The sequence below is a fragment of the Fistularia commersonii genome, chromosome 34 (genome assembly GCF_037954325.1).
Source record: "Fistularia commersonii isolate RoL2024-O1a breed Wild chromosome 34, RoL_Fcom_v1.0, whole genome shotgun sequence".
NCBI classification, from domain to species: domain Eukaryota; kingdom Metazoa; phylum Chordata; class Actinopteri; order Syngnathiformes; family Fistulariidae; genus Fistularia; species Fistularia commersonii.
The window spans coordinates 9,085,068-9,186,564 of NC_141317.1; the positions used below are offsets into that span (position 1 = coordinate 9,085,068).

The 101,497-nt window shown below is 45.5% G+C and overlaps 2 protein-coding genes across 14 annotated transcripts; one reads left to right on the plus strand and one right to left on the minus strand.

Moving 5' to 3' along the window:
- Window positions 1-4,972: 4,972 nt before the first annotated feature.
- On the plus strand, window positions 4,973-96,055 carry LOC147214519 (membrane-associated guanylate kinase, WW and PDZ domain-containing protein 1-like). 13 transcript variants are annotated; one of them, XM_086141532.1, is made up of 24 exons: window positions 4,973-5,654; window positions 30,149-30,265; window positions 54,296-54,415; window positions 56,453-56,641; window positions 58,193-58,460; window positions 59,975-60,055; window positions 60,355-60,410; window positions 63,224-63,281; window positions 63,361-63,491; window positions 63,918-64,040; window positions 64,910-65,095; window positions 67,513-68,124; window positions 77,546-77,580; window positions 79,624-79,879; window positions 83,235-83,326; window positions 84,761-84,956; window positions 85,044-85,346; window positions 86,744-86,947; window positions 87,793-87,880; window positions 87,981-88,041; window positions 89,197-89,340; window positions 89,418-89,556; window positions 90,973-91,064; window positions 92,933-96,055. In XM_086141532.1, exons 1-24 carry the CDS (start codon window positions 5,357-5,359, stop codon window positions 92,987-92,989), a joined length of 3,906 nt encoding a protein of 1,301 aa, XP_085997658.1. In that variant the 5' UTR covers window positions 4,973-5,356; the 3' UTR covers window positions 92,990-96,055. The 13 variants fall into 13 exon arrangements, with proteins under 13 accessions (XP_085997658.1, XP_085997646.1, XP_085997648.1 ...); XM_086141520.1 differs by lacking the exon at window positions 90,973-91,064 and having other exon boundaries at window positions 59,975-60,057; window positions 60,372-60,410; XM_086141522.1 differs by lacking the exon at window positions 90,973-91,064 and having other exon boundaries at window positions 59,975-60,057; window positions 60,375-60,410.
- A 2,587-nt stretch (window positions 96,056-98,642) lies between these two features.
- LOC147214520 (rhodopsin) lies at window positions 98,643-100,140 on the minus strand. Its single transcript, XM_086141192.1, has one exon. The coding sequence runs from the start codon at window positions 100,035-100,037 to the stop codon at window positions 98,973-98,975; it is 1,065 nt and encodes a 354-aa protein (XP_085997318.1). The 5' UTR covers window positions 100,038-100,140; the 3' UTR covers window positions 98,643-98,972.
- Between the last annotated feature and the right edge of the window lie 1,357 nt (window positions 100,141-101,497).

The window sequence follows — 101,497 nt, forward strand, 5'->3', positions numbered from 1 at the left end:
AGTAGTCACGTCACGGTACGGGACCGCGAAGACAAATTCGCACAGAACGCACGTTAACAGCGCGCGGCACGCTTCAGGGAAAAAAAAGCAGCCGCCGATCAGCCGGCACGTTGAATCCGCCATGTTTTCTCAGGGCAGCACCGCTCCCTCCATTACTGCGATGTTGTCAGCGCCTGAATAATTCAATACTGCTCACTGTCTGCTCTCCAGAGCAGCACGCTGTTAAGATCCGGTGAAGGGGAAGCCTTGATGCATGAGGACAGGCCTTGTTTTCTGCACCCCCAGCCAGGCATGTGTCTTATGTAAGGGGTGGAGGGGGGTGGATGAGCAGAACACACTCGCTCCGCATGAAACCGCTCGTAGCGCCGCCGTCATTTGTTTCCGCGCCCGTCAGTTTGCGAGGTTTAATTTTTACCAATGTTCCCTCGTTGCCGGAGAAGCTTTTTCAAATCATCCGGCGTTGGTGGATCAACGACACGGTATACATTTCCTTCTTGGCGCTTTGGTAGGTTTCTTGTGGAGCGTAGAGGGAGCGGTGTTGTTGTTGCTGCATTCAGCTTAAGTGTTTCCATTCGCCCGTTCACCCGATTGTTTCGTTCAACAACGGCAGAAACGACAGCGGGTCCTCGACGGTATCCGGGTGGCTGATTCCAACATGTCTGTTTGCAAACACCGCATGTTCAGAATTATCACTGAATATATATATTTTTTTATTTTCTTAATTTTATTTATTTATTTATTCATCGATCTATCTCATTTTTAATCATTCATGTATTTATTCTGCTATGTATGTATATATACTTATTAATTTATTTTATTTTTTTAACTATCATTTATTATTTATTAATTTATCTATCCATTTATTTATCCATTTATCGATTTTCAGGTTGTTATCTATTTATTTTTTTCTTTACTGGGGAATTGTTTCCCCCTCGTCATAACATGCCCTGTATTTAAGATTATTAATTCCATTATGCATGTATATATATTTATTAATTTATTTTATTTTTTTAACAATTCATCTATTTATCATTTATAAATTTATCCACCCATTTATATGTCCATTTATTTATTTTTAGTTTTTTTTTTTTTTAATAGGTAATTGTTTTTCCCCTTTCATTACATACCTGGAATTTAAGATTATTAATTCCACTATGCATGTATATACATTTATCAATTTAACTTATTTTTTAAACTATTTATTCATTTATTATTTACCAATTTATTTATCCATTTATTCATCTTTAGGTTTTTATTTAATTTTTTTTTTTTTTACTAGGTAATTGTTTTTCCCGCAACATGTCATGGCCGGTATTTAGGACTATGCATGTATATATATTAATTAATTTGTTTTATTATTTTTTAACCATTTATTTATTTCTTATCTATTAATTTGTCTACCCATTAATTTATCCATTTATTCATTTTAAGTTTTTTATTTAATTTTTTTTTTTACTTGGTAATTCTCTTTCCCCCGTCATGATATGCCCGCTATTTCGCATTTATTATAAACACAGATTAAAATCACATTTAATCCACTTTTGTACAGTTCTCTGTAAAATTTTCCAGCTCAGAAAAACAAATCACCTGTCGGCAATGATTTTATCTCGCTTTCACATTTAAACATTGAACTGAAATCTACTAAATACAGAAGAGTAGAGCGACAAACCCCGTTGAGAGACGGAATTTAAAAAATGTCAAAAAAATCTCCAGCTGCATAACTAGCTTGTGGGCCGTCATCCCTTTACCCTCGAACCGCCGGCGCCGGTCAGCGTGACCTTTGACCCCGGGGTTAATGTTTAATTTTTCCAGCGCTGATCGTTCTCAGTCAATACGCCGCGGGTTGCACAACGCCCGAGGGTTTGTTTTCTTTATTTCTGCTGACTCGCTTTTATGTACCGCTCAGAGCCAGGTGTTCTTTTATTCGTGGTCGACACTTGCGTGATCTCTATTCTCGTCCGAAGTGTTTGCTCAAATGAATCCTTTTAAGAACCGAATCAAAAAAATGGGCAAACACAGCGGAGCTTTAACCGAGGCCGGACGAGGTTATCCAAATCCAATATTGACGTGATAAATCACTGCATAATACCCACTCTGGTTCCACAGGATGAAATGCACCTAACTAGCTTAAGGTTTTAGAAACATCTCTCGTCCAGAGGTGACTCGGGAACAGAATTCCTGGTTCGACTCCCGATTTCCTGAAGGGAAAGGATTCCGCGATGGGTGAATGCATCTTCTTCTTCTTCTTCTTCTTCTTGTCAAGACTTGGCAAGGATGAAGGAACTCAGACGCGTGATTTGAGAGAGTATTGGCGAGGCAATCTTTTATAAAAGCCACAAGGAGAAATTCTAGCACGGAAACCAACGTATCTGATTCTGACAAGGATACGAGGGCCAGGAAACCATTCATTCATTCATTCATTCATTAATTCATTCATCCATCCATTCATTCTCTATACAGGTCAGGAATCCATCGCAGGGCCGCAAATGGAGACACACAACTATTCAGCCTTTCATTCACGCGTCATATAGACATAAACCGACCGACACGTCATCGAGACATACAACATTCATTTGCTTGCAATTTAGGGTCTCTACTTTGCCTACTGGATGGTTTTTGACCGTGGATATCCATGTTCACGTGCACAAAGTCAATGTCAGCTATTTCAGAAGATGTTTCGCCCAATGCTACAATAACATGAAAACACATATATGTGTATGTACGTATGTATGCATGAGTCATATAGAGACATGCAACATTCACCCTCTCATGTATATGTTACATAGCGACATGCAAACATTCACTCACTGATTTACAAGTCCTTCGGAGACATGAAGTCCTTCATTTACAAGTCATATAGAACAAATCACCCTCATATTTATATGTTGCATAGCAACATGCAACAATTCACCCTCATATTTATATGTTACATGGCAACATGCAACCATTCACTCACTCATTCACAAGTCATTTGGAGATATACAACCATTCACCCTCTCATTCACACGTTACATAGCGACATGCAACCATTCACTCATTCATGAGCCAGATAGAGACATGCAACATTCACCCTCTCATTCACAGGTCAAATACAGACATGCAACCATTCACGCATTCATTTACAAGTCATTCGAAAACATAAAACCCTTCATTTACAAGTCATATAGAACAAATTAACCCCCTCATATTTATATGTTACGTAGCAACATGCTACAATACCCTCTCATTTATATGTTACATAGCAACATGCAACAATTCACCCCCTCATTCATATGTTACATAGCGACATGCAACCATTCACTCATTCACAAATCATTCGGAGACACACAACCGTTCACCCTTTCATTCACAGGTCAAATAGAGAAATACAGTCCTTCATGCATTCATTCATTTCCAGGGCATCTACAACCATTCACCCTCTCATTCACACGTCTGGTCCTGGATTCACGCGTCCTGTGGGAATCCGACCCGGGACCTTCTGGTTGTGATGTGGACACGCTGACCGCGTCGCCACCGTGTCGCCCACAAGGAAACCAGTAAAGAAGCAAACCAGCAGTGACTGGGATGAAACCACTGTGACTCACCAAACCGTCAGACTTTAATTGTCCAATGAGATGTTGAGGCTTTGAACCTCCTCTTACTGGAATCTCATCATTGCCCTTTTTATTATCACGCTTTTTTCACGGTTTCCATTTGAATCGGTTGTTAGCGCGGCGTGTGGTTGAGTGACGCCGAGGATCCCCGAGACCCGACGCACGCCGCTGAAGCGGCTAACACGGCTAACGCGGCTAACGCGGCGCTCAGAAACGGGACGCTCATCCGTGCGCGGCGCTCTTTAGCGGATAAAGACCGCTCGGAGTGGCGTTTCAGACGGCGGTCTGCTCAGTGGGCACGATGAAAGAAAGTCAGGGCGAATCAAGCCCTCTGGAATTCAGCGTCCGGTTCAGTGGCCTGCAGCCGGAGAAAGGACACACACCAAACGCACCGACTTCCCCCGTCCGCGTTAGCACGCCGCTCGGATGAACGCGCTAGGAAACAATGCCGAGGTGGCGGACGCTCACGGCGAACATCTCGCAAGAGGACGGCGCGGCTCAGCCGGCGTGAACATTCCCGGCACTCGGCACTGAGATGAACTGGGATGGAAAGTTAGCTTTCATGTACGTCTCTCCGGGCCACTGCGCACAGAAGACGCTTGTTTTCCTTCCACGGGTTCCTCACCTGACTCCCTCACGCTCGCTTTGCTTTTCCGCCTTTCACCGAGGGAACCGATTCCCGACTCGGGTTTGGTTTCGGAGGAATCATCTCCTGCCCGAGGAGGTTTTAAGTTCCGCGGGAGGGAATCACAACCTGGGAGGCGAGATTTGACGCAAAGCTGGTTTCCACAAACACACTCCGGTCCGTCACGTACCGACACCGTTCACTCAAACATGCAACATGGACACGTGCAACCGTTCACCCACTTTTCACACACACACGTCTGGACAATGCAGGATCTCCAGGGAACCTTCTGCATGTGTTTAGATTGCAGGAGGAACCCTGAGGAACCCCTCACACACTCCTGGAAAACACAGAGCTCCACACAGAAAGACCTCCTGTGGGGATCCAACCAGGAATATAATATAATATAATATAATATAATATAATATAATGAATATGGTGTTCGTATCCAGTTTGTGCAAACAGTTTTCATTGAGCTGCTTTTGCAAATTTTGGAGATTCTTGTTTCCTCTTTCCGGTGCCGTGGGTTGCGTGGCGCAGGACGCACGGAGCCGCGACGCACGTCTCCGTGGAGTTTCCCACTTCGGAGCCTCACCCAACACACTCTGACCCCGTGACGTGGGCGGTCGAGGTCAAGGAGGAAGTACCGACAGGACGAGCGACACACACACCCACACGCAGACACACACACACCCACCCCCACGCTGCAGGACGCATGCGTCCCCGCCCAGACTCTCCATCCAAGACGCCGCGGCGAAGCGGCGTGAACTTCTCACCTGCTCCACGCCACGCGAGCCTGGCACTTTTTTTAAATTTTTTTTTAGTTTGTTTCCGGTCCGGCGTGGAAGTTTGAAGGCGTGACGCGCGTTTGGGAGCGGATGCTGCACACGCGGAGGATTAAGGAGGAGGTCTTCGAACGCAACGCGGATCAGAAGTGCGGATTAGAGATGCGGAAACAGGAGCAAACCGGAGCGTAACCGTCTGTGGATCCGGACATGAGCGGCGGCGGCGCGTCTCGGCCGCCCAGCAGGACGAGCCGCGTCCCGGCTTGGAGCGACGCCCGGCCGCGGTGAACTTCCACCCCACCCTGCGCGGACCGTCCGATCCACGGCCGTGACGGCGTCTCGTCGGGTCCACCATGTCCAGGGTCCTGCAGAGGAAGAACCACTGGCTCTCCAGAGTCAACCGGTGCGTAATTTCGCGGGACGAGTGCGGGGAGCTGAACGTGGAGCTGCGCGGCGGAGCCGAGAACGGAGAGTTCCCGTACGTGGGTCAGATCCGGGAGGACGCCGTGGTTTTCCAGGACGGCAAACTCGGCGAGGGAGAGCTGGTCCTGGAGGTGGAGGGGCTTCCGGTGTCCGGGCTGCCCCTTTACGACATCCTGACCCTGATTGCGTGCTGCCAGGGGCCCGTCAGCCTGAGGACCGTGCGCCAAGGTAAGGAGGTCCTGCACCGAGAAGATCCGCGGTCGTGCAAACAAAACAACGTGTGTTTGCTCACAGATGCTGTGTGTGTGTGTGTGTGTGACAGGGCGCCACGAGCAAAACATGGGGGGGGGGGGGGCGGGTGTGATGATGTTTGCGTCCGGGAACTTTCTCCTTGTGGTTTTCACTTCTTCTGGTTGCTTCTGGACCCATCGTCGTCTTTATCTGCGACTTGTTCAGAGAAAAAAAACAACCTTTTTGTGAAATAAAACTAAAACCGGTGCGTTCTGTGGGAACCTGGGCGGTGCAGGTCCCGTCGTCCTCAGCACGAACCCTTCTGGTTCAGTCATTTGCCGTCTCTCTCCGGGGAAATCATTGACCGAGTTGCATAACGGCGCTTTGGTTTCGGGTCCGATTTTGGTTTCTGGCGAACGCTCGACCTCCGCGACCCCTCCCGGCCGACGGGTCGCGTAGCAGGTGTTCGGCCGCGAGACCTTCAGAACATGACTCAGCAGATTCCTCTTATCTCTAATTAAATAAGGGGCGTGCTCTCGAACCCCGCCGGCTGACAAAAACCCCCATTGTTCCGCGCCGCGCCGGGATCCCGTTGCAAAATCTCGACGATCCGGCCCGTCGGATGACAGCGCCGAGCCTTTCTCCTTTCCGAAAAAGGCCGAGCGTCGGGTTACGGAATTTCGCTCGGCCCCACAGGTGGTTTGGCTCGCGCCGAGGAATGCGAACACCTGAAGGATCACGGCGCTCTTGGGTTTCCTCGCCCACGAGAGAATAATAATCCATGTCGGGTTTCAGTGTGTCGCGCTAACGCATCCCCGCGTTTCCACCGTCGGGACGTTCTTGCGTAACGATATAAATCGCACGCCGTCAATACTGAGGTGGATGAAATGCGGATTTATGGCGTCGCGTCATTTTCGGAGTCAAAGTTCGCCGGTTGGTGTCTGACACGGGAAGACTTTGACTCGTGGTCTTCGCCCGATCGAGCCGACGGTCTCGTAATGATTGTCTGGTCGCGGGTGTCCGTTCAAAGGTCACGCTCCGGATCGTCAGCTTTGATTGACGGCGGGGAAGATCAAGAAGAGCTCCGGTTGGAACGGTCCCGCCAGATGTTTACGCCCGGCTCGTGTTCGCGGGGTTTTCGTTGCCGATCCGCGGCGTCTTTCCGGCTCTTCTCGAGTTCAGCCGAGGGGAATCTGGAAGCCAGGCGTTCCTGGGGAGCGCCGCCAAGAGTTCAGCGCTAACATTCAAACCCAATCTTCTGTCTGATCTGGTTTATTTCCACCGCGGGTTAATTTCATCCTCCGTAACCCTGCTCGCTCCTCGGCCTCACGGACGCCATCTGACCAATCGTCCGCCCGGCTCAGGTGTCCTAAACTCTGGCTAGTGTACTCGCGCCCGTATCCACATTGAAAGGCCGCATATTTACATTTTTGCTCGTAATCGGTTGGTTATTCGCCTAATAATCTCCCGACTGTGGTTTGCTGGAAGGGGCTGCGCGCTAAAGTTGCTGTTTGTTCCCGAAGAGCCTTGAAACCAGGTCGTTTCCATACAGAAGTCGAATGGCGAATGGGAAACGTGGCAGAGCCGAAGCGCGGTAGATGAAATATACGGAAAAGTTACGAGGGAATAGTTTTGGAATTGGATTTGATGGCGGCTGGTGACGTCCAGGATCAGCTGCGCCGCTCCAGATGATGGATGAACGCATGAACAAACAACACGACTATCAAAAAACCCGCAACCGTAAATAAATGCGGAAGATCTTCACGTTATTTGTCCGTTGTCTATTTTTATCCCCGTCGGTCTCGCCCCAATTGCATCCTGCTTATTTTTGTTTATTTTTGTCGTTGCTACTGTCAGTCTGCTTTCTGTTGCTATCCTTGTTGTTGTTGTTGTTGTTGATTTGGTTATCTTATCTTATCGAACAGGCTTCTTTGCTTTGAACTGAGGTAAAAGACATTGTAAATTGTTTATTTCTTATTTGTGGATATCTTTTGCTACCTTTCAATTATCTACTAATTGTCTCTCCATTAATATCCATATTTATTGACAATATAACTGTGATGCTGCTGTGACAAAAGTATTTTTCCCCTATGGTTATCTTATCTTATCTTATCTTATCTTATCTTATCTTATCTTGTTATGCGGTGGTTTGAACGTGTCCTTTGGGGTCCGAACCAACACACCAACCGGATCGCGGCGCTGAAGGCCCGGTTCAGGTGCGAACCTCTTTGCCTGCTGCAGAACATTCAGCTTCACAATGTTTGACGTTTAACAAGAATAACGCAAATAAAAAAATCACGTTTCAGACGACGGAGGCGGCTGTTAATCTCCGCTTCCACGGTTAAACCTGCTCCTTGTTGCCGCCGCGGTCCTTCGGAAGCGGCGTGGCGAGCTCTGCAGAAGCGTCTTCTGTCACGCCCGTCCCATAAATGCAAGTCTCCTACGTTTTTTAAGCGCGAAGATCTTTCTTGATTAAGTGCTGCCGACTGCGCGAGTGTAAACTTGAAGGGCTCGTCGTCGGTGTCTTAATATATTCTACCCCTCTTCTCTTCCGAGCTCTTTTTCTTCTTTTCCCTCCTCGTCTCCTGTCTTTCAAGGCTTCTGTGTTCCTGGCAGGCGGCGAGGCTCTCTGATGTCTTCTGGTGTGATTTTTACCTTTTCATGTGTTTAGTCTACTTACGCACAAACGGCGTCGCCCCCCCAAAATAGCCATAATACTGATGCATTCAGAAAATCAGAAAAACTTGATTTGTCCCTAAGGAACAATTTGGGGGGGGGGGGGGGGGGGGGGATGCATCGTGAGCATCAAGAATAAAATAAAAAAGAAGACCGAAAAAACTGAGTAATATATATATATATATATATATACATATATATATGTATGTGTGTCTATATGCATATATTTGCATGTATACGTGTGTATATATGTATGTGTATATAGATCTGTGTGTATGTATATTATGTATATAATTTATATATATGTATAATATATAATAATATATAATATAATTTATATATATATATATAAGCCATAATCAGCAATTTTAAAATTATAAAAGGCTTGCAATGTTGCTGTTGATTTGTAATGAATCCAGAATGTATGACATTTTTGTTTTTTGTAATTGCATTACAGAAGATAAAGAACTTTATCACAATATTCTAATTTTTCCGAGACAGTCCTGTATATATATGTGTGTGTGTGTGCGTCTGTTTGCGTGTATATATATATATATATATATATATATTATTGTAAATTATTGTAAATATTATTATTGTAAAAAATTATTATTGTAAAAAAAAAAAAATCATGTAGAAAAAATGTAGAAAACCAAAAAAAGAAAAGTTGAAGAAGCGCCGGCTGGTCACCACAAGAGCAGTGACCCAGTACCGGAAACTCGATATCTTCTACCTATCCATCTTCTAATATTTATCCATAGTATCTTAAAGAATTAAATCATTTTTGCACTTCTGCCTCGCAATAAGAAGGTCCCTGGTTTAATTCCCGCAGTGTCTCTATATGACGTGTGATTGGTTGAAGGTTCCTCTATGTGGCCCTGTGATTGGTCCAGGGTGAACTCCGCCTCTGACCAATGACAGCCGGGATTGGCCGCCCCACCTCAGCCCACCTCAGCCCACCTTGGGTGCAGGATAAGCGGTGGAGATAACAAATGAGTGACTTATATTATATCATTACTTCCTATAATATCTCACAAAAGCATGTGTGGACGGTTCTTCATCGGCAAACTCCATGAAGACCTTGAGTGAGGATGTTTAGAGATTTAAGATCTCCGGTTCCTCCAGGAGACGAGCCAGGTTTGATCTTCTCCGCGTCTCCAAGGCAAACGCTTCACCGTTCAGTGTGATTCCAGGAAAAAGACACTTTTTGCAGTCCAGGACGCCAAAGCCAGCGTGCAGGCCCAGTTCTTCACCGCTCTCCGACGCAGTGACCTACACACTCGTTCGTGCTCCTGCTAAGTCATGCAGTAAATCACACACACACACACACACACACACACAGAATCTTCTATAGTGGAGATAAAATGACATTTAAGCCGCGCTCCTCCTAGATTCACACATCTGGAAAGGATTACTCTCCATTACAAGCTCCGTTTTATGCACATGGACGGGTTCCACTCTTAGCGGGTTTGTTTGGTTTTGTTGTGGCGCTCCGGCCCAGTAATTACACCTCGCCGTGAGATGCAAATAGTACACGGTGTCAGAAACGCTCTAATTTTCTCAAAGGCTCCTCTGTTATCAGAGCGTACGTTCGGGCGCCGGGTTCGATCTCACATTCGCTCCACACGAATCCGTTTGGCTGGTTCGCCGGTGAAACAAACCGCTCTTTTTTTTTTTTCCGGGGTTGAACGGCGGGGGTGAAAGGTCGTCGGATGGTCCTCGGAGGTTTTTCTGCTGATCTCCGGAGATTCACGTTGAATGTAAGCTCCTGGAAGGGTCACCAGATCCTCTTTACGCCGCTCCATCCGAAGGCCGGCGGTCGGATTCCCGGCTCCTCCTTGAGCGAGACGCTATCCCGATGTTTGCTCGTCGCAGCTCTGCCGCCAAAAGGCCAACGCTACCGTTTTTATCGTTACGTGTGAAAACATATTGAGTGCATGATGCAAAACAGTAGCGTATCAACAAGCATCCCATAATAGGGTTGAACCGAAGCATGCGAGTGATGTTTTTAGTTGCTCTACTAACCCGCCGCCGCTGCTGCAGGGATTTAGTCTCCATGAAAGGTAAAATATGATATGTGAATAAAAGGGCTAATGGTTGTATGTCTACACATGAACACGTGAATGATTTTATCAACATATGAAGGTGTGAATGGTTGCACGTCACCATATGATGCGTGAAAGAGGAAGTGAATAGTTTGTTTACTCGTGACATGTGAATGAAAGGGTGAATGGTTGCACGTCTATATGATGAATGAATGAGTGAGTGAATGGTTGTTTGTCTTTATATGATGTGAATGAGAGGGTGAATGGTTGCACATCGGTATATGATGCATGAAAGAGAAAGTGGATGATTTGTGTTGTGAATGAAAGGGTGAATGGTTGCATGTCTCCATATGATGCATGAAAGAGGAAGTGATGCGTGAATGACAGAGTAAATGTTTATTTGTGACATGTGAATGAGAGGGTGAATGGTTGCACGTCTCTATGATGCATAAAAGAGAAATTGGATGATTTTTTTGTGACGTGAATGAAAGGGTGAATGGTTGCACGTCTCTATATGATGCGTGAAACAGGAAGTGATTGGTTTATGTCTATTTTCTGACATGTGAATGAGAGGGTGAATGGTTGCACGTCTCTATGATGCATAAAAGAGAAATTGGATGATTTTTTTGTGACGTGAATGAAAGGGTGAATGGTTGCACGTCTCTATATGATGCGTGAAACAGGAAGTGTTTGGTTTATGTCTATTTTCTGACATGTGAATGAGAGGATGAATGATTGCACGTCTATATGGTGAATGAATGAGTGAGTGAATGGTTGTATGTCTTTATATGATGTGAATGAGAGGGTGAATGGTTGCATGTGTCTATATGATGCATGAACGTGTGAATGGTTGGACGCCTCCATATGATGCATGAAAGAGGAAGTGAATAGTTTGTTTCCTTGTGACATGTGAATGAGAGGGTGAATGGTTGCACGTCTATATGATGCGTGAATGAGAGGTTGAATCACTGTTTCTCGTTATGTCTCTAGTGTATAAATGAGTGATATTTTAGTGAGAAGGTGAACGGTTGCAAGTCTACATAACGTGCAAATGAAAGGGTGAATGTCTGTACATCTGTGTGTCACGTGACCGAGACGGTGAAAGATCATTTTTCCACATAACATTCCAGTGAGAGGGTGAATGGTCGCAAGTTTCTACATGATGTGGGAATGAATGAGTGAATGGTTGTACATTCCTACGACATTTGAATGACAGAGTGAATTGTTTTATATTCATGTGATGTTTCAGTGAGAGGGTGAATGGTTTTATGTTTCTATGATGTGTGAATGAGAGGGTGAAGGGTTTTATGTCTATTTGTAACCTGAATGAAAGGGTGAATGGCTGTATATCTCTGTCATGTTAATGGTTGCATGTCTATGTATGACACGTGGATGAGAGGATGAATTCGTGAATAAAAAAAAAAAAAAAAAAAGCCCGCACTCAATTCATCCCGGGTTCAGTATCATCCATCTCCAGACGGGGTTTTTTTTTTCCCACCAGAACGTCGAGCGAGAGAAAAGCGAGATGCGATCGATGAGTAACCGCAGCCTCCGCTTGGGTTTCAGCCCCGCGGTCAAACGGCCTTTCACCGCCTTATTGACAGGAGGCTTGAACAGTGTCAGCGATAAGCGCTGACATCTTCCTCGGTTAATGAATCACAGGGACGGCCATCGCGTACGGACTCGTCTTCTTCGCCTTTCGGCGCCACCGGACGTTCGCGCTCGCTAAAACGGCGCGCAGGGTGGAGTCGTCGGCGTTTATCGGCCGCGCAGACCCGGCTTTCAGATGAGATAGCGACAGGAGTTTTTGTCTTTGTCTGATGAATGTGGAAATCGGGGCGACGGGGTTGATTTTATGGGAAATGGTCTTCGCTTTCATCACCTGGCAGTGATTAACACACTGGATTCACACACACACACACACACACTGCAGATCTGAGTGGGTGAATGTTGCGAGTAGAAATGAGAGGATGAACGGTCGAACGTTTGGATGCCGTGGAAATGAAAGGGTGAATATTGTGAGTCTATGAAATGTGAATGATGGTGATTTATTTTTTCTCCAATGGATTTGTGAATGAATGAGCGAATGGTTGCATGTCTGGATGATTTTGTGAAAGATGGTGAATGTTTTTATTCTCCAATGAGTGACTGGTTGTGTGTGTGTGAACGTAATGTCAGCTTATCGGCTAAATAAATTGACAAATTGACTAAAACATCAGGGAGTGGAAAGCTCAGAGCTGCAGTTTTTATCAGCAAGAGAGGTTCTGCTCGGAGCTCCGTAGATGTCGAGGAGGCCTCCGTATCTCCACGGTTCAAATGCGAACGTCTGCATCGGAGGAAGGCGTCGGGTTTTCCCAAGATCCCGCCGTCAGAGAGCTTCCACGCTGGAAGAGGTGAGCAGGTTAAGGAAGCTTCAGACAGGTGGAGAAGATCAAGAGCTTCAACGGAAACCGTGAACACCGCAGTTGTTGGTTCATTTCTTCAGAGAGTAAATGTAGATGTTCTTCAGGGGTCGGGACCCGACATATCATCCCGTGACAGGTGGAACGCCTTTTTTTTTTTTAAAACCTTTTTTAACGTCCAGTTCCTTCAAAGCGGCTTTCAAAGTGTCTCCGTCCATCTGAGATTCTCATCAGCGTCAGGAAGCAGAAGGACTCTCGGAGGCGTCTGGTGTTTGGAGTTAGTCACAGTGAGCAGAGGTCGCTTCCGGAACGTCCAGGGTGATTCTCGCCATCCTCCTGTCGTTTCTGGAGAAGAAAACAATAGATCCAAAAGTGTGAATAACACCACCTGACTTATAAGCCACTTAGACATTTCCAGCTCCGTGCTCGGTTCCCGTCATCTCCGTGAGATGGATGGATCGCTTTTAACGTTTAAATTACGTTAATTTTCAACGGGCAAGAAGGTCGGGGTGGTTACTGTGATTTAAAAAAATTTTTTTTTTTACATAGAGCTGGAAGAAAACAAACTCATATTGAAACTCCAAATACTTTTATTCATTCATTCATTCGTCCAGAGCTATAACATAAGAGTAAGAATAAGAACAGCTTTATTTATCCCGAAGGAAATTGTTGTGCCAGAGTTACAAGAAAAATATAACAATAATAAATAATGGTAGAAAAATTGTAAAAAATTAGAGAAAAAAGAGAATAAGAAATACAAATAAACTATAAAGTGTCTTAAGTGACAAATGAAAGATAAGGAGTGCACAAGAGTATGAAAAAATATTGTACACATAGCTGTTATGAAATATTGCACAGTTATGAACATATATACAGATAAATTATAACAGTTTGAATAAATTAATTAATAAATAATTTACGGTAAGTGGGTGAGTTTGTTTTTTTTTAAGATTTTACAACTATTCACCCTCTATTCACACGTCATGTAGAGACGTGCAACCGTTCATTCACTCATTCAGCTCTTATATGGACATGCAAGCATTCACATGTCATACTGAGACAATTATTCACCCTATATATATATATATATATATATATATAAAAAATTATTCACCCACCTATATATAGACATATAACCATTCACTCACTCATTCACGTCTTCTATCAGAATGAGAAGAAAAAACTTTATTTGTGCCCGAGGGGCAATTACAGAGTGCATGGGGTAGCAGCATTAAATTGTGAACATTGAAGAATGAAATAAAAAAAAAAATATATAAAATAATAAAATAATTTAAGAAAGAAATAATAATAATAATTGAAAAATATATATATATTTATAAGGATAAATAAATGAATTATAGAATTGTATAGAATTGTGCAAATGATAAGAAAGCTCACTCTGCATTAATACAATAAATATATCATGAGCGGTCTTATACTTGGCGGGGGTGCTGGTAAGGCGGGGTTGCTGAGAATTGATATATTATAGGTAAATGCAACCATTCACACATCATACGGAGAAAAAAAATGATTCACCCTCTCATTTGATAACTTCCAAACAGCTATGTGGCGTAAGTCGCTCCCCGACTCATCTCCGCCTCCTTTTGTGAACTAACCTAAAGCTGTTCCAGACATTAATCGCGGAAAAACAGTATCATATCCTTTCAAATTTCCCCACGTTCTCAATGTAGCGCTTATATTTGCTACCCGCTTCCGTTTTGTCGATGACCCGTCGTGGCGAACGTCTTTTTTAAACCCCTAACGAAACAGAAATCCTCTGGGGTCGGAGATGATAGAAACACGGGACGTCCTCCTCCTGGTCGGCTCTGTTTGCAGGCCTCTGTTATCACGCTGATAGTGATCTCAGTCTGCAGCTGTTTGTCAGGAGGTTGGCAGCGTTCGACTACGCCGGAGGGGGTGTTCGCTTGCTTCGCTTGGTTCGCTTGGTTTTCTTGGCTGAGAGGAGCCACCCTTCTGCTTTGTGTCCATTTTTACGATCTTACGTTCCCGGTTCAGTCGTCGGCGATGCCGCGTCCTTTGGTGGAAAGAGATCGGAGTTTGCAGAAGTGTGTAATAGTGTGTAATATTCCCGCTCAGATTTTGTAAACACACATTTCTGATCCACGACGTGCACCGATATTATTGTCAATCTGTTTCTGCTCTTCTATTCTCACCCTTTTTCCTATTTTTATCCTTGTTGTTGATCATTTTGCTGTCTACTTTTTGCAGATGTGTTTTGCTATCTTTTAATTATATAATTTTTATCATTTGATATACATTAAATATAATATATTTTAATATAATTTAGTAGAACTAATTAATATTTATATTCATACATATTGATGTTGTTATTGTTGGGGATCAATAACGTGTTATCTAACATATTTTAATACATTAGATATAATATATTTTAATATGATTCAGAATAATTAATTTATATTAATACTCATGTATGTTGATGTTGTTATTGTTGGGGATCAATAAAGTATTATCTAATATATTTTAATACATTAAATATAATATGTTTTAATATAATTTAGTAGAATGAATTTGTATTTATACTCATATCTATTGGTATTGTTATTGTAGAAGATCAATAAAGTATTATCTAATATATTTTAATACATTAAATATAATATATTTTAATAAAATTTAGTAGAATGAATTTGTATTTATACTCATATCTATTGATGTTGTTATTGTTGGGGATCAATAACATATTATCTAATATATTCTAATATATTAAATATAATATATTTTAATATAATTTAGAAGAATAATTTATATTTTTACTCATTTATACTCAAGGGTTGTATATATGACGTGTAAATGAACGAGTGAATGTCATATATTGTTTATACATGATGTGTGGCTGCATGTATTTCTACCGTAATTTCCGGACTATAAGCTGCTACTTTTTTCCACACACTTCGAACAACGATGCGGCTACTTTATGGTATTTTTTTAAGCTCACAAGCTTCACGCCGCCAAAGCATTCAGCCTCGTCACATCCGACCGATGAAATTAGCAAAGAAGACGACTTTACTGGTTTCTGTGCGCAGCAGGAAGACCAAGATAGCCATCAGCTGCAGTTGTCTTATTCATTATTCATCTTTTTCATCAGATGACAAAAAGCATCTCCAGTACGTGTTTGTGGATGTTAACGGTATATTTTTAATTAAAAGTAAAAAAAAAAAAAAAATCTGTGTAAATATCTAATTTTACAACGTGGACACCTGCAACTTAGAGACAAGTGGAGCCCTTATATGTCCATTTATTTATTTTTATCCAGTGCGGCTTATATTCAGGTGCGCTCAATAATCCGAAAATTACGTAATAAATCTCTGTATGTAGCCCTCTGATTGGTCCATGCTGAGCCCCGCCTCTGGTCCAATGTCAGCTGCCATTGGCTCCAGAACCCACTGGATGCAGGAAAAGAGATGTGGATTGAATGAATGAATGAATGATTGAATGATTGAATGAATGAATGAATGAATGAATGAATGAATGATCGTCAGGTCGGTGGAATCCGAGGCCCGGCTGCGCTCCCGGCTGCAGCGGCAGACTTTCAAAGGATGCAGAGCTCCTTTTCAACGTAGCCCTTCCAACAATAATAACGTCAGCTGCGATTACATAATCCACTTTGCATGCAAGCATTTACTGAATAATTCTGCAACTCTATTCTCCATGAATCTGCAGACAAGCGTCTCCTTTTGTCCTATTTATTAACCTCGCACTCACAGCGGCTAGCAGAGCGCAGATCGGAGACGATCCGTTGTTAGCTTAGGATTGAGGCGAATTAAATGATTAAGTGTTAATAATTCATTATTATTGAAGGAAAATCAGGGATTTTGACTGATGTTCCTGGCTGATTTCTAATTGTTTAATTTTATTTCTTCCGTTTTCAACGGCGGGAAGTTGTAGCATCACATTACATAATAACGATCCATTATATAATAGCCGCATGTTATGTAATAACTTTAAAAAAAAAGTGATTACATATTTTTTTTGTACCTTATTATGCAATAACACAAGCATTTTACGGTATAATTTCCTTTTCAAGGTAAAGAACGTAAAATCGATCATGGTAATTAGCATTGAAGCTATTAAAAACATCACCTGGCTCGCTTTCTCTTAATATCCAGTTGTTATGACAACGTGAAATGAAACCCATCTTTTTATTTATCATAATTTTTTTCACTGCGGAGTGACAATTATTCAGATCGGACGCGTTCCGCAAATCCCATCGGACTTATAACTCTTCTAATCTGCCGCATCTGTTTGTTGCAGAGTTGGAAGAAAGACGACATTCGCGTAGAAAAAAAAAAAAAAAAACAACAACAAAACAATCCCTTCGCTTTTCTCCGTTTGCTCGCATTATCTGGTAGGTTGCAGGAAGTCCACGCTTTGGCGTGTTTGTTTTTCCGCGCCGTGTCCCGACCGCTGGGGGGACGGACTCGTTTGTTCTCCGCACCATCTGCCGCCGTTTCCTCCCCCCTTGGGAGATACTTGGTGGATTTACCCGACGAGTAAATCACACCGTATTACCAGAAGTGAGACGCGGTACGTGATGCTTTTTATTTATTTTTTTCGCTCGAGTTCTTTGTTTTCGTCGATCGGCGGATTCGCTGTCTGTTACTTTTTCAGCGCGATTACGTTGGACGGACGGCTGTGAATTTGTAGTGTCATGGAAACCAGGTCCGGCGCAGAGATCCGAGGCGTCCCTCTCTAATCTTATCTCGGCCTCTGATCCCCAGCTGTCCGCCTGCGCCGAGCGTTATCTGTCCGTCGGCGCTGATGGAGATTGAGACGTGTGGCCGCTGCAAGCTAATCCATCTGCAGCCTCATATTTATTCACCGACTTACAGGAAAAAAACATAATAAGGAAGAATTGAAACGGCAACATAAGCCGACCTTTGTTTCTTCATCCATTCACCGTATTCCATAGATTCTTAAATTTCTTCTCTTGAAGACATTTCAACCTCTTCTAAAGAAGAAATTAAACTCTGGTTGCCGGGAAAAGAAGATTTTGACAAGAATTCTCCATGACCGGGATGACCAAGAACATCAGATATACAGGACTGTCGCAGAAAATTAGAATATTGTGATAAAGTTCTTTATCTTCTGTAATGCAATTAAAAAAATAACAATTTCTTTTTCATGATATTCTAATATTTTGAGATAGGATTTTTGAGTTTTCTTAAGGCTTGCAATATTTCAGTTGATTTGTAATGAATCCAGAATGTATGACATTTTTGTTTTTATAATTGCATTAAAGAAGATAAAGAACTTTATCACAATATTCTAATTTTCTGAGACAGTCCTGTAAGATAAACTTTATTGATCTCCATAGGAGAAATTCTTTTGTCATGGCAGTGTAACAGTTTTAAGTTTCTATATATGGCCAGGACTCCCTTGAAAAAGAGGTTTTTAATCTCAATGGGACTTTCCTGGTTAAATAAAGGAGAAATAAATGTAAAGTAAATATAAATTAAATATAGATAATATATTAAAAAAAAAAATGCAAATAAGTAGACGGTAGAGAGAACAACGACAGCATCAACATCGAGGATAAGACTGGACAACAGAATGGGGAAAAAGAAAAAAAAATAGATGACATAAACAAGTGACAATAGCAATAACAAGAATAAAATAAGTAAACAAATCCAGGCAGGATGCGAACAGGCTGAGACCAACAAGGATAAAGAAGCACCGGGATGCGATGAACCGTCGGCTGAAATATGCTGCATGTATTGCATAGCAGGGCGACATCCAAGAATTGAAAATAAAACCATTCACCCTCTCAGTTACACCTTAAATAGACCTGAAACCTGCAGGATTCACTCTGCATTTATACACCTGGACAGTGGAGGGCCTCCAATGAAACTTCTGCACGTTTTTGGACTTAAGAACCGTCATTTCTTACGACTGTCACTACTTTTCTGCCCCTTAATCCACCGCTTCTCAAATAGCAGGATGTCGAGACCTAACAAAAGCTAAGATGAGGAAATATGACGAAGCGTATGTAGCTTAGCGTCACTGTGACAACGGTGCAAAGATCGGTGTGTTTGCTGTGTCCAAAAATGTCAGCGGACTGCAAGAAGCCAAATAACTGAAGGCGCCGCTTAAATATATTACATCCAAGATATTACAGCTTCGGTTTTATCAGCAAAAACGTGCCGAATATTGGCAACAATCATCCCGTTTTGTAAAAGCTACTTCAGTAAACCAGCGAGCAGCGTTATGTTCATAAATGTTAATAAAGTTGTTGCAGGTTGATCAATACTTCTTTCTTTTTCTTTAATGTTAAATGGTTTTTCTCTTCCTAGGGTTGACGAAACAGAAAATGATATTTCACTAGTGGTAAAAATGTAAAATAAAGCGCTCTGTCAGTGTTTTGCTTGTCAGCTGTTAGCCCCTAGCTACGTCCGCTAATGACAAATATCACACACACACACACACACACACACACACACACACACACACAGGCACTCTTCCCTTTTTAATTAAAACCAATAACCGCGATATGTGGTTCCTCCCTGTTTTGACGGGTTGTGTTTGTGGGTTTTCAGAACATGTCATTTACTCCTCAAACCAACGCAAACATGCAATTGGTGCAGGGGTTGCCTTTTAGCGCCGGCGTCGCCTCTAAAATGCTAAACTCCTGATCTCGATGAGTGGCTGGAGGAGCGAGCTAGCTGGCCCTTTAGCCATTTCTGCTTCGGTTTGCACTTAAATGTCCCCGATTTGGGATCGTCTTCTCCAGCAGATCTCCTAGACAGGCCGCTCGGGGCTATTTAGGCGGCTGGATGTCCTGTTTCCACCTTCAGGACCGGTCCGCTGCAGGAATGAGCGTCTGCTAGCCACGCCGGCGCTTCTGTCCAAATAACTATTCAATGTTTCTATTTTATCGCTATTTTATTTTGTGTGCAGGCCAGAGAGGGAGGGAGGGAGGGATGGATGGGTGGATGGAGGAGCACGTATCTCATCTGGGCCTCATCGCCCGTGGTCACCGGCTCCTGCGAGAGAGGGGCCGTTATTGACAGAGGGGCTCTTTTGTGTTCGCCGGCCGGGCAAGAATGACATTTAGCGGAGGCAGCCGGCTCTAACCGATGGCACGCTCGCATTCCTGCCAACGCGTGACGCCTCTTTCGGCTCCACGCACAGGATATAATGGAATACCTGCGTCGTGGGCGTTTCCTGGCTGGGTTTCCCGCACAGGAACCCCGTCTTTTAGTTTATTTTATTTGTCATTGAGTTAAAATAGCGCCGTCCCCGATAGAACACACTGTGCACCGAGCGGTGATTTTTCTTTTTTCTTTTTTTATTCACTTACATTTGTAACTTTTAGTTTCCCGTGTCGCCGTCGTTCGCCTCCATCATCCTTTTAGCCCGGCGAGCTGAGCGGGGGGAGCAGCAGGCCTGGGCTCCTCCGGTTATATTTAGCAGTGAGCAGATGCAGTGCACTGGAGCGGAACACACCGCCTCTGCTCACACTGGCGTGTGTGTGTGTGTGTGTGTGTGTGTGTGTGTGTGTGTGTGTGTCTTTGTCTGTGACTCCTCAGTCATACAGATCTCCTATCGTGCAGCGCTGACTCTGACTCAGCAGCACGGTGCCAGAGAAGTGGGTCAGTCCTGACCCACTTCCCTCCTCCACCGTTGGCCTCGTCAAACTCCAAGAGCTTCAGGGTTACAGGGTGAACTTTACCTGGAGCGACGCGAGGTGATTTGTTGTTTGGCTATTTGTGGGAAACAAATCCTATTATCATCGTGAAAATAATTGCACGAAAATTAATATTTTAATACATAAACAATACTGTGCTGCTGTATCACTGCTCAACCAGTGGAGGCTAAGCTGCTCAGCTAATCAGGGGCCTGATAATAATAATAATTTTAATAATTATAATGACATTAATATTTATAGAAATGATCATAATGATAATAACAATGATAATATTGGAAATAGTAATAATAATACGGATCAGCAAATAACAACAACAACAATAATAATAACAGTGATAACAATAACATAATAATAATAATAATAATAATAATAGAAATAATCATAATGATAATATCAATGATAATAATAGAAATATTAATATAATAACACAGATCACCACAATAATAATAATAATAATAATAATAACAGTGATAACAAACACCAATTATAATAATAACGATAATAATGATAATAGAAATAATCATAATGACAATAACAATTATAATAATAGAAATATTAATATAATAATAATACAGATCACCACAATAACAACAATAATAATAATAATAACAGTGATAACAACAACAATAATAATAGTAATAATGATAATAATAATAATAGAATTAATCATAATGATAATAACAATGATAATAATAGAAATACTGACAATAATAATAATACAGATCAGAACAATAATAAAAATAGCAATAATAATCATTGAAATAATAACAACAGCAACAATGACAACTATGATAATAGTAATCCTATTAATGATAATAATAATAATGATAATAACAATAATAGTACTACTACTACTACTACTACTTCTTCTTCTACTACAACTGCTACTACTACTACTAATAATAATAACAATAATAATAATAATAACAATGATAATAAGGAAATAACAATAATGATAATCCTATAGGGTGGCATGGTGGTGCAGTGGTTGGTTAGCGCTTCGGCCTCACAGCTCGAAGAACCCTTTGTGTTTGCATGTTCTCCCCGTGTCTGCGTGGGTTTCCTCCGGGTTCTCCGGTTTCCTCCCACCGTCCAAAAACATGCAGGAGCTCTGAATCGTCCAGACGTGTGAACGAGAGAACAGTCGTATCTGTAATGAATTCATCGCAATATTTTTTCTTGTTTATTTCAATTTACCGAATGTCAGCCTTCCTGATCTTATCTAATCCCGCTGGTCGATAAGCCCAATAGTCGGAGAGGTTACCCTCCTTTTGGAAGGTTGGTAGTTCAATTCTAGGCTCCTGCTGCCTGCATGCCGAAACATGCGAAACCATTTCCCGACTTATTGCGCGAGAAAAGCGTGGCTCCTTAGCGTCCACGGTCCCGGTCTAGAGGCTTCGCATCGGGTTTACATGAAAGCGGCTCAGGGTGCGGCTGCTTATGGATATAATTATAGGAGCAGAAGGATCCGGGACGGGTTCGGAGCTTCAGACCTCTCTGTGATTGTTGTTTTTTCCTCCCCACCCTCGCCGCTCTGATTGCAGGGCTCATGCGAGGGCAGAAATAAGACGGCGGCTTCGCGAACGGCGAACACGTGTTCCTGGGCGGACGCGACCGTTCTCGCAGTTTGTTTTTGTTTTCCCTCCATCGTCCGTTCGTTGTGAAGCGCGCGGGAGATGAATCGGCGTGACAGCGAACTCGGAGAGCGCCGATGTTTCAGCGGCGGCGCGTCGCCGTCGGCGGGGAGACGTTCACCCCCCGCTGGTTAATGCGGAGCTAAAAAGCTCTCATCTGTTAGCGGAGAATCCGGCGTTGACTGACGGGATGTCCTGCGAGCCACAGGAAGCTGCAGAAACAATGGAATTTACTGTTCAGGAGCCGGCATTTCCAGTTCCTGCGCCGCGGCTATTATTTGGAATCGGCCAGAGGAAGCGCCTCGGTATTTGTCTGGCCCCCGTCACTTCCACGCCGCCGCCGTTCCGGCTCCGAGTCGCTGTCCCGAGATGGCCCGTCACCTCCGCGCAACAAGTCAGATACCAAACCGTGAGCCGAAAATACGTCCTGGTTTGAGTCGCGCCGGGACGCAGACAGAGCGGAGCCTGCTTAATCAGAATGTGATAACGTGCGAGCTGTGAAAGCCCGTCGCTTCAGCTCTGGAACAACGCGGCTATTGTTTCGGTCTCCGCCACCTGGGCGAACGCCGCTCGCTGTTGTGACTCGTCTCCGAAAGCCGCCAACATCTTGTCTGTGCTCTTTAAGTAATGGAGCTCATAAACAACTCGTCCATTCATTATCTGCGCAGCTTATCCCGCGCTCAGGGCGGCTGGAGTCCATCCCGCCCGTGGTGACGATGCATTTCTTTTCATAAACCGTTTCCTATTCATTTTGTGTACTTTTCTGCTCGCCTCGCGCAAAGCGATGGAAGTGTAGTTGTGTAGTTGTGTTGTCGTTCCTTTCGCTCTGCGGTCTGAGGAGCCGCTCTGTTTGGAAGAAGGAAACAAACTACCGCCACCTGCTGCTGTGCAGAGTAATGTCTCCTCGCAGACGCTGCGCTTTCCGGACGGAGGCTGAAGTGGCCCAATTCGTGGTGTCCTTCATTTCATTCAAAACAAAAAAAAAGGATTTATTTTCTTATTTATTCTAGTATTTTATTTATCTATTTTTAATTTTATCTATTTATTTTTTCATATTTTCCTCTATTAAATCTAATTATTGATTTATTCTCATTTGTAATTTTTTCAATGCATTTTTTTCAATTTTTTCCTATTCATTTATTCTATTTATTTTATTTATTCACTCACGCTTTATAAGGAACGCCAAAATAGGAAATTGAATCCCAAGGTATTTAAGGATATATAAATATATCTATATATAGAGAGATATATCATATATATTAATATAATGTTATTATACATTATTTTGTGTATTTATTTTTATCCATTTTTTGCTCTACTTTTTCTATTAAATGTAATTACTGATTTATTCTCGTAAATTTTTCAATTATTTTTTCTTTTTATTCTATTTATTTTTTTATTCACTAATGCTTCAAAACAAAATATTATTATAATATATAGAGATTATGTTTTATCATTTATATCTATCTATTTATTTATTTATTTTGATCTTCTTATTTTTTCTACTTTTTCTATTACATCTAATTATTGATTTATTCTAATGTTTTAAGTAATCTTTTTCATTTTTTTTATATATTTATTTCTCTTCTTTATTCACTTGTGCTTTAAAACAAACACCTTAAGAGAAACTTGAATCCTAAAAAGATATTCGGCAACATGTCTGATATATGGACCATACACACACACACACACACACACACACACACACACAATCTTGCAATTAATCATCCTCACCACTCGTCACCTGCTGACTTACTGAATGTTGTCAGGGACTCACTGGTTAAACTTTAAAGTTGTTTTGTTTTCTTCTCCCCTTAATTCCCATTTTATCTTCCCCTCTAATGTGTGTTTTCCTCAGGCGTAATGACCGCTCACGTTTGGTTTTCCCACCGAGCGGCTTTGGACGGGATTTTAGAGAGTGTGTTTTCCCGTGGGCTGCAGGGAAACACAAGAATTTCATTTCATTCCCGATATTCAAAGTTACTCCTGCCTTGATAATCCCGACTGCCGGGCCGGATTAAGCACAGATCTTGTTTCCGCCACCGGGGGGCGACAGCCGTCAATGACCACACACACACACACACACACACACATGGCTCGTCCTTTTTATTTTTTCCTCTTTTTTTTTTTCCTCCCTCTCCCCGTGGATGGCTCTGGGTTGCTGTGGCAACGGCTCTGTGGGAAGCAGAGGCTTTTTTTTTTTTTTTTTTCTAGCGGCGAGGCCTGGAGACACAGAGGGCAGTGTTGAGCCTCGGGGACGGCGGAGGAATCTCAATCAGCGGCGTCCGACGCTCCCTCGCGTCTCGCGTTCGCTCCGACGCCCAGGATACTTGGAAAAACGGCGAGATCGAACGCCGCTTTTCGGGCGATTTCCTCCCCGCCGTCCGTACGGCAGCCGCCGCCGCGTTCGGCGCGTTTCCACGCGGGGCCGGCCGCCTGGTTCGCCCTGAAAAACATCACGCCTTGGAGCCATCCATCTGGATTTTCGTAGTATATACGATCCACGCAACGTGCGCTTCACTATCTCCTCAGATGTTGGAGAGCGAAACGCCCCCTCCTGCGCTCCCAAAACGAGACGGTGATGCATAACTAGATTTAAGGTTATGTAATGCAGGCTGGAGGCATGGAGGATGGGCATAATCCGCCGTTATTTGGGTTAAAGCCGTCTCTCTCTCTCTCACACACACACACACACACTCCGCTGATCTGCAGGGCGACAGAGGCCGCGCATCTCTCCGCCGCAAAAACCCCCGAGACGAAAAGCCCCCTCCCGCCAGAAGTTTTCGGTTTGGCGGTCGCGATATTCGAGACGCTCCCCGACATGATCCATCACGTCACTGGAGAAATGTGCAGATCTTCGGTTGTACTCGCCCGGCGGAGTGGCCAAGCTGAAACACGTTTCCCGGGTTATTTCCCCGGAATATTATTTGTTTCTGCGCTGAGAGACGGGCTGGATTAGAATCGATGGGAGCGGGAACCTAAAACAGAATCCCAAATAGATGATATCACATTTTAGAGGCTAAGTATTCAATATCTTGGACTTCCTCCTGCGCACTAAAACCGTCAAAGTCGTCTTCTTCGGTGTCGGAGTTGGACGGACTCCGAATTTCCCGCTCATTTCATCGGTCCGTGTGTGACGAGGATAAAAAAAAAAATAAAAAAAAAATCCATATATTAGCCTCGTTGTTGTTTAAGTGAAAAAAAATTGCGGCTTATCGTCCGGAAATGACGGTATATATTTAAATATAAAACACTTAATTTTTAGAAAATAAAAATAACCACAAATCTTAATATTAATTAATAAATAATATTTATTTAATAATATATCAAAAATAAATATTAACAAATAGTTATTGTATTATATTATTTCATATTGTATAATAATCCTCCGGGACAGAGTGATTGGTTTACATCTATATGACATGCTAGTAAGAGTATAAATGGTGGCATGTCTGTGGCTGTTATTAAATTGCTATTTGCCTCCATATGTTTTGAATGTCTTTGTATGTGAATGAAAGGGTGAATAGTTGTACGTCTATGTGATGAGAGGGTGAACGATGGTTTATCTGTATGGTGTTTCAATTTGAGGGTAAATAGTTATACGCCTCCATATGACATGTGAATGAGAGGGTGAATGGTTGTACACCTCTATGTATAATATATGTATCTATATAGCAAATTAATGGTTGTATGTCTATATGACATGTGAATGAGAGGGTGAATGGTGGTACGTCTGTACCATGTTTCAATAAGAGGGTGAATAGTTGTATATCTATATATGACGTGTCACTATAAAGCGTATGGATGAGAGAGTGAATGGTTGTATTTCTATGACATGGATAAGAGGGTGAATGGTCGTACATTTCTACAGGACTGTTTCAGAAAATTGGAATATTGTGATAAAGTTCTTTATCTTCTGTAATGCCATTACAAAAACAAAAATGTCATACATTCTGGATTCATTACAAATTAACTGAAATATTGCAAGCCTTTTATTATTTTAATATTGCTCATTACGGCTTACATCTTAAGAAAACTCAAAAATCCTATCTCAAAGTATTAGAATATTGTGAAAAAGTCATTTTTGTTTTTTTTTTCAATTTTATTACAGAAGATAAAGAACTTTATCACAATATTCTAATTTTCTGAAAAACAGTCCTGTATATGTTGCATATATCTCTATACGGCATACGAATGAGAGAGTGAATGTTTTTTTATGTGTTTTTACGACATGCTAATGAGAAGATGAATGGTTGTACGCCTTTATATGTCACCTGTGTCTAGAAAGCTTTTGAAAGGATGAATGGTTGTATATCTATTACATGTGTAAATGACAGGATGAAGGATTTGCATATATATATATACATATATATATATATATATGCCGTGTGAATGACAGGGTGAATGGTTGTATGTTTATATACATAGGTATGTATCGCTTATGTCTCTATATAGCATATGAATGAGAGGGTGAATGGTTGTATGCCTATATATTTATGTATATATCACTTATGTTATGTTCCTACACAACATGCTAATGAGTGGATGAATGGTTGTATTCCTATATATATATATATATATATATACATATATTGCTTATGTCTCTATATAGCATATGAATGAGAGGGTGAATGGTTGTATGTTTATATATTGTGTGCGTCACTATTGATGACAGAGTGAATGGTTTATCATATCTATATGACATGCTAATGAGAGCATGAATGGTTGTACGCCTTTATATGACATATATATCACGCATGTCTCTATATAGCATTTGAATGAAAGGATGAATGGTTGTTTGTGAATTCTGGTACGTCCGTACGATGTTTCAAGAAGAAGGTCGATGTTTATACGCCTCTATGTGACGTTTGAACGTTCCCACGTCTGTTCATGTCGCTAACGTCTCCATATAGCGCACAAATGTCGGAATGGAGGGTGAATAAATAAATATTTTCCTGGAACATCACTAAAAAAACTGACTATTCTCACAGCAGTTTGGATAAAGTTCAGACCTCCGTGTAGACGCCGGTGTTGATGCCGCTCCTCCGGCTGTAGCAGTTGCCTGGAATGTTCCGCTCCGAAGCCACATCTGAAGGCAAAAAGTATTCAATTACATTTCAGCCTGATTCTGTAAATCACAGAACAATATCCACTCTTGTGCGGAGATTTCCCGGTTATATTCAATCGGACGGTTAGAAGTCGGGGTGACTGCGCGCCGCACGCAGATCTGTGATCCACGCTAATCCCTGATAAATATTAAATATTTGATGACCTCCTCCGTGATGGAGCACGGCGCCTGGGTGGCCGGGCCTCTGCACGCTCAGCGGGTCTCCACGGGAGGAAAGAACCCACCCGTCTGCAGTGACATCTTAACGTAGAACGTGATTTAATATTAGCTCCGGTGTGTGTGTGTGTGTGTGTGTGTGTGTGTGTGTGCAAACACACACATGCAACTGCGCCGCTGTATCCGCTTTTACAATCCGACTACCGCTCGCCTAGCAGGGAACGTAATGATGGTCGTCAGCACTGACTGGTTGCTAGGTAACAATTACCTGACTGTGCTTCGCTTGCTCTGAATTACACAGAGGAGTGTGTGTGTGTGTGTGCGCGTGTGTGTGTGTGTGTGTGTGTGTGTGTGTGAGGGGAACGGAAAAATACAGCAAAAGTGGACTAGCGAGTGTTGTGTCCTCTTCCAGGTGGACTCAGGTTGTGGATCCACCCTGAGCTTGTGGTTCTCAGCAGCAGATGTCAGATGTTGCTCTCCTGCTCGGAGCCTCCAGGGATCCACGGCGACTGGATCATCTGCTCCTACCAGCAGATGATTCGGTCCGGGCTTCCCGCTCAGGGTGCCTGCGGTTCGTCTGAACCTCACGTCACACGGAAAGACGTTCGATAGAAAACCCAAATAGTTTCTCCGCCGCCGCAACATCTGATCTGTGTGTTTCCACCACTTCAGCCTGTCAGAGACGCCTCCGGTTCCTTCTGTAGACCTTCTCGGATGAAACCGCCGCCGGAGCTTGTGATCGAGACGCGTTCATATTTATGAGATGGAGTCATCCTGGAGCCTAGATGGATGAGAAGGTAGAGATGAGGGGTCCGGTGGAGGTAAAGAAGACGTGCATCAGGAGGAACAGTACACGTTAGATGTTCTGGAGATGGTTAGAACATGGACGAAGACGAGGAGGCCTGGTGGAAGACCAGAGAGGAGGTTCGTGGAGTGACAGAAGACACAAAGTGAGTCGGTCTGAGGGGAGAAGCTGCAGAGGAGAGGGTCGGACGGAGGCAGATGATTGGTTGCAGCTCCTGAAAGGCGCAGCTGGAAGGAAGAAGAGAAAGAGGAGAAGAAGATTAATGTCCTGTGCAGTCACTGCTGTGGAGCTTCTCATTGCACAAGAAGAAGAGCGAGAGAAGAGCAGTCACAGCAGCTTTGGAGTTTTCTATAACGTGGTTCAAAGAACAGACTTACAGGACCGTCTCAGAAAATCAGAATATTGTGATATACAACCATTCATCCTTGCAAAAGCTATATAGACATAAGTGTCATATAAAGGCGTACAACCATTCATCTTCTCATTAGCATGTTGTATAAAAACATAAATAACATTCACTCTCTCCTTCGTATGCTGTATAGAGATATATGCAACATGTACAGGACTGTTTGAGAAAATAATAATATTGTGATAAAGTTCTTTATCTTCTGTAATGCAATTGAAAAAACTAAAATCACTTTTTCATGATATTCTAATATTTTGAGATAGGATGTTTGAGTTTTCTTAAGATGTAAGCCATAATCAGCAATATTAAAATAATAAAAGGCTTGTAATATTTCAGTTGATTTGTAATGAATCCAGAATGTATGACAGTTTTGTTTTTGTAATTGCATTACAGAAGATAAAGAACTTTATCACAATGTTCTAATTTTCTGAGACAGTCCTGTACTTGTGTGTGTGTGAGGGTTCATGTGTGTATAGTTTGTGTTAGTGTGTGTATACCATACAAACATATATATACCATATGTATACCATCCAAACAAAAATATATATATGTATACATATATGATTTTATGGTTATACATATTCAGACACACAGACACACACACACACGCACATATATATACATATATATATATATATGTCACTATATTTATATATATATAGTGACTTTGCTTGTACACCTATATATATATAAGCCATATAAAACCATACAACCAACCAAAGTCACTATATATGTATTCATGTATGTGTTTGCGTGTGTGTATATATATATGTATATATATATATATATATATATGTATGTGTACATATATGTATACATACGTATATATGTGTGTGTGTGTGTGTGTGTGTGTGTGTGTGTGTGTGACCAAGTCATTTTATACACATGCATACACACACGTATCTATCTATGTAGCTATATAGGTAAACATATATATATAAACGTGTATACATATGTATATGTGTGTGTGTGTTTATATGTATGTGTGTGTGTGTATATATGTATATATGTATATAATAATATTGCTCCTTGCATGAAAGTATGACAGTGATCTCACAGCGACATAACGCGGTGGATTGTCTGACCCCTCCGTCCGGTCAGCACATGGCCGGGAGCAAATCTGCTGCTCGCAGAGGCCGGCAGGAGGCTGCAGCTCCTCCTCCTCCTCCTCCTCCTCCAGGAGGAGCTTGCCAGCTCTCCCAGACTCGGATGATATATTTGGAGATCATTAAATGGTCCTAAATGAGACCCTGGCGTGAGGGGGAACTCTGACCATCTGGCCCCATTGTGAGCGGCGGGGCTCCGCTCAGCCTCGGCGGCGGCGGGGCCTCCGCCCTCGCGGACGCTGATCTTCTCCGCCAGCCCCCGGCCAATCAGAGGCCTTCATAACGAATCCCCCAAAACCTGCCCCGGTTGTCCTCGTATCTTCTAACCATCTCACCGTGCGCGTCTCCGGTATTACATAATCTGAAAAGTTTGTCCTTTCCCGGTATTGATTCCCCCGCGACTTCCTTCTAACAAGGTTTGTTGACTTCGTGGTTTGTCTTCTTTCCAGGTCAGAAGCTCAACAGAGACCTGAGGCACTATCTGAGCCTGCGATTCCAGAAGTCCTCCCCTGACCATGACCTTCAGAAGACCATCCGGGCCAATCTGTACCGCCACGCCGTGCCTTGTGAGTATGACCTCGTATCGCTAACGAGATGGCAGCCGGGCGACGGATTCTTCTACGGTTTCCATCGTCTCGGAGGATGACCGCCGGCCGCTGACAACCTTCTGACAACGCGGGTCCGTCCTATTGGACCGTTTTCCGCAGCTGTCCTGCGTCGCTGAGAAGCGGCTGGTCCAGCAGCTGCCCCGCCGGGTCCGACAGCTGCATCGCAGGGCGGAGGGATCTCCGTCTGAAGAGCCGCTCGTGTCGCGGTTGCGTTTATAAAAACGTTTCGGTGGCTTAAAGTCCTTTAGCGAAGACGTGATCTTCTGAACCTGGAATGACTGTCAGAGGGTTGAAGGTTAGGGCTTTGGTTTGAGGTACCTCTGGTGATTTCATATGGATGCTAAAGGCTAGCGCTTCCGCCTCGCGAGGAGAAGGTTCCTGGTTCGATTCCCCGCTCGGGGATCTTTCTCCTAGATCTCCACGTGTCTGAGTGGGTTCCCCGAGTTCCTTCCACAGTCCAAAATCATGCAGGGAGTTCCTTGGAGACCCCAAATTACCCAGACCGGTGACATGCGTTGAGTTTCATGGCTGGTGAGGCATTGACTGATGTGCCTCATGATCGCTCAGCACAAGAAACTAGTCACACACATACAGTTGTTGACAAAAATACACTGTACATTGGATATGTAGTTCATCTAGCAAAAGTGTTTGAACATTTTAATAGCGCCATGCAGAGAGACAGTAATACAGAGCACGCTGGCAGTCAGCTGTCAATCTACGTTGAGGTTCAACAGTTCGCTGCCTCACCTCACGTCTCTTCTCAGTATTTGAACAGTAAAATGAAAGAAAAGCCTGGCGATTTGGAGTAAAAGAAACAATCCAAAACTGGTGAAGTTAAATGAAAAGTACTCGTACAGTGGAAATCTGATAAATATAACCATTTTAATTTTGACGTTTTGACATTTTATTCTTCCCAAGACTGGCAGGTGAGGCACGGCCTCTCCTGCCTCCCCTGACTTCACCTCACCGACCCAAACATGTGAATGAATGAATGAATGAATGATATGTCTTTATGAGACATTTGAACGTACGGCCACATGTATATGTGGCTCTGTGATTGGTCCAGGGTGAACCCACCTGCTGTCTAACGACAGCTGGGATAGGCTCCAGCCTACCTGCAACCCTGAGTGCAAAACAAGCTATAGCGATAATGAATGAATGGCTGCCATATGATTAGCTAAATAATGAAAATGAAAATAATTGCATTCGTTTTTATTTTCTGTCTCTCAACTGCCTTAAAGCTCAGTTTCAACGTCTTATCTCTTCAAAGTAAAAGTCAGCTTTATTATCAGTTTTTCCGCATTTACTGGAGTAACCAAGACAATCCGTAGGTGACATGAAATTAACTTAATAATAATATTAATAGAGTCCAAATTAGCTGTAAAGCGCACGGTTACATTAAACAGTAAACATTAAACTTTGAGGTATGAAGTATAAAGTGCACGCGGATACAAACTGATATTTGACGGCACCAGAGAGGTTTTTTTTCGCTTGAAAAACACACACATGCATATAAAAAGTCCCGATGTAAATAAAAATAAAAACAATAATAAATACCACAAATAGAAAACATTTAAAGTCGGCAGTCGTTGGACCAGAGAGGACAAGCTTCCGGAGAAGAAATTATCTCAATGTTCTCGCAAATACAGAAGGTCCCCTTACAGCAGACTGGAATCTGCCTCCAGGCCCTTTTTTATTCCGTCATTTGAGCTTTCTTTTTTTTTTTTCCCCTGTTTCCTCTCAATCTCCGTCCCGCGTCCAGCCACATGACCGCTAAATCTGCCTCCCTCGCTCTGCCGGGGATTATGATGTTCTGATATATTGAAAATAGATTCCTGCCCGATTACGCCTCGGACGAGCCGGCACTCTCACCCAAACTCAAACTGCGAGCGGCTAAAAAAAACAAACAAAAAAGGCCGATATCACAATAAGTGGATGAAGGCGTCCTACAAGCGGCAGCCCAAGGCGACGGTGACTTTGACACGGCTACTCTGCAGAAAACCACCGAAGTTGCCTTCAACAATAACAGGATAATCCCTGAGCCCGTGCACATCTGTTGCATTCTGTAATTCGAGAGGATAACCATCGCAACAGCGCCTGTGTTTATTATTATTATGGGTTGTTGGAAGCAATTACGGGAGGGGGTGTCGAAGACGGCAGCCGAGGTGTGTGTGTGTGTGTGTGTGAGGGTCACAGGAGTGACTGTTTGCAGCTGGTCGGTCAGACCTTTTGCCCTTTGACCCCGACATGAAGGTCCGCGTTCGCCGCGATGCCCTGCAGGAACTCAAAAAGGCGCTCGGTGATTGGTGGAACCCTTCAGACGCCATTTTTAAAAGCTACAATCGGACAGAAACAGCAGGACGAGACGAAGCAATCCGGGTTGCGTTTCCTCAGGAGATTTAGGAGGAACGGCCACTCTGAGAAGATGCTGATGTCCCTCCATCGCTGCGCTGTGGATTCTGTCCTGAACCGTGGAATCTCACCGTGGTTGGAAAGGAAAGCGGTGCAGGGGACCATAAACCCCCAAAAATTGATCGGTCATCCTGTCCCATCGCTTGAGGACTTCTAGAAGAGTCCACAGCGTCCTCAGAGGTCCATCCCACCTTCAGCCACAACTGTTGCCATCAACAAGGAGGTTTTTGGACAATTAAGGCAAAAACCAACAGACTGAAAAACAGTTTCTACGCTCATCGCGTTAAATTCGGCGCAACCCCGAACGCTTGAACTTCACATAGTGCATTAACTTTTTTCCACTTTTCACTTTTTTCTTTCTACATATTTATTCTTCCTTCTAGTTGTTATTTATATATTCTATATCATTTTTTTATATTTTTGTGCTCATATTTTTTCTCTCTTATATCTCCAACCCGGAGATGCTACTATGGTCGTGTGGTCGTGTTTGTCCTGCTTTTTAAGGCTATTTATTGGTCTGTTTTGATCCCGAGAGCTGCTATCTCTAATTTTCATATCGCTCTGAGTCCTGACAATAAAAGGTTTGAATCCCTGAATGCTTCTGGTCTGCTCGGCCTCAGAGGGCTTTCCAGGGCTCGCGGAAGAACATCATTTTGGCTAAGATAGCTAGCTAACGTCAGCTAACGTTGGTCCCGTGCAGGGAGAAGATAGAAACACTCCAACCGTCTGATCGTCCATTTTTATTATTCCGTGGACCTCCGTGTCGCTCTTCTTCTTCTGTGTTTTTTTTTGGATCGCGCCGCCGTTGTTTCTCGTTTTTTTTGCGGAAAAGCACAAATAAAAAATTCCCCCGGAAGAGGAGGAGGTGGAAAAGGCTAGTTCCTGAAACCGATAATCCTTCAGTCCGAAAGCGCCGTCGAATTGAAGTGCTGTTTTTAGTTAGCTTAGCTTTCAGCTAAGGACTGTTGTCCTTTTCCTATCAACCTCCGGAGCGGGTGGGAGTCCAAACGGCGGTCCAGGATGGGCTCGATCCACACCAAACCAGGAGAGAAAATGTGTTTAATTTTTTTTTTTCTCCCTGTGATATCACGCAGAGGTTGTCTGGACTCCAAAGACTCCTGCCGGGCTGATTGTCTGCGTCCCTGCACGGCGCCCACTTTAATATCACGCCGATTAATTATTGATGAGTCTGTTGGATGCTGCGTTCGCTGGAGTGAAATGAGAAGCCGTCTTTGGTTTGACAGCTTATTTATCGTCCGTCCGTCCGCTTCCAGCTAATGCCTGGAAGCTGTTTTTAATGGAAGGCTGCAACACAGTTGTGGTCAGTCTTCTCCCCCCCCCTCCCTCCTTGATGACCTACTATCTCCACACACACACACACACACATGCAAATGTTGTCAGGGCATGACGAGGCAGAATGACAAAGGCAGTCCAATAAAAGCCACACACTCCTCCCCTTCATCTGTGTGTGTGTGTGTGTGTGTGTGACTCGAACAGGTGCCTCTCCCTCCACAACCAACTGAGATGGAGGCCTTTTTTTTTTTTTCCTCCTTAAGGCATTTGTGTGTTTATTAGAAGGGGGGGTGCTTTTCTTCTTCCTCCCCCTTCCCGCCGCCGCCGCTACAGATGGCCATTGTTATCGCGGGCGGCAAATGTCACAATTGATAGAGAAGTCGCTCCCTCATGGGATTCATTTCCCTCTCACATCTACAGCTGCTGCTTGAGGGTTATCTCCGTGTTATCCCGGCGTTTTCAGCCGCGGCGCCTCCCCTCCCTCCGTCATTCTCCTCTCTTTACTTCAAATCCTCCAGTGTGTGTCAGCGTCCCCGTGGCTCGGCGGCGGCCGCCTTCCTCTGTCACACTCTAGCTGCTTCCCCTCTCTCTCGCTGCCTCCGCCGCTCGCTTCCCTTCATCTCCTCCCTCTCTCTCTCTCTCTCTCTCTCTTCCTCGCTCTGTCTTTATCCCTCCCCTCCTCGCCTGTCCTTCAATCCCTCGCTTCCTTGTTTTCCACTCCACTGCCGATTCCCGGGGAAATCATTGCCGGAGACAAATTTCTCTGTTTGCCGCTCGCACAAAGGAAAGGGATTACGGCTGGATTTGCCGGCTGCCGGCTCCCTCCGCACACCAGGCAAGTGGCAGCTCCGCGTTATCTTCTCCTTCTCGCCGCCTTCTATTTTCCACTCTCGCCGTCCGCCATCTGAAGCCTGATGTATGCACGACGGCGAGTGTGTGTGCGGGTTGATGCTGTGTATATAGGCTAAGGGAATCAGGGATGGTGGGGGTGGGAATTATGCGAGGGGGGAAGGAGGGGGCGCGAGCACGTTCAACCCAGAGGGACAGATGGCCGGTAGCCCTGGTGCTTTTTCCTCTTTGGTTTTGTAATTCACCCTGCAGGCTTTGTGTCGGGCCCACGAGTACAGAGACCTTCTTTTCAGGAAGCGAGGGATGGCTGCTCTCCTTCTCGCTCGAATGGTGTGTGTGTGTGTGTGTGTGTGTGTGTGTGACAAACGGACAGGGTGAAGGAGAGGAGAGGCGGCAGGAGGGGTTGCTGTAGTGGTTTTTAAGAGAAGGTTAGGATACGAGGGCGAGACTCGGAGCTGAGAGGGAACAGAAAGGAGGTGCGGGGGGGGGGGGGGGGGGGGGGGTTTCGGGGAGGGCGGGGGGGGGGGGGTCATCAACCTCCAATGCATGGAGGTCAGGTCCAGATGCTGCACAAACAAAAGGGCTTCTCTGGGGGGGAACGGCAGAGGGAAGCGTGGCACTCACCATTGTGTACGTCGCTGCATTGCAGGGTGCTGCCGGGGAGGCTCATGCTAATGACCCCCCATTCATTCGCTGGTAACGGATGAGCGGGCCCCGGCCCCGGCCCCGGCCCCGGCCCCGGCCCCGGCCCCGGCCCCGGCCCCGGCCACGACGCCCCCGGCTCACGTGACCGAAAACAACCCCCTTCCCCTCCGTAAAACAACAGGGAATAGAAGACGACCCCAGGAAGCCAGGAAAATCTGTGTTTTTGCATAGTGATGACGTATGAGGACAGGTGCAGACGCTCTGTGTGTATGTGTGTGTGTGTGTGTTTACATGGGCCGTGCATGGGAAAACATTGACATATCACGCCGTATTTCAACTGACAAATCAGCGCGACGTCTTCCCGGATGTCGGAATGACGCTCTGAACGGAAGCCGCTCCTGCTGCGATACGGAAATCGATGTTTTTTGAAAAGACGGTAATCTTCCGGTGACCCCGGAATCATCCGGGCCCCGGATTGATGAGCTGCTATCTGACGGAAACCCCGCGCGGCGCCCAAATCCACGCCGTTGTCGCTTTCTCTCCGGCAGGTATTTTGCTGTTTCACCGGAGTGTGTTATTTCTATCCTCCGCTTTTAGGTCAAGGAAATGAAATGCCCTCGTCGGCTCCGGGAACAAAGATTCTCTGTTATGACTCTTATAAGAAGAATCTGTGTGTGAGAGTCTTGTGATGATCTGGATCCAGTGTGTCGGCCAGTTCGCCAAACACACTTGAAGCGTTTTTATGTGCCGCGGGGACGGACGCGGATCTGAGAGAGATAGTTTTTTTACAGTATTTAGCTTATCAGCGACACCAATCGATTTATTTGAATGATCCTCTCGCTGCCCCGATGGCCTTTTTTCACCATAGTAGTGCTCAGGCTTGTGTTAGCAGCAACAATAGTAGTTTCCATACTAGCATCACGCACTGGTTTGATTTAATCTGCAGGAATTTGCAGAATTATGGTCCATAATGTTGGCTCAGAAATGTTATTTGTTCGCCTCGTAGTTGCTGCTGTCGAATCAAACCCAGCAAAGCCCTAAAGGAACGTTTCTGCTAATTTTAAAAGAATCAGTGCCTTTTTTTTTTTGCAGCTGAAAAAATGCCACCCAATCAGATTTTCTTGTACTCACCTTGCTCTCCGAGGCATTTCCTGCAACGCACCGACCGTGGTGATGTTTCAGGTACACGATAAAACACAGATATATATAAATGTATCGTCCGCACATCCTTCAGCTATGAGTGGTGTCCATGTTCTGCACACATGGAGCTTCCAAGAACGCTTAGCAACACCTGATAGCGACGCAGGAAACGGTGAACTGATAGCGACTCCTGATAGTCCGCTGAACTAGCGGCGCCAGAAGCTAACGGCAGCCGAAAATGCTAAATCTGGAGTTATTTTGACCGTTCGCTCCGGACGACTTGCGGCGACGTGGAGGGCGCGGCGGGAAAACTCACGGGGACCGGTTCCACTTTTTATCGGCGCCATCACCTGCTGATCTGTCAATCACCGAGCCGTAGCGGAGTGCTGCTGCGGCACACGTGTGTGTATGTGAGTGTGTGTGTGTGTGTGTGTGATGTGAAGTGCAAGTTTTCAAACTCTCTGCAGACCGGAATAAATCAAAAATGCATAAAAATAGCGAAGCGCTGCACAACTGTTTTCAGCCGAAGGGGGGGGGTAAAGTTGTTAGCGTTAGCCTTCCACAACGTGCTAATGCATGACAGCGAAGGGGTCATGTGACGCCAAACAAAAAGCCGCAGTCCTCCCCCCTCGGGACGGCTCTTGGGGTTTGCGGTCAGGTTGCCGAGGCAGCGCTCCACGTGTATGCAGGTACAAACCTGCGCAGGTACCGTTTTATTCGTCTCGCCGTGACGTTTTTAATCCCGCGGACGCCAACTTCGCTCGCGATCGGAAGGCCCGGAAGCGGCGCGTCCTTCCAGAGCCGCTTCCGACCTTTCCACGCGCGATCACCCCGAACCAAAGTCTCCTCCAGCTCCCCTAATCCTGGTCCCGCCGCCTTCCACGCCCGTGTTTAACCCGGCTCTCGCCCCCCGGGGAGGTTTTCACGGTCACGGGACCTGCGCGGAGCAGGCTGTTTATCTGGAGGGACCATGTGTTAGGTAACGTCAAGAGACTACACTTATGACTCAGATAGCGGGAGAAGGAGCGGGGAAGAACAGTGTGACAGACGAAGAGAGGAGGAGGAGGTGGAGGAGGTGGAGGGGAAGGAGGTTGTGGGCGGGAGCATGCAGGGGGCTGTGGGGCTGCAGCCATTGGCCTCAGACAGGAGCCGGAGTGTGAATGGCTCACATTGGCTTAGCCTTTAAGCTGGGCTGGACCTCTAATTTTCTCTGCTTGTGGAGCTTTGAAGAAAAACGGCAGCTGCCCGCAAGCCGGCGGGGGTCGGGGGGGGGGGAAGTAACGCTCGCGCTTCAGACGGAGCCTCGTCGCTCGGATTTATCCCTTCGGAATATTCCTGCGGAATAACGAGGAGAGCGGCGGCATCGTGGAGGTAATTCTCCGACACCTACTTCTGCTCCCGGGAGCGACGCCCCGGCTTCCGGGATTAGATCGGAGAAAATGTGGGTGGGACGAAACAGACGGATGCACGCTGACACAGAAACACAGAGGCAGGTGGATCGGGCTTCGGGGCTGAGACGCCGGGAGAAGCTTCGCCTCTGCGGATCTCCGTTGTGTCGGCGACGACGACGACGACGGCGCGTCGCGTTGCTTCGCGCGAACGGCGTTCGGTTTAGGAGGGTGAATTTTAAACCCCGATCTGTTGACACAATTCCCCGCTCCCTCGCCGCCGCCACTGACTCACCCCCCGCCACGTCTCAAACCTCATCTTCCCTTCATTTTCAACTCCTTGAGTCACCTACCCGTGGCTTCGTCTTTTTTTTTTTTTTTAACCACCCTTTGTCTCCTGGAGCTTCTCCAGATAAACGCCGTTCATCATACGGGTGGAGGGTTGAAAGAAAACAAAACAAACAAAAAAAAAAAAAACAAACCCTTTTTGTGCTGTTTTATGAGATTTTCCAGCTCATGACGCTTGACGTCGCTCACCCGCTATGCATTTCCAACCCCCCCTCCTCCTCCTCGTATTGAAAGGGGACAGAATCGGGGAGGGGAAGGGGGGGAACAGCAGGAGAATAGCGTCCGGGTCTCAGCTGCGAGCAGCGCTGCGGCGCGAGGCCCAAAGAATGGCCTGTTGTGTTGGGCAGGAACAGCATTGTGTGTCTGGCCTTTTCTCCCCCTCTGCCCTCCTGTTCCACCATAATGGCTCTCTCCATCATCCCCTCCGTTTTGAACAATAACACCCGGGAAGCTGTTTAGAAAGTAAGTCCCGGGAGCGGAACGCTACTTCGGACAGGTGGATTTAGCGACTCGAGAGGCGACCGACGGTTTGGCGGATATCTACCCGCCTCGGAAGTTCTGGAGCGGCGGAGCTGCTTCTTGCTTAATCATTAATCAGAGCTCCTCCGCCACATCCATCCTCCCTCCCGCCCTTCCTTCCTCTTCCGCCGCTCTCGGCGGAAGTGCCGATTCGAACGCGACGCGCGGGACGTAATCTCGCCGCCGCCAACATGGCGGACGACCGCTGATCGACAACGGAGGGATGGCTTTGAAGCACCGACGCCCGCCGCTTTTAACGCAACGTGATGCGCGTTCAAAGATCGGCCCGCTTGGCAACGGGCGCAAATGTTTGTCTGGCGGTTGAGAAGCTCCCGTCATCTGGCCGGTGTATTGAGGGACTACTTGTGTAGACGAGCCTTAAAGTGCCGCCTCAATCAATGCCGCTCCGGTAATTGTTCTCCAGGCCCTTGAGAGTTTCCCCCGCGAACTCCGCCGAGTGTTTGCTTTGTCTGGCCGGCTCCCGGACGGGCGCCGCGTCTTTTCTGCCGTAGGACTCGTCTTCGTCCCCGTCGACGCGACGCTCGCGTCGGGCGGATGCGGCGGAAACGGCATTCAGAGCCGCTAACGCTCCAGAAGGTCGTTTCCAAATCTCACACTTCCAACCCTGTGAGTTTGAAAAAAAAAACAGCAGATGCTTGATTGAACCCACAAGTGTGTGTGTGTGTGTGTGTGTGTGTCTGCGTTAGACAATGAGTGGAAGCTCTTTAGACCATCAACAGCAGCAAGGCGATGTTAGGGTATCAAATGTCACTGGGCCTAAACAGAGGGTTTTTTTAAACTGTGTGTGTGTGTGTGTGTGTGTGTGTGTGTGTGTGTGTGTGTGTGTGTGTGTTTGAGGCCTCGCAGAATCCCACATTACCTCACAAGCATTTTCCAGTGATCATTAGGGTTTCATGCGAGGCATTATTTGTCAGCGTTGTTGTTCTAAGTAGATTTTACTACAAAGTACACATTTTATAAAATGTACCACTGTTACTGCAATTTTTAAAGTACAAGTACATTAAAAATACTAATATTAAGAAAGCGAGGTGACCGTTCGAGCCCGCTGACTAATACGCCGCGATGTAAACAAGGTCTTCTTGTTTGTTAGCCAGGAGGTGTGTGAGGAGCCTTGGATTTGTTCTGCTAGACGTTTCTGGAAGCTTCAGCTGGCTTTAAGACAAAGCTGAGGTCCAAAAGCATGCTTGCTTGCTGCTGAAGGAAGCGCTGAGGTCACCGTATCTTCTCCTGTGGATCCACAGTCACCTAGTTGAGTCTCAAAAGGCCTCAGGTGTCCGTATCAAATCCCACGAGCGATAGCGTGTCTATAAACATGGCTGTTTTTGTATGAACACGTATGATCGACATGTCGGCTCACAGCCAGAAGGTCCCTGGTTGGATTCCCACACAAAATTTGAGTGGAAATTTGTCTCCATGTTCTCCTCCGCGGGGTTCCTCAGGGTTCTCCGGGTTCCTCCTGCAGGAGGTCCAGTGGAGACGCTGAAAGGTCCAGGCACGAATGAGAGGATGAACTGTGTGTCCGATTATGTTGCGTGCGGATAAATAAATAGATGTTTATAGCACTTTGTATGATGGTGGATGAGAGGGTGAATGCTTGAAGGTCCCTATAAAGCATGATTGTATATCTCTAAATGCTATTATCAATGCTATTATCTATATGATGTGGATGAATGTTTGTTTGTCTTTATATAACATGTAGATGACGGACGCCATTCAAGAGAATGAATGAATGAATGAATGTGTGAATGAATGCTTGTAGGTCTCAATATGATGTAGATGAGAGGGTGAACTTGCGTGTCTGCACGGCTGATGGTCTGGTTTTCGTCGCCGTATTAAAAGTATGACCACGCTTGAGAACGGCTAGCGGCCCAGAGACAGAAAAGAGGAGTCGCTCTTTCACCCCGGCAGATTTTGGAGATACAGCAGGGAACCATCTGGCTGACGACGCCGAGCTCGGAGGAAAATCACCGTGTCGACTCTGAGTCTTCCTCGCGGATGTACACCGTCGGTCTCATTTAGCATCTCTCCGCCTTCTGCTCCCGTGAATCTCTCCGTCCGACCCGGGACGCTTTCAGACAATACCGACGTGAACTCGGCCGATCCGATGAAATATTTAGTCGTCCTCTTGCAGACGCCGCGCTTCCCTTCGCGCTGCGGATTCGCAGACGGAAGGAGCCGCGCCGAAACGGCGGTCCGGGCATAAGACGAGCAAAAAGGATGGATGCCGAGCGTCGGAAAAAGAAATTGAAAAAGAAAAATTAAAAGAGACAATATGAATTTATGGCTGCCAACGTAGTCGAAGCCGAGCCGCGCGCGTTGTAAATGATTAAGTAGCCAGATGGCCTTGGAATCTGCTTCCCTCCGAAGATTCGCTCGGCGAGCTCCGTGTTCGGGAAACCTTCAAGATAAAGAAAGGGGAAAAAAAAAAAAGAAACGGGGGGAAGGCGGGAAAAGAAAACGTGGAAACGTGAACCAGCCAAGTAAAAACAAAGATTTAATTTCAATTTTCAACAAGCTCCCTCTTGGAAGTTCTCGGCCGTTCTCGCCTCTCACGCCGTTCCTGCAAGACGACAGCGGCTCTCAACGTCCGCCGCCCCAAATTCTGTAATTAATGACCGGTTTCAGATGGACCAGCGGTTTAGGGTGCGTCGGCGGGAGGATGTCCCAGTATCCGAAGACGGGGATGTGGGTCACCGCATGCGGCGTCTTCAGGGACACATGTCCCTCGCTCCGGAGCTTCTTTTTCTTTTTTATGAGCTGCCAGCGAGGACAGAAACCGTCTTCCACAACCCCACTATTTATAGTCCACACTCCGAATAGACCGAGTGTTTACACCGGAGGCTGTCGTACCTGGATCTGTGTGTGTTTACCGGAAATGTCGGAAGGCGGAACGAATAACGTGGCGTGAAGGGATCGACGTTGACGCGTCGGGTTCGGCGAAATCTGCCGCGAAAACACGTCGAAATGGCGTAAAATACGTCTCGAGATCGGGACGACGATACGATTCAGGACCGTGGCGACCATTTTTAACCGGAAAAAAAAAACACAGTAAAGGAAAAGATGCAGGCGTTTGCGCGGGGAGGTGAGTAAAGAGTTGAGTGAGCTTCGTGGAGAGTTAATATATCTCTAAATACCATCAAAATGATCATGTTTTTACTTTGCGGGGGAAAAAAAAATTCACTTTTGAGATGAGATGAGATGAGAACAACTTTATTTATCCCGAAGGAAATTGTTGTGCCAGAGTTTCAAGCAAAAACATAACAGTAATAGATAATAGGAGGGAGAATAAGAGAATAAGAAATACAATAAGATATGAATTGTCAAGGTTAAGTTTCGCGGGGGTCTCGGGACGTAACTCCCGTTGAATGTCAAAAGTTGTATTTGCCGTGAAGGTGAACTCGTAGGATTTAATTATGGAGTGTTTTACACCTTTACTTTCATTCATTCATTCATTTTATTATCTTTATTGCTCTTCCTGCAGTCATGGCGGTGGGAGCCTATCCCCGCTCTCATTGGTGGAGAGGCGAGGATCATGTCGGATCCGTCGCAGGGTCACTTAAAAACCCACGCAACCGTTGGTCCTCCCGTTCGCTCATCAATAATGAAAGCCTGCGCTTTCTGCACAGCATTAAAAAGCATTAAAATTCATTATATTTTGCCAGAATGAAGGCAGTAGACGGAATAACAAACCTTTTAAAATTCCATGTCTGGAGGCATTTAAAGAAACATTTATTCACCATTTATAGAAACATTTTGATCGGAATAGTGAGAGGATTTGTGACGATCGACAAGCCGAGCAGGAGGTCTAGAGGACGACCAAAGAGAAGATTCATGAACATAGTGGGAGAAGATATGAGGATACAGAGAACTAAGATAACTAAGATATGCACTCATAAACATAAACAAAGTGAAATCCACGTGATTGTGTCGTTTCATCGACAGGCGTCTCCACGACTGTGATTTCAATGATTGCAATTATTCAAGATTAATGTATCTGCAGTTGGACGTGGGCATTAAATGTATTTAACGTGGCATTAAATTCCATTTGCAGAAACCCTGATCATAAAGGGACATATTTGCACGTATAGACGTTCAGCCGAACCTCACTTTTCACAGGAGTTACGTTCCGAGACCCCCCGCGAAACGTGATTTCTCGCAAAGTATCATTTTGATGGTGTTTACAGAAATATTAACGCTCGCCGAAACCTCGCTCAACCCCTTACCGACCTTCCGCTATCGACCCGCCGTTGGATCATTGCAAAGTACAATAAACATTGAAATACGATAAACCGACCGAGCCGTATCGTCGTTCCAATCTTGCGATATATTTTGCAGGGCTTTTGCGGCGTTTGTCGAAGCGGGGAGTCGTTTGAACGTGAGAACGCCTCTTGGATTTCTTCTTCTTCTTGTCGCTTCTCCTCCGTCAACGGATCCGAATGGCGTTCTATTAAATCATCGCTGTCCAAGTCATCTCCTCAGAGAAGCCAGCAAAGGAGATCTCGCATTTTATTTATTTTATAAAATGAATTTTTGTTTATTTTTACTATATTTTTTACGTTTTTTTTTTTCTTTTTCTTCTTAGGCTAAAATATGGCTATTTCATCATGAAAAAAAAAAATTCAAATACTGCAAAAAAAAACACTAAAGAACGATAAATCGCGAGAACCAAATTACAAAAAAAAAAAAAAACAATGGGAAATAAAGGGTGAAATAATTCCGGACTGCAAAGTAGCGAGGGTCCACTGTATTGGACATTTTGGCGTGTTTTCACAGCAGATTTCGACATGAGGCAGTTTAGAGCGGCACCAGGTATACAGATGTGCCACTTTTGATGGATTTTTACTGCGTTCTGTAATAGCAATACAACAGAGCCATCAGTATAGTTCTATACATTATACACACACAGGATAATAAAGGACGGTGTGTCACGAAACCAGGGGTCGGCAATCTTTTCCAAAAAAAGAGCCATTTGGAGCCGTTTTCCCGCAGTAAAGAAAACACCGGGAGCCACGCAACCCTTTTGAAATGAATTAACACGATATATAACGATATTTATTGTCCAATCAAAATATATGTTGCATTTTTTTAAATCGACAAACAAGTGCAGAGAAAACGAAATGATATGTATGAATGCAAGTAAACATTTTGAACTCCGGAAAAATAATACATTGGGTTGCAGGTTATTCTTAAGCAAAATGCTCCATGTCTATTTGAGACCTTCTTATTTATTTTTATTTAAATGATCCACCGTCAGCAAACTAAAAATGCTGTCCTCTCTCTGTGTGCTGTCATCCTTTTACTGCCACGTACAATCGCTTAATAAGAGCAACAAAAATATTTAAACATGTTTTATCGATGTTACAAGATCACCATAATGTTCATAAATAAAATACATTTTAATCACGGGTTGCCGACCCCTGCACTAATCAGTGACATTATATGAATCACATAACAAACAAATCCCGCACAAGGAGCTCATGGACAGCATGCGGTCGGACAATTAGATGAACACAACAGTAATACAAGTTTTATTAGATTACATTATTGTCATTACAAAGAGTGCAATTAGCATTCGTTAGCATTCAACTTTAAACAGATTTAAACTCCCTTTCTGTTATTCTCACGCAGAAGTAAACTAAGGAAACCACACTGAGCATGAAGAAAGGTGGAAAACCCAACTAGCCTATTCTGCGCTAAAAGGGAAAAAAAAACCATCTTGCACGGCATCGTGCACGGTGGTGATGCGTTCAAGAGCGTAGGATCGATGAGAACTCACCGACAAACGCCAACTGAACGCTATCATTTCAACAACCGTTAAATACGTTAAAACACGGGCTTTCTAACGCCACCGTTTTCATCTCGGGCGGTGCCTTGCTCATGGGTTCGGCACGGTGACGCGCCCGAGACCGATGCCGTCGTCGTGGCAACGGCGAGGACGAGCGTACCTGGGCTCCCGCATCCCTTCAGCGCCGCTCGAATCGATACCCGCGTCCACTACACAACCGCCGCACATCAGATGCCACTCAATAACATGATTCCCGGACAAGATAAGAGGGGCTGAGGGGAAGTGTGTGTGTGTGTGTGTGTGTGTGTGTGTGTGTGTGTGTGTGTGTGTGTGTGTGAGACCGCCCAGCCAGAGGTGCTGAGGCGGAGGTTTTCTTTATCGACGGTGTGAGAGGGTGAAAATGAGGCTGAAGGCTCATGCTGGATGAGGAGCTCAGTCTTCCTCTTCTGCTAATCGACGGCGCCGTTGCGATAGAGACCGAAAACGGTCGGCGGCCGGAGTGATTCCGCTCAGCCTTCCAGGTGGGAACGTTCTCCCGCCGCCTCTGTCGCGACTAATTAGCGCATCGGGAAGTGATATCGTGCAAAACGAAAGGCCGAGACGTTGTGCGGGAAGTGAGATTGCATTCATTAGCGTCGCGATGCTAAGTTAACGCTAGATGCAGCCGCATTGTGCGTCGCTGTACTCAGAGTTCCGACTTTGACCAATATTCATTTAACGAAAAATATCTCGAAGTTGCGACGTCAACATATATGCACCGAATACAGTGGAGAAACGTAGCCATGTACTGCGGTACCGTTGGGCAACTGGTAGCGCTGAGATACAGCTAGCATCTGCTATATGGTACAGTTCTAATTTGCACCCTGTGAAATTTCTATTTCTTTTCTATACCTGCAAATTTTACAAATTTTATACGTTTCAAAATTGTGCACCTCAATTTTTTTTCATTGCGAGAATTTCATATGCCAAATAAACAGATTGTTTATTTAAGTTGCGTTTCCTTTGCCAAAACCAATCTTTCATTTTGTACGAGAGAATATAAGTTGAAAAAAAGATACAAGAGATACAAGAGAAAATAAAAAGATAAACACCTAGAATAGGTTGTGTGTCTAAACTGAAAAATCTGATTGTTTACATTTTGATAGAAGTTGATGAGAACGGATCGTCGTCGGAAAACGAGTGACTGTATTTCATTTTGAAAACAAGCGTCGCAGCTGATAGGTTGCATTATTCGACTTGGAATGTACCATGAAAAAAAAAATAAATAAAAAAAAAACCTTTGAGTTCACCTCTTTACAATAAGGAAACGATGTTGTTAGTTTGTAATAGTTCACACCGTCTTCTCAAAATATGGAATATGTTACACAAATATTAGCTTGGGGAAAAACACACCGTTGAACAAATGCATCAAATGTGATTCATTCAGTATCTATAAGAATTGTCTATTGGATCCAATCAGGGAGCTTCTTGCTGCGAGGTGGAGGCGGCGTGATATACCTTCATGGAAGATGGTCAAGCAACTTCCTTGTTTGATTCCTTCCTGGATGGTGTTTCTGCTTCCTCTCAGTCAGAGACCAGTTGATTGGATGAACGGGTGAATGCTTGTTTGGCTCTCCTATATGAGGCTCTGTGATTGGCCGGCCTTTCAGAGCATCTTAGCATGCCAGGATTAGCGTTGAGCTCAAAGCACCAGCGTGCCTCGGTATTATCGTGACTGTCACTATATGAATGGCTGCATGCTAAGCTGAAGGAAATTAACAGACACAGAAAAGTTTCAAATGCAGTGACAAGAACCAGTAAAATCTGCGAGCAATGAAACTTATTCTTTCTATAGAATTATTCTTCAAATCTATATGTATCTATTAATATATATGTGTGTGTGTGTGTGTGTGTGTGTGTAAAGTACATTATATACTTCCGATTCTGAAATTTCTATCTATCCATTTCCTATGTGTATACTCTAATTTTCTATTTCATCCTATGTACGTATCATTCATGTATATTTTTACGTGTGTGTTTTATATATACTGTATATGTGTGCACATATGTATATATATATATATATATATATATATATATATACGTGTGTGTGTGTGTGAATATGTGTATCTGTGTGTATGTATATATGTGTATCTATGTGTGTGTATATACACTGCTCAAAAAAGGGAACATAAAAATAACACATCCCAAATGCAAATGAATGAAATTTACTTATGATATACTTTCTTATTTAGTCGAATGTGCTGATCACACATTATCACACAAAAATGATCAATTATTGATCAGACGTTGATTAACGTCCTTATTACAACTGAAAATGACTGTGTTGGTTCCGATGTGGACAGTTTGATTGACTTGGAGTTACATTGTGTTGTTTAAGTGTTCCCTTTAGCAGCATATTATGTGTGTGTGTGTGCGCGTGTGCGTGCGTGTGTGTGTGTGTGAGTGTGTGTGTATCTATCTATCTATCTATCTATCTATCTATCTATCTATCTATCTGCAGGCTAAATCAGTTATTTACACTGAGGTAGCATCTAACACTTTAATGCAATGGCCATACATATATATATCGATATCTATCTATTTATATATTTACACACACACACACACACACACACACACACACACACACACACACACACACACACACTCACACTCACACACACACATATATATATATATATGAACATTCGTTAGGAGAGATGGTCCCCATGGAAATGAATTCATGCAGGTCTCCTCTGCGCCTGAGTGTGTGTTTTGCTTTGTTTGTGGTTCGCCTGCCACTCCATGAGGAAGGTTTCCCAGCGCTGGTCAGATGATGGGCCAGATGGGGACTATCTTAATCTGAAAGTCATCCCGGCTTCAGTCATAATTCAATTATTCCCGATCAACGATTGAATAACGGCGACCTGTCAGAACGTGCCGGATGCTTCCCTTCGAGCCGAGGTTCGTCCCGCGGCTTTTGATGGCGAATGGTTTTTGGCGAATTCAAACGCCGTCGGTAAAAAAGCAGGTCTGTTCTCCTAAGAAAGGTCTTGGCTCCTAAGCACAATTACTTTCAGCAAATCCCCATAATCCCCGCGGAATGATAACAGACGAGTAGCAAAGCCATCTAGCGGCTGCTATAAAGACGACTACTATCTATTAGTAACAAGAGTTTAGACACAGGCTTAGTCTGATTTCCCGAGATCCTGAACCAGCAGTACTAAATTTGCCATCCATCTATAAGATAACACATTTAAATGTGTATTTTTGTTAAATATTCCGTGAGAAAATGCATGGATTTACTTATTTTAATGCCATTGTCGCCGAGCCACAGCAAAGCAATCAGAATATTAGGAGTTTGCGAGAGCGCATTTTGCAATTTCCCCATCATGGGACTAATAACGGATTATCTTATTAGTGAGAGAGTCGGCGCTGTTATGAAAGCAAAAGAGCAGCGTCGGAAATTTAAAAAAAAAAAAAAACACGATTGATGGATATCAGACGCAGGGAGAAACAATAGCTTCGTAATTAAGATCCGACTGCACGTAAGGACCGCGGTTGGGAGTGTACAACGGAGCGAAAAAAAAAGAAATTGTCGCAATTGTTATCAAAATGTGATCTGTCAGGAGTAGCGGTGTGTGTAAAGGTCAAAGCCTTCCCAGCCGCGGCGGCTCCGTCGGCGGACGGTGGGGCTCTGAGCGCGCAAACGTGTTCATCCGTTCATCCGCGCAACCTAAACGTACGAGCTAACGCGCTCGTAGCTTTTGTGCCGCAAAGATGGCGGCGATCAAAAATGCACGTGCATGAAGGCAAACACGGGAAGGACAAGATGCACATTTGACAAAACAAACCCTCGGCGTGCGACGCGGCTACATCAGCTTGCACATCTGTGTGTCGCTGGGATCTCGTCCAATGTAAGCTAGCTGCTAAATCAGCTGAGTGTTTGCACAGCATCAGGCTAAATAACAAGAGACATCTGCTGTCATTTCCCACTGATATTCAATCTATTAATTAATATATACGAAATTCTTTTGTCACAGCAGCGTAACACTTCTTATAGTATCAATAAATATGAATATAAATGTAAATAAAGAGACAATTACAAGACAATTAAAAGATAGCAAAAGACATCCACAAATAAATAGACAGCAGAGAGAACAACAACAACAACAACAACAACAACAACAGCATCAAGGATAAGAATAGACAACAGAATGGAAAAAAAAAAACAGTAAGGGTGAGAATGGACAACTAAAACAACATGGATAAGAACATGAACAGTGACCATAGCAACGACAAAAATAAACAAAGATAAGCGAATCGGCTGAGACCAACAGGGATAAAAGTAGAAAATGGAATTCAGGCATTAACTGTGAATTAATCTGCGTTATACTGTAATTTCCAGACTATTGTGCGTACCTGAATATGATAAAAAAAAATCCCAAATAAATCTATGTGTACATATATAGGCCACGCTGGTCTATAAGCCACACTGTAACATGAGATATTTACACAGAAACGTTTTTAAACTTGTAATTAAATACATACCGGTAACATCCGCAAATACGTGCTGGAAATGCTTTTTTTCTGCACAGTGGCCAAAAAAGATGAATAATAAATCTGTACATTTTCTATCCCCGCTTCCTCCTCCTCCAGCTGATCTCTAAAACCTAAAAAAAATCCATAAATCAGTTGCACAATTGCTTAAGCCACGGCGTTCAAAGCTGGTGGAAAAAGTCGGTTCTACACAGAAGTTAGTTCTAGCTTAGCTTAGCTTAGCTTAGCTTCACCCTGAACCACGTGACGACACATACAACCGTTCCCCCTCTCGTATCTCGGATTTCATCGACAAAGCATTGGAAATCGATCGGCGGACAAATCGATGGTTCCGGAAGGGTTGTTGAGGTGCATCGTGATGCTGAATCCGTTCACCTGCCGCTGCGGCGTTACCTAAGAAGTTAGCTTCACACCGACGACCCTCGGTCTCGGTGGAAACGCGGTCCGAAGCTGCAAACAAAGCGAAAAGTATAAAAAGATCCCCCTCTCTGCCCGTGCTGCACATGTGCGAGCGCACGTTGTCCATGCTAGTGTGTGTGTGTGTGTGTGTGGTGTCCAGGTGGCGTGCGTGAATGAGTGAGGCCGCGGCGTGTGATTGACGAGCAGCCCGCCAGCCCCGCCTCCTCCGGCGGTTTATCTCCGACTCGAACGCCCTCTTTATCGGATCAACTAAAAGCAGCGAGTAAACAAACAAAGCGGTGGCTAAATATCTGCAAAAGAAGTGGAAAAAACTGATCCTCTTCAGGCTCAGATGATCCAGGAAATACAGGAAATAACAATCTAATGACCCCGTGACATTAATAATAGCGCTTTGGCTACTCAGTTACTTATCGGTTACTTTCTGTGTGTCTGTGTTTCCTGAATTTTTATTGAATTAACAAGGCGGTTGGATTCCCACAGAGAACGTCTGTGTGGACTCTGCACGGGGTTCCTCCGGGTTCTTTGGGTTCCTCTGGCAGTCCAAACATATGCAGGAGTATATCAAGTCAATATCGACTTAAAATAATCACCTTATGCTGGATTTTTGCAGAAAAAATGAGTTTTCCTGGAGTCGCGGCGCTTCTGTCATCTTGTTGGTTAATTATAGGAGGTCATCAGAGCTTTATTAGATCAGCCTTTTCCTAGTTTTGCATGTTTAGCATATTTAATATTATCTTTCGGTCTTTGCTGCGACGTAACATAACAACCAGAAGATGAGCTCCGACGAAACCACGACGAAGAGTCACCAGAGCGACGTTGGCGGTAGAGACGGTATTTGTTGGCGGTCTGGATGGACGAGGACGGCGAAGGACGTGGCGGATTGTCCGACGTATCGTAAAAGCGATGGAGTGAAATAGCAAAAGCTCTGCTAAGACCCGGTGGAAACAATTCAGGCTGGGAAAAAGAAAAAGCTGAACGAATCAAGTTGTAGGTTGGTAAATAGTTTCACAGTCTTTGTAAGATCTCAGTCTGAGACCAAAAACTAGAAACTTTTCATGTGAGGAGTTGTGAGATGATAGTTTTCTCAAAGTCTCCTGACGTGTCGGTAACATAAGTCACTTTTTTGATTTTTTTTTTGCGTTCATATCCACAGTGAATGCATTTATTCCAAGAAGGTGACAATATGAACTATATGTTGTCCTGTGATTGGCCGGTCCGGAACCAACCTCGCCTCTCGCCCAAACCGGCTAAAAATCTGTGAGACTCCGAAAGACGTGCCTGGCTTTCAGCGCAAACCTTCTCAAATCCAGCAGATGTCGGGAGGATCATTTATAATAAGGGAAAAATCCATACGTAAGATACATCAGGAACCATCCAAGTCGGGCCTGTTCATTAAAAAAAACAAATGTTGTTGTTTATGTATAAGACATATTCAAAATGTACAAAAACCAGCTTGATGGGAAATGGTTTGCATTTATCAACCAGACCAGCTGCTGGTCTGGTGAGCGCAAATAAATGCAAATGAGTTGCTTCTAAATCTGTTTTTTTTGCTGCGATCCAGCCGCTGCAGGGGCTTCGGGCCTGGAACCAAAACACCCAACAAGCTTCCTCCGTCTTGATCGATACCCGCAACAGTTTGTTGCGATAATGCTAATGCTAATCCTGAATTGCACTTCTGCGGTATTCACAGGAAGTGGTGGACCGTTGTTTTTTTGTTTGTTTTTTAGCGTTGATACTGATAAATTTGCCCCAGCTTCTGCTTTTCCGTCAAACTGGAAGGCATTGGTGATATTCTGGAAAGAAAAAATAGAAATAGAGCGTAGAACCCCCTGTTGGCCCTCCCATTGGGTTCCTCACTTGGTCCAGAAACATCCAGGAGGTTCGGTGGAGACCCTGAAGTGTCCAGAAGTGTGAAGAAGTATCGGATGGATGAATGAGAAGTCACGCAAACTCCAGGGCTTTTGCAGATTAGGATTGATCCAGTTAATATCTTATATTTAAGAGGGTTGCGTTCAGCAGTAGATCTTATCAATGAGCGTCCTTGACTTTCCTTCAATAGACATATCAGTTATTTTGCCCATGAAGAAATGTTTCTTCTGATGGAAATGGGTGAAGTGCAGACCATGTCACACAACTACGGCGTGTCCGGTGAATTATTAAATCTTTTTATCAGAGATGACAATTCTAAAGACGGCGTGATGATCCACTGGCGTATCGACGCGCAGCAGAATGAGTCCTCGTCCAAAAGCTCCGCCGTCGGGAATAGTCCGGATTAGCGGCTTGAAAATCTCCAATCCCTTCCCGGCAGATTGCATCATTAGCTCACGCCGGGTTCCAGAAACATCTCCCCAGGACGGGGCCACCCGGGCCGGTGGATGCTCCGCACCTTCCAGAATGTCGGTTAGAATAGAAATAACAGCAAGATGAGGGTCTTCAAGAGGGGAAATTCAAGTTCAGTTGCCGCGGCAAGAAAATTTCGACAAGAAATTGATGTTTGCTGTAACCCGAGGTTTGACGAGGAAGCTGGAAAGCACATGAACAAGCCGGTCTTTTTCCTGCTAATCACACACACGGCCCTGAAGTAGGTGGGCCAGCATGGTGGAAAGTGAATATCGGTGAGGGCTTCAGCAAGAAGGACCCTGGTGGGGCCTTTTCTGCTCACGTGGTCCAAAAACATGCAGGGGGTTGTTAATGCTCAGGTGTGCGAATGAGAGAGTGAATATTTGTCTGCTGCCCTGCGATAGACCAGCGTCCGGGGCGAACCTGCCTCCAGTATCCGATAACCTTTGGTCAGGGGAGGCAAGCGACACGGCGCCTCACCTGTCATAATGAGCGTAAGATAACTATGAATATTTTCCCACCGATCTGATTCATAATTGTATTTTCTGTATGATTCTAATCTTTTTTTTAAATGCTCTCAAGTACAAAGTGCGCATTTCTTGATCAAATCTAAGCCAAGGTACGGCAGCCAAGCTCCCCTCTGCACACAGTCCCTTTTTGTAGAAAGATTTATTACATTATTATATTAATATTATATATATGTCTATATATGTCTATATATTGTATATATGTCTTTAGCGTAAGTGTATGATACAATTATTCTCACTGATCGGAAAATAAACCGTAGAGAAAAGTCATGAGGTGAGGCAGACAATACTGTGCCTCACCTGAGGGGGGGTAAGTGAGTTGACAGGTGATAGATACAGCTGTCCTCTTTCTTTAAGCAATGGAGTATACAATAAATAAGATACGTTAAAGAAAACAGGGGGGTTTAGTGGAGAAGTAGAAAAGACCACAAACTGTTTTCAGTTTTATTAAAAAAATGAGTTCTTACAATTGTAAATATCGTTCCAAAGGAAGTTAGTGCCTCACCCGCCCTGAACCTCACCGCCCGCCTAGGACGCCGGGTGGCCGATTGTAAAAGGGGTTCACGAGTCCCCCTCAAACTCAGGAAAACTTGGTAAGACAAGACGTTGTTCTGTTCTTGCTTTTCTAACCAGCATTCTGAAAGATATTCTCCAAATAAACGGGTGAAGATGATTAAATCAACCGACCACTAAAAGGTGCCAAGCATCCACCGGCCCGGGTGGCCCCGTCCTGGGGATGGATGGATGGATGGATGGATGGATGGATGGATGGATGGATGGATGGATGGATGGATGGATGGATGGATGGATGGATGGATGGATGGATGGATGGATGGATGGATGGATGGACATTGAAAGGACAGAGGATCCCTACCGGACGTCTTTCTGTGTGGAGTCTCCATGTTCTCTCCATGTCTGCATGGGGTTCCTCAGGGTTCTCCAGGTTCCTCTCGCAGTCCAACAACACTCAGGAGTTTCATCCTAAATTTCCAAGACATGAGAGGGTGAATAGCAAACATCTCTCCCAGTGAGAGCAGAACATCCAAACATATTTCATTTCGAGATTTCTGCTTGTTTCTTCCTGAAGAGAGGAAATGACAGTCATCGTTGCCCTCCTGGTCTGCTGGAGAGCCAAAGAAGGCCAGGGAGTCCCTGCGCAATCGTCCCTTTAGGGGAAAACTAACGGAGATAGTTCTGAAATGCTGGCGTTTCTACCGAGGAGGAGCGCGAACCGCATGTTTGCGCGATTTCAGATGGGTTACAACCTCCATCCACCATCTGGCCCGTCACCTCATCTCCCCTTTGTGGTGACGGACAATGGGGCCGGTCTGCACCGCATGGTGTCGGCTTTCCGTGACAAAGTAAAACTACCAAAGACGACTAATCATTAACTCCGGTGGCCACCGAGGGCAGAGTCGGCGGGGGTCGGATGTTCTGGAAACAAAAGAATATAGCTGTGACTTCTATCTTCAGAAGTGTTCAGCGGCGACGGCGGATGCGTCGTCACGGGAACGGCACGCGATGGAGCCCCGGTCGTATTATTTTGGGGCTTTCGCAACCCCGGGCTCCGGAGGACAAGCGGACGGGTGTAAATCAGGATAGCGAGTCGCTGGCGGCGTTAAGGTGACCTTCGTTTTATCTCCTCCCGCGGTTTCCCGTGAGGCTTTTCCAGGTCGATGCAAACAAACGGCGCCTCGGTTTCCCTTTCGAAGGAGTTTATTCACAGCCGCCTGAGCTCGACTTGTATTTTTGACTGCAGGTACCACCCGCCCCCCTCGAGACGGAGAGATCCCGGGGTTGGATTACAACTTCCTATCCGTGGAGGACTTCCTGGAGCTGGAAGAGAGTGGCACGCTGCTTGAAGTTGGCACGTATGAAGGTGAGGAGCACCGTCCTGGGGTTTTTATTTTGTCATCCAAACCAATGTGTCCCATCATACAGTAGATCTTCTCACATTGGATTGCATTCGTAGTATTTTGAGGACCTAGGTCAGGGGCGGGCAATTATTTTGACTGGCGGGCCACATTTCTTATTTGATTTTTATATGCGGGCCACCTGGGTGTGAATTGTAATATGAACAAAATTAAAAGTGCAATTTAAAAATTTTAAATTATTTGACACTTAATTTTAACTTTAAAATCATTGATGATCATATACATGTGCATACATGTACTGATATTATTTTGTATAATCATCCACACAAAATTACACGAAAGGAAAAAATAAGGTGTTTCTAAATTCAATATTGATTAAAAATACTAAAAAATATTCAAAGAAAATAGCTTTGCGGGCCGGATAAAAAAGCAAAACGGGCCGCATGTGGCCCGCGGGCCGTAAAATGCTCAGGTCTGACTTAGGTGGAGGAGGTGATGGCCTTGTAGGAAGTTGTGGAGTCTCCATGTTCTCCTCGTGTCTGCGTTGGGTTCCTCCAGGTTCCTCACACAGTCCCAACAACATCCAGGAGGTTCATTGGAGACCCTACATGAGGGGTGTTAAACGTGCGGCCCGCGGGCCGGTACCGGCTCGCCCGGGGGTCCGATCCGGCCCGAGGAAAAAATCTGCAATTTGAAAACATACATAAAAATCATGAATTACTTTTTAAAAATAAAAATGCAGTTCCTATATTGTCTGCTAGGGGTGCACTGTTTTAGCTAGCGTTAGCTAGCTAGGGACTCACAACTTACAGACGATGGCAACAATGCGGCTTCCGGGTCTGTAAATAGCATTTTTACTTATTGTTAGAAATGAACCCGCTTTTCCATCGGACCCGACGCCCTCGTCAGCAGGATGTGATTGTCACAAATAAGAAAAGTGGACGTGGAGTGCGGGGTTTTGGACCACTTCTTATTTGTCGGTTGAGATCAATAAGAAACCTGTATGCTCGGTGTGGATGCAGCAAGTTTCGGTGTCGCTATGAGACTCAAAAAAATAGAGCTAAACGCACGGAGAAGACAGAAGTGAAGCTTAGTGTTGTTGAAATTGCACTTACTTTTCTTAATGACTCCCAGGTTGTTGGTCGTGTATTTTTTTTAAAGGTTCATTACGTAGAATAATTTCTATAATTTACCTGTTCTCCAAAACAAAGGAAAAATTTGGACTTAGAATTACTTCTAGGAAATTACACTATGATTTTACCGCTCCAAATGAAGCCGCCTGAAGACCAAAATGAGTTTGACAGCCCTGCTCTACATTGCCCAAATGCATAAATAAGAAATTGAATGTTTGCATGTTGGTGGCCCTGTGACGGAGCGGTTCGGGGTGAACCCCACTTTTAACCCCAAAGACGGCTCCAGCGACCCCCCGAAACCCTGACTCTGGGATCAGGGGTGGAGATGATGCTTGAATGAATGAACAAATGTTTTAGTTTTGTTTTAAGAAGCAGGAAGTTACGATGAAAATACGAACTGGCTCGTCTCGTCACTCCGGGCTTTGGACATGTTCACCGTTCACGGAGACGTCGCAGAAGATCCTCGTAGACGAGCAGATGCATGATCGTGCACGTCTTGAACCGGAGTCAACCGAAATCACGTGCCGGGTTTCGCCGAAATCGCCTCCGAGCAGCTTCAACTCGGGCTTGAACCCGATTCATCGAGAGAATGAGCTCCGTTGACCCGATGTGTCGGGTTATTTCAAGAGCCGTGCGACGGTACATTGTTTATCAACCGTAATCCCATTCTCGCCGACGCTCATTTACAAACGCGTTCCATTGTTTTTGTCACACAATGCGGCTTTGCATCCCATAATATAACCCAACACAGTTCCTCTGGCGACGTAGAGGTTTCCCAGATCCTCATTCTGGTGTCGTTCGTCTCCCCTCGCACTGTTTTTATCCTCCGCCTCCCCCTCGTCTCCGACTTTCCCCCTCTCTTCCTTCCCTCTCTCTCTCAAGCATGCTAATGTCCTTCTTGTTGCCTAGGTAACTATTATGGGACCCCCAAGCCACCAAGGCAGCCCATCATAGGGACGGTGCTACTCAGCGATGCCGGCTCCAAGCAGTCCACCCCGAAGCGCACCAAGTCCTACAATGACATGCAAAACACCCGCGTAGTGCCTGCTGACGACGACGATGACGACCAGGCCACGGAAATGAACAACAGCTTCACAGGTGAGAGCGCCGCCGCCGCCGCCGCCGCCGTTGTTCACCCGCTTTAGGTGTGTCTTTGCAGGAGCCACGAGAACGGCGTTAGTTTGGAGCGCTCGTGGTGGAGTGACATGCATGCGTGCATGTTGGACGGTTGTTTGGCAGATGTCTGGCGGTTACATCATGTCTTTGTGGTGACGAATCCTTCCGTCCACAAACACTGCCATCTGCCTGCGAGGAGGAGGAGGCTGGAGAAAATACACTCTCCATTCGGTTAACAGTAATTATAATAATTGTTATAATAATCTTTGCACTTAAGACCTTAAAACACTTTATAGCCTTGACTTTGACGCTTTATAGTTTTATTTGTATTTCTTATTCTCCCTCCCTTTTTTTTATTGTTTATACAATTTCCTACTATTATTTATTTTTGTTATGTTTTACTTGAAACTCTGGCACAACAGTTTCCTTCAGGATAAATAAAGTTGTTCTTATTCTTATTCTTATTATTCTCATAATAATCATGACACTTATCGTAAGAGAAATCATTAAATGATTGAAATAATGCTGCTGATGATAATGATAAAATAAGAAAAGACGGTAATATTAATCATAATTTCAAGATTGATAATAATAATTGTAATAATCATAATCATAATAACGGTGTTAACAGTATTTTTACCAAATAAAACAACAATAATGATGTTGTTGTTATGTATGTAATTGTTATGATAATCATAATATTACTAAAATTGATGATAATAATAATAATTATAACAATTCAGCAATAATGCTGATAGTAACAATAACAATAATAATAATAATAATAATAGGAATAATGATAATAATAACAATAATAATAATGATAATAATAATAATAATAGCTGTGATGGTAATAATAATAATAATAGTAATTCTAATAATTACAAAGCTGCTGGTGATAGCAGTAATAATTACAACAGCAATAATACTCATATTTATAATAATGATAATAATAAATTAATAAATACATTAAGAATGACAATAAATTAATTACAATGATGGTCATGATGATGATAATAATAAAACAGCATAGCGATACAAATCGTCCCAATCCGGTTTCCTCTCCGTCTCCGTTTCCATGAAGCCGTGAGTTCAACAAATGTGTTTTCCCTCCTTTGAGGCGTTGAATGCTCGCCTGTCTGCGTCCCTGGGCCGGGCTGCCAGGGTGGTGAATTAGCATTTGATCGAGCCTGAAAGGCCCGCGGAAGCGGCCGAGGACACCGAGCCAGATCTGTGGACCAAGTGTGTGTGTGTGTGTGTGTGTGTGTAGAGGGGTGGGGGGATGGGCCGGCTAGCTCCTGGAGAAAGGGGCTTAAGGAGAGGTAAAGAGGGTGGGGGGGTCAGAAAGAGTTTGGAGAGAAAAATTTACATATTCCTTTCAGTCGGGCGATGCTAGGAGGGAGCCAGCTAAAAGGGGAAGGTTGGTTTAGCTAGAACTTTTAATGAATGTGTTCTGTAATGTTTGTTTGAGACATAAACTGTGTTTCTGTCCTCTATGTTGTTTTTCCGTGTTGTGCCTGTTGTGTTACCCAGGATCCTTAGTGCGTAGTCTTTTCCCCTCTCCTTTGCTGTGTACAGGTAACCCTAGCGACCAGGACGAGAGCCACGGCGGCATTCTGCGGCCGTACCCCGCGCGTGACAATGCTCCGTCCTGCGTTCTGAACAATGCGGCCACCTCCACCGCCGACAGCGGGCAGCAGACGCTGGCCGAACCGCAGGTCTCGCCGGAAGACCCGCTGGGGCCGCTGCCGGAGAACTGGGAAATGGCTTACACCGAGAACGGAGAGCTTTACTTCATCGAGTACGTCCGGCCGCCTGACGCTCACCGGTCTTCACCAATCTTCAATACAATGGACCCTCTCTGAGTTTTTTTTTTTTTTGCAGTATTTGATAAGGAAATAGCCGTTTTTGAACCTTACAAGAACAACAAAACAGCAAATAATAAAGTAAAATTATGCTAAAATGAATTTTGTGAAATACTACATTGTGAACTCTCGTTCCTACCAAGGCGAGATCTCATACAAAACAAAATTGGCTAAGTAGATCTGTACTTGGCACGCTATTGGCTGATTGAGCATGTCGTTACGTTCCTCATGACGATTGGTTCATGCAGAGAAGCGGCTGATCTCCTTGCAGGTTGTGCCGAGCATACATGTCTTGGTCCACTTCGCTGCTGTTCGCGCAAGCGTGAATACTGTCCACTTTTTACTTTTTAGTTTGAGGAAGAAATCGAAAGGTAGGTTTGCGCTCCAACGACTTCCAGCCACGACAAACGCCGCGAAAGCCCTGCAAAATATGTTGCAAGATTGGGATGATGATACGTTTCTGTTGGTCCAGTTGATGGTGTTTATTGTACGTTACAATGATCCCAAAGTGTTTAGTGTACTCTATAAGAGTGTTGGAAGCGTACTTGATAAAAGTTAGCGGGAGGTTGGTAAAGGGTTGATTGAGGTTCCTCGAGGGTTAATATACCGTAATTTCTGGACGATAAGCTTTTTTCACGTACTTTTTTCACGTAAATAACGATACGGCTAATATATGGACTTTTTTGGGGGGGGGGGCGGGGCTAACGAACTTCACGCTGCTAAAACATTTATCTTCGACACAATCAGACCGATGAAATGACCGGGAAATTCTGAGTCTGTTCAACTCCGACTCAGAAGAAGACGACTTTGACCGTTTTAGTGCGCAGGAGGAAGCCTTAGATAGCAATCGGCTAGCCGGTGCGGCTTATATTGAGGTGCTCTCAATAGTCCGGAAATTAAGGTATCTGTAAATACCATCAAAATGATCACGTCTCTACTTTGCAGAAAGGATCCATTGTACTTCACAATGAACCTCCAATAGGAAGTGAGCTTTCACTATGTAGTGACAGGTTTTAGAATAAAAACATTTATCCTCACTTTGGTTAAATCAGAATTGTAAAAACCAAGCGCAGGGGAATAAAGTGGAGTGGACAAAAAAAAGCAGGGAGTGAGAATAATGCAACATGTCGTTGGCGTCGGCCGATGCGAGCTAATATCAGGTGACCACGTCGATGATTGGTCGATAACAGTTTGCGGGAGGTTGGTAAAGGTTAATACGTCATGTAAATACCATCAAAATGATCAGGTCTTCACGGAAATTCACTATTCGGCGATTTTTCCCGCAAAAAGCGAGAATCCACTGCATACCTTCGCCTGACAGCCTCCTTTGCGGCGCGGCTGTGTTTTACCACAGCTTGTACGTCCCTTTCCTTTCCAATCGCCGATTTGCAATGTTTAGATGTCGCCGTTTGTTTTATTTGCTGCGTTTCCTTTCTGTTTTCTTTTCCAGCCACAACACAAAAACCACGTCGTGGCTGGATCCCCGGTGTCGAGACAAAGCCTCCAGGCCGCTGGAAGAATGCGACGATGATGGTAAGAAAACACAGAACGTGCTTTTCCCGTCACCCTCCTGCCGACGGACCGACGGGAGGACGTTTGTGCACGTTTCGAGCGACGGCCGCTCCGGAGGCGAGGCCGAGTCGGCGGAAACGGTGGCGTTGCGCCACCGTGTGGCCGCGGTCGGAAACCGTCCTCGCCTCCCGACGCGGCTCCTTCCAAACGCTTGTGTTTTCAGTTTCTAAGGGCTTTCTCTTTTTATTTCCCTCCATATTCTTCTATCCTTCCCCCCCTTTTTTCCTTTTCCATCATTCACATTTTGTTTGTCTCAACTGGCTTTCACTTTGGAGAAGAAGGGATGCACGTGGAGGACCTGGAGAGTGATCTAGGTATGATGTAGTTCTTCTCTCTTTTTTTTTTTTAATCCAATCTGTGATTATCATAACCCTCCTCATTATGGAGCCGTAGATGTAATTGTTAGCATAATGCTAGAATTAAGCTTCTTTTGTTTATGGACTCACCGCACAAAAATGCGATGTTGATTTTATCCTAAACCGGCCCCCGGGGGTGACTTTTCATTGGTGGCAGCTGCGGGGAACAGCCGTGCACGCACACCGCCGGGCCGTGTTTTGTATTATTGGCCGTTTGATTGAAAAAGACAGCGAGCTAACGTAAACGTAGCATTATCTCCCCTCAACATTGAAAGCGTTTACAGGCCCGAAGGGGGCGAGCGCAGCGCGTGTGCTCTTCTGATTAAAAACGTCATGTCAACAAAAGCGCAGGTGTTCGCCATCCACGAGGCGGCGTGGAGAAGCCGGCGGGATTTCCTCCCTCGCCACGGTAAACGCGGTCACCTGATATTAGCCCGTGTCGCGCGACGCTAGCGATATGATGCATTTTTTTAACTATCCTAACTTTTTTAATCTACGTCGTCACCTTCCTCCACTCCGATACGCTTGATTTTTACAATTTAACAAAAGTGAGAATAAATGACAGTTTAATTTTTCAAAACCCTTCATGAACGCTAACTCGCTATTGAAGATTATTGTGAAGTACCGTGCATTGTTTGTGTGTGTTTTAAGTAGCTAGAAAAAGGAAAAAACACACACATCTGCAGCAGATGTGTGTTTTTTCCAATTAGGGATGCGCGCTGGATCAAAAGACTCCACTGAATAGAGGTTTGAAAAAAAAAAAAACAGCACAAAGCGCTCCTAAAATAAAGATGATTTATTTTATATATAGTAGAAAAAAACAGATATCTTACCGGGTGCTGGATCAAAAAAAAAAGGTAACTCAGTGGAAAGAAAGAGGATTTATTTTACATATAAAACTTGCTCTTGCATGCATGATGTGTGTTAGCATCTGAAGAGCCTGCGTTTGCTCGAAACGTCATGCGAGTTACATACGACAGTTTTTGTACGATATGTAAAATAAATTATCTTTATTTTCGGAGCGCTTTTGGGGTGCCGATTTTTTTCAAACGTCTATTCGGTTTTACGTTTCTGACAGTTGCCTCGATGCGAGGATGAGAGGGTGAACGGTTGAGCGTCTCTTTATGACACATGAATGAGTGAATGGATGTTTGTATGTCTCTATAAGAGAGGGGGGATTGTTGCAGGACTTCTTCTTCTTCTTCTTCTTTTTTTTTTCTTTATATCCCCCTTTTCCATCTATTATCTGTATCTTCCTCTCTGGCACCAACTAACCTCATCTCCTCTCTCACGACGTCCATCCATCTTCTCGTTGGTCTTCCTCTAGACCTCCGATTCCAGCATCCGTCCACCGATATCTTCCCTCTCCCTCCTCTGTCCATGACCGAACCTTCTCTCCAAAACATCTACCACTCGTTCCTGATCCTCTCCATCCTGGTCGCTCCCAAAGGGAACCTCAGCATCTTCATCTCTGCCACCTCCAGCTCTGCTTCCTGTCTTTTGGTCATTGTCAGTGTTTGTAGATCATCTCACCACCGTCTCCTCCACCTGTCCTTTCCTTCTGGCTGATGTTCTTCTATCTCTTGGTACCCCTGACGCTTTTCTCCACCCTGCTTGAACCCATCTCTTTACTTCTTCTCCACCCTCTCCTGCTCTCTGGACTGTGAACCCCAAGTATTCCTGTCAAATTCTCCTTGTCTTGGCAACCGGACTTGAGTTTCTTCACTTGAAGACGTGTCGGCCCTCAAACGAGAGGCTCCCTCGGTTCAGTTTCCCAATTTAACAGCCAGGGTTTTGGTCGGGTCGAGGTGACGGTGACTTGTCGTGTAGATGGAAGAGTTTATCTGCAGAAACTAGCTTGAAGGGGGACTGTAGCGCTAATGGGGTGCCGTTCCTTGAACACAAGAGCAACTTAGTGGGATTCACCTGGATTGGAATGTGAAAAGTTAAAAACTAAACAACGAAGTGAAACCCGTTGGATCACATGACCCGGACGTTATCGAGAGCGTCTTCTGGTGGTGGCGGGTCTTTCCTGGTTGTTTAACATAAGGATATTTATTGAAACCCATTGGGGAAATTCTTTTGTCACAGCAGCATATCGGTTATAGTGTCAAGAAATACAGACGATTAGAAGATAGCAAAAGACATCCACAAATAAATAGACAGCAGAGGGAACGACAACAACACCGATATGAAGGATAAGAACAACAGAATAAGAATAGACAACCAAAACAACAACAACAGGGATGGGACCACAAACAGTGACAGTAGCAACAAGAAAAATAAACAAAGATAAGGATCTGGTTCGCGGGTCAAGTGTAGAAACTCAAATTGCCAAGACAAGAAGATTTCGAGAAGACCTTGAGTTGCAGGACTCGGAAAGACGTGTTTACTAAAGGGTGAACGGTTTTGCATCTCTTGATGACATGAATGAGAGAATGGTATGTCTCTATGTTGGCGAATGAGTGGGTGAACGCTTGCATGTCTGTGATTGGCGGGTTGGGTGAACCTCTCGCCCAATCGCGGCCGTGTTAAGCTCCGCCCCCAAAAACCTGCAGGATAAGCGGTACAGGTAATGAACGAACACATGATTGATCGCTTCCTGTTTCAGCAAGTTTCCTTTCTAGCGCACAAAATGTGCTAACGTATTCGTACATCATAACAACATCATATATTTATCATACATTCTAAATATCAAAAGCGCATCTGGAGAAACGGCAGCCTGCCGCCATTTTTGTACACTAACGTGTAATAATTCTTCCGTATTTCAGAGTTGCCTCCAGGATGGGAGAGAATAGACGACCCGGTTTACGGCATCTATTACGTAGAGTAAGTTCCCCCGACCCGCCGGACGTCGGTCCCGCCTGGCGGCGCCGTCTGACTCGCGCTCCCTTTCCGTCTGCGTCAGTCACATAAACAGAAAGACCCAGTACGAGAACCCGGTGGTGGAGGCGCGGCGACGGAGGATCCTGGAGCAGCAGCAGCCGCCGCCGCCGCCGCCGCAGCCGCAGCCTCCAGAAGGTGAGCGGTATATCCGAGGTTGGTTTCCTGCCCTGGCACGGCACCATTTCTTTCTTTCTTCGTGTTTGTGGGTGTCACGTCCTCTCCTCTCGGGCCCGGCGCCCCCCCCTCCGGGGTTTCGGCCGGTCTTCCGCTTTTGAAGGAACCCGAGAACCGGAGCCGGCCCAAACCCCCCCCCCCGGGGTTGTCCTTTTTTTTTTTTTTTTTGTTTTGTGTCCGGTTGTACATTCATGCCAGTATCTGCTTCTCCGCTTTATATTTTCTTCATCGTGAACCGCCAGAGAACCTTCTTTTTTCTTTTTTGCTACATGAAGCCGGCTAAGATTAAGACGTTTCTCAGCATGAATGTTCAGAGCGTCCGTGCGTTGTCGTCTCTACGTGTGCCACGTAAATACAGCTCTTTGCTGTTTGTTTGTGGAGTAATGAGCCCGGACTGTCCGACAGAGTGGATCGAAGAGCACTCCTCGGCGGCGGCGCCGCTAGCAAACTACGCCCCCAACCACCTGGAGACCTACAGGGACCCGCAGGTCCCGCCGACTCTACCTCCCGGCCCCGCAGGAGTCAAACGTAACGTTCTTTACGCTCTTATTCCTGTGTTCGGTTCGGGTTAAGAAGCGAAACAGTAGGAGGTGCAGCTGCTTTCAGGTAGATGAGTTCTAGGAACTGGAGTTTGGGTGCAGGAAGTGGCCTCCTTTTAGTTTTGTGAAAACAAACCAATGAAGAAGAAGAAGAAGAGGTAGGCGACATGGAGAGCATGGAGATGGAAGCTGCCGCGGCGTCCATGGAATAATAACCCTTGCCTGTCAGAAGGGTGTGAAGAACTTAAGTAGCTGTTGGTCAACTCTTAGTTTGGTCCAAAATGTCGATGTTCCTCTACGAGCCTTTCTGCCGGAGACCAGAAGAGCTTGGACCTCTTCATCGCTCCATGTCTCCCCAGTTCTGTGCCAAGAAAACATCCAATAGTTTTTAAAAATGGCGCCAAAAGACGTCTACACTAATGAGCGAGTTCTATGAGTTCCGCCAGTCACCTATGAGTCCCTAAGGAACCGTAGAAAGACCTCAAAGCAGAAGCTAAAACCAGGAACTGAGGTCCCAGTTCTTGGTTTCTCTGCTGTCCCAGTGCATGGCAGGTTTCTGAAAAGGTTCTGGGAACTTCTAAAAGTTCCTGCAGTGTGAAAGCAGTTAACAAGGCCAACTTCTAGTGCCGTAAGCTAAATTCAAGCGCAAATGTATCTATTAAAAACTTAAATATAAGACTTTAAGGGTTGTTCTTTGGATGCACATCGTGAAGGGCCTCTTTAGTTGTTAGCTAAAAAAAAACAAAATCCAGACAAAACTCACCGACCTTCTTCAGAACGCCCATGATGTTCGATTCCGTATTTATCACTTTAATGTCTTTCCGAATCACCGACCCGTTGTTTTGTAACGCCGTCCAGGAGGGAAGCCGTTCTTCACCAGGAACCCCGCCGAGCTGAAGGGGACCTTCATCAACACCAAGCTGAAGAAGAGCCGCCGCGGCTTCGGCTTCACCGTCGTGGGCGGCGACGAGCCGGACGAGTTTCTGCAGATTAAAAGTCTGGTGCTGGACGGACCGGCGGCCGTCGACGGCAAGATGGAGACAGGTGCGTGGCGCTACTCCCGCCAGCAGGGGGCGCTGTTCTCACTCCACACACCATAAAAATGAGCCTCCATGGTGCCTTTACGGCATAATAATAATAATGATAATTTTATTTAAGGCGCCTTACGTGACACTCGAGGACACTGTACGGACATGCGCTAAAAAACAGATTTAAAAGAAACAATAAAAGTGGCATGTTTCTCAGTTAGGTTCCGGTGAATTCTTGTCTAAATCAAGAAGACAAGAAGATTAATAACGATAATAAATGATAATGCCAGGCAGGAGGTCTAGAAGAAGACCAATAAGGAGATTTATGGACGTCGTGAGAGAGGATATGAAGTTAGCTGGTGTGAGAGAGCGTCCAATGACAGCTTGGATAGCTTCATCCTGACGGCAGGATAAGCATTTTAGATAATGAGTGAATGAATGAATGAATATCCAAGAACCGGGATCTTCTCCCGAGTTGGAACCTCAGCTTAAATTTTAAAATGCTAAATAAAAGCAAACAAACGGGTTCAGTGACGGGCCTTGATTGGAATATATTTGGAAGTCATTATGGTTGTGATGAGCGCCGCTGATGAGAGGAGAGGCTGTTTACCGCTCATTAAAAAATTGATTTTCTTTGGCATGAAAATGTCACCGAGCAGATATTTTCACAACACCCGCGCCGTGGATCTCCTTCCGGAAGCCACCGTCCGATCCGAAGTTCTAGCCGTGAAGAAGAGTTTGAAAAATAACACACGCCAAAAGTTCTCCAAAATAAAAAGATGATTAATTTTATCATTATTTTTTATTATTATTATTTTTTTATTGTTTTTATTTTACATCGAACACAATGTAAAGGATTCTCGCATGCGTGACGTTTTGAGCAAAGGTGAAATGTCATGCAAACGGGGGAAAATATTTGTATTCTATGTCAAATAAATCATCTTTTTTATTCTACTTTCTAAAAATAAGAAAAAAATCTCTCAGTATTTACCAATACAGGTGGTCCACACTTAATAACGGGCTTACGTTCCTTCAGTATTTGCATCCATATGGGCCATTTGGTCCGCCAAATATTTCTGAATATATTTCATTGAGCGCCATATAGTATTTTTAACGTATAATAAATTAAAAATGTCTTACTTTCAATGCGACTACTGGTGCCGCATGGATTTGTTCGAAGTGTCGCTGTATATTTGACCGTTTCATCGATGCAATTTTATCACTGCGTATTAGACGTACCGCAGATTTAAATGCAAATTCCGCAGCCTGGAACGCACGGTAATCATCATCTTTTTTTCTTACAAGGATAATCTAGTTGGCTATCTGTTAAAATTGATTTCTTCACCTTCACGATGACCCGGACGTGATCGGAAGCCATCGATCCCAGACCCGACCGACGGGTGACCCGTGAAATTTATCTTCAAATCTAATTTCTGTTTACTTTACAATGACAGCATTATGAAGAAATATCACAAGTACTTTAAAATCAGCTCCAAACTGTTTATTTTTTCAACTCAAAATAGTCTGGGAGCCAAACGCCGTCACCGGAAGAGCCATAGGTTCCCGACCACTAATATGACTTTTATATTTATGTATTTACGTATTTATTTTTATATTTAAACATATATATGTATGTACTTTTTTAGGTCTTAAAACACTTGATAGCCTTAACCTTAACCTTGACACTTTATATTACATTGTATTTCTTATTCTCCTTCCCACTATTATCTATTATTGTTATGTTTTGCTTGAAACTCTGGCACAACGATTTCCTTCGTGATAAATAAAGTTGTTCTTATCATATATTTGCACGAAAATCGGCTGATTATAAGCGCGTACAAAACATACTCACGTCTACACGTCTGGTAACTCCGAGTCATCGTTAACCGGGCTTGTCGTCGAGGACCACCTGTGCACAGGAATAAATAATGGAATAAATATTGGAATAAATATTGGAATAAATAATGAAATAAATATTGGAATAAATATTGGAATAAATATTGGAATAAATAATGAAATAAATATTGGAATAAATATTGGAATAAATATTGGAATAAATAATGAAATAAATATTGGAATAAATATTGGAATAAATAATGAAATAAATATTGGAATAAATATTGGAATAAATATTGGAATAAATATTGGAATAAATATTGGAATAAATAATGGAATAATTAATTGTGCGGCGTTTATCACTGTTTAGCGTTTAGCGTGGGTTTCCTCCCACAGTCCAGCGAAAGGGTTTTCCACGATGGACGACGTCTTTTTTAAGCGTCCTCCTTTCCATTGGGGTCTCAAAGTTCTCCCTCCTGAGAGTAAACGCAGCGCCGGCTTCTCCCGATGACCTTGCGGGAGTTTCCGGCTCGTGTTGTTTTATTCGACCCGTAAACACTTCCTGCTTCACTCAGAGTGTGATCTCTCTCCGTGCAGGTGATGTCATAGTCAGTGTGAATGACACCATTGTGCTGGGTTACACCCACGCTCAGGTGGTGAAGATCTTCCAATCCATCCCCATCGGCTCCATGGTGGACTTGGCCTTGTGCCGCGGTTACCCGCTGCCCTTCGACCCGGACGACCCCAACACCAGCCTGGTGACCTCCGTGGCCATCTTGGACAAGGAGCCGATCATTGTGAACGGACAGGAAACCTTCGACTCGCCTTCCAACCAGGCCGGACCCGTCAACGGCCTGAGGGAGCCGCGGGCGCACAGCCCCTCCGCCGAGGTGGCGTCCAACAGCTCGCACAGCTACTCCAGCGACGTGGTGACGCTGGCCTCGTCCATCGCCACCCAGCCCGAGCTGATCACCATCCACATGGAGAAGGGAGACAAAGGCTTCGGCTTCACCATCGCGGACAGCCTGACGGGCGGCGGGCAGCGGGTCAAGCAGATCGTGGACTACCCGCGCTGCCGCGGCCTCAAGGAGGGGGACATTCTCATGGAGGTCAACAAGAGGAACGTGCAGAACATGAGCCACAACCAAGTGGTGGACCTGCTGAGCAAGTGTCCCCGAGGCAGCGAGGTCACCATGCTGGTGCAAAGAGGTAAGTCGCGTCACGCGTTCCATCGGCGGTCGGACGAAACCTACCCGTCGGGGGTCGGGGGATTCGGTCGTCATAGCAACCGTGTGTCCAGGGAATCACGCTCGTCGCCTGTATCCGCCGTGGTTGAACAGCGGTCGCCCCGGGGTGACCCCGAGGTCGGGCAAAACCTACCCAATGGGGGTTGGGGACTTTGGTCGTCATAGCAACCATGTGTCCATGTAGTCGCAATCGTCACTTGTATCCGCTGTGGTTGAACGGGGGCCGCTGCTGTTGCGTGGTCGCTGCTTTTGCATGTTTACCGCAGGGCGTCCCGGGATTGGAGCGGAACCTGCCGAACGGCGGTCGGGGACTTCAGTCGTCATAGCAACCGTGTGTCCAGGGAGTCGCGCTTGTCGCCTGTATTCGCTGTGGTTGAACAGCGGTCGCCCCAGGGCGACGCGAGGTCAGGCAAAACCTACTCAACGGGGGTTGGGGACTTTGATCGTCATAGCAACCATATGTCCATGTAGTCGCAATCGTCGCTGGTATCCGCTGTTGTTGACCGGCGCCCGCTGCTGTTGCGTGGTCGCTGCTTTTGCATGTTTAGTTGAACGGCGGCTGCTGCTGTGGCGTGGTCGTTGCTTTTGCATGGTTGTCCCGGGATTGGAGCGAAACCTACCCAACGGGGGTCTTGGACTTCGGTCGTCATAGCAACCATGTGTCCATGTAGTCGCAATCGTCGCTTGTATCCGCTGTGGTTGAACGGCGGCCGCTGCTGTTGCATGTTTACCGCAGGGCGTCCCGGGATTGGAGCGGAACCTGCCGAACGGCGGTCGGGGACTTCAGTCGTCATAGCAACCGTGTGTCCAGGGAGTCGCGCTTGTCGCCTGTATTCGCTGTGGTTGAACAGCGGTCGCCCCAGGGCGACCCGAGGTCTGGCAAAACCTACTCAACGGGGGTTGGGGACTTTGGTCGTCATAGCAACCATATGTCCATGTAGTCGCAATCGTCGCTGGTATCCGCTGTTGTTGACCGGCGCCCGCTGCTGTTGCGTGGTCGCTGCTTTTGCATGTTTAGTTGAACGGCGGCTGCTGCTGTGGCGTGGTCGTTGCTTTTGCATGGTTGTCCCGGGATTGGAGCGAAACCTACCCAACGGGGGTCTTGGACTTCGGTCGTCATAGCAACCATGTGTCCATGTAGTCGCAATCGTCGCTTGTATCCGCTGTGGTTGAACGGCGGCCGCTGCTGTTGCATGTTTACCGCAGGGGGTCCCGGGATTGGAGCGAAACCTGCCGAACGGGGGTTGGGGACTTCAGTCGTCATGGCAACCGTGTGTCCAGGGAGTCGTGCTTGTCGCCTGTATCCGCTGTGGTTGAACAGCGGTCGCCCCGGGACGACCCCGAGGTCGGGCAAAACCTACCCAATGGGGGTTGGGGACGTCAGTTGTCATAGCAACCGTGTGCCCATGTAGTAGCAATCATCGCCTGTTTCCGCTGTCGTCGTCGCTGTTTTTGCGGGGTCACCCCAGGGCGACCCCAGGATCGGGCAAAGCTTGCCCAATGGGGGTCAGGGACTTCAGTAGTCATGGCAACCATGTGTCTAGGTCGTCATGCTCGTCGCTTGGATCCGCTGTTGAACGGCGATCGCTGCCGTTGCGTGTTCGTCCCGGGGCGACCCCGGGGTCAGAGTTGAACCTGCCCGGCAGGGGTCGCGAACTTCACTCGCTCGTCGCTCGTATCCGGTGTTGTTCGGCGGCGGTCGACGCTTTAGCGTGGTTGCTGCTATGGCACGTCGGAGCTCCTCCTCAACCCAATGTCAAAACAAAGCGGATAGTTTCATATCAGACGTGTTTGGCCGCGGCCCTCATTGTTGTTAAATCTGCAGCCCCGCCGCCGCCTGACCCAGATCTCAATTACCGGCAGGTCGGCGTGGGCGCCCGCGTTAATTATGCCCTCTAATGAGTCGACCTTCGACCCTCCTGCCGCAGTAACAGACCCGTATTGTGTTAAATGTCATTTTCATTAGCGTCCTGCGTGTCAGGGCGGAGGTGCAGAGCCGAGCGCGGAGGAAGGAGGGATGTGGATGGGGAACAAGAGGTTCAAAAACAGGAGATCCAAAGGAGGGGAGGGGTTTCTGTGCGGAGTCTTCATGTTCTCCACACGTCTGCGTGGGGTTCCTCAGGGTTCCTCCCACAGTCCAAACACCAAACTCATAGGTGACTGGCGGAACTCATAAAACTCGCCCATTACTGTAGACGTCTTTTGGGCGCCATTTTTAAAAACTATTGGATGTTTTCTTGGCACCAATGCACAGAACTGGGGAGACATGGAGCGATGAAGAGGTCCAAGCTCTTCTGGCCTCCACCAGAAAGGCTCGCAGAGGAACATCAACATTTTGGACCAAACTAAGAGTTGACCAACGGCTACTAAGGTTCATAGCAGATTGGCCAGACCTGTGAATGAGAGGGTGGACGGTTGGGTTTGTCTTTATGAAGCTGCTACAGCCGCCACGGACTGATAACCTGGACTATCAGATGGGTTGCAGGTTATCTAGTTCTAGAACGGCGTTAGCCGTTAGCTAACTCCGCATTTATTTAGGCCAAAATATACTGTATTTGTCACGCTTTATGCCGCACTTAAAACCTTTACATTTTCGGTCGATACGCCATGAGTTCTTGTGTTTCCCGACCTCCAACAAATTCACATATTGTCAAAACGTTTTCGTTCGGCTCCGGTTAGCAACGAAGCCTCGCCTCTGGGTTGATTGTCGGAGCGTTCCCACCCGACATGTTGACAGTTGCAACATCACACAACGTTAGATAACGAATTATGTAGCGATGGAATACAACGTTGTTCCGACTTCACAGTAACTTCAGATGTCCGCTATCGCCGGCAACCTTGAACCAATCAGAGAACAGTACCCTTACATCCGATACATACTGTGCTTCAGCTTAATATTACTGTACGTTTGCGTGGGAAGGGACGCCCCCGAAATGGCACCTGTTGAGAGACATGCTTACCAAGCGGAATTTAAACTCCGTAGATGATGGGACAGAGTTTGCGAGGGAACAAAAGCGAGATCGCAAAAGTTGAACAGGGAGGTATTGAACCCTGACCGTTGTGTTTCGCTTTACATACCGCATGTTTTATCGCACGCCTTATAATGCGGTAGATATGGTGTGAACCCTTCTGTGGAGGAGCAGCGTCTTCTGTCCATTTTAGCGTGAAAAACCAGCTGACCAGTGCCCGCCATAGGCTTTAAAAATGGAAAAATTGTGGCTTCTGTGTCCCACCAATCACCAAACACTTTTTTTAGTTAAAAAAGTTTATGTGGACAGTGTACAATTATATTAAGCACAGAGGCAGAGATGTTTGTACCAGATTGTAGCTCATAGCTAATTTCCATCTGTAGTCCTGGGAAGACAATACAAATATAAAACTGTACAAATAGACAATATATATAAAATATACAAATAGGCAATAAAATAACTATACAACTGTGCAAAAGCTACTTGTAGCGCTCCATCTTTTAGCCGGGCTCCTGCAACATCCCCAGTTTTCTTTCTCCAAGGGTCCAGAGATGGCGCTCCTCGGATCGCCATCAAGAGTTCCTGCTCTTATTAGCGCCGAGATCCAGGCCGACGTGACCTTCGAAGCAGCGACCGCACAATCATTCACGAGCTGCAATTACAGGAGCTTAGAGACGAGGAGCGCTCGGAGGGGACCGCGCTTTCGCCGAGTCGAGGTGGAGGATTAAAAATGAGAAGGGGCGAGTTGATGAACGGTGGCGGAAGTTCAGCGGGCGGAGCGTCGGTGGACGGGGGAGCCGGCGGGGGAAGTTTGATTTAAGCCCGATTTAAGCCTGATTTAGCCCCTCCTCCACTTCCGTACCATTGATTCGTTAATGTTGAATTCTCCCCCCGTTGCTCTCTTCCCGTGTTCTACTGCGTGACCGATCGCCTTGAGTGTAAACTCGTTTTTACCGCCGCTAATTTGGCAACGCGCGCACACACACACACACACAAATGAAAATGAAAATGCACGCTTCGGGCAGTCATATATCCCAGCATGCACTGCGCGCTACTTCTTCTACAGGAGAAAATGGAGTTGGCGGCTGCTTCCCGTGGTTGCGAGACCTCTTGCGGCTCAATATTGATCCATATATAAGACGCAGCGGGTTTTAAGGCGCACTGTCTGTTTTTTTTAGACTCTCAAAGGCTTTTAGATGCACATTATAGTGCGGAAAATACCGTGATTGTTTTTGTTTGTCATCTATGGAGTTGTTTTCCATTTCTCGACAATCACGAGGCCCTCTATTGCGGTCAAGTATGACGGTTTCTGACGTGCACGCTCTTTTACCTGGACCTCTCCATCCCGATGCACATGATTTTGTTTTGGTTATGGACACATTCCTCTGCTGACACACTCCTAATGCATTTAATACGGTTTTCCTGATTTGGCTTGTTAGTGTAACTGTATTGTGTTATTGTAATTTCATGACTAATTGTGTGTTGATAATGATGGAGTGTGAATGTAAATGAGAGGAGAAGTACGAGCAGTCCCTTTACGCCCATTCGGGTTATTACCTGATCGCGATGGGCGTGAACGTCAGCGCGTCTGAGGGCCCGGCGACGCGAGATGGTCCTGAACGTGGACGTTCCTTTGAAAGTGCAGCTGAGGTGCTCGCAAATTTAGCGCTGGACCTCAGGCGAGGAGATCTAGAGGTGCACATCTGGCTGCCGTAGGCGGGATATGCTTGCCTTCCGTTGTAAAACATGTGGCTTCCAACCCCCTGGATGTACGCGAGGAATCAGTTTGCACTGGTTTAAACTCTGGAAAAGTCAGTGTGGCTCGCCTTTGCTGCCCCCTAGTGGCCAAAAGATGCAACACATTTACAAAGTTGCAATCGTGCACGCCGCATTGTGCCTCCTGCACAGCCCTGTTATTTTCAATATCCACAAACATGTTTACTTGCAAAGATAAAACACCATCAACATTTCAGTGACATCAGACGTTTTTTTCTTTTTTTTTTTTTTTTCATTGCAGAGCCTCTTATGTAGAGGAGGCTCGGCCGGCTACGACTCCTCCATCTTGTCTTTTCAAACCGCTGTTGCCATGACAATCGGGTTCAGCGCTCCTACTCCCCCCCTCCTCCCCCCCCCAGGGAGAAGGAAGAGAGGAAATTAAAAGAGTAAGAAGTGAAAAAAGGAGGGTGTAGAGTTGAATATGGTAACAGATGAGAAGCAGCACGGCGAGCAGCGGCGCTGTGTGATAACTACCGTGACAAAGGAGTGTATATTTCATGTCTATTTTTACATCTATACCGAAAAGCGCGGAGGCGAGGCTGTTGCGTCGTTTTGTGTGGGCTCGGCGGCGACCGGGTCGAGGCCGCGGCTGAAAGGCCGGCCGGTCGCCTCGCTGCAGATTCGGCGTGAAAAACCCAGAGCTTTTCAGCGCCGCTGCTCAGGGAGGTGAAGAAAACACACACACAGCATCACTACAGCAGCACATACGTGTTCCAGATTTGACTCTTGCATTGTTTCTGCACAGCGTGTAGAGGAGAGGGTGAATGGTTGCGTGTCTCCACATGGCGTGTGAATGTGAGACTTAACCATAATCGTCATATATCGCCTTGAATGTCACGTAGTTGTTTATTCTGTATGAATACTGTAATTTCCGGACTGTTGAGCGCAGCTGAATAAAAGCCGCACTGGGTAAAAATAAATAAAATGACACCATCTTTGGGTTAGAGGTATAAGGCGGAAAAAATAAACCGCTCCAAAATATAAAGGGAGCAGTTCCAACAACACAATGTAACTCCAAGTCAATCACACTGGTGTGAAATCAAACTTAGGAAGCGACACAGATTCATTTGGACGTTGTTTTAAGGACGTTACATCAACGTTGGATCGGCCTGGAGTGTGTTTTCACACTTTCATTTGCAGTGTGACTGCAAATCCAGACCTCCATGGGTTCATACATTTCATTTCCGTCGATCATTTTGGTGTGATTTTGTTGTCGGCACATTCAAATATGTAAAGAATTAAGTATTTCAGAAGAATATTTCATTCGTTCACATCTAGTATGTGTTATTTAACATATAACACGAAACACTTCTCGCATTTTTCTCCCCTGAAAAATAGGTTTTTCCTCACATGCTTACCAGGGAAACATATTTCATTCACAACCAGGAAGTATTATTTCAGTGTTCCCTTTATTTTTAGGAGCGGTGTATATATGTACATATTCAGGAAACTGCTGTTATTTCTCATATTCAATCAATTGATCAACCATGTATTCTTCATTATAACATTATTTCCCTACTATTGAGCGTAACTGAATATAAGCTGCATCAGCTAAAAATAACAAAATAAATCTGTGTACATATATAGGCCACTCTTGTCTATTAGCCGCAGGCGTAACATGAGATATTTACACGGAAATATTTTTTGAACTTTTAATTAAACACATAGCGGTAACATCCACAAATACATACTGGAAATGCTTTTTTCCAAACAGTGGCTGTAACACGGCAGATGAAAAAGATGAATAATAAATAAGACAAGGAAAAGTCCATCCATCCATTTTCTATCCCTGCTTTGTCCTGTTTCAGCTGATCTCCTGCGCACTAAAACCGTTAAAGTCGTCTTATTCGGTGTCGGAATTGAACCGCATCAGAATTTCACGCTAATTTCATCAGTCGGATGTGAGCAGGCTAATTGTTTTGGCGGCGTGAAGCTCGTTAGCCCAAAAAAAGTCCAGAGAATAGGGTTAGATGGAGAGGGTGGATTGGGTGAAGAAAAACAAGAAGATAGGAACTCAAAGCTGCTTTGTGATTGGTGGTGCTCATAAGCGCCGCCCACTACTAGAGCCTTCTTGAAGGCCGTTTGGAAAAAAAAAAACATTCCGATCACTGGTCAGATGTTTTCTCAAGACAAAATGAGCAGAAGAAGTCCGAGCTCTTCTGTCCTGTTCCACCTCAGAGGGGTGGAGTGAGCTAACGGCTAACTAACGGCTAACTGGGTTCCTCACACGGCGAAGCAGAGCAGGGAGAAGATAAAAACCCGCGACCCAGCTGATACTCCACGTTATCATTATAAATCGAGAAGAACCTACTCCATGGAGCTGCACATATTCGTACGCCCTCGTCCGTGAACATTTTACGGACGCAGTGAGAGGATATGAAGTGAGAAGGAGAAGGTTGATTGGCTGCACCGACCTCTGAAGGGAAAATCCCAAAGGAGAAGAAGAATTAATTCGATTATCTGTCCAGTAGGTTTTCTCCCGATTCAATAAAAAAAAGAGCTCCTAATTACGTCAAAATGAAGATAATGATGCTTTGTGTGTCACCTGGTCCGTGCACGCCGCCACTCCCAGCTCTCCCTCTCATCTGCAAACTGACACAGTTTTTTTTTTTTTTTTTTTTTTACTGTTTCTACCGAGGTTATTAATAGAACCCTGCCTTTTTAAGCCGGCGCCGCACGAGCGCCGACGATTTCGGAGAGTTTACAAGAGGCGGCGCGTCGCTTCGGGAGCAGAGCTCCTCCATCTGGATCACTGAGGGACAATAACCCGGTTAAAACCACAGATTGAAGGCTCGCATTGAACTCGGCGTGTTATATTGTGGGATTTAATTAGTGTCCGGGGTTAGGCTTGCAGATACATGTGTGTGTGTGTGTGAATAAATGAATGTGAGTGTGTGAATAAATGAATCCCCCTGCCGCTGCATACCTGCCCGGCCCGGATTACATATGTATGACACGCATGCATTTATGGATGCATCTCCGCGGCTGCGTGTGTGCAGAAACATGCTATTTCCACAATTCTCTCACAGAGAAGCTGCGCCGCGCATAAATATTACATCCGGCTCCGTTCGATAGGCTTCTCGTTGCACGTTTACATCAAGACCGGGGTTTTTTTTTTTTTTGTTTTTTTTTACGGCACGTGAAAACACACCCGCGTCCTTTTCTTCGCCGTCAACGCGGTCCGGGTTGTTTTGGGGTGTGTGAGGTGTTTGCAGGGCCGCCGGGGTCACGGTAGCGCGACGCGTTCGTCGCCGTCCGATAAAATATTTTTTGCGCAAATAAAGGCGCGGCTCTTTCACCGACACCCCGTCATCCAGACAATTATTTTAACTGGCGGGCCATGTTTTTTTTATTTCCATTTTTATGCACCGGCCAACTAGGTTTCATGGAGAAAATGAAAATTGCAATTTAGATATTTAAATAAAAAAATAATATTTTATTTCAACTTTAAGAATAAGAATGAGAACAACTTTATTTATCCTGAAGGAAAACATAACAATAATAAATAATAGTAGGAAATTGTATAAAAAGTGTAAAAAAAGAGGGGAGAATAAGAAATACAAATAAAACTATAAAATGTCAAAGTAACAAGGCTATAAAGTGTCTTACGGTCTTAAGTACAAAGATTTTTTTTAAAAGCATTCACGATCATATAAATGTACCTAGATTATTTTGCATGTAATCATCCATACCAAACTGAACAAAAGGAAAAAATAAGGAGTTTCCAAATTCAATATTGCTTGAAAATATTTGTTAAAATATTCAAAGAAAATAGTATGGCATGCCGGATAAAAAAAATAAAAGGAAAAAACAAAAGGAAAAAATAAGGAGTTTCCAAATTCAATATTGCTTGAAAATATTTGTTAAAATATTCAAAGAAAATAGTTTGGCAGGCCGGATAAAAAAAATAAAAAGGCAAAACGGGCCGAATGTGGCCCGCGGGCCGTAAAATGTCCAGTAATCCAACGGAGAAAGAGAGGGAGGGAGAAATGGAGGGGATGAATTATGAATAATATATATATAAAGAGAGAGAGAGCGAGGCGGAGGGGAAGCTGCAACAGAGAGTTTTAACATTTCATGATTTTTTCGCCGATGCAGCAGAAAAAGGCCGGGATGGACGCCGGCGTGCCGACGCACGTTCCAACCGCCCGGACGCTCGTCCCGAAGCGGCGTGAACGAAGAAAGACGAAGAAGTTTTTTTTTTTTTTTTTTTTTTTACCACGTGCAAAATGGCGGGAATGTGTATTCGCTCCCCGGCGCTGTGAACGTTCCCCCACCCGACAAGTATTAATATTTCATCGGCACAAATGAGATTGATCTTCAATGTTAACAGGAGAGAGAAAGAACTAGAGAGAGAGGAGAGAGAAAAGAGGGGAGGGGAAGGTAGAGATCAGCCTCCCTGTGCGAGCGACGGGAGTGGAAAAGAAACAGTCGTGCACAGCGAGCGCGCAGGAATCCTCCGCGATGATGCTCGACCCGCCGAAGCCCCGTCTCCGTGGGAACTAGCCGAAGGGAGGGGGCGGGAGGTCGTCCCTTGGCGTTCGGCGTCCGCTAACGTCCCGCCAGCGGTTTTCCATCCGAGCGGCGGAGCCACGTTTTTCTTAATGCTGTCTCTTTCTCTGTGCCGATGCTTTGCAGGAGTGGCGCCGGCCAAGAGGAGCCCCAAGCTGGTGGTGAGTATCGCACGTCGCACTCCCGCACACGTGTTCACCCTCCGCTAAGAGGAAAGCTATTTAAAGATACGACCAGGGAACTCCTCGCCACCTTTGTTTTCCTTTTTTTGCAGAGAGTTTAGTTCTTATTCCCGGGAAGCGTCCGATAACTCAAACGCCGCTTTTTTCGTTTTTTATCCTCCTCGACGAAAATCAACACGTGCCCCCCCCCGGTCGCTTTAACGGCTGAAATTAAAAGCGTCCCGCCCGGATTAGGATTAGTCGGGATGTCACCTATCCAGGTCACACGGAGAGGAGAGGCCGCTTTGAGGGGGTCCGGAAAGACCCGGCATTAGCGCCGCCCGGCTGTCGCTCGGGATTAGCCCTCCGAGGAGAAAAAGCAGTTTTTCCCCGCTTCGCTCTGTGTGATGTCAGTGAAATGTCACGCCGCGGAAGACGTCGTGGCGGCGAACGCCACCGCCATTTCCCCGGGCGACCGCGGCGGGAGACGGCTCTTTGGCGCTCATTGTTCACTTGTTGAAACTGCGGTTTCCCGCTGCCGGCGAACGCGTCGCCTTCTTCTCGCACGCCCGACGTTTGCAACATGAAATATGCAGATTGTGCTGAGCGGACGTTGATGGACGGATGGGTTGACGGATCAATCGATTGATTGATTGATGTTGTTATTCCTGGGGGGAAACTTGTGGTCGCAGCAGGTACATTCACACAGCTCAGGCAGAAGCACCTCGTGTGTGTGTGTGTGTGTGTGTGTGTGTGTGCGTTTGTGTGTGTGTAGGATACTGCATACATCTATGCATATATATGTATATACGTGTGACTTAGTATTATATACATGTATATTATTAAACATATATACATATATGTATTCTTATACGTGTGTGTGTGTGTGTGTGCGTGTGTGTGTGTGTGTGTAAATCAAGATACTGCAAGTATAGAATGATCAGGATCTCTAATTATATATGTATGTTATTAAACACATATACACATATACGTTTGTTTGTGTGTGTGTGTGTTTGTGCGTGTGTTTGTGTGTGTGTGTGTGTGTGTGTGTGTGTTTAATCAGGATACTGTAAGCATAGAACAATAGGGATCTCTAATTATGTATGTATGTTATTAAACATATATACATATATGTATTACAACAAATATTTGTCTGTTTGTGTGTGTGTGTGTGTGTGTGTGTGTGTGTGTGTGTGTGTGTGTACAGTATACTGTAAACTGAATACATTCATACCCTTGGGGTATAAATAATTTCGTGCTTGACTGTATGCGTGTATGCATACATTTATGTACATTCACCCCGGGGGTATGAATAATTTCAAACTTGACTATATATCTTTCTATATATAGAGATATATAGATATATGTGTATATACACACACACACACACACACACACACGCACACACACACACACACATATATTGCAGGACATGTTGGAGGTTCCTCAGTGCAGGAGATGTTTAGATGCATGAGTGCAGGAGCAGCAGTTTCCTCCTTGCAGATCCAGCCAGACGGCTTCATAACAGGATCCACTTCCTGTCCGGTTCCTCCAGTCAGCATCCGATATGAGCGTCTCCCGCGGAATTCAACAGGAGATCCTTCCCTCGGTCGCTTTCTCAGAGGAGAACCACCTCTTCTGGCCTTTTGTGGGTCACCCCTGGTGGACCCCGCGCCGTCTTTCCGGTCCTTCCGTTTGCACTTTAGCTCCGATCGCAGGATGCGACATCTCTCGGCAGTCAAATCCCCTCGTGTTTCAAGCTGTTTTTGTTCGGCGTCCATGGCAACCGAGGCATCCTTCCTGCGAACCTTTGGAGCCAAAGACGCAACGTCGGGAAAAAAAAAAAAAAAAAAAAGACGACCTTGAGTGTTTTCACTTTTCACTCTCCCCTGCATCTCACCCCTTATCAGTGACTCACTTATCACTTTCACTCTTTTCTCTCCCGCCATCATCCACTTCCTCCCGCCCCCGCCCTCCTTTTTTTTCCTTCCCTTCCTCTCTTTCTTTTCTCGCGAAACATCTTTTCACTCCGACCAACCCCAGCACCAGTTGGAGAGGAAGGACAGCCAGAGCAGCTCCCAGCACAGCGTGTGCAGCCACCGCAGCGCCCACGCCGACTCGCCCAGCCACCCGCCGTCCGCCATGCCTGGCGAGGCCGCGGCGCCGACCCCCGCCGCCCCGACCCAGCCTCTGCCGGGCCTGCCGCCCCAGGACGCCGCCGACGGAACCTTCACCCTGCAGAAGAAGCCCGACCCCTTTAAGATATGGGCGCAGTCCAGGAGCATGTACGAGAGCAGACGTGAGTACGATACGCTTTTTCTTCCGCCGTATCGCGGGAATTCCTTTGTTTGAACGGCGAGGTTCGTGGATGCATAGCGTCATTTTTCTTTATTCAATTGCAAATTGTTAACCGCTTTTTTTTTTTTTTTTTTACTTTTTTTCTTCGTTTTTCTATTTAACCACTGAAATGCAGCTCTGTGTTATATATAGATAATGATATATATATATATATATGTATATAGGAAATTCATATATTTTTCACATATATATGATATTTTATACATATTTGCTATATATGGACATATATATTCATAATATATTGGGTATATATATATATATATATATATTGTATCTGTACATGTATATATATATATATATATATATGAATATTCATATAAATAGACATGAAAAGTACATTTATGTGAAATTTATGTATATGTGTGTGAAATATATATATCCAAATATATTTGATATCTATATTGAATTTTACAAATCTATTTATGTGTGTAGATATGGATATTCATATAAATATATATGAACATATGAAAAATATATTTATGTGAAATTTGTATATATGTGAAATGTATATATTTAAATTTATTTGACATCTATATTGAATTTCATATATATGTTTATATGCAAATGTTTGTATGGATATATATATCTATAAAATATAAATTCATATAATACATATTTACATATATGTATATATTTATATATAAGTATATTATGTATTAAATATATATATGATACATATGTTTATAATTTTTTATTTATAATATTAATATAATATTTATATTTTTATTTATTTATATTTTATTTATATATTTATATGAATATATATTTACATATAAATATATATGTACATCTCAAATGAGTCACATTTGTGTCCCCGGGAGGGTGAGTCATTGTCTCTCTCTCTCTCTCTCTCACACACACACACACACACACACACACACACACACACACACACACACACACACACACACACACACACACATACACACATACAGAAACACGCACACAAAGACACGCACGTACTGTAAACGTTGACTTTGAGCGCCGCGGTGGCGCTTTTTGTGCGTTAGCCTCCGGCTTTAGTAAAAAGAAAAAAGCAAGACTAAAGCGGAGTCAGGGGGTCGAGGTCTGTTTGCGCGCACGTTTGCGACGCACGGACGGACGGATTCATCCCAGCATGGCAAAAGATGGCCATTGAGTGCCGGATGAGTTAAATGTGCTGTTTTTTTTCCACTGTTTTTGTGCAGTTTTTTCCCCCGCTAGCCTTGCAAGGACACGCCGCGAATAGACACCGCCAACCCCGATTGGACGGTCGGCCCACATTATCCACGTTGACGCTTCCGTCCACTTCTTTATCCTTTATTTAAATCCGTCAAACATCCCCTTTGAGTGTTTTTCTGGTCCTCGGCCATGAATGAAATGTCAGTAACAATCTGCAACATACTTAATGTTCATAAGCGTTAGCCGCGGTCGTCTTACGCTTCGCTCGCTTCAAGAAAATGGAGAATTGCCTTTCGGAGTAGCGGATAGCGGCGGTTTGAAGATAATGCGCTATTTTTCCAGGGTCTTTACGTGCTGCCGAAGACGGAGGGCTTTCAGGCCGCCGTTGTTTGCGGCCCTACGTGAGATGTTTGCCGTGCGTGGCGATAATCCCGGCAGGATGAAGAATCTAGGACTGACTGGCGCTTATTAAATATTGACCGACACGGAGACGCTTGCTTTTCGCCGTTTCTCTCTGACGAACCCCGAAAGGATCTCCTCTGCGAGCGGGAAATGGGAGGAGGACGACTGACAAAGAGTCAGATTCGGGGTTTCATCCCAACATGGCAGAGTTTGCCGTTTTTGGAGGTCGGCGGAAATCGATGATACAAATATTTGGGCGGCTCCATGGAGAAGGTTCATCTCAAATTTGACCCCAGGAAGTAGCCTCCTCCTCCTCCTCCTCCTCCTCCTCCTCCTCCTCCTCCAGGGGAACCTGCACCTGAAGCTCCACCAATAAAACAAACCACCGAAGAAGATGACCTAGACAACGTGGACAACGTGGAATAATAACGTGGTCTATCAGAGGGGTCGCAGGGTTTTATCTTCTCCCTGCTCTGCTTCGCCGTGTGAGGAATCCAGTTAGCCATTAGCTAACTCCACCCCTCTGAGGCGCAGCAGGACAGAAGAGCTTGGACCTTCTGGTCGCTCCATTTCTTGTAGCTTCTGCTCATTTCGTCCGGAGATAACATCAAACCAGTGATCTGGAAGTTTTTTTTTCAAAACAGCCTGCAAGAAGGCTCTAGTAGTGGGCGGGGCTTATGAGCTCCACCAATCACAAAGCACCTTTGAGGTCCTATCTTCTTCTTCTTCTTCTTCTTCTTCTTCTTCTTCTTCTTCTTCTTCTTCTTCTTCTTCTTCTTCTTCTTCTTCTTCAGGTTTTTCCCTTCAGGGGTCCCCACAGCAAATCCACCTTCTTCAACTTCATATCTTCTTTCACTGTGTCCATAAAGCTCCAGTTCCAGCATCCGTCAACCAATATCTTCCCTCTCCCTCCTCTGTCCATCACCCAACCATCTCTGACCTTCTCTCCAGAACATCTACCATGTGTCGTCCCTCTGATGGGCTCGTTCCTGATCCTCTCCATCCTGGTCGCTCCCAAAGAGAACCTCAGCATCTTCATCTCTGCCACCTCCAGCTCTGCTTCCTGTCTTTTGGTCATTGTCAGTGTTTGTAGATCATCTCACCACCGTCTCCTCCACCTTTCCTTTCCTTCCGGCTGATGTTCTTCTAGCTCACTTTTCTCCACCCATTCCAACCTGCTCGAACTCGTTTCTTCACCTCTTCTCCACACTCTCCTACGCTCTGGACTGTCGACCCGAAGTATTCTTGTCGAAATCTTATTGTCTTGGCAACTGGACTTGAGTTTCTTCACTTTCAGCCCTCAAACGAGAGGCTTCAGGAGTTTCCGAATATCCATCCTGGTCACTCCCAACGAGAACCTGAACATCTTCATCTCTGACCCTTGAGTTCCTTTGAATCCCTGAAAACCCATGGAGGAGGAGCTACAATGGTTCTAGGAGCTGAACTCCTTGTTCCAGCCTCGTTGCTAAAAAAGTTCTTGGACCAACAAAACGTTCCTCCAGAAACCCGCAGATCCAGTTACTGGTGTTCTTCTCAGAGGGTCAAGGCTCTCAGGCTCTCAACGTTCACGAGTCCGGTTCAGTCTGAGGAGTCCAGTGAGGACGCTCCTCGTAAGCTTACAATAACAACGGAAAGGTCAGCCTTAAAGAGGCGCTAGCTAGTACTTTGGTGGTTATTCAGAGTCCTGAGTCTCTTTTGCAAGGTCCAGGTCTGAGTTTCCTTCTGTGTTTCAGTGCCCGACTGCCAGGAGCAGGACATCTTCCTCTGGCGGAAGGACACGGGTTTCGGCTTTCGCATCCTGGGAGGAAACGAACCCGGGGAGCCGGTAAGGACGGCCTGCAGGGGAGCGGCTTCTGCACACAACAACGGACATTAAATACCAACTTCTCATTGTTCATGTATTTGTCTGGGAGAGTGAAAGACACGCCGGGAAGGAGAGAAAAATAAAATATCAGCGGTCTTCAAACCACTAGACCTAGCATGCCGCCTGCTTGTTATGCACTTTAAAAATCATATATATATATATATATATTCACTCCCACACGGCGTTAGGGTCACTGGCCCGGCTTGCAGGCGTCTCCCAACGCGAGAAGAATATCAGTTGTGGCCGTCCGTGTTTAATTCCGATTAATAAGCCGTATCATCATAATGATTCTAAGATAAGATACTTTATTGATCCCGCGATAAGGAAATTCAGTTGCCGCTAAAGCATTGCGGGGTAGAAAAAAGCGTGCAAATGGTGATAATTAAAAATAGATATGCAATTGTACAAAAAATGTACAACATTATGTACAATATAAACACAAAATATATATATATATACAGGACTGTCTCTGAAAATTAGAATATTGTGATCAAGTTCTTTATATTCTGTAATGCAATTACAAAAACAGAAATGTCATACATTCTGGATTCATTACAAATCCACTGAATTATTGCAAGCCTTTTATTATTTTAATATTGCTGATTATGGCTTACATCTTAAGAAAACTCAAAAATCCTATCTCAAAATATTGGAATATCATGAAAAAGTTTTTTTTGTTTTTTTTTTAAATTGCATTAGAGAAGATAAAGAACTTTATCACAATATTCTAATTTTCAGAGACAGTCCTGTTTATAAAAAGAATATGCATGAGAAACAAAAGAAATGCTTCGTGCAAAGAGTGAATAGAAGGGGACGTTAGTTGTAAAAAAGGGTATAATGTCCTTGTAAATATAATATAATATAAATATTGTGCAGATAATTGTAAGATGTTGCAAATTTGTGATTGAGGTGGTGGGGTAGTGGAAAAAAAAAACGGTTTTGGGATACTTGCATTGGCACTGAGCTACATGCAGAAGAGTTTAAGATAAGATAAACTTTATTGATCCCCACTGGGGAAATTCTTTTGTCACGGCAGCGTAACAGTTATAGTGTCAATAAATATGACTATAAATCTGAATAGAGATGAGACAACAGACGGCAGCGAGAATTATAACAACAACATCAAGGATAAGAACAGACTAAAAAAAAAAAGGAAAGGTGAAAATAGACGACCGAAACGACGACGACGGGGACAGGAACATAAGACGGCGTGAAAATAACGACAAAAAACAAACAAAAGAAGACCAACAAGGATTAAATAGACAACCGGTCCAGTTTATCGTTAATGTACGAGTCCACTACGGAGATCGTGGTTTACCGACCGCCCTTCCATTCCCTACATTTTATTTAGATTCACACCAAGGCTTGTGTTTCACCTCTGCCTCGCCCTCGCAGATCTACATCGGTCACATAGTGAAGTACGGGGCGGCGGACGAGGACGGGCGGCTGCGGTCGGGCGACGAGCTGATCTGCGTGGACGGCACGGCCGTGGTGGGCAAATCCCACCAGCTGGTGGTGCAGCTGATGCAGCAGGCTGCCAAGCAGGGCCACGTCAACCTCACCGTCAGACGCAAGACCCCCGGATACGGAGGTGAGAGGCTCCGTATCCCGAAAAACCGGGAGCGCGGCGCCGTCTGCGGAGCTCCGGAGGCCTTCAACCGCTCGTTCTCCCCGCCAGGGTCCAAAGGAGAAGGCGACGTCCCTCCGTCGCCGGCCTCCTCGCACCACAGCAGCACGCAGGCGCCCAGTTTGACGGAGGGCAAGCGAACGCCGCAGGGGAGCCAGAACTCGCTGAACACCGTCAGCTCCGGCAGCGGCTCCACCAGCGGCATCGGCAGCGGAGGCGGCGGCGGCAGCGGCAGCGCGGTGGTGCCCGCCTCGCTGCAGCCGTACGACGTGGAGATCCAGCGCGGAGAGAACGAGGGCTTCGGGTTCGTCATCGTGTCGTCGGTGTCCAGACCCGACGCCGGCACCACCTTCAGTAAGTGAGGCAACCTGGCGACCGAGTAGTTGGATTGTTTAAGATGGTGGTTCACGGACCGACCAACAGCTGCAGATGAGAAGAATCGTCCAGTTGGATTCCTTTCCGTGGAGTCTGTAGGGCTCCTCAGGGTTCTCCGGGTTCCTCCCGGAGTCCCAACACTCGCAGGAGCTTCAGTGGAGACCCTGAAATGTCCAAATGTGGTTGCCAGGGTCACGTGGAGGGTCTCCAGTGAACCTTCTCCATGTGTTTGGATGTGGGAGGAACCTGGAGGAACCCATCGCAGACACAAGGAGACCCCACAAAGAGAGGTCTCCCTGTGGGAATCCAACCAGGGACCTTCTAGCTGTGACGTCCACGATGGTGGTGCAGAAACGCGTCCATGGAAGCTACCAGTGCAACCCTGAGCCAAGCTTCGACTGCTTTTCAGTCGCTTTTTGCTCGTTTTACCCGACCTCCTGGAACGCCGGCGTCGGACCGCAGTGTTTTAATGCTCCGCCAGAAGGTCACGGACCTTCTACGGGGAGCTTAGGGATAAAGAGATTTCATTTTATGCAGCACTCACATTTTCTCAGGATCAGCTTTATCATGAAGACCATCATCGACGAGCCCGTCCTGTGCTGAAACCTTTTCGCCACGCGAGCGTCTCTGAGCTCTGTCGCTAAATTCTCCCGGCTAGCTTCTCCGCTACGGAGAAAAATACCATTAATCCCTGGCGGGTTGAAGCCGGGTGTAACTTGCGGCGTAAATATCCCGCGTCCCTCGGCGTCCTCCTTCGAGGTTTTGCCGCCTCGGCCCTCTCGGACCCCCCGCGCCTTCACGCGCCGCTAATGGATCCCGTCCACGTGGGACTCCGGTTTTTCCCAGACGGCTCCCGGCTGCAGAAGCATTACGCTCAAGTCCGTCAAGGACCATCCACCTGTCATCCCCACTGCGACCTGGGGGTGTTAACAGATTAGGCACTAAGCCCCCCCCCCCCCCATGCTGCTCCCCCTCCACCCCCTTTAATATCTCATTATTCCAAAAGTGCCGTCCAATCGTGAGAGGCGCGGTCCCGTAATGCATAGTGACGTTGCGGAAAAATATGGAATGCAAATTCTTCAATGGGGAGCGCAGATATCATGGACTCGTGCTGCATCTTTCGCCCATATTTACCCAGCGGCATCAAGGAAAGAGCGTTAAGCGTAGCAGCCGGCGTATCGATGCGCCCGTCCGGGCTTATTCTCCGCGGACAGTCCACATGCTGTAAATCGATTAGCTCGCTAGGCTAAGGGTGGGTTTCTGCATTCACTAGTGGACTTCCTCTTATTGTGCCTGTTAGCAGGGTGTCTTTCAATGCTAATTTGCTTTATTTATTTACCTTTTCCTTCCCAAAATACATCATTTGTGCACCAAAGCCGGAAACGCATGCGTGGCCATGCCTCACAAAATAGGCCGCATCATCGAGGGCAGCCCGGCCGACCGCTGCGGGAAGCTGAAAGTCGGGGACCGGATCCTGGCGGTGAACGGCTGCTCCATCACCAATAAGTCCCACTCGGACATCGTGAACCTGATCAAGGAGGCCGGGAACACCGTCTCGCTCAGGATCATCCCGGGTGACGGTAAGACTTCGGCTCGGCCGTTTCATAATGCAGGACGCTTTTTCATTTATTTATGGTTGCGGTGGCGAGGAAAGGACGCTTTTTTTTTTTTTTTTTTTACCCCCCAGGTGAACTCGGATGTTCTCCCGAGTCCGATTGCTAAGAGCCGCTCTGTGAATCTTTCTACGGATTTTAAACAGGAATTGGTTTATATTTCACCGCGAGCAGGTTGTGACTCGAAAGATATTTGCAGAGGGAGGTTTCCGCTCCGGTTCGGAGGGCAGTCGTGGGTGCGATTCGGTTTCACGTAGCAACAAACTGCGGCGAGTGAGCAGAGCTGGTCCGAGTAAATGGATAGAAGTTCATCGGCGACCCCGAATAACCCCGACGTGTGAACAAACACAACCTTTTTTATAATATTAAACGTTTATTTCCCCTTCGAGAAGAAACTTTACCGTCTGGCGTCTGGTTTTTACTTTTTACTTTAGCTAGCTTGTGGGTTACATTTTCAGCGCTCAAGTGACCGAGATGTAACCGAGAGATTACGCTCGTTTTTCAAAATAAACATTTTTTTATTTCTTGCGCGGTACCGATTGAGAGCATTTACTGCCTTTTTTTTCCGTTCTTTTGTCAATTCTTCTCCTTGATGTTGTTGTTGTTGTTCTCTCAGCTGTCTTTTTATTTGTGGATGTCTTTTGCCATCTTCTAATTTACTGTATTTATATTAATATTCATATTTATTAACACTACAACTGTTAAAAAGGAATTTCCCCTATGGGGTATCAAATCAAGTCCTAAGATCCTCTATTATTCTTTTTCTTTCCGTAAATGCACGAAACCGACGCGACGCTCCCTCTCCTCTCCAGAATCTTCCAACGCTTCCCTGCTGACCAACGCAGAGAAGATCGCTACCATCACCACCACACACACACCTCAACAGTCCAAAGAGTCACGGTAGGCGCCGAAGCCGAGGTTCCTGCTCGGAAATGTTGGGAAAAAATCCGCATTGCGTGATTAGAATATGACCTGATTTGTTTTGTTTGTCTTCTCAAAGGAGTAGCTCAAAGTCTAAAGGAGTTCCTCCACCTCCACCTTCACAAACTCAGACAGCACAGGTAAGAGTGCGGTGATGAGCTTTGCCAACATGAAGCAGACTTTTTGGGTCCAGTGAGGACAAACTCCGTGATCCAGCCCTTTAGAGCAAACGTACGGCCCGCGGGCCGGGAGCGGCTCGCCGAGGGGTCGGATCTGGCCCGTGGAATAAATCTACAATTTTAAAAAAAAACATATAAATCATGAACTACTTTTGAAAAATAAAAATGCGGTTCCTATATTGTCTGCAGGGATGCACTGTTTTAGTCAGATTCCTGCAGATGGCAGTGATGCAGCTTCCGGGTTTGTAAACGGCATTTTGTCTTATTGTTATTTATTTATTTTTTGAACATTTATGAAAACAGAGTTCCTTGACAGAGTCACACACATTCTTAAAAAACCTCATGACAAGATATACATTATACAATATTCTTTATAGGTCACTTATTTCCTCACTAGCAAGCAAAAAATAAAAAAAAAACATCAGTCAAATAGAGATGATATCTTCAACTCTCCAAATATTTTTTAATGGATGCCCATTTGTCAAGACATAGGTCTGTTTGAAGTCGTAAGTTTGGTGTTATGCTTATTGTTATTTTTATTGTTTACCCGGTTTTTCCGTTGGACCCGACACCTTTACCACCAAGATGCAGTTGTCAAAAAAGAGAAAAGTTGACATGGAGTGCAGGGTTTTCCAAGAAAAATGGACCGCTTCTTATTTGTTGGTTGAGGTTAATAAGAAAGCTGTATGCTCGGTGTGGATGCGGCATGTTTTCGGCATATGAGACTCAAAAAATACAACAAAATGCACGAAGAACCGGGAAGACGGAAGCGATAGTGCTGTTGATATTGCACTTACTTTTTCACCATCTCCGGTTTGTCACCCCTGGTTTTGACGGCATCGTGAGCTCCAGTCCTTCTGGGTGCAGATGTGTTCGGAGCAAACTTTTAAAAAACAGGGAAATAAGTTTGGATCCCAGCCGCCGGCGGTTCCCTTGATGAGCGATCTGATCTCCCAAGCACCGAATCACATTGATGAATTATTCATCCGTTCACTCGGGGATCTTGTAGGACCACTGACATTTGAAGAATTCCCGCCGCATCGCTCGAGTCCTGAAGTTCACGTTCACCTTTTGACCCGAACACACATCTGCGACTTTCCCCCCCTTTATCCGCAGGATGATGAGTTCTACTCCGTGGACCTGGAACGTGACAGCAAAGGTTTCGGCTTCAGCCTGCGAGGAGGACGGGAGTACAACATGGACCTGTACGTCCTGAGGCTGGCCGAGGACGGCGCCGCCGTCCGGAACGGCAAGATGAGGGTACGGAACGTCGACGCGGACTCGATGCCGCTCTTCCCCCCTGTGAGATAAAACCCGTAACGCCGCCTCTGGTCCAGGTGGGAGACGAGATCCTGGAGATCAACGGCGAGAGCACAAAGAACATGAAGCATTCGCGTGCCATCGAGCTGATCAAGAACGGCGGGCGGAGGGCGAGGCTGGTCCTGAAGCGAGGGGACGGATCGGTGCCCGAATACGGTTGGTGCTGAACACGGGTTCAGTCCCGCTTCTCGTCTTATCACTGATATGATGTCGACTGTTGAATACAGTAACACCTTGACTTACCGCTTTACGTGGTGCTCGTAACTCAGTTTGCTCGTAAATCACATTTAATTCAAATGAATCGTTCAAATGAATCGTTCAAATGAATCGTTCAAATGAATCGAAACGCTGTTTATCCCTTCCAGCCCACCGGTTCTGTAATATAAGAATTCAAGAAAGTGTGCTTTTGTAAATAGCAAATCACATCCAAGAGGATAATAATGAGTTGGAGGATTATAAGTACTTTGGGTCAACATTCCAAAGCGTCGGAGAGTGTGGAGAAGAGGTGAAGAAACAGGTTCAAGCAGGTTGGAATGGGTGTAGAAAAGTGTCAGGGGTACGAAGAGATAGAAGAACATCAGCCAGAAGGAAAGGAAAGGTGGAGGAGACGATGCTGAGATGATCTACAAACACTGACAATGACCAGAAGACAGGAGGAAGAGCTGGAGGTGGCAGAGATGAAGATGCTTAGCTTGTCTTTGGGAGCGACCAGGATCAGGAACGAGTCCATCAGAGGGACGACACATGGTAGATGTTTTGGAGAGAAGGTTTGGTCATGGACAGAGGAGGGAGAGGGAAGATATTGGTAGACTGATGCTGGAATCGGAGGTCTGGAGGAAGACCGAAAGAGAAGATGATCCAGAGAATGGGGTTGGATGGAGAAGGTGGATTCGCTGTGGGGATACATGAAGGGAAAAGCCCAAAGGAGAAGAAGAAGAAGAGGCACGAATGGATAATAAGATGTAAACAAGTGTTTACCGGCTCCAGCCTTAATGCCACAATGTGTTGCTAAATGTAGCTTAGCTACAGTTTATCTCTGAACATTTATGGACGGAGTGAAACCGCTCCTCTTTCTAAAACCGACTCTTCCGACATCACTTCCTGCCAACAACGACTTCCGCGATTCTCTCTGAGCGGCGGCGCGTCCCGCCATCTTTAAACGCCGCTTCACGGAAACATCGACGGCAACGTGGGCACAAAACGCCCGTCCCGCTCCGATCTGGGCTTCAAATGCAAAGCAAAAACATGGCAAACCCCTCTGAGCCAATGCGCTTGTAAGTCAAGGTTGCACTGTATCGCATTTTAATGCGGCGTATTGATCGGGGGACGCCTGATAATTGATGTAGTTTATAAGTTCTCCCGCTCTGATGATGAATAATGTTGTCTTTCTCGACGTGCCCCTTCTTCTCTCTTTGACGATGCACCGTAAAAACAGCCTCTCGTCTGTTTCTATTTGTTTCTCTCCTCTCTTCTGTTCCCCTCCTCTTCTTTTTTTTTTTTTATATTTTCTGGTCGTCTCTTATCGCCCTCTTCCTCTTCCTTCCCCCGCCGGGCTCTTCCTCCTCTCTCCAGCGATGATGGCTCCTCATCTCGCTGTTGGTACGATGAGGAATGACAAGATGGGAGAGCCCTGTTTCTACCTAATGGGCCAAAATCAGACCACGGTTTGTAGCCAAGCCTGTCCCGACTCACCGTCCTCGTCATCTTTCCCCCGACTCGCCTCCCGCTCCATTCACCTCCTCCCCGCTCGCTTCCTTCTCGATGTTTCTGCACGGATGTGTCGTACGTGCTCTGTGTGTTGTCACTTTTTTTTTTCACGCCTGTGAAAACACACCCCTTCTCCGCCGCCGCTGCTGCTGCACAACCTCCCCTCTGCAAGCCACAGAATACATATTTTACCGCTACTAACTTCACACCCCTGCCTGTCACACGCTGCTGCCATAGCAACCTGTTTGACCATCGGCAGACCCCGAACCCCGCTCTTGTTTTGGTTGTTTTGATTCCCCTCCCTTCCTCCTCGCTCTCCCGCCCCAGTGATTCACCTTCAGTTGGTCGCCCTCCATCCCCGATGGTTTCTCAGGTGCCTGCAGCGTCACCGACATCCCCCGCCCTAAACCCGCCGGCGTGCCACGTCTGCTGCCGACATCTCGACCCGCAGAGAACATGTTGAAGTGACTTGTTTATTCAAATGCGTTATTTTTTTTTCATGCATCCGTGTACATACACTCGTAGCTGGGCGTAGCGAGATACGTATGAAAATGCAAAGGATCACTGCGGTCAAGTAACTTTAATAAGAATTAGGGCTGGGACTTTAAGGTGGTAGTTTTTTGATTTAATCGATGACGGAAAAAATAAGGCGCGAAGAAAATGTACGCATTTTAATCGCACTTTACGGCGTGGGATCTTTCTTAGCATTAGCATGATGGACCAGGCGGAGGGGAATTTAGATACAAGAAACTTCCAGATTGACATAAAAACAGAAATGTTGTGTGGACTTTAGCACGTTAATAATGTTAGCTTTCTACGAGCGCACAGGATGATAACATTAGCTTTGTACACAGCAGGTAGGTGGATAACGTTACAAAGCTTATAGGTCGATAATGATAGCTTTGTGTGAGCATGCAATGTTAGCTTAGCACAAGTGCGCAGCTCTGTAATGTTCAGCTTGTCGATAATGTTAGCATGAGCTTTACACAAGCACGTGGGATGTCGATAATGATAGCTTTGTGTGAGCATGCAATGCAGGTTAGTCATGTTAGCTTAATATGAGCGTACAGGCCAGTAATGTTAGCTTTATAAGAGCATTTCGGATGTTAATGTCAGCTTTGTCCGAGCACAAAGTTCAACAATATAAGCTTTGTATGAGCATGCAGGTCGGTTAGATTAGCTTTGTATTAGCATGCGGGTCAACAAAGTTAATTTTGTGTGAGCGTGCAGGATGGTAATGTTCGCTTTGTGCAAGAGCATACGTTTATAACGTTAGCTTTGTCCGAAGGCACGGGTCGGTAACATTAGCGTTGCGCAAAAGCGCAAGTCGGTAATGTTAGCTTTGCCGCAGAAGATATGAGCGTCGCTAACACGAGCAAGCACAACATCGTCGGTCAACACCTGATCAGATGTCGGGTTTCAGATTCAGAAACCGACCGTCCGAGTCGGATAAATCCACCAATCGACCGACGAGCTGGATGCCTGTGGACCGTAGACCACGCTCCCCTCCGCGGTAGAAGATCAGGGATTACAGGAGGCGCGGTGGATCAATTCAGCGACGTCAAAACAAACGTAGCGGCAGCATGAGGAGCGGGGGGAAGTAACACGGGTCATGATGACGACACAAAACTCATCTAGCGGTCGGTGTCGCGGGTCGATGGACCATAAAGCAAGACGTTGACATTCGGGCTCTTGTGAAATGCGATTAAAATGTGATTCATCCCGATTAACCGCACATTTTTAATCGAGTCCCTCCCCTAATGATAATAAACAGTGAACTATTTGTTTTCTAAAGACGAACCGAATTCCCTCTCCTCCCTTCCAGACGGCAGCAATGACGGGAACCCTTCCGCACTCGGGGCACAAAACACTCCGGAAGTGAAAATGCTGCCGCCCTACAGCCGATATCACACCTCATTGGAGTCCAGTTATCCACCAGACTTTCACAAACCATCACGCCAGGAGGACGCTGCGCGTGGCCGAGACAGGAACAGGGACAGGACTGGGTCAGATCAGATGAAATACCAAGGCCGGCAGTTGAACCCCCACCATCATCACACCTGGAATAACAGTCACAGTCAAAGTAACCCCAGACAGCGATCTCCGGACGACAGCAACGGCGGTAGCCCTGGCAACAAGAAAGGCCGCGGCCGCAAAGTCAAGAAGTCTGAGTCGGAGAGCGGCATCTCTAAACTCCTGAAGACTTTGAGGAAAGACAACTCGGGGAAGAAGGCCTCGGCCGCCGAGAAACCGAAGGGGCGAGGGCTGTCGAGCAGCAGCTCTACTTTGGACGGTAGGTTTCGTCCGCAGCGCCGCGGCTCCCTCGACCGCTCGCCGACCCGAAAGCGCGCCTCTTCCCCCGATCGTCGGCGAGCCAAGTCGATGGACCGCCGGGCGGAGCGGGCGGCGAGGGACCGCACGCCCGAGAGGGAGCGCGACGACGGGGGCTTCCTCGCCGTCACGCCGGAGCGCAGGTTCTACGAGCGACGGGCGCTCAAGGACTCGCACGTGGCCGGGCGGCTCCGGGAGGCTTCGACCCCCGAGCGCAACACCGCCGCCGCCGCCGCCGCCAACAACAACAACGACGGAGATTCGCTGTCGCTTTCCAGGGGCCGCGCGTACGAACGGGCGGCGAAGAACGGCAACCTCCTGAGAGACTCGTCCTCGGAGAGAAAAAGGGAGAGGTTTGACACCAACGGGACGCCGGAGAGACGATACAGAGCGGAACGGGACTCTTCCCCCGACAGCAACTACAGCCGGGAGGAGCTGAACTATGCAGCAGCACCCAGACTTAAGGACTATTATAGCATGATGAAGAACAATGCTGCACACAACAACGCTGCCTACAACAACTACGGCCAAAACAATAACACAGCAGGCCAAATTCCAAACCAGCTCCCAGAACCCAAGAGAAGGCTGTACAAAGAAAGCCCCAAAGACCTCAGCATCTAGAGAGGAGCAGCGACCCCCCGAACCCCTCGCAAGCCTCTCCTCTACGTGCGACCTTATGTACACTACACTGGAATCGGACTTCTGAGAATACTAACTCTTGTGCTCTCTGGTTTATCGATAGATTTTCGATCGACTTGTGATCCCGTTCGCGAGATTCATAAAACGGCAGGTGTACAATCCTATCAGTTCATGCTGGTTGTTTTGTCATTGTTATAGTTACGTTGAACATAACAGAGGTTGTCGTACTATAGTAAAAGTATTGTATGTGCCTGCATATGAAATCAGTGATATTGCTTTTCGTCGGCATTGCTGAATCTAAATATTACGTTCCTTCAGAGGTATGAAACATGCTTCCAGTTGTGGTAACTTCTAAATACAACGTCGGTTTCCCCCCCCCCCGCTGGTTTTTCCCGGACGCCCCGCCCTTTTCCATTCCCGACTATAGCACAAGGCGCCGCCGGCTCACCGGGACCGTCGGAACTCGGTCGCGATTCCAAATTTCAACGTCAGGCGGTCGAAAGAAAGAGATGCGTTTATCGGTCGTGTTTCGTTTTGGTTTTTCCTTCGAATACACTTGTTTGGCCTGTTTTTCATTTAATTTGGCACATATCTTGAGCAAACTTCACGAGATGTTTAAGGACCAAGGTAGATGTATGCGCTGTACTTCAGCGCCCTCTCACGGCCCGAAACTCCAAGAGAGGCGTCTGAAAACACACGTGCACAACGTCCAGAACAGTAGATGGAGGAGATGGAGAACCGCGGGAGGAATCGTCCGACTCCTTCGGACGATCCCGCGCGAAAGAGCACCAGCTTGAAACTGCCACAGAAGACGTCGGAACGCAGCTTCGACGGCTAAAAATTAAAAAAAAAAAAAAAAAAAAAAACGGGAGTTGGTAACAAACGGATGAACATGCACTGAAACCCCCCGGAGTCCCGGCGAAACCCGTCTTCGCGTCTTACGAAGCCCGCATTTGCACACTGACCGCCGTCGGAGGGGGGGGTCTGACACAAAAAGCTGACGTGGTTGGTCGTGTTGGTGAGATATTTGGGGGTTCCCGGTACAGGAGGCGACCGATCTGCCATGCTGAGCCACACCGTCACACCACTGGAGTCTGACTGCTGCTTTATGATGTGTTTCCTGTGTAATTATGTTGTTTTTTCTTTTTTGTTTTTTTTTGTTTTTTTGTTTTTAAATGTTTCATTTTAAACAGATGTATTGGATGAACCACAACAAACGCATTGTTCGATCACTGTTGTCGCCATGGTACTGTATTTAACAAAAAGAAAAAACAAAAAAAAAAATACATGAGACACACTTATGAAGTTAACCTGTTGGCCATCACCTGTAAAGATATTTTCCAATGTAACTATTAGGAAACCTGTCGAGGATTAAAATGTTGCCTTTCTTTCTTGTACAAAAGAGAAATTTATGAAAAACCCTCAAGAGTGAGGAATGTGATATTGTGTTTATATCTCTCTCTCTCTCTCTCTCTCTCTCTCTTTCTATCTCTCTTTCTCTCTCCCGAAAATGGACCTGACGATTTATGGGAAATATGTTGATTTACTCCGGATCAGGTATGTAAAGACCTTTTAGAATGAAAGACTGTATTTGTTCAATCAGAAACTTGTTTGTCGGTTTATATCTCTCTCGATGGTTAGCCTGCCTTTGTATTATAAAGCACTTGTATGCAGTCTGTGTTCTTCAAGCATTATTTCTTGCAATGTGCTCCGGACATAATGCTGTCTGTGTGTCGATAAAAGCAGTACATGTATATGGGCCAATCTTTTTTATAAAACTATGCATATATAAATATTACATTGTTCATAGCTTTATTTGACCCATGAAGCTATACATAAACATTAGTCTAAGTACAAGTAGATGTGGACTTATCCAGCTTCTTTCCTTGAGATGGATTACAATGTATATGTAGCTATCAAAAGAAGTCTGTGAATGCTATTTTTATTATAAAATAAAGTTTTTTCCATACAAATTCAACACGTATTTCATATTTCTGCGCCGCCGGTTTCGCTCAAAGGGACTTTTGTGGGATGTTTACCAATACTCATTGATTCATGCATTCATTAGCTGTGATTGGACGAGAGGCGGGGTTCGACCAATCACAGGGCCACATGGTGAGACGTACAACCATTCTGTGTCACAATTTGGGGTCACCGGCGAATCTCCTGCATGTTTTTGGACTTTGGGAGGAACCCGGAAGATCTAACTCGCTGGTTTGACATTGTTAAGATGCACCGCTTGAGAAAGAAACTGGATTTTTTTTTTTTTTTATGTAAATTCTAGAAAAAAAAAAGATCACTGAGTTCCCCGAACCCCCCCGAGCTCCTCAAACCAAAGCTCTCAGTTGGAGTTCGACTTCTAACTGCTTACCGAGCATATCTGTATCCCAAGATGGATCCACCGGTTTAGTGGTTGCTATGGCTACGCATGAAGGTCATTGGAGAAAAGAGCTTTCTATTCCTCCCGCCTGGACGTTCTGCAAAATCCATAGAAAATAAAGTAACCTAACGGAATATTCCAATGGCTCCTTGGATTCCTGGTATTTTGACAGCTGGTTCTTTAGCATCTCTGGCAGATTTAGAGAAGAAGGAAGCCCACGGTGGTCAACGTCTAGTTAAACACACCGACCTGGAGGGGAAGATTGCAACCTTCATGTCTCCTAAACGGCCATAACCCCTTTTGGGAACTACACAATCCTTGTCCATCTTCTGTGATTCGATTACAAAAACAAAAATGTGATACATTCTGGATTCATTACAAATCAACTGAAATACTGCAAGCCTTTTATTATTTTAATATTGCTGATTATGGCTTACATCTTAAGAAAACTCAAAAATACTATCTCAAAATATTCGAATATCATGAAAAAGTAATTTTCTTTTTTTTTTAATCTATCTATCTATCTATCTATCTATCTATCGATCGATCGATCTAGACTGAGCTTTTTCGATCTAGACTGTTTCAGGTTTTTTGTTTATTCATGTATTTAATTTAATTTAATTTTATCTGTAACTATCTATCAATCAATCAATATATATATCTATAGCTAGTGAGCTTGCTATCTTGCTACCTAGGTAGCGAGCCATGCCGTTTTAAGTTATTTATTAATTCACGTATTTATCTTATTATATGTATTTTTATTTTAAAACGCAAGGAGGATTCGTGGTGGAACCATCATCATCAATCCATCATCCCTTCTCTCTCATTAGCAAAATGAAAGTCTTAATTGGAAATTGTGTTCATTGGGTGACGTGTGTGAAACTTTACTCCCCTATTAAATTGATCCCAATCTGGCGCGGATCCTCGTGCACGACGTCGCGAGACGCGTCAGGAATCGAGCCGCCGACCCGCCAGCTTCTCGCCCGCCCCCGATGATTAACGCCCTGCAAAACTTACCAACCAGATGATTCATCGAGACGAATCCGCGGTGAATATTTTGAAGAACTTGCGCTAAATCCTTCACGTTTCTATGAATATTAACGTGGAATATTGTGAAATATCAGCTCCCGGGCCATCTATCAATCAATCAGTGTATATATTTATAGCTAGTGAGCTAGCTATCTTGCTATCTAGGTAGTTAGCCATGCTGTTTTAGGTTATTTATTAATTCATGTATTTATTTTATTCTATGTATTTTCATGTATTTTCATTTTGTTTTATTTGATATGTATCTATCTAGACTGTTTCAGGTTTTTTGTTTATTCATATATTTAATTTAATCTAATTTTATCTGTAACTATCTATCAATCAATCAATATATATATATCTATAGCTAGTGAGCTAGCTATCTTGCTACCTAGGTAGTTAGCCATGCTGTTTTAGGTTATTTATTAATTCATGTATTTATTTTATTCTATGTATTTTCATGTATTTTCATTTTGTTTTATTTGATATGTATCTATCTAGACTGTTTCAGGTTTTTTGTTTATTCATATATCTAATTTAATCTAATTTTATCTGTAACTATCTATCAATCAATCAATATATATATATCTATAGCTAGTGAGCTAGCTATCTTGCTACCTAGGTAGCTAGCCATGCTGTTTTAGGTTATTTATTAATTAATGTATTTATTTTATTATATGGATTTTTATGTATTTCTATTTTATCTTATTTAATATCTATCTATCTATCTATCTATCTATCTATCTATCTATCTATCTATCTATCTATCTATCTATCTATCTATCTGACCTGCTTTATCCAGGACGTCTCAGCCTAATGTGATTAATATTAGTCATGAGATGAACCCAACGTGGCGTCGTGCAAGATTAATAATGTTGTTATCCCTTTATCTCGGACGGGTTCCGAGTCCAAGGTCGAACGGAGTTGCTGGGAAGCGACGTGGAGGCCGGGGAAAAAAAAAATTCTCATGAATTCAAACGAAATTTCACATTTTAATCAAAGCGGCTCCCCGGATGCTCATTAAGACGAGCTAGAAATGGACTGGAGACGTTAGCGCTCTCTGAATAATTCCTTCACATTTTTATTCCTCCAATTTAATCTACGACACACATTTGGAAAGTCGCCGGGCCAGTCGCGAGTAAAACATAAACAGGGTGCGTCATTTGCAAAGTGCGTTTTATTTTACGTTGCTTTGATTACATGCCTCTACATTCAAAAATAAGCCAGTATCATTTAGGATCCGACTGTGAGGGATTTAAACAAAAATCCCATGGATTTTTCGACGTCGGACGTTCTGTACAAACAGGAACAACTCTGTGATGGGCTGATCTTTCCTTCAACTGTCTTTCGGTTGAACCAACTTGTTTGTAAAAATACAAAACAGGAAAAAAAAAAGAATCTGTAGACATTAGCCTTCAGTCGTTTCCCAGGGGGAGCAGAAGTCTTCTTCTCGGATTGTGGATCAGGGGGCCTCGGTTTGAGGGCCCTTTTATGCCGGGGAGACAGAGCTGGAGGAGACGGAGGAGGCCTCGGTCTTGGAGGCGGTGGTGGACGCACCCTCTTCCTCTTCGAAGGGATTCTTTCCGCAGCACAGGGTGGTGATCATGCAGTGGCGGAACTGCTTGTTCATGCAGATGTAGATCATGGGGTTGTAGATGGAGGAGCTCTTGGCGAAGAAGGCCGGGATCGTCATGAAGACCGGTCCGAACTCGGAGCCCTGGTGTGTGAAAATCCACCAGGCCACGGAGGCGTAGGGCAACCAACATACCAGGAAGGCGATGACCATGAGCACGACCATGCGGGTGACCTCCCTCTCGGCCCTCTGGGTGGTCTCGGACTCTTGCTGGGCGGCGGCGGCCTCCTTGACGGCGCAGAGCAGACGGCCGTAGCAGAAGAAGACCACGGTGAGCGGGGTCATGAAGTGGCAGGTGAACATGTAGATCACGAAGGTCTCGTTGTTGAAGCCCTCGGCACGCGTGTAGTAGTCGACTCCGCAAGAGCACTGCATGCCCTCGGGGATGTAACGGGACCAGCCGACGAGCGGCGGCACGGCGCAAGCGGAGGCCATGAACCAGGTGAAGGCCAGACCCATGATGGCGTGATTCTCGCCGAAACGGAAGTTGCTGATGGGCTTGCAGACGACCACCCACCTTTCGATAGCCAGCACGACCAGAGACCAGAGGGCGATCTCACCGCCGAGGGTAGCGAAGAATCCTTCCAGGTTGCAGCCGAGGCGGCCGAGGACGAAGTAGCCGTGCATGGAGGTGTACATCGTTGTCGTGAAGCCCCCGAACACCATGAAAAGGTTGGCCACGGCCAGATTCAGCAGGATGTAGTTTAGAGGGGTGCGCAGCTTCTTGTGTTCGATGGTGACGTACAGAGTGAGGAAGTTGACGGGGAAGCCGAGAAGAATGAGCAGGAACATGTAGGCCCCCAGGGCGGCGTAGGCTGCCGGGTTGACAAGGTAGTACTGCGGGTATTCATAGGGACTCCGGACGATGCCGGTGGTATTAACCATAGGGACGTAGAAAAAAGGTCCCTCTGTGCCGTTCATGGTTGTGGCTTGGCGGTGGCTATCAGCCCTTCGGTGCTCTTTCTTCTGGCTGCGTCGGGAAGCGATGGAGAAGGATCTTGCTACAAGTGGACCGGGGTGGCGGCACTCGGGCTTTTAAAAGGCACACCTTGGATTATCGCTTTCCAAATCCGTCAGCACAAAGTGATTTAGGCCAGAGTTAATATCTAATCCAGCCACCACTGCAACATAACTGACCACTCATCAAGATATTAAGGTTACATCTGCTCGGTCCTCTTTCGGAGCCGTCCGACGGCTGTTTTTACGCCGTAAACGAAACTGGGTGTTTTTGCGACACCGCGCCTGGACTCGATGTTTGACCGTTAGCGCCGGGAAACGACTCCCGAACCTCCTCTCTTCCTCTGACGTTTTCAAACCCACGCGTGTTGAATAACTCATCCCGTGCACAAGAGAGCCGTTACAAGAGCGTCCGGCTTTTTAAAATCAAGGTTTTCGTCGGATTTTTCTATCGGGCGGCGCAGCAGCGCGGTGGTTAGCGCTCGCGTAGGCGAAGGTGTGTTGGTTTGTCGGTCCAATAACACACAGGAGCTTCATTCGAACCCCGATGACTTCGACGACAGGATACGGGGTGCAGAAAATCAACAAATATGTTTCTTCACTCACGTTCGGCCACGGAATTACATCATCGCCGACTTAATCATTTGACGAAAAACAGTTTTTGTCAACCGCTTATTCAACCAGTGGCTCCGTTTTTTTTGTGTTTTCTGAAAAACCAGCGTGTCGCAAAAGGGCCGAACCCCCGCCGCTGATCTCAAACCCTCCTCACAAAGGGTCACCTGGAAGTCGATTCACGGTTGCACACTAATGGCGTTTCCAGGAGTTTTATATAAAATACGTGAGAAGCGTTTGGACTTCCAGTGCAAAGCGCAGCGCCGCCGAGTGATGGGCCGCCTTAACTGTTGAAGAGCTCAGCACTTTCCTAATGGGTGTTGTATTAAAGAGATTTGGAGCTTATAGACGCGTCGCTCTCACAGCTCTGTAATGGACTTAACGCCGCCGAGGGTCACTCTCACTCGCTCAGGATGATACCGCGTCTTTTTTCGTCATCGCCGGCCCTTTTTGTACAATATCGCAGCGGGTCAGGTGCACATACCACACGTATGAACATCCGCGGCGAACGGGTATTTATTTATGTGCAATCAAAATCATCTCTGTAAAAAATATTATCAATGCTTTGCCTTTTTTTTTTTTTGCACAGAAAATACAGATTTACATGAATATCAATGTAGCACCGCGGGGATTGTGGTATTTTCCACGCAAGGGAAATCAGTAATTATACAATGCCGGAGTGGCTGACCGGGTATCGGCTAATTGCTACTTTGGCAAAATCAGAAGGTGTTTGCGTGTCGTCTCATCTGGAAAACCAGAAACAACGTCTGCCATTGAATTTTGCGTGACTGTGATAAAAAATAAGGATCGGA

Excerpts from the sequence above, each read along its gene's own strand:
- LOC147214519 (XM_086141519.1), top strand. The coding sequence starts at position 5,357 with ATGTCCAGGGTCCTGCAGAGGAAGAACCACTGGCTCTCCAGAGTCAAC. Across the intron at positions 60,411-63,223 it reads GGACCTGGAGAGTGATCTAG|AGTTGCCTCCAGGATGGGAG; the intron begins GTATGATGTAGT and ends TCCGTATTTCAG. Across the intron at positions 83,327-84,760 it reads GAAACGAACCCGGGGAGCCG|ATCTACATCGGTCACATAGT; the intron begins GTAAGGACGGCC and ends TCGCCCTCGCAG.
- LOC147214520 (XM_086141192.1), bottom strand. The coding sequence starts at position 100,037 with ATGAACGGCACAGAGGGACCTTTTTTCTACGTCCCTATGGTTAATACC.